At 38.8% G+C, this 144,179-nt stretch overlaps 1 protein-coding gene and 2 pseudogenes across 2 annotated transcripts; all 3 read left to right on the top strand.

Annotated features, from left to right (window-relative positions):
* The first annotated feature begins 83,202 nt into the window (after positions 1-83,202).
* FBXO33 (F-box protein 33) lies at positions 83,203-118,254 on the top strand. Of its 2 annotated transcripts, XM_003263738.4 has the most exons (4): positions 83,203-84,133; positions 113,233-113,343; positions 113,874-114,559; positions 116,111-118,254. In XM_003263738.4, the coding sequence occupies exons 1-4, from the start codon at positions 83,535-83,537 to the stop codon at positions 116,380-116,382; spliced, it is 1,668 nt and encodes a 555-aa protein (XP_003263786.1). In that variant the 5' UTR covers positions 83,203-83,534; the 3' UTR covers positions 116,383-118,254. The 2 variants fall into 2 exon arrangements, with proteins under 2 accessions (XP_003263786.1, XP_030669674.1); XM_030813814.1 differs by lacking the exon at positions 113,233-113,343.
* A 10,386-nt stretch (positions 118,255-128,640) lies between these two features.
* Positions 128,641-129,669, top strand: LOC100582363 (annotated as a pseudogene).
* A 10,923-nt stretch (positions 129,670-140,592) lies between these two features.
* LOC100582029 lies at positions 140,593-143,968 on the top strand (annotated as a pseudogene).
* Positions 143,969-144,179: the final 211 nt, after the last annotated feature.

Below are 144,179 nucleotides of genomic sequence, written 5' to 3'. Positions count from 1 at the left end.
CCAGAAGCTTCTCAATATTATTTATTTGGTATTCCTATTTCATTCTCTCATAAACAAAGGCATTTCTAACAAACTGCCAGCTGATGCCAGTGCTGCTGGTCCCTGGAACACGTTTTGAGTGGCAAGGTTTTCAAACATAATGAGCATAACTTACCTGTCTCAGGAAGATTTTCCTAATTCCTATATAGGAAAGATCCATCCAGGAGATTTTCTTTGTTAAGTATGCATCCGCCATCATAATTTCCTCATCAAATTCTCTGCAATTCTGAGCAGACCAGTTAAATACACATTCAATAACAGTAAGAGTCGGTGTCGCTTAATGGCATAATGAGAAATCTAGGGTCAGATAGATATAGGTCCATATCCCATTCCTGCCTACCAAACAGATTGACCATGGGAAAGTACTTAAACTGTCTAAACCTTAATTTCCTCTCCTATAAAATAGAGATGCCACTAGTAAATACTTCAAAGGTTTATTTTGAGGATTACATAAAATAACTTACATAACATAAAATAACCTATATAACACTGTCTGGTGAGCACTCAACAAATGCTAGTTATTGATATTAATGCAATGCTGCAGCTAAATTATGCATCCCTTGTGTGATATAGCATTCGAGGCTTGAAACTTACAGGTTGACTAGTGCAGTAGAATAATTTGCTGTCACAACCAACGGTTGTGCACATTCTCTAGGTCTGTTAATCCATTTTTTTTACAAATACTGAGTGAAGACCAACACTTCCAATCTCTACATGTATATTTTAGCAGAGGGGATATTTATCATTTTTTTGGTGGGGGGGTGCGGGGCGCGACACGTAACCACCTGAAACTCTCCATTAGTTAGGGCTTATACTTGCAAACAATAGTATTGAACTGAGCTATTTTTAGCAGAAAAGGCTCTGTAGAAGGCTATTAGCTAGCTCACAGAATCCCTAAAAGGGCCAAAGAACAAAACTTGAAGGCAAATAGATAGGGTCAATAAGCTAAGAAATAAACAGCGAGAAAAAAAAGCATAGCACATTGTGGGGCTGCTCTAAGAAACTCCATTGCCAGCCTTACTCACCATTTTGTACACTTGATTCTGAATGCCAGAATTTGTCTACAGTCACTCTGGAAAAAGTCATATTCACATAGAGAATATATGAAAGTGGTTAGGGTAGGGGGTGAAGGGGGATGAAGAGAGGTACATTAATGTGTACAAAATTACAGTTAGATTGAAGAAATAAGATGTAATGGGCCGGGCGTGGTGGCTCATGCTTCTAATCCCAGCACTTTGGGAGGCCGAGGCAGGCGGATCACGAGGTCGGGAGATCGAGACCACGGTGAAACCCCGTCTCTACTAAAAATACAAAAAAATTAGCCGGGCGTGGTGGTGGGCGCCTGTAGTCCCAGCTACTCGGAGAGGCTGAGGCAGGAGAATGGCGTGAACCCGGGAGGCGGAGCTTGCAGTGAGCCGAGATTGCGCCACTGCACTCCAGCCTGGGCGACAGAGCGAGACTCCGTCTCAAAAAAAAAAAAAAAAAAGATGTAATGACTTCTAGTACCAAAATGGTGGCATAGAAGCAAGCTGGTTCCATTCCACACACACACCCACCCCATAACACATACACAGAGAAACCAAAAGCAAATATAGAGCACCAAGATTTTCACCAGCAATATCCCAGAACTCAAACATGAGGATGAGTCACTTCCCAACACCACAGAAACATGAAAAAAAAAATCCAAGCAATCACTAAGAGACTCAGGTTTCAATATCTGCAACACCCTTTCCTCCAATCTGCCTGACACCGAGCATGTGGAAAATTTTCCCTGATTCATGGTTTCTACACTAGAAACATTTCCCCTGATTCATACTTTCTAAACTGGAAAAGGGTGAACAATCAGCTTCCCCGCATGTTGGGTTCCCTGAAGGTGACTTGTCCCTGCTTCAGCCCACAGAAAGCATCAGAAGTGCCTGAAGGGGGAAATACCACTGAGAATGGCCACAGACAAAGGTGGGAGATGGGATTATCATCCCAGCCCTGGAAACACTGCTCTGTAACTTGATCTAGAAGATGCCAAATCAGAGTGGCTGTTCAGCAGTGCCATACTGTTTGTCCCACAGGTCCCTCAGACTTGAACCCCTAGCCCACCTTCCACACTGCCAGAATATCATCTATGGGACCTCAGCCATTTGGGATGGGCAGGAATACAGTTGTTTGTTAGAGCCAAGGCCAAGCTGGTATTAAGGTGCCATCTAGTGCTAAAAAGAAAGCAGTGACCCAGCAGACAAAATAATTTAAAAATTCAACAGGTAAATTGCAAAATATCTCTAAGCAAGCATAACTAATAAAAACAAAACAAGCCAGATAGAGAAGACTGGAATGATAGCTAATCCTTCAACGCAAAGACTTAGATATATACCCATAAGGAACAACAGCAAACAGGGAACCATGACTTCCCCAAACAGACAAAGCAAGGAACCAGTGACTGATTCTAACAAGATATCAATATGTGAGCTCTCTGACCAAGAATTCAGAACAGCAGTTTTAAGGAGACTCAGTGATATCCAAGATAACACATAAAAGCAATTCAGAAATTTAACAGAAAAATTTAACAAAGAGATTAAAATGATTAAAATTTAACAGATTAAAATTATTAAAAACAGAACAGAAATCTTGGGACTGAGAAATACACTTGCTGAGATAAAAAATTCACTGGTCTCTCAACAGTAGTATAGATCATGCAGAGGACAAAATCAGTGAGCTCAAAGACAGGCTAGATGAAATTACACAGTCAGAGGAGAAAAAAGAAAAAAAAAGAATGAAAAGGAAAGAAGATCACCTACAATATATAAAAAATTACCTCAAAAGACAGTATCTAAGAATTATTCATGTTCAAGAGGTAGTTGGGCAAAAGCAAAGAAAAGAAAGCTTATTAAAATAAATAATAATGGAAAACTCTCCACAATTTAAGTAGGATATAGACATCCAGGTACAGGAAGGTCTGAGAACACCAAACAGATTCAAACCAAATAGGACTACCTCAAGGCAGGGTGTAATAATCAAACTCTCAAAGGTCGAGGATAAAGAGAGGATCCCCAAAGCAGCACAAGATAAAAAGTGAATGACATATAAACGAGCTCCAATTGATCTAGCAAAAGACTTCTCAACAGAAACCACACAGGCCAGGAGGGAGTGGGCCAACATTTCCTGAGTGCTCTAAGAAAACAATTGCCATCCAAGAATACTATATGTAGCAAACCTAACCTTCAAATGTGAAGAAGAGATAAAGTCTTTCCCAGACAAAGAAAAGTTGAGAGAATTCGCCACCACCAACCTATCTTACAGGAATGGCTAAAAGATGTTCTTCAGTCTGAAAGAAAAAAACACTAATGTGCATGAATAAAACAATTAAAGGTATAAAACCCATTGGCAAAATTAAGCACAAAGACAATGCCAGAATACTCCAAGACAGCAATTGTGTGCAATCCGCTCATGTCTAGTATAAAGCCCAAAAGACAAATATATCAAAAACAATAATACTACAACAACCTTTTACGAGATAGGCAATATAAAAATGTAAATTGAGACAACCAAAAGTCAAAATGGTGGTGGAGGAGGAATAGAATTAAAGTATAAAGGTTTTTTGTTTGTTTGCTTCTATTCTGTGTATGTGTGATCTAAGTTGTCATCCCTTTAAAATAACTGGTTATATCTATAAAAAAACTTTTTGTAAGCCTCAAGATAAGGACAATGAAAAAAAACCTATAATAGACATACAAAAATAAAGGCAACAAATTAAAACATACTACCATAGAAAGGCACATAATCACAAAGAAAGACAATAATGAGGAGAGCAGTTGCTAACCAACCACAAAACAAGCTATAAAAATAGCAGTAGTAAGTCCTTACTTACCAATAATAACAGTCAATGTAAATGGCCTCAGTAGTCCAATTTAAAGACACGGAAAAGCTGAATGGATAAAGAATCAAGACATAACTAATGCTGCCAGCAAAAAAACTATCTCATCTGAAGATGGCCGAATAAGAACAGCTCCGGTCTACAGCTCCCAGCATGAGCAACGCAGAAGACGGGTGATTTTTGCATTTCCATCTGAGGTACCGGGTTCATCTCACTAGGGAGTGCCAGACAGTGGCCACAGGACAGTGGGTGCAGCACACCGTGTGTGAGCCGAAGCAGGGCGAGGCATTGCCGCCCTGGGGAATCGCAAGGGGTCAGGGAGCTCCCTTTCCTAGTCAAAGAAAGGGGTGACAGACGGCACCTGGAAAATCGGGTCAGTCCCACCCTAATACTGCGCTTTTCCGACAGGCTTAAAAAACGGCACAACAGGAGATTATATCCCGCACCTGGCTTGGAGGGTGCTATGCCCACGGAGTCTCGCTGATTGCTAGTATAGCAGTCTGAGATCAAACTGCAAGGTGGCAGCGAGGCTGGGGGAGGGGCACCCGCCATTGCCCAGGCTTGCTTAGGTAAACAAAGCAGCCGGGAAGCTCGAACTGGATGGAGCCCACCACAGCTCAAGGAGGACTGCCAGCCTCTGTAGGCTCCACCTCTGAGGGCAGGGAACAGACAAATAAAAAGACAGCAGTAACCTCTGCAGACTCTAATGTTCCTGTCTGACAGCATTGAAGAGAGTAGTGCTGGAGGTCTGAGAACGGGCAGACTGCCTCCTAAAGTGGGTCCCTGACCCCTGACCCACGAGCAGCCTAACTGGGAGGTACCCCCTGGTAGGGGCAGGCTGACACCTCACACGGCCGGGTACTGCTCTGAGACAAAACTTCCAGAGGAACAATCAGGTAGCAGCATTCGCGGTTCACGAAAATCCGCTATTCTGCAGCCACTGCTGCTGATACCCAGGCAAACAGGGTCTGGAGTGTACCTCTAGCAAACTCTAACAGACCTGCAGCTAAGGGTCCTGTCTGTTAGAAGGAAAACTAACAAACAGAAAGGACAACCACACCAAAAACCCATCTATATATCACCATCATCAAAGACCAAAAGTAGATAAAACCACAAAGATGGGGGAAAAACAGAGCAGAAAAACTGGAAACTCTAAAAAGCAGAACGACTCTCCTCCTCCAAAGAAACGCAGTTCCTCACCAGCAACAGAACAAAGCTGGACGGAGAATGACTTTGACAAGTTGAGAGAAGAAGGCTTCAGACGATCAAACTACTCCAAGCTACAGGAGGAAATTCAAACCAATGGCAAACAAGTTAAAAACTTTGAAAAAAAATTAGACAAATGTATAACTAGAATAACCAATACAAAGAAGTGCTTAAAGGAGCTGATGGAGCTGAAAGCCAAGGCTCGAGAACTAAGTGAAGAATGCAGAACCCTCAGGAGCTGATGTGATCAACTGGAAGAAGGGGTATCAGTGATGGAAGATGAATGAAATGAAGTGAGAAGGGAAGTTTAAAGAAAAAAGAATAAAAAGAAATGAACAAAGCCTCCAAGAAATATGGGACTATGTGAAAAGGCCAAACCTACGTCTCACTGTGTACCTGAAAGTGACAGGGAGAATGGAACCAAGTGGGAAAACACTCTGCAGGATATTATCCAGGAGAACTTCCCCAATATAGCAAGGCAGGCCAGCATTCAGATTCAGGAAATACAGAGAACACCACGAAGATACTCCTCGAGAAGAGCAACTCCAAGACACATAATTGTCAGATTCAACAAAGTTGAAATGAAGGAAAAAATGTTAAGAGCAGCGAGAGAGAAAGGTCGGGTTACCCACAAAGGGAAGCCCATCAGACTAACAGCAGATCTCTCGGCAGAAACTCTACAAGCCAGAAGAGAGTGGGGGCCAATATTCAACATTCTTTAAGAAAAGAATTTTCAACCCAGCATTTCATATCCAGCCAAACTAAGCTTCATAAGTGAAGAAGAAATAAAATACTTTACAGACAAGCAAATGCTGAGAGATTTTGTCACCACCAGGCCTGCCCTAAAAGAGCTCCTGAAGGAAGCACTAAACATGGAAAGGAACAACTGGTACCAGCCACTGCAAAATCATGCCAAATTGTAAAGACCATCAAGGCTAGGAAGAAACTGCATCAACTAATGAGCAAAATAACCAGCTAACATCATAATGACAGGATCAAATTCACACATAACAATATTAACTTTAAATGTAAATGGACTAAATGCTCCAATTAAAAGACACAGACTGGCGAATTGGATAAAGAGTCAAGACCCATCAGTGTGCTGTATTCAGGAGACCAATCTCACGTGCAGAGACACACACAGGCTCAAAATAAAAGGATGGAGGAAGATCTACCAAGCAAATGGAAAACAAAAAAAGGCAGGGGTTGCAATCCTAGTCTCTGATAAAACAGACTTTAAACCAACAAAGATCAAAAGAGACAAAGAAGGCCATTACATAATGGTGAAGGGATCAATTCAACAAGAGGAGCTAACTATCCTAAATATATATGCACCCAATACAGGAGCACCCAGATTCATAAATCAAGTCCTGAGTGACCTACAAAGAGACTTAGATTCCCACACAATAATAATGGGAGACTTTAACACCCCACTGTCAACATTAGACAGATCAACGAGACAGAAAGTTAACAAGGATACCCAGGAATTGAACTCAGCTCTGCACCAAGCAGACCTAATAGACATCTACAGAACTCTCCACCCCAAATCAACAGAAGATACATTTTTTTCAGCACCACACCACACCTATTCCAAAATTGACAACATAGTTGGAAGTAAAGCTCTCCTCAGCAAATGTAGAAGAACAGAAATTATAACGAACTGTCTCTAGGACCACAGTGCAATCAAATTAGAACTCAGGATTAAGAAACTCACTCAAAACCGCTCAACTACATGGAAACTGAACAACCTGCTCCTGAATGACTACTGGGTACATAACAAAATTCAGGCAGAAATAAATATCTTCTTCGAAACCAACGAGAACAAGGACACAACATACCAGAATCTCTGGGACACGTTCAAAGCAGTGTGTAGAGGGAAATTTATAGCACTAAATGCCCACAAGAGAAAGCAGGAAAGATCCAAAATTGAAACCCTAATATCACAATTAAAAGAACTACAAAAGCAAGAGCAAACACATTCAAAAGCTAGCAGAAGTCAAGAAACAACTAAAATCAGAGCAGAACTCAAGTAAATAGAGACATAAAAAACTTCAAAAAATTAATGAATTCAGGAGCTGGTTTTTTGAAAAGATCAACAAAATTGATAGACCGCTAGCAAGACTAATAAAGAAGAAAAGAGAGAAGAATTAAATAGATGCAATAAAAAATGATAAAGGGGATATCACCACCGATCCCACAGAAATACAATCTACCATCAGAGAATATTACAAATACCTCTATGCAAATAAACTAGAAAATCTAGAAGAAATGGATAAATTCCTCGACACATACACCCTCCCAAGACTAAACCAGGAAGAAGTTGAATCTCTGAATAGACCAATAACAAGCTCTGAAATTGTGGCAATAATCAACAGCTTACCAACCAAAAAGGGTCCAGGACCAGATGGATTCACAGCCAAATTCTACCAGAGGTAGAAGGAGGAACTGGTACCATTCCTTCTGAAACTATTCCAATTGATAGAAAAAGAGGGAATCCTCCCTAACTCATTTTATGAGGCCAGCATCATCCTAATACCAAAGCCAGGCAGAGACACAACCAAAAAAGAGAATTTTAGACCAATATCCTTGATGAATATTGATGCAAAAATCCTCAATAAAATACTGGCAAACCGAATCCAGCAGCACATCAAAAAGCTTATCCACCATGATCAAGTGGGCTTCATCCCTGGGATGCAAGGCTGGTTCAACATATGCAAATCAATAAATGTAATCCAGCATATAAACGGAACCAAAGACAAAAACCACATCATTATCTCAATAGATGCAGAAAAGGCCTTTGACAAAATTCAACAACCCTTCATGCTAAAAACTCTCAATAAATTAGGTATTGATGGGACGTATCTCAGAATAATAAGAGCTATCTATGACAAACCCACAGCCAATATCATACTGAATGGGCAAAAACTGGAAGCATTCCCTTTGAAAACTGGCACAAGACAAGGATGCCCTCTCTCACCACTCCTATTCAACATAGTGTTGGAAGTTCTGGCCCGAGCAATTAGGCAGGAGAAGGAAATAAAGGCTATTCAATTAGGAAAAGAGGAAGTCAAATTGTCCCAGTTTGCACACAACATGATTGTGTATCTAGAAAACCCCATTGTCTCAGCCCAAAATCTCCTTAAGCTGATAAGCAACTTCAGCAAAGTCTCAAGATACAAAATCAATGTACAAAAATCACAAGCATTCTTATATAACAATAACAAACAGAGAGCCAAATCATGAGTGAACTCCCATTCACAATTGCTTCAAAGACAATAAAATACCTAGGAATCCAACTTACAAGGGACGTGAAGGACCTCTTCAAGGAGAACTACAAACCACTGCTCAATGAAATAAAAGAGGATACAAACAAATGGAAGAACATTCCATGCTCATGGGTTGGAAGAATCAACATTGTGAAAATGGCCATGGCCATACTGCCCAAGGTAATTTATAGATTCAATGCCATCCCCAGCAAGCTACCAATGACTTTCTTCACAGAATTGGAAAAAGCTACTTTAAAGTTCATATGGAACCAAAAAAGAGCCCACACGGCCAAGTCAATCCTAAGCCAAAAGAACAAAGCCAGAGGCATCACGCTACCTGACTTCAAACTATACTACAAGGCTACAGTAACCAAAACAGCATGGTACTGGTACCAAAACAGAGATATAGATCAATGGAACAGAACAGAGCCTACAGCCAATTCATTTTCAACAAAGGCTCCCAGAACATACAGTGGGGCAGGGACAGCCTCTTTAATAAATGCTTCTGGGTAAAATGGATATCCATATAGAGAAGAATAAAACTAGTCACTTATCTCTCACTATATATAAAAATAAAATCAAAATGGATTGAAGACTTAAATCTAAGATTTGAAAATACAAAAACATTAGAAAATTTTGGGGAAATGCTGCAGGACATTGGCCTGAGCAAAGATTTTTCTTGTGTAAAACTTCAAAAGCACAGGCAACAAAAGCAAAAAAGACAAATAGGATTACATCAAGCTAAAAGGCTTCTGCACCACAAAGGAAACAATCGCAAAGTAAGGAGACAACCCACAGAATAAGAAAAAATATTAGCAAACTATTCATCTGACAAGGAATTAATAACCAGAAAATATAAGGAGCTGAAACAACTCAACTGCAAAAAAGAAATCCAATTAAAAATGGGGCAAAAGAGCTGAATAAACATTTATAAGAAGACATTCAAATGGCCAAAAAGCATTAAAAAAAAAGTTCAATATCACTAATCATCAGAGAAAAGCAAATCAAAACGACAATGAGATATCATCTGACCCCAGAGTGGCTTTTATTAAAAAAAACAGGCAATAATGGATACTGGCAAGGATGTGGAGAAAAGGAAACCCTTGTACACGGTGAGGAATGCAAAGTACAGCAACTATAGAAATCAGTATGGAGGTTCCTCAAAAAATTGAAAACAGAACTATCACGTGATCTAGTAATTCCACCACTGGGTACATAGCCAAAAGAAATGAAACAATGTATCAATAAAATATCTGCACTCCCATGTTTATTGTAGCATTAATCCACAATAGGCAAAATACGGAATCAACCTACGTACCTATCAATGGATAAATAAAGAAAATGTGGTTATATATATACAATGGAATGTCATTCAGCCATTAAAAATAATAAAATCCTGTCATTTGTAGCAACATGGATGGAAGTGGAGGTCATTATGTTAAGTGAAATAAGCCAAACACAGAAAGACAAATATTGCACATTGTCATTCATATATGGGAGCTAAAAACTGGATCACATGAAGATAGAGTGGATTAGTGGTTATCAGAGGCCAGGAAGGGTAAGTGGGGAAGGGATGAATAGAGGTTAATTGATGGGTACAAATATGCAATTAGAAACAAGAAATAAGACCTGGTGTTTGATGTATCAGTAGGGTGATGCTACAAACATTAATCTATTGTGCATTTCAAAATAGCTAGAAGAGAATAATTTGCATGTTTCTAGCATAAAGAACAGATAAATATATAAGGTGATGAATATTCCAATTACCCTGACTTAATTCTATGAATGTATCAAATTATCACAAGTAGCCTGAAAATATGGACATCTATTATTTATTAATTTTTAAAAAAAAGACCTAGTGTTCAATAAATCGGTAGGTTGACTAGAGTAAACAATAATGTGGTGTATATTTCAAAATAGCTGGGAGAGAATAATTTGAACATTCCCAGCATAAAGAAAAGGTAAATGTTTAAAGTGATAAATACACCAGTTACCTTGATTTGATCATTACATATTATATTAATGTATCAAAATATCATAAGTATGTCTATTATGTGTCAATTTTAAACAGAAAAGAAACAAATGCTCAAGTCACCTTCACAAGCATGCTTACATAAGCTCTAGTCTCCCTGCATGCAATCACTACATCAGGTGACTTGGTTCCATTTCCCAGTCTTGTACAACTCTGCAGCAGCTATGGAACCTAGGAACATAATTCATCACTACCTAGGTGAAGATCAATCTAGCAGAAGATTGGAATGGGTATTGAGTGAGCCAACCTATAGTATTTGCCACAACCTACTTCCTGTGTTCTGGTTTTCTCCACCTTATGAAGGAAGGTATGAGGTAAGTGGCAGACGCTGCCACACACTATGAAAAAGAAAATGCCACATACTCACCTCCTTAGTGGCCCTGGCAGCTAGAGCATGGACTTAAGACCCCCACTTTGCACTCATCAAACGCATCACTTAGATCTTGAACTGTGAAGAAGTGATGCAAAGAAGGGGACAATGTGAGCAATTTACTCTGGCAATGACAGGAGTTGGACCATGATAATATTCCTGGGGTAGCAATGGCAGCAGTGCTAGTAGCCACAATCCACGGTCTATTAATACTGCTGTTAATGATGCAAAGTACAGCACCAGGCTCAGCAGCACAGCAGTGGTGTCCTTTCAGGTCATGATTTTAGGTACTGTTCCTAGCTCTGTAGCCCCAGAAATTCCGTGCAACTAAGTGTCCTTATAATGAATTCATTTTCTGCTTACATCAGACAGAGTTGCTTTTAACTAAAAACACTGACTAACACATAAATTGGTACCAGTTGTAGCTGCAGGCAATGGTCCCTTTGAAAAATTGAATTGAATAAAAAGTAAAACCAACAAAAATTAGCCAGTATTAAGGAATGGGAATCTGAAAGTCCACTGCACACACTGTCACCTTCAAGAAGTTCTCACTGAAGGCAAGGCTAATGAGGATGTAGACAACTGCCACACAAGTGTACAAACAGCATAGGAATTCAAGAACTGAGAGGCATGGAGGTTGCTTCTAACACTGCTTCACGGCTTCAAGCAAAAGAATGACAAGCTGAAATCACAAATTCTTGGCTAGAGGCATGAAGTGAAATCCCATGTTTCTCTGACTGCTAAAAGAATCTCTTATCGCTTTCAGCCGCAGGGCCGAGATAACTGAAAATCAGACTCAAACATTGATCCTGCAGGTTTCTAAATTACAATGTCAGTTGAATTCACAGCCCACTGAGATCACTTATGTGAAAGTAAAAGCACTGATCGGGATAGAACAAAACTGAGATATAGAATGGAGGGAAATGAATAAATTTGGATGTCATAAGTTCCTTGAACCCACCAAATCCCCTGACAGTCCCCTGCTGGCCAAGGCAGTCTTGTTTCCCTTGTCTGGTGAGGTGCAGAAGGAATAAATTATCTATAGTAATGGAGACGGCTGTCACAAAAATCAAGTGTTTAGGTAGCAGGGATAGCAGAGCTGACGGCAGCTTCTGGAGGCCATTGCTAGCAATGTCAACAGTGCAAGCTGTAGTTCTTAGCAGCAGTGACAGCAATGTCCCTACTGAGCTAGTTCTGCAGCATGATTGGACTGTTGTTCCCATCTGCATAGTCCCAAGACTGGCAAAGCCCAATGTCCTTTGAATAAATAATTTTCTACTCAAATCAGCCAAATCTGGTCTCCACTGCTTTCAACTATGAACTATATGCTTACAAATTTCAATAACAGCTTTTTCTTTTACCCTTCTCCCTCTGCAAAATGTGGTCAAAATATGAAATATTTCAACTCTGACTGCTTTAGAATGGTAAGTCCATAACTGATCTAAATTTTTCTTACAATAAGAACTCATGCTCAGAGTTGCAGGCTCCCTGCCTGTAAAATTTAATAAGAAATTCATAGCTGTTTGCTACTTACAGAGAAAATTTATTCCCCTCTACCTTTATCCATCTTTGTCTCTTTTATATGCATTATTATTATTCACAGTTTTCCAATGAATTATCAAAGAAAAGGCAAACAAAAATTGCTCCCTAGTAGCAGCAGTCATCTAATTCATCAAATCACAACCTAAAAATTCTTACATTAGCAATTGCCTGGTCAATCTTATACCATGACAAACTAAATGCCTGATAAACAGTCACAATCCCTTATAAAATTTATGGTAAAGACATTCAAAGCCATCAGCCAAGGGCATTATTGGTGTGATGGCAAAAACCATAGATCAACCGTAGCCCATACCATTGGTGATAAAGCCATTCAAGTCCTTAAAAATCTGACTATTAGTACATATATTTGTTTTTGTTTTTTTTTTTTTTTTGAGCAATAAAGAGAGGTTGTTTTACTTCAGGAGATGCATAATACTTCACTAGTCTCATGGTTACTCCAATGGCATCAGCTTATGCACCTTTTCAGAGTTACTCCACCCCAACATCTCCTGGGCCTTGGATGCTTGTCAGAATCTAGCCGCCCACCAGCCCATCTCTTCGTCTCCTAACACCACCACCTATCTCACCCAGGCAAGCTTCAGCATGGCCTTCCTTAGGACTACCCTACAGTAGTCATAGTGGCTCCTCCCACTACTTCTAGGTCCAAATGAAGTCCAGGCCACAGGGTATGGAATCCGACTTCCCCAAAGGCTGCCCAGGGGGGCAGATAACACAACCCCAGAAGCGCAGGATAAATTTTTGGCCCAGGGGGTGGACTGTGACCAATGTGGCAAGACTCCATCTCTACAAAAAATACAAAAATCAGCTGGGAGTGGTGGTGCACCTCTGTAGTTTCAGCTGCCCAGGAGGCTAAGATGGGAGGATCACCTGAGCCTGGGTGGTTGAGGCTTCAGTGAGACATAATGATGCCACTGTACTTCAGCCTGGATGACAGGGTGAGACCCTGTCTCAGAAAAAAATTAATATGCAAAGACACATCATATTCTCAAATGCCAGTAACAAATATTTCGAAATAACTTCTAAGGTATTTATCATATAAACAAAAACTAAAAGATACCAAGGAATAAATGTAATAAATATGTGGAGGTGTTTGTGAAGAATATTCTAAAACTTTACTAAGAAAAAGAAAAAAAGCCCTAATAAAAGTATTGATGTACTGCTATATTCTTTGATAGAAATTTCAGAATTTAGAAGTGGCAATTCCCTCAAAATTATAAACTCAATGGAATGTTAATCAAATCCCCAAAGAATCTGACAAGCTGAAATTAAAATTCTCCTTTTTTGAGACAAGGTCTTGTTGTGTTGCCTAGGCTGGTCTCAAACTCCTGGCTCAAGTAGCTGGGATTACGGGTGCATTTACAGATGCATGCCACAGTGCCTAGCTTAAAATTCACTTTTAAGTACACAGTCAAGAAATTTCCAAGACAATTTTGAAAAAGAAAAAGGGAGTGGGGGTAGAAATTTACGTGGCCAGCAATCCAGAGTTGCCCTACCATCCATCTAAACTATACAACCATAGTGATTATAATAGTGGATCATTAGTATCTGGATGAACCCATATATGATGGTTTATGGTAGAAACGGTATTACATTCTTTCCTAAATAAGTGAGAAAAGAATGAACTATTTGATAAGCACTGCTGGGGCAATTGGTGATGAAATGCAAATGTCTAACACAAGAAATATAGAAAAATATCATCACGCCACTGAGATAAGAAAAGACAAAAAGAATAAACCATAAAAAAAAGACTGACAAATTGGGAGTATATTAAAATGAAACAACATTGTGTGATAAAGGATATAATAAACAAACTTTTATTTATTATTTTATTTATTTATTTATTTATTTATTTTTTTTGAGACGCAATCTCACTCTGTTGCCCAGGCTGGAATGCAGTGGCGCGATCTCAGCTCACTGCAAGCTCTGCAGAAAAGCAATTCAAAAATGTATCAGAAAATTTAACAAAGAGATTGAAATAATTTTGAAAAACAGAAATTTTGGAACTGGTAAACACATTTGCTGAGCTGAAGAACTCATTAGAGGCTCTCAATGGCAGAATGAACCAAGCAAAGGAAAGAACCAGTGAACCTAAAACATTGCCTAATGAAAAATATGCAGTCAGAGGAGAGAAGATGTTTAAAAACGGAAAGGAATGACAATTACCCATAATAGATAGAAAATTATCTCAAGAGACCAAATCTAAGAAGTATTAATGTTCAACAGGGAGTTAAGCAAGACCCAAGGATAGAAAGCTTATTCAAATAAATAATAGCAGAAGTTTACAAAACTTGAAAAAGATGTAAATATCCAAGTTCAGGAAGGTCTGAGAACACCAAACAGATTAAATACAAATAAAAGTATCCTGAGGCTTATTACAATCAAACTTGCAAAGGTCAAGGACAAAGGAGGATCTTAAAAGCAGCAAGAGAAAATAAGTAAATAACATATAAAAAAGTTCCAATTTGTCTGGCAACAGACTTCTCAACAGAAACCATATAGGCCAGGAAGAAGTGGAATAACATTTTCAAACAACTGCCATCTAAGAATATTATTTTCAGCAAAATTATCCTTAAACTAGAAAGCAGAAGTAAAGTCTTTCCCAGACAAACAAAACCTGAGAGAATTCACCACCACCAGACCCATCTTACAAGAAATGCAAAAGAAATTTTTTCCATTTGGGGAAAAAAAAAAAAACACTAATGTGCAAAAATAAAACTTTTCAAGGTATGAAACTCACTGGTGAAATTAAGTAAAGAAACAAAACCAGAATACTCTGTTACTGTAATGCTGGTGGACAATCCACTCATAACTCTAGTGTAAAGCCGCAAAGACAAATCTATCAAAAATAAAAATAGCTGCAGCAATCTGTTAAGAGATTGATAATATAAAAAGTGTAAATTAAGACAACTAAAAGTCAAAGTGGGTAGGGGGATAAAGTTTAGGAATAAAATTTTTGTGTGCTTGTTTACATTCTTATATTTTTCATCAAAGATAAGTTGTCACCTCTTTAAAATAACTTGTTATTACTGTAAGATGTTTTTTGAAAGACTCATGATAACCACAGCACAAAAACATACAATAGATTAACTAAAAAGAAAAAGCAGGCCAGGCACGGTGGCTCACAGCTGTAATCCCAGCAATTTGGGAGGCAGAGGTGGGTGAGTTCCTTGAGCCCAGGAGTTCAAGACCAGCCTGGGAAATAAAATGAGACCTCGCCTCCACCAAAAAATTAAAAATTGGCTGGGTGTGTTTACGTATACCTGTGGTCCCAGCTACTCAAGAGGCTAAGGTGGGAGGATTGCTGGAGCTCCAGAGGTCGAGGCTGCAGTGAGTCATGATCATGCCACTGCACTCCAGCCTAGGCAACAGAGCAAGGCCTTGTCTCAAAAAAAAAAAAAAAAAGGGCAAAGGATATGAACAGACACTGCTCAAAAGAAGACATACAAGCAGCCAAGAAACACACAAAAAAATGCTCAGCATCACTAATCATTAGAGAAATGCAAATCAAAACTACAGTGAGATACCATCTAATACCAGCCAGAATGGCTATTAACAAAAAGTCAAAAAATAATAGATAACAGTGAGGTTGCAGAGAAAAGGGAATGCTTATACACTGTTGGTGGGAATGTAAACTACCTCAGCTCCTGTGAAAAGCAGTTTGGAGATTCCTCAAAGAACTGAAAATAAAATTATCATTCAACCCACCAATCCTATTACTGGGTATATACCCAAAGAAAAATAAATCATTCTATTAATACCAAAAAGATACATGCAGTCACATGTTTAGTGCAGCACTATTCACAATAGCAAAGACATGAAATCAACCCAGGCACCTATCAATGGTGGATTGGATACAGAAAATGTACTTATGCAGCATAGAATACTACACAGACATAAAAATAAAACGAAATCATGTCCTTTGAAGTAACATGGATGCAACTGCAGGCCACTGTCATGGGCAAATTAACGCAGGAACAGAAAACTAAACACCACATATTCTCATAAGTGGAAGCTAAATACTGGGTACAAATGGAGCAAAGACAGGAACAACAGACACTAGGAATTCCAAAACAAAGGGAGAAAAGAGGGAGGGGCAAGTGTTGAAAACTACCTATCAGGTACTGTATTTGCCACTTGGGTCATGGGATCATTAGAATTTCAAACCTCAGCATCACTCAACATACCTGTGTAACAAACCTGCACCTGCACCCCCCGAACCTAAAATTAAAAAGTAAAAAGACTCTTCGATAAATGGTGCTGGGAAAAGTGGATATCCACGTACAGAAGAATGAGACTAGACCTCTACCTTGCACCATATACAAAAATCAAATCAAAATGGATTAAGATTTAAAAGTAAAATCTGAACCTATAAAATAGAATAAAACATAGAGGAAACACTTCACAACATGGGGCTGGGTAATAATTTTTTTAAAATAAGACTTCAAAAGTGCAGGCAACAAAAGCAAAAACAGACAAATGGGATTACAGTAATATGAAAAGCTTTTGCACAGCAATGGAAACAACAGAGAGAAAAGAAAACCTACAGAATAGGAGAAAATATTTGCAAACTATATATCTGACAAGGAGTTAATGCCCAGATTATATTTTTAAAAACTTGTATAACTCAATAGCAAAAAAAAAAAATCTGATTTAAAAGTGAGCAAACGACCTGAGTAGACATTTCTCAAAAGAACACCAAAAATGCCCAACAGCTATAGAAAAAATGTGCAACATCTCTAATTATCAGGAAAATGCAAATCAAAACCAAAATGAGATGCAACCTCATGCCAGTCAGAATGGCTATTATCAAAAATACAAAAGAAAACAAGTGTTGATAAGGATGTGAAAAAAGGGGAACACTTACACACTGTTGGTGGGATTGTAAGCTAATACAGCCATTATGAAAAACTATATGGAGGTTCCTCAAAAAATTAAAAATAGAACCACTATCTAATCAAGTAATTTCACTACTGGGTATATATACAAAGCAAATGAGATCAGGATGATGAAGACATATATACATCCCCATGTTTACTGCAGCACTAGTTCCACTGGCCAAGATATGGAATAAACTTACATGTCCAACAATGGATGAATACAGAAAATGTGGTATATATGCACACTGGAATACTCTTCAGCCATAAAAAAGAATAAAATCCTGTTATTTGCAACAACATCAATGTGATGTAATCTGTGATGAATCTAGATGACATCATGTTAAGTGAAATAAGCCAGATACAGAAAGGCAAATACCGTATGATCTCACTTAGACATGGAATCTGAAAAAATTCACATGTTGATTTTACAGCAGCAGAGAGTAGATCAACGGTTACCAGAAACTGGGAAGGGACGGGAGGGAAGGGAGAAGAGAAAGAAGGGGAGAGGTTAATCAACAGATACAAAGTTACAATTAGATAGGAGAAATAAATTCTGGTGTTCTATTGCACAGTAGGGTGACTAGGGTTAACAGCAAAATATTGTGTATCACAAAATAGCTAGAGGGGAGGTTTTTGAATGGTCTCACCACAAACACATGCATGAAGTGAAGGACACGTTAACTATCCTGAAGGGATCATTATACAACATGATCCATATACAGATAATGTACTGAAACATCAAATTGTACCCTATAAACATATACACTTGCAATGTGCCAATTTTTAAAATAAGCAGTTAAAGAAAAGACTTCAGGCATCTGGTTCAGCATTCTCCTTTATACTACAAGTCTTGTCACATCATAGCTGATTTAATCATACATGTGAAGATCCACTGAATTGTAACCTCACAGTTATCTGACCTAGACTCCTAAAACATGTTTGGCCACTACAGCACTCCTCTCTCAGAACTATGCCCACTGGATTGTCATCATGCAGGTTTGCCACATTTCTGAAATCCTGGATTCCAAAACTCCAACTAAGTTCTGAGATCGTTTCACTCATCTCAAGGCTTACCCCAGTAAACCTGCCTGTCTAACCACTTTCTCAGCTTTTCATCTCTCAGCTTCTTCAATTATGAATTTGTAACTTAACCAGGAGAGAACAGTCAACAAGCATGTACACAGCAAATTATAACATGTCCTCCAATGCCACCCCCTGCCTCTATTAAACCCTTTCTTAGAAGTCTCCTCTGCTCTCTGTGGCATGTGGCATTGCTGACTCCTCCCAACTCTCTGGCTCTTTTCCTGGTTTATTTTCTACCTCTTTGCCTATTGTCTGACTTCTCTTTCTACTCATTGAACATAAATGCTATAAAGGGCTCTACCATTAACTTTCTTTTCTCTCTTTTTATGCTATCCTTTTCAAATCCTGCCCAACCTCATGGCTCATGAATTACCTCTGTCAGTAGTTATCAAACACGGTTTTACATTAGAATCATCTGGGGAGCTTTACAAACTATAAAAATGCCAGGTCCTTACCCTATACTAATTAAATCTGCATCACAGACCAAACTGATTAAATCAAAATGTTTAGCCTTACCAATTAAATCAGAATCTCTGGGGTCCAGTGCATGTATTTTTTAAAGCTCTCCAGGTGCTACTGAAGTGTAGCTATCTTGAGAACTGCTACCTGCAGATAAATTTAAAACCTTATGCTTCTAGTCTGACTTCTCTTCTGATCTCCCATTCCACATTTTCAAATTTGTTGGCCATGTCTCTTGGGTTGTCACACCAGTGTTTTCACTTGAAAAATCCAAAATCAAACTCATTAATTTCCCATGTAAGTGTATTCTTCTTAAGAACTTATGCACTTCTTATGCCCTTATACACTTTTATTAATGAAACCATTGTTCTCATGACCCAGGAAGGAAACCTCAGAATAATCTGACTCTTCTCTCTTCCTTGCTATCAACATCCAATTAGTTGTTAAGAACTGCTAAGTCCAGCTCTCTTTATTCTAATCCTCATACCCAGTTCATCTCACTTCCACTGTCATCAAATTAGGGTATCTGTCTGTCAGTTCTCAAAAGTCATTATATCAGCTTCCAATTTTTTTTTTGAGACAGGCTCTCTCTCTGTCACCCAGGCTGGAGTACAGTGGCACCATTATGGTTCACTGCAGCCTCAACTGCCCAGGCTGAAGTGGTCCTCCCACCTCAGCCTCCCAAGTAGCTTGGACTACAGGTGCACATCACCATGCCTGCTAATTTTTATTTTTTGTAAAGGTGTAGCTCCAATCTAATTTGATCTCTAGTCCTCCAACTCCAGATTATCCAAAAGATCCTAATATCTTCATGTAACACAGCTCTCATGTAATCCCTCTGCTCAAGGACCTTCAGGGTTCCTGACAATCTACAAAAGCAATTCCAAACGACTTAGCATTCAAAGCCTTTTCAGCCATATTTTCCTCTGCTCCATTTTATTTGCTGTTCATGCTAGCCAAACTGGAATATGTGCAATTAGTCCACACACGCCTCAGGATTTCCAATTTCTGTGACTATCAACTACTGATATGGTTTAGCTCTGTCCTCACCCAAATCTCATCCTGAACTTGAGTTCACATAATCCCCACATGTCACAGGAGTACTTGGTGGGAGGTAAATGGATAATGGGGACAGTGACCTCCATGCTGTTCTAGTGATAGTGAGTTCTCACAATATCTGATAGTTTTACAAGGGGATTTCCCCCCCTTCACTCTTGTATTAGTCTGTTTTCATGCTGCTAATAAAGATATACCTGAGAATGGGCAATTTACAAAAGAAAGAGGTTTAGTTGGACTTACAGTTCCATGTGGCTGGGGAACCCTCACAATCATGGTGGAAGACAAGGAGGAGCAAGTCACGTCTTACATGGATGGCAGCAGGCAAAGAGAGGGGGCGTGTGCAGGGTAACTCCCCCTTATGGAACCATCAGATCTTCTGAGACTTATTCACTACCATGAGAACAGCACAGGAAGACCTGCCACAATGATTCAATTGCCTCCCACCAGGTCCCTCCCACAACACACGAGAATTCAAGATCAGATTTGGGTGGGGACACAGAGCCAAACCATATCATTCTGCCCCTGGTCCATCCCAAATCTCATGTCCTCATATTTCAAAACCAATCATGCCTTCCCAACAGTCCCCCAAAGTCTTAACTCATTTCAGCATTAACTCGAAAGTCCACTGCCCAAAGTCTCATCTGAGAAAAGGCAAGACCCTTCTGCCTATGAGCCTGTAAAATCAAAAGCAAGTTAGTTACTTCCTAGATACAATAGGGGTATAGGCAATGGAGAAATACAGCCATTCCAAATGGCAGAAATTGGCCAAAACAAAGGGGTTAGAGGCCCCATGACAGTCCAAAATCCAGCAGGGCAGTCAAACCTTACAGATCCAAAATGATCTCCTTTGACTCCATGTCTCACACCCAGGGCATGCTGATGTAAGAGGTGGGTTCCTATGGTCATGGGCAGCTCCACCGCTGTGGCTTTGCAGGGTACAGCCCCACTCCCTGCTGCTTTCACAGGCTGGTGTTGAGTGTTTGCAGCTTTTCCAGGCACATAGGGCATGCTGTCAGTGGATCTACCATTCTGGGGTCTGCAGGATGGTGACTTTCTTCTCACAGCTCCACTGCATGGTGCCCCAGTGGGGATTATGTGTGGGGGTGCCCACCTGACATTTTCCTTCTGCACTGCCCTAGCAGAAGTTCTTCATGAGGGCCCTGTCCCGGTGGCAAACTTCTGCCTGGACATCCAAGCATTTCCATACATCCTTTGAAATCTAGGAAGAGGTTTCCAAACCCAATTCTTGATTTCTGTGCACTGGCAGGCTCAACACCACATGGAAGCTGCCAAGGCTTCAGGCTTGCACCCTCTGAAGCCATGGCCTGAGCTCTACATTGGCCCCTTTCACCCACAGGTAGAGTGGCTGGGACATAGGGCACCAAGTCCCTAGGCTGTACACAGCATGGGACCCTGGGCCCAGACCACGAAACCACTTTTCCTCCTAGGCCTCTAGGCCTGTAATGGGAAGGGCTGCCATGAAGACCTCTGACATGCCCTGGAGACATTTTCCCCATTGTCTTGGGGATTAACATTCAGCTCCTCATTACATATGCAAATTTCTGCAGCCGGCTTGGATTTTTCCTCAGAAAATGGGATTTTCTTTTCTATCACATTGTCAGGCTGCAAATTTTCCAAACTTTTATGCTCTGCTTCCCTTATAAAACTGAATGCCTTTAACCGCATCCTAGTTACATCTTGAATGCTTTGCTGCTTGGAAATTTCTTCCGCCAGATACCCTAAATCATCTCTCAAGTTCAAAGTTCCACAAATCTCTAAGGCAGGGGCAAAATGCTGCCAGTCTCTTTGCTGAAATATTACAAGAGTCACCTCTGCTCCAGTTTCCAAGTTCCTCATCTCCATCTGAGACCACCTCAGCCCGGACTTTATTTTCCATATCACTATCAGCATTTTGAGCAAAGCCATTCAACAAGTCTCTAGGAAGTTCCAAACTGTCCCACATTTTCCTGTCTTCTTCTGAGCCCTCCAAACTGTTCCAATCCCTGCCCGTTACACAGTTCCAAAGTCGCCTGCACATTTTCGGGTATCTTTTCAGCAGCACCCCATGCTACTGGTACCAATTTACTGTATTAGTTCATCTCATTCTGCGGATAAAAACATACCTGAGACTGGGCAATTTACAAAGGAAAGAAGTTTAACAGAGAACTCACAATTCCACGTGGCCGGGGAAGCCTCACAATCATGGTGGAAGGCAAAGAGGAGCACGTCACATCTTACATGAATGGCAGCAGGCAAAGAGAGCTTGTGCAGGGAAACTCCCCCTTGTAGAACCATAAGATCTCATGAGACTTATTCACTATCATGAGAATAGCCTGGGAAATACCTGCCCCTATCATTCAATCACCTCCCACTGGGTCCCTCCCACAACACATGGGAATTCAAGATGAGATCTGGGTGGGGACACAGCCCAATCATATCAGCTCTGCACTTTTCCTTGCTGCCACCATGTCAAGGATGTGTTTGCTTCCTCTTCTGCCATGATTGTAAGTTTCAGGAGGCCTCCCCAAGACATGCTGAACTATGAGTCATTTAAACCTCTTTTCTTTATAAATTACTGAGTCTCATGTATGTCTTTATTAGCAGCATGAGAACAGCCTGATACAACTAACCTTCTTCCTTTTCTGAATGTTCAAAAACCACTTACCCTTCAAAGCCCAGTGGTAGCTAAACTTCTTCCTGAATTCTCTGAGTAAATCTCTCCAAATAATTCCAAAAGCATTTTGTCTATACTCTCTTATGACATTTACTTCCTACCTTGCATAATAATTGTGCCTATAGTTTACCTCTAGATTAATGCTATCCTCACGCATGTAACCCCAGGACTTTGGGAGGCCAAGGCAGGCAGATCGCAAGGTCAGGAGTTCAAGACCCGTCTTGCCAACATGGTGAAACCCCATCTCTACTAAAAATACAAAAATTAGCCAGGCGTGGTGGCACACACCTGTAATCCCAGTTACTTGGGGACTGAGGCAGGAGAACTGCTTGAACACAGGATGCAGAGTCTGCAGTGAGCCGAGATCATGCCACTGCACTTCAGGTTGGGTGACAGGCAAGACTCTATCTCAAAAAAAAAAAAAAAATTATGTATGATCTTAGCACAGTGTCTTGATGATTGATAATATCCAAATATCTTTTAAACTAATTTTCTTTTCACTTAATTAGTAAAGAAAGTAGAAACAGTATAGTATGATTGTTAAGAGACCAGATTCCAGAATTTAGAGTCAAACACACTTAGGTTCAAATGCCAATTTCACCATGTTCTGTTCTGTGACCCGAGCTTGAGAAAATAACTTTTCCTACCAGCAGATTCCTCACCTGTAAAAGTGGCTATAATAATAGTATCTCACTAATAGGACGTAACTACCTAATTGGGTGGTTGTAAGACTCAGATGATTCATGTGAAGAAGTAATCACCATGACTCACGTACAGATTCTTGACAGATGTTAGATATTTCTAGTAAACGCTAGCCAGTAAGCATGCATTCTAACTTCTTTTAATATAATGAGACTAAATCCCTTGCACCATTTCCCAATCCCTTGCACCTAGGATTCTAGATTTAAATTCCTACAATCAGATGTTAAACTTCTAGGTTGAGTTTCCAGGAATAATACTCAGCCTAGAGTCTGGAATCCAATTTTGTTGATGTGCTTTAGAACTGCAGTGGCACAGCCTGGGACAGCAGCTGTAACAAGGTTTCCTAACTTGGTAGGCTATTTTCCACTGAGAGCAGAGGCTCTAGAGCTAACAGCTGTGATGGTATCTTGCTTATACCATGGCTTTCCGACGGTGGCAAAGGCATAATCCCTTGACGGCCAATGTGGCTTTGGGAACCATTCCTGGACACTCAACCTAAAATCTGTGAGCCATTTAATGCTCCGTGATTAACATCTTACTGCTTAAACTAGCTAGAGTGAGTTTTACTCTCCACAACTGAACACTAACCAAAATACTATTGTTATTATTTCTTCTGGAGAAGATTTCCACTTGGGAAGGAAAAGATTTGTGACCAGGATGGCAATTCAGAGGCAGATTTCACCCTGAATAGTTGTCTTTAAGTTACTGCAGGTGGTAATCACACCCATAAACAAAGAATGGCAAGCAGTCATTTGTAATCAGCTTGAGTGAGCATTTAGGCTGTTGAAATTTGGTGTACCATTTAAAAATATCTCTGAATGTCTTGACAGTAACTTAGTTAAGTAAAATATCATGCTACCACTTTGCAATATGTTCCATTCAAGATGAGATTTGGGTGGGGACACAGTCAAACCATATCAGCATGTATCAGTATTTTTCTACATAAACATTTTCTAGGAATAGTAACCACCCATCTTCATGCACCTGCAGGCCCTGGAAAGGTCAAACACCGAGTCGGAACTCCAGTAGAAAGCATAAGAGAAATCAGAATTCAGGTCTTTTTTCTGCTAGGACCTTAACGACATTCTGTCTGAATTTATCTGCTCTTTTTCCTCTATTCAACTCTGTACCTTTGAGAAGCTCTCAGTATCATACCTTCTACATTTAACCCTGCTTTACTGTAAAGAACTGATCAACAGCTGAGAAACCTGTGTGCTGCTCTCCATGACTTTGACTTCTATGATCCCATGATTATTTTCAAGGTGGACAAACAATAGCCATAAAATAGACCCAGTAAATTTTTGTGGCAGATCATCTGGCAGCAACAAATATTTATTGAGTGCCAAAAGTATAAAGTATCCCAGGTAGTTGAGATACATATCAAAAAAATAGACCTAGTTCCTGCTCTTAACTCACAGGCACTGGCCATTTCATGTCTGAGTGTTTCTGCTTGCTTGTAATGTCACTGAGATCAAACTGGAACAATAACAAAAAGCTCAGATGCAGACCTTAATCTGTGATGTGTTTCTGCACCTTAAAAACAAACACAGCTAAAATCTTTTTTACTATAACAAGTACTTTCCCCCCTAATAGTTCCCTCGGACCTGGAAAAGTCTAGAACTTAGTGTGTGAAAAAAACAACAAAATAAATTCTCTGGAAATTTTCTATATATTGAATAGGGTGTGTGAAGCCCAGGCATAATGCATTTATCAAAATTTATCTGGTGGTACACTTAAGATTTGGATTTCACTGTATGTCAATTTTACCTCAAAAATAAAAAGAAACTGAAAACAAGTATTATACTCCAGTTAATTATGTTCACGCTAAAATGTCTAGGAATAAAGTATACTAATGTCTACAACTAACTTTGAAAATAAATAAAATCAAAAAATAAGATGGTTGCTTTAATAGAGGTGTCTTTAAAAATAATAGTAATAATAATAATAGTAATTATAAGGTGGCTAGATGGATGGGTGGTTGGATGGATGAAAAGGCAACTATGACACAATGTTAACAACAGTAGAAACTAGATGACATATTCTTTCAACAATTCCTTCCACCTTTCTTTAAATTGAAATTTTTCATAATAAACATTTGGGAGGTGAGGGGAAAGTCCACTATAGCAGACCAATCACAATTTGCTGAACCACACAGAGTCACACAAAGAACTCTTGTTATGGTTTGAATGTGTCCCCCAATATTCATGTGTTGAAAGGTTAATCCCCAATGCAACAGTGTTACGAAATAGGATCCTTAAGAAGTGATTACATCAAGAGTGTTCTGCCTTCATGAATGGATTAATGCCATTACCTTGAGAGTGAGTTATTTCAGGAGTAGGCTCATGATAAAAGAATGAGTTTGGCCTCCTTTCTTCTATGCAGTGAACTCTCTTTCCATGTTACGAGTCAGCAAGAAGGACCTCAATCTATGCAGCCCCTTGATCTTGGACTTCCCAGCCCCCAGAACCAGGAGGCAAATAAACTTCTATTCCTTATAAATTTCTGTCTGTGGTATTCTGTTCTAGCAACATAAAATGGGCCAAGACAAACCCTAAAGGAAAAACAAAACAAAAAAAACAACATCAATGGCAAATAAGATAAATACTGATAGTCAGATAGTAACTGGGATTTATTTTCTAGGCAAATGGAAGATGGATGGAGGAGTAGAGAATATTAACAAACTCATTTATACCCTGCTTAGCAAAAACCTGCAACCACCACAATTTTCTTAATTTAAAAAAAATCTGCAGGGAAGTGTTTTTTAAAGCATTTTTATTACACTGAAATTACTGTCGTGCTTTCTGTTTCAGGGTAATGAACTGGCACTGCTGCCTTTTGGCAATGGTGGGGAGGAGGAGGAGAAAGAGGAGGGATTTTGTTAAGTGAAGGGCTCACTACCACAGAGCACATTGGTGGGTTTGGAGGGGAGAAAGAAAGAGGAAGACGGAGGGAAGAGGAGGGAAGAGGGAGGTAAAGAAAAGAAGAAAGAGGTAGAGTGAAGAAGGAATGGAGAAGAGATTAAAAAAAATTGAAATTACAGGGCTGAGCAGGGAAAAAGAGGAGCCAACTAGATAGAGAAAGGCTGACAAAAAGAAATTCAGTAAAATTCCATAGTGGTGGGTGGCCAAGGAACATTTTGAGACAAGAGAGGCTGCCTGATCCATTAGAGGTTGCTTTGTTGCTGCTGTATACACTCTGCTGCTATCCTTTCCTCAAATCTTCACTAAAGGCGCTTAAAATCACGAATGTTTTATGTGAATGGGCTTTTAGTGGACATCACGCAGGGAGCTCAGTTTTGTTTCTGGGTCAGTGCCGTGCAGAAATCTTGAGAAGGGCTCCTGACTCCCACAGGCCTTGGAAGGGGAGGTGTCCAAGTCAATTTTATGTAGATCTTTCAGGATGAATGAGAAGCAGGGGAGGAATGAGACAGCGGCTTACTCAAGGAAAAGCTGGCCTGCAGAGAAAAAAATTTCAAAACCACTTTTTCTTATCCATTTTTAACCCAGAAGACCCTCATTATCAGGACTGGAAAATCAGGAAAGTAATTTTCATCCTTACATCGGTCTTTTTTTAATGAGGTTACACTGCCACCTACTGGTATTGGTAAAAAAAATACCTTTTATTAAAATTTTAAACTTCATGATTCTTTGGAAGCCTTTATCTTTCATTTACTGACAAATTCTTCCCTTGTATGGGAACACAAATTTACATAAGATGAGTTCTTTGCCCGCAAAATTTTATCCTCTAATAGTAATCTTAATGAAGATAACTTGTAGCCCTTCAGAATTCAGACACCATTTCAACAGTAAAACCTTCCTTTATAGAGGTTTCCCATCCTTCTTAACCAGAATTGACAACTCTCTCTTTTGGGCACATACACTGTCCATTGTACTTAGTTGATTACTTGATTATACTGTCTCCCATAACTAGACCATAAACTCCTAAGATTCAGGGACTATATCTTTTCTGCATTTATATTCCTAGCACCTGGAACAGAACCTGCACATAGATGACTAATAAATATATAATCAATGAGTAAATGATTGATGATCAAAGAGTATAAACAAACATCACTTTATATAAACTTTTATTAATAAAAAAATTTAAATAAACATTTCAATTCCAAATATACACATTATGTAATTCCTTGTCTGTGGAGTGGCTTTTACCTTGCCCAAGTTTACATTTTACAAAATTCGTATAGATGAAATCAGAATAAAGAAGATATGTGAAGTTAGATTTTTCCATTAGCATATAATTCATAAACTCTTAATTACCATAAGATAATCTAAAACAAGATATTCTTAAGAGGACCAACTAAGAGGAAAATTTAGCATAAATAAAATTTATTTAATAATGAGTCAGCATTGCTGAGGGACAAAGAAACCTGAGATTTGTAGTACTGAAATTATTCATATTACTTACATAACCCAGAATCAAGAACAGGGTTGAGTCTGAGATTTGAGGTCCTCATATTGATTCTGGAGAACCCTAAGGCACCCAGGCCTCTCTTTAGAAACTGATTACACTATAGAGAGAAGACACTCAGAACTTAACCAAGTCTCCTATCTGAATTTAAACAAGAATGTCTAAAGCACTCTCTTTAAAGCACTCTCTCTAAAGGAAGGGGAGCGTGGCCACTCACTTTGAGTCAATAAAGGGTCAAAGAAGTGTGGGCAGTAAGGAGCCACACCCTGTGACATGGCCCTGTTTCACCATGCAATTTTCACAGGGGTCTGCACACACACATTCTTAGCCAATAAGCTGGACACCTCTTGTACTGAGCAAAATCGGATGTGAATTCTTCTATTTTCCTTCCATTTGCTTCAGATTTCCTATTTTCCATCCATTCTTATTTTCTTATCTTCCTTTCTAAGGCTGATCTCATTCCTTCCCAGTCAAGTTCTGAGGCCTAATTTCATTAACCATCTTCTTCAGTCTTCCTCATTTTCCTCTCCACCAGTTCCTCCCTACATACCAATACACCAAGTCTCTTCTGTCTTGGAGGCAAAAAAAAAAAAAGTCTTCCATGAGTCTTTTGCTCTGAAGAGTCAGGTGGCATATCCTAATTCTTCTTCCCTTCACTTCAATCTTCATAAAAGACCACCTGCTGCAATTCTCTTCTCCCTTTTACAGCACAATTCCTTGAAGCTGAGTTTCCCAGGTTCATGTCTTGGTACCACTTTCCCTGACATTACCAATAACTTTCAAATTGCCAATTCCGTTACTCCTGCTCAACTTCTGAAGCTTTATGCAACAGGGATCACCTCTCTCTACTGATGCATGCTTGCCCCACTTTTACACTCCCAACCTCTGCACACTTCTCTTGAATAGTTCTCACTTTCCTTCCCTAGAGCCTCTTTTGCCTTCTGCCTCTAAAATAGAAAGTAGAAGATGTACTAAACACTTTAGTCCTCATCTTCTTCTCACTTGACATGTTCTTCCTTAGGGATTTCATCTATTATTTTTGTCCTTCCTCCCTTCATTGATTTAACAGAAGTCTATTATTAGCCAATGATGTGACAGGTACTTTTCCTGGAGCTTGTGATTCAGCAATGAACAAGAATTACAAGATCCCCATTATCATGAGCTTATATTCTAATGTGTGTATGTGTTAGAGGAACGACGGTGGCCAGTGATAGATACTAAACAAATTAAAAGGCAAATAACCAAGAAAGTGTCAAAATAACTTTGCACCTGAGCCTATGAGTTTACCTTTCTCAAGGCTGGCAAATGCCAGCCCTAGAGCATCTTGCTAGGGAGCTTGCCAGGTGAGGCTTCTGTGTGGAAGTGCAGATGGAGGCTCAGAGTGAGCCACCCAGCCTGAGCTGACTCCAGCTCACATCCAGAGGGCTCCAAAATACCAGAGGCTTTGTCAACCAGCAGCATCACTAGGCTCTGACCAAACTGTGGGAGAAGTAATCCAAATGCTGAGAGCAGCAGCAGCCAGCAAAGAAAGGACATCGCCATGGCAACCAGAAGAGCCTTGGGATAATATGCAAATCTGGGAATCCTGCCTTCCTTAAGCCGTAACATCACAGAAGCCACCCCAGCACCACATACTCAGATGTTGTCTTAGGGAGAGAAGCTATCTGAGACCCTAAGCAATTATTCCAAGACGCTAAGCATTATTGAAACGAAATGTTTAAATTCTTACATAAGACTAAGCCTTAAACCTGATTAAATCCATTTTCTTGTGTTAGCTGTTGTTTATCTGTTTGTTCCCCCATGATCCTAATGCCCCAGTACTCAGCAGGTTGAAGATTATAATGGGTATATTAGAGAGGCAACAACAGTCTTTTCTCCCCTACTTCTCAGTTATAAAATGGGTAGGATTGTGACACAGCTATGTGTTTGTCTTTAATTCTGACTCCTTTCTTGAGTTTTGTACCAGCATTTCTAATAGTCTGCTGGTCTAAAATAAAATTTGTGTCTCCAACCTACAGAGCAACTTTTTCCTAAATCTTCTGTCTCAATTAAAATTAATTTCTACATGATGTTTTTAGTTGGCTCCCTAGCGGAATAGGTTCTTTCCTCCATTCTGACATACACATTCTCTTTTGGCTGTCAAATTACTTATGTTATTTATCTCTCACTGTTTTACTTCTGAGAAAACCAGAATCATGATATTGTAAAAACCAGAGATGATTCTACAAAGGCTGTGAACGTCCCTCATTTGCAATCTTATTGGACCCAATGTTTTTTTCATTGCCATTGCCTTGCTGCTAAAACATTAGATGCACCCTCCCTCTAGGCCCAGGGACTATGGAGGAAAATGTGGGTGTGTGAGATTGTAAGGGCCAGTTTTGAGGGACAGAATTAGTTCAGACTCTCCAAATCAAGGACAGGCACACAGATTGCCTAAAGAGCTGAAAAATTTTTGAGAGACTTTTCCTCCTGAGCCATCTTGTGGTCCCTTTCCATCCATCCCAACTATAAAGAATTTCCTGCTTTCCATAGAATTAAATGAGAATTACTAAGAGAATATCAAGACACCTGGTGACAAAGCCTTCTCAGTATAGTTGTTCCCAGTTACGGGGTTCACACAAATAATGATATAATAAGAAATTTTTCAGCCACCTTAAGATAAATTACTAAAGAGATGGCAAAAGGCATTGCAGAGCAACAAAATCTCTAAATTCCTTAGCTTAAAATGGTTTTAGCAAAATGCTTATGTTTTATATAGCTAACGGCTACAAGTTTGTAACTAACACCAAGATTGTAGTAGCTCAATGCATAGAACTGATAAGTCACTTTTATAACCTTACTTTTTGGCTTTGATTTTTGGCTCTTACATTGCTTAAAAGGTTTTAAGTGTTGATAGTTACCTGCCCACCTCCATTCTCATCTGGCACAAAATGTTTAGTTGGCTGTAAGTCTTTTGGCTCTAAGTCCCTCTGCCACAAGGGTCCCATGGACCTGGAGCAGGTAGCCACATCACCCCAGCAATGATATGGGACAAAAGAAGTCTGGCAGGTCTTGGCCAAAAGGGAGAGAATATAAACTAAAAATAAAATTCTAAGCCCCTTCAATTGATTAAACAGACTGTTTCTTGGTGAAAGGAACCCCAGAGTAACCTTGAAAACTGAGTTCTCAGTCTTGATGGGATGGAGAGGTCAGACACATCTCGTTATACTCCCTACCTTGCTAACCATAATTAGCCTTTCTTCCCTAAGGGCTTAGCAGAAACCAACTCTTTCAAAAAACTACACCACGGATATCAACCAACAGCCTGATGCTTCCCCTCCTTTTCACCCGATAAGAGACCAATGACCATGGAGTGGTTCTGGCCAATGTACGAAGAATGTACATAAGGGTTTTAATGTCCTCTGCTTCACCTTTTGGCATCAGAGGACCAACAATTCCACTCTCAGATCATGCTAACACTGCCATTTTTTGTATATGGGACCCGTGAAGGAGTATGAAGCTCAATTGTGCATGCACATGTTTCTCCTTTCATAAATACTCATGACTCCTCCTATAACTTATTAAATATGTATATTTGGCCATCCTGCTCAGCATAAATTCCTGCTCTTTGCCCCTCCCTTGAAGTATCTGTTTATGGCTTCTGGCCAGAGGCTATGCTTCCTAGCCTGTCTGAATGGCCACCCTGTAGGCTGCAACCCTTTGTGAGAAATAAGGTTCTCCTATCCAAATTAAAAATAAATGAGAAATTAAAAATAAATAAATTGGCCAGGCGCTGTGGCTCATGCTTGTAATCCCAGCACCTTGGGAGGCTGAAGTGGGCGGATGACTTGAGGTCAGGAGTTCAAGACCAGCCCGGCCAAAATGTGAAACCCCATCTCCACTAAAAACACAAAAAAATTAGCCAGGCATGGTGGTGAGCACCTATAATTCCAGCTACTCATTAGGCTGAGGCAGGAGAATCACTTGAACTCAGAAGACGGAGGCTGCAGTAAGCTGAGATTGTGCCATGCACTCCAGCCTAGGCAACAAAGCGAGACTCCATCTTCAATCAATAAATAAATAAATAAATAAATAAACTTCTGATCTTCCTAATCAATCAGATTAGGAATTTTAAGGTCTCCAAAATGTCACAAGCTTAACTTAAAATTCCACTCATATATCATTGTTTATTTATATTCTCACTGCCGCTCTGCTAGCTCAGGGCCTCAACTCTCATGTAAAAGATTGCCAAGACTTTCAACAGGTTTTCCTGGAAAAGGGGCATGAGAATGGACCTGGGGGGTAAACTCAAAGTGTGAGGATCTTTGGGTGACTCATTAACACCCACCAGAGAACATTCTCCATGAAGAAGGCACTAAACAAGTAAGTATACAGAATACTAACCAACTGAAATTATCCAGCTTCTGTCATTGGCGGTCTTAGTGCTAGTATAATTTAGGACAAAGCACCATGGTAACAGGGATGGAGGCTATGCATGGGCCCAACAGTATGGGCTCTCTCTCACCAAGGCTGAACTAGCTACTGCTATGCTACTACAGATTATCCAACCTACCAGTAACAGACACAAAGCTGAGCCCGCAATATAGCACATTCCCTCAAAGAAATCAACCAGACAGTTGTTGGTAAATGGATTACACTGGACTCTCTCCACTCTGAAAGTGGAAATAAATCACTTTGACAAGAATCAACATATATTACAACATGGATTTGACCTTTCTGCCTGCAGACCCTTAGCCAGAACCACTACCTGAGAGCTTATGTTTCTGGTTCACTTTAACCATATTCCACATAACATTGTCTTGGACCAAGGGACTCTCTTCACAGCAAAGGAGATGTGAGCATATGACCATGGTGTGAGCACAGCAATAGCTAGTTCAGCTTTGGTGAGACAGAACTCATACTTTTGGGCCCAGGCATAGCCTACATCCCTGTCACCATGGCTGCTTTGTCCATTATGCCAGCACTAAGGGGGCCAATGACAGAAGCTGGATTAATTTCAGTTGGTTAGTATTCTGTATACTTACTTATTTAGTGCCTTCATGGATGTTCTCTGGTGGATGTTGATGAGTGATCCTTTTCTTTACCGCAAAGGAGATGTGAGCACATGACCATGATACCCACTGTTTCTATCACAAAATGCAACATTCAGAAGCTTCCAGCATGACAAGCAATGAAAGGTCATTCTAAAGGGCATGGCTTTAAGACAACCCCTTAAAGATGATACCATTTGACGATAGGGTGCCCTGCTCCAGAATGAGGTTATACCTGAAATCAAAAACCATTATATAGTGACTGCATCTGCAATAGGTAAAATGCAGACAGGAAATTAAGGGGAGCAGCAGGAATGGCCCCACTTGCTGTCATTCCCAATGACCCACTCAGCAATTTTTATTTTTATTTCTCATCCCTGCAATACTAGGTTCTATTAATCTAGAGGTCCTGGTCCCACCAGTGGACACAGCCTGTTAAACTTTAAGCTGCAACCTGCCACCTGGTCATTTCATACATTTTGGGCCAAGAGACCAGAGGGCAAGAAAAGGACTCACCATCTATGTAGGGCTAATAGACCTTGATCATCAGGAAAAAGTGGACTTTCTGCCACATGGTGAGTACAGGGAAGCATATTTTTATCACCCAGGTAACGAACACATTACGTTTGCCATATGAAGGGTATAAATGAAGGGTATCTCTTCACACTCCTTTGCCCAATTTTGATAGTAAATGAACAAATTCTACAGTCACAGCCTCAGGAAAGCGTGGTGACAAGGGCCTCAGGGACCCACAAAGCAAGTGGCTTAGATCAGTAGAGGTGTTAGTCAAGGGTAAGGGGAAATCTAGAATCAGTAGCAGAAGGAGACAGTATTAGTTGGGGCCTGAAGACAAGGTGTAATGAAAGAGACTGGAATAAATCCTACTTACTCTCCTCTGTATTGCCAGAAAAAGAGACCAACCAGAATACTAGAGCTGCTGTTCCCAGATGGGGTGAATATATTCTATGAAGCAAGCGAACGATGGTAGGGATTGCTCAGGTGTACTGTCCAGAACTTACTTCAGTACCAATGCACTCTTCCCCAGCTGCAAGAATTGCTGCATGTGGGAGCTCACAACTGGCATCTACCCAGGAATTGCCTTCTATGAAAGGAGCTTCCTCACCCAAGGGTATGTCCCCTCTCAAGGGGAGGCCACTTCAAATGACTGGTCCATGTGGGGTATAAGGGCCCAGCTCCATTGACCCAATTCAGAACACTCTGAAGGGTCATCCTAGGTCCAGAACTCTTCATGTGCACAAGATGAATGCATCACAACTCAACTTCCTCTGCCAGTGCTGCTTTGCTTACTCCCTTACAGGTGATCTTATGAAAAGTACTCTCCAAACAATCTCCTGCATGTGCTCTCTGCCCTTTTGACATGTGTCCATTTGTCTTTCAGCATTTCCTTAATTTCTGGCATGTAAAAAAAATGCAGGCTTACTTTCTATACCTCCTGCTCTGGAATGAGCCATCTCCAAAGAATATACCTGAATTAGAAGAGAAATTCCACAAGAGAAATTGGTGAAACTAGGTAACTGTCTTTCAAATTTTATATGTGTTTGAAAGTTTTCAAATTGAAAGCCAGAGGAGAAAAAAAGGAAACTTCTTTAAGACTTACAGAAAACATGTGCCAACAGTTGGTCATTAGCCACTGAGACTGAAAATTGTGGTTACTGTAGCTTTGTAGTATAGTGTGAAGTCAGGTAGCGTGATGCCTCCAGCTTTGTTCTTTTGGCTTAGGATTGACTTGGCAATGTGGGCTCTTTTTTGGTTCCATATGAACTTTAAAGTAGTTTGTTCCAGTTCTGTCAAGAAAGTCATTGGTAGCCTAATGGGGATGGCACTGAATCTATAAATTACCTTGGGCAGTACAGCCATTTTCATGATATTGATTCTTCCTACCCATGAGCATGGAATGTTCTTCCATTTGTTTGTGTCCTCTTTTATTTCATTGAGCAGTGGTTTGTAGTTCTCCTTGAAGAGGTCCCTCACATCCCTTGCAAGTTGGATTCTCAGGTATTTTATTCTCTTTGAAGCAATTGTGAATGGGAGTTCACTCATGATTTGGCTCTCTTGTTTGTCTGTGATTGGTGTATAAGAATGCTTGTGATTTTTGCACATTGATTTTGTATCCTGAGACTTTGCTGAAGTTGCTTATCAGCTTAAGGAGAATTTTGGGCTGAGATGATGGGGTTTTCTAGATATACAATCATGTCATCTGCAAACAGGGACAATTTGACTTCCTCTTTTCCTAATTGAATACCCTTTATTTCTTTCTCCTGCCTGATTGCACTGGCCAGAACTTCCAACACTATGTTGAATAGGAGTGGTGAGAGAGGGCATCCCTGTCTTGTGCCAGTTTTCAAAGGGAATGCTTCCAGTTTTTGCCCATTCAGTATGATATTGGGTGTGGGTTTGTCACAGATAGCTCTTATTATTTTGAGATACGTCCCATCAATACCTAATTTATTGAGAGTTTTTAGCATGAAGCGCTGTTGAATTTTGTCAAAGGCCTTTTCTGCATCTATTGAGATAATCATGTGGTTTTTGTCGTTGGTTCTGTTTATATGCTGGATTATGTTTATTGATTTGTGTATGTTGAACCAGCCTTCCATCCCAGGGATGAAGCCTACTTGATCATGGTGGATAAGGTTTTTGATGTCCTGCCGGATTCAGTTTGCCAGTATTTTATTGAAGATTTTTGCATCGATGTTCATCAGGGATATTGGTCTAAAGTTCTCCTTTTTTGTTATGTCTCTGCCAGGCTTTGGTATCAGGATGATCCTGGCCTCATAAAATGAGTTAGGGAGGATTCCCTCTTTTTCTGTGGATTGGAATAGTTTCAGAAGGAATGGTACCAGCTCCTCCTTGTACCTCTGGTAGAATTCGACTATGAATCCGTTTGGTCCTGGACTTTTTTGGTTGGTAAGCTATTAATTAGTGCCTCAATTTCAGACCCTGTTATTGTTCTATTCAGAGATTCAACTTCTTCATGGTTTAGTCTTGGGAGGGTGTATGTGTCCAGGAATTTATCCATTTCTTCTAGATTTTCTAGTTTATTTGAGTACAGGTGTTTACAGTATTCTCTGATGGTAGTTTATATTTCTGTGGGATCAGTGGTGATATCCCCTTTATCATTTTTTATTGAGTCTATTTGATTCTTCTCTCTTTTCTTCTTTATTACTCTTGCTAGCGGTCTATCAATTCTGTTCATCTTTTCAAAACATGATACTGGTACCAAAACAGAGATATAGACCAATGGAACAGAACAGAGGCCTCAGAAATAATACCACACATCTACAACCATCTGATCTTTGACAAACCTGACAAAAACAAGAAATGGGGAAACGATCCCCTATTTAATAAATGGTGCTGGGAAAACTGACTAGCCATATGTCGAAAGCTGAAACTGGATCCCTTCCTTACACCTTATACAAAAATTAACTTAAGATGGATTAAAGACTTAAATGTTAGACCTAAAACCATAAAAACCCTGGAAGAAAACCTAGTCGATACCATTCAGGACATAGGCATGGGCAAGGACTTCATGTCTAAAACACCAAAACCAATGGCAACGAAAGCCAAAATTGACAAATGGGATCTAGTTAAACTAAAGAGCGTCTGCACAGCAAAAGAAACTACCATTAGAGTGAACAGGCAACCTACAGAATGGGAGAAAAATTTTTCAAACTACTCATCTGACAAAGGGCTAATATCCAGAATCTACAATGAACTCAAACAAATTTACAAGAAAAAAACAAACAGCCCCATCAAAAAGTGAGTGAAGGATATGAAAAGACACTTCTCAAAAGAAGACATTTATGCAGCCAAAAGACACATGAAAAAATGCTCATCATCACTGGCCATCAGAGAAATGCAAATCAAAACCACAATGAGATACCATCTCACACCAGTTAGAATGGTGATCATTAAAAAGTCAGGAAACAACAGGTGCTGGAGAGGACGAGGAGAAATAGGAACACTTTTACACTGTTGGTGGGACTGTAAACTGGTTCAACCATTGTGGAAGACAGTGTGGCGATTCCTCAGGGATCTAGAACTAGAAATACCATTTGACCCAGCCATCCCATTACTGAGTATATACCCAAAGGATTATAAATCATGCTGCTATAAAAACACATGCACACATATGTTTATTGTGGCACTATTCACAATAGCAAAGACTTGGAACCAACCCCAATGTCCAACAATGATAGATTGGATTAAGAAAATGTGGCACATATACACCATGGAATACTAGGCAGCCATAAAAAATGATGAGTTCATGTCCTCTGTAGGGACATGGATGAAGCTGGAAACCATCATTCTCGGCAAACTATCGCAAGGACCAAAAACCGAACACCGCATGTTCTCACTCATAGGTGGGAAATGAACAATGAGAACACATGGACACAGGAAGGGGAACATTACACGCCGGGGACTGTTGTAGGGTGCGGGGAGAGGGGAGGGATAGCATTAGGACATATACCTAATGTTAAATGACGAGTTATTGGGTGCAGCACACCAATATGGCACATGTATACATATGTAACTAACCTGCACGTTGTGCACATGTACCCTAAAACTTAAAGTATAATAATAAAAAAACCCCCACATGTTCTGACTCATAGGTGGGAGTTGAACAATGAGAACACTTGGACACAGGAAGGGGAACATCACACATCGGGGCCTGTTGTGGGGTGGGGGGAGGGGGGAGGGAAAGCATTAGGAGATATACCTAATGTAAATGATGAGTTAATGGGTGCAGCACACCAACATGGTGCATGTATACATAAGTAACAAACCTGCACATTGTGCACATGTACCCTAGAACTTAAAGTATAATGAAAAAAAAAGAAAAGAAAATTGTGTATACTGCCAAGATCATTGCTTACCACTATTTCCCTTCATTATCTTCTCATATCCTAGAGTCACTGTCTAAGCCCTTTTGTTGACTGGTGTATTTTCTCAAGACTTCTCTGATCTCTGAATTCTCACACATTTGCAAACATCTTTCTCCCTATGAAGTAACTGATAGCTTAGCTTAGCCTAGCCTAAGCTTCATGGGTGTAATCTTCTGGTCAACTACAATTACCCCACCACCTTCCAGTCTCTAGAAGTGCACACAGCAAATGTAATGTATGTCTGATTATCTGTCCTTTGCAAGTAATGTTTTTTCTATCTGGAATCCTGTAAGATTTTATCATTATCTTTGGAGTTTGAAAGTTTTATAGGAATCTGCCTATTATCTTTTTTTTCTCATCCATCCTAAATAAAGCTTGGATTAGAGAGACTGGGGCACTCTTCAAGTTGCAGATGTAGGTTTCTTCTAATATAATCACACTATTTTCTCTCACATTTTATTTTTTTTAACCTCCTAGAACTCCTAATATTACACCTCTTGGATCTATCAAGTCTGTCTTCTCCCATGATTTCCTTTTATTTATAATTTAGGGGGCTATTTTTAGCATAGTTACACATGTGTATCATTTAAAACTTCTACAAGGTTTGATATGAAAAAATTAGATCCCCCCATACTTCAAATTCCTCACTCCCTGAATTGCTTTCAACTCTTTTTGCTAGTTTTTGGTATTTGCCACAAATTCCTAAATAACATTCTTATAGTCATATACTGTTGCTAACTTCAGTTATAGGCATTATTATCTATATTGTTTATTGCAGAAGCTAATAATTTAGATCTTTTCCATACAAAAGCACTAATTTCAACAAACACACACACACACACACACACACACACACACACACACACAGGTTATCTTGTTTCCCCAACAGCATTTTACCTTGTTATAACAGATCAATATAAATTGTTTATATCAATACCCATTGTTTATATTGACTACGTAAACACTATTGGTAACTAAAACATGTAGTTTTCTATGATTATTTTCCCTAGAATTGAGAATTTTTTTCATTTTTAACTTTTCTATATACTGAACATTAATTTATCCACCCAGTTCTCCAGAACTGATATGAATCTATTCTCAATGCACTCAAACTCCTTAGGCATTCTATCAATTTTATCTTCTTGAAGAAGTCTCTCCTTGAGCCTCCTGGTCTATTTCAGTTTGAACTGCATTATTTACAGGCTGTGGTTTTTCACCAACACTCAATTAATCCTGTTGCCTCTCTTTTGTGTTGGATCCCATTTCCTCAATTTTGTTTTCTTCTTCCTTGGTTTATGCCATTATGTTGATGATGCACGAGCTCCAGCAATTTCATAGAAAGGGTATGGAAAAGAATCTTGAGTCAAATATCTTCATCATAATTTACTTCTCTGTATGTACTTGTTCTTAGTTTTTAGATATTTCTTCCTCCTAATTTTTCCAACCCATAGTGACACCCCATAGTCACAGGTCTCCATAGTGACTCTCCTTAAATCCATCTACTGAAGTTTTATTTCAAAGATTTGTTTTTCAGTGTCTCAGACCACAGTGCAATCAAATTAGAACTCAGGGTTAAGAAACTCACACAAAACCACACAACTACATGGAAACTGAACAACCTGCTCCTAAATGACTCTTGGGTAAATAATAAAATTAAGGCAGAAATCAAGAAGTTCTTTGAAACCAATGAGAATAAAGAGACAATGTACCAGAATCTCTGGGACACAGCTAAAGAAGTGTTAAGACAGAAATTTTAGCACTAAATGCCCACATCAGAAAGCTAGAAAGATCTCAAATTGATACCCTAACATCACAATAAAAAGAACTAGGGAAGCAAGAGCAAACAAAAAATCTAGCAGAAGACAAGAAATAACTAAGATCAGAGCAGAAATGAAGGAGACAGATACATGAAAAAAAACCTTCAAAAAAAATCAATGAATCCAGGAGCTGGTTAAAAAAAAAAAATAACAAAATAGATAGACTGCTAGCTAGATTAATGAAGAAAAAAGAGAAGAATTAAATAGGCACAAGAAAAAAATGATAAACGGGATATCACCATTGACCCCACAGAAATACAAACTATCATCACAAAATACTACAAACACCTCAACGCGAGGAACCTAGAAGTTCTAGAAGAAATAAATAAATTCTAGGACACATACACTCTCCCAAGACTAAACCAGGAAGAAGTCGAATCCCTGAGTAGACCAATATCAAGCTCTGAAATTGAGGCACTAATTAATAGACTACCAACCAAAAAAAGACGAGGACTAGATAGATTCACAGCCAAATTCTATCAGAAATACAAAGAGAAGCTGGTACCATTTCTCCTGAAACTATTCCAAACAACAGAAAAAGTGGGACTCCTCCCTAACTCAATTTATGAGGCCAGCATCATCTCGTTACCAAAATCTGGCAGAAACACAACAAAGACAGAAAACTTCAGGCTAATATCCCTGATAAAGATTGATGTGAAAAGTACTCAATAAAATACTGGTAAACCAAAGCCAGCAGTATATCAAAAAGCTTATCCACCATGATCAAGTCACCTTTATCCCTGGGATACAGGGCTGGTTCAACATACACAAACCAATAAACTTAATTCATCATGTAAATAGAACTAAACACAAAAACAGCATGATTATCTCGTTAGATGCAGAAAAGGCCTTCAATAAAATTCAACATCCGTTCATGTTAAAAACTCTCAATAAATTAGGTATTGATGGAACATATCTCAAAATAATAAGAGCTATTTATGACAAACCCATAGCCAACATTATACTGAACGGGCAAAAGCTGGAAGCATTCCCTTTGAAAACTGGCACAAGACAAAGATGTCCTCTCTCACCACTCCCATTCAACATAGTATTAGAAGTTCTGGCCAGGGCAATCAGGCAAGAGAATGAAAAAGGGGGTATTCAAATAGGAAGAAAGGAAGTCAAATGGTCTCTGTTTGCAGATGACATGATTCTATATTTAGAAAACCCCATCATCTCAGCCCAAAAACTCCTCAAGCTGGTAAGCAACTTCAGCAAACTCTCAGGATACAAAATCAATGTGCAAAAATCACAAGCATTCCTATACGACAACAATATACAAGCAGAGAGCCAAATCATGAATGAACTCCCATTCACAATTACTACAAAGAGAACAAAATACATAGGAATGGTCCGGGTACAGTGGCTCACACCTGTAATCCCAGCACTTTGGGAGGCCAAGGCAGGCAGATCACGAGGTCAGGAGTTTGAGACCATCCTGGCTAACAGATGAAACCCCGTCTCTACTAAAAATACAAAAAATTAGTCGGGCGTGGTGGTGCATGCCTGCAGTCCCAGCTACTTGGGAGGCTGAGGTAGAAGAATCACTTGAACCCAGGAGGCAGAGGTTGCAGTGAGCTGAGATCATGCCACTGCACTCCAGCCTGGGTGACAGAGCGAGACTCTGTCTCAAAAAAAAAAAAAAAAAATACCTAGGAATACAGCTAACGAGGAACGTGAAGAATCTCTTCAAGGAGAACTACAAACCACTGCTCAAAGAAGTAAGAGAGGACACGAACAAACGAAATAGCATTCTATCCTCATGGATAGGAAGAAACAATATCATGAAAATGGCCATACTGCCCAAAGTAATTTATAGATTCAATGCTATTCCCATCAAACTACCATTGACATTCTTCACAGAATTAGAAAAGACTACTTTAAGTTTCATATGGAACCAAAAGAGCCCATATAGCCAAGACAATCCTAAGCAAAAAGAACAAAGCTGGAGGTATCACACTACCTGACTTCAAACTATACTACAAGTGTACAATAACCAAAACAGCCTGGTACTGGTACCAAAACAGACATATAGACCAATAGAACAGAACGGAGAACTCAGGAATAACACCACAAATCTACAACCATCTGATCTTTGACAAACCTGACAAAAACAAGCAATGGAGAAAGGATTCTGTAGTTAATAAATGGTGTTGGGAAAACTGGCTAGCCATATGCAGAAAACTGGAATTGGACCCGTTCCTTACACCTTATACAAAAATTAACTCAAGATGTATTAAAGAGTTAAATGTAAAACTCAAAACCATAAAAACTCTAGAAGAAAACCTAGGCAACAGCATTCAGGACATAGGCATGGGCAAAGATTTCATGACTAAAATACCAAAAGCAATTGCAACAAAACCTAAAATTGACAAATAGAATCTAATTAAGCTAAAGAGCTTTAGTACAGCAAAAGAAACTATCATCAGAGTGAACAGGCAACCTACAGAATGGGAGAAAATCTCTGCAATCTATCCATGTGAGAAATGTCTAATATCCAGAATTTACAAGGAACTTAAATTTCGAGAAAAAAATAACCCTATCAAAAAGTGGGCAAAGGATATAAACAGGCACTTCTCAAAAGACAATATTTATGTGGCCAGGAAACATGAAAAAAAGCTCAACATCACTGTCATTAGAGAAATGCAAATCAAAACCACAATGTGATACCATCTCACACCAGTCAGAATGGTGATTATTAAAAAATCAAGAAACAATAGATGCTGGCAAGGCTGTGGAGAAATAGGAATGCTTTTACACTGTTGGTGCGAATGTAAATTAGTTCAACCACTGTGGAAGACAGTGTGGCGATTCCTCGGGGATCTAGAACCAGAAATACCATTTGACCCAGCAATCCTATTACTGGGCAACTACCCAAAGGAATATAAATCATTCTAATATAAAGACACATGCACATGTATGTCTACTGCTGCACTACTTACAATAGCAAAGATATGGAACCAACCCAAATAACCATCAATGATAGACTGGATAAAGAAAACGTGGTACATATACACCATGGAATACTATGCAGCCATAAAAAGAAGGAGATCGTGTTCTTTGCAGGGACATACGAAGATGGAAGCCATCATCCTCAGCAAACTAATACAGGAATAGAAAACCAAACACTGCATGTTCTCACCCGTAAGTGGGAGTTGAACAATGAGAACACATGGACACAAGGAGGGGAACAACACACACCGGTGCCTGCCGTGGAGTAGGGGGTGACGGGACGGACAGCATCAAGACAAATACCTAATGCTTATAGGGCTTAAAACCTAGATGATGGGTTGATAGATGCAGCAAACCACCATGGCACATGTATACCTATGTAAATAACCTGCACGTTCTGCATATGTATCCTGGAATTTCAAGTAAAATAAAGAAAAGATTTGTTTTCTACCTATGTATAGAATCTTATTTTCCTTAATGAAAGAATTATATTTGCTCATAGTTTTATAGAAATTTCCACAAAGTAAACCGTAACAAATATTTCAAAGTAAACATGTAACAGGCCACAGTCATTGATCATAATACAATAATATTACAAATAATTTTTAAACAGCTTGAAACATCGTAATGACTTCAAAATTACTTTTTGATCAAAGAGAAAAATTACAAATACTCTAGAGGCTATTGAAAAGGTAAATACTTTACATAAAAATGTATGGAACCCAGCAATAGCCACAGTTAGATAAAAATGCATGCCCCTAAATCCTTTCATTACGAAGAAGAATGAAACTGCCGAAACATTATTATGTTTACCTGAATTTTTTTAAGAAAAGCGAAGAGTGAATTAGTTGATAAATGAACAGTTGTAATTGGTGATATAAGGAGAAAAAGTAGTAGAATTGATAAATAATTCCAAGAGTTTTTTTAACTAAAAATATAAATAAACCCTTTATGGTACTGCCTAAGAATATAAGAGGGAAAAAAATATTAGCAAGACTAGGAATAAAGAAAAATGTACAATTTCCTAGAGAATATAAATAATCCAAATTGAACCAAGAAGCAAACCCAAAATGACTAATTAGCAAAGAAAAAAATGGAAAGGTAATCATTATTTTAAATAACAATAGTAATAATAGCATTATACCCAAAAAACCTTTAAATCTGAGTTTTACCTAACTTTTAAAGAATGGGTATTTATAGTGTTATTTAAATTATTTCACACCAAATAAAAAGAAGAAATGTTTCCCAATTCATTTCATGAAGCCAACATAACTTTATTACCAAAGTTAACATAAAAATAAACCTAAAAACTATGAACCTAATTATTTCAGTTACTATGGCTATATTTAAAAATTACTCCAATACTTAGTAACCTAAAACAACAATATTTAGACAGGTCTCGGGGGATAACTCATCTCTGCTCCCCTCAGCATCAGCTAGGGTGTCTCAAAGTCTGGGGACTAAAATCATACAAATGCTCACCCATGTACTTGATGTTGTCAGATGAGACCTTTGCTGGAGCCAGAACACCTACACATGGCTTCTGTAACTGTCCTAGGCCTCCTCACACTATGGGGGCTGGGTTCTTGAGTGAGCTAGGCAGAAGCAGTACCATCTTTTATGACCTCACCTTGCAAGTCCCATAGTTTCACTCCCACCACATTCTATTCAACAGTGCAAAGCACAGTCCAGGTTCGGGGGAGGGGAAATAAACTCTAACTCTTGTTGGGAAGTGACAAAGTTTAGAACAGCATGTGGGACCACAAATACTGCTGAGGTCAGTTTTGGAAAATGCAAAATACCACAGTTCACCCTCTAGCCACAGTAGCAAAATATACTCATGCACTCCCTCAAGACCTACAACATCAGGTTGAGGCTTGAGGTCCAGGTATGGATGAACTTCTTGGGTACAGTTCCTCAAGTACAGCCCCTTACGTACAGTTCCTTGTAATCTCAAGAGCTATAAACTAAAAAAGAAAAATTATCTGCCTCAACAAACACCAAATGCACAATGGTGGAGCAAGTACAGGATAACTGCTATAGACACTCCCATTTAAAAAGGAGGAAAGGAGAGACGCAGAAGTCATTGGTCCATTAAAAGCTTGAAATCAAGCTGGGCACAAGGTGCTAGCACTTGATTAGGGCTCAGCTGTACTGCTTAAGAATGATTTGCTGTGACTCTTGGCTCTCCACTGTAGGCTATTGGTTCTACCCTCTAAATTATTACTCTATTTTTTTTTTCCATACAAAATAGCCATGTTCTTAGCATGCTTCCCATCTGTAGAAGTTTGGGGTCAAAGGCCTCTTTTCATTTTTGTACTGTCTCTATGCCTTTCAGTCTAAAATGATACAATCCTTTAAAAAACTGTATGGATCAAGAGCGAAAAAAGAAAAGCCACAGACTGGGAAAAAGTATACGCAAAAGACACATCTGATAAAACACTGTTATCTAAATATACAAAGAATTCTTTTTTTTCCATTTTTCACCTTGAACTTTTATTATAAAAAATTTCAAACATACAGCAAAATTGAAAGATTTCAGTGAACACCTGTATATGCACTACCTGAATTCTATCATTAACTTCTTTTAGCATTTAGAACCTTCTAAATCCTCTCCCTTGTTCCATTTTTAAATTTTTAAAATTGAGTTGAAATTTACATAATGTAAAAGTAATCATTTTAAAGTGAACAATAAAGTGACATTCACAATTAGTCATTCACAATATTGTACAACCACTATCTCTATCTAGTTCTAAAATGTTTTCATCACCTCAAAATAAAACTCTATAACTATTATGCAGTTAATCCAATTCTTCCCTCCCCCTAGTCCCTGGCAACCACTGATCTCCTTTTTTTTTTTTTTATCATTATACTTTAAGTTCTAGGGTACATGTGCACAATGTGCAGGTTTGTTACATATGTATCCATGTGCCATGTTAGTGTGCTGCACCCATTAACTCGTCGTTTACATTAGGTATATCTCCTAATGCTTTCCCTCCACCCTCTCCCCACCCCACAACAGTCTCCGGAGTATGATGTTCCCCTTCCTGTGTCCATGAGTTCTCATTGTTCAATTCCCACCTACGAATGAGAACATGCGGTGTTTGGTTTTTTGTCCTTGCGATAGTTTACTGAGAATGATGATTTCCAGCTTCATCCATGTCCCTACAGAGGACATGAACTCATCATTTTTTATGGCTGCCTAGTATTCCATGGTGTATATGTGCCACATTTTCTTAATCCAATCTATCATTGTTGGACATTGGGGTTGCTTCCAAGTCTTTGCTATTGTGAATAGTGCCACAATAAACATATGTGTGCATGTGTCTTTATAGCAGCATGATTTATAATCCTTTGGGTATATACTCAGTAATGGGATGGCTGGGTCAAATGGTATTTCTAGTTCTAGATCCCTGAGGAATCGCCACACTGTCTTCCACAATGGTTGAACCAGTTTACAGACCCACCAACAGTGTAAAAGTGTTCCTATTTCTCCACATCCTCTCCAGCACCTGTTGTTTCCTGACTTTTTAATGATCACCATTCTAACTGGTGTGAGATGGTATCTCATTGTGGTTTTGATTTGCATTTCTCTGATGGCCAGTGATGATGAGCATTTTTTCATGTGTCTGTTGGCTGCATAAATGTCTTCTTTTGAGAAGTGTCTGTTCATATCCTTCACCCACTTGTTGATGGAGTTGTTAGTTTTTTTCTTGTAAATTTGTTTGAGTTCATTGTAGATTCTGGATATTAGCCCTTTGTCAGATGAGTAGATTGCAAAAATTTTCTCCCGTTCTGTAGGCTGCCTGTTCATTCTGATGGTAGTTTCTTTTGCTGTGGAGAAGTTCTTTAGTTCAATTCGATCCCATACAAAGAATTCTTAAAATTCAACAATAAGAAAATGAATTCCCCAGTCAAAAATCAGGCAGAAAATACGAAGCCACCTCACTAAAGATATACGAATGAAAAATAAGCATATGAAAAGATGTTCCATATCACATGTCCTTAGGAAACTGCAAATTAAAACAGCAATGAGATACTACTATAAACCTATTAGAATGGCAAAAATCCAACACACTGCCAAGACCAAATGATGGTGAAGATGTGGAGAAACAGGAACTGTCATTCATTGCTGGTGGAAATGCAAAATGGCATAGTCACTTTGGAAGACAGTTTGGCAATTTCTTACACAACTAAACATACTCTTACCACATGATCCAGGAATTGCAAACTCCTTGGTATACGCCTAAGTTCGTTGAAAACTTACGTCTACACAAAAACCTGCATGTAGATGTTTACAGCAGTGTCATTCATAATTGCCAAACCCTGAGAACAACCAAGACGTTCTTCAATAGAGGAACAGATAAACAAACTCTGGTACATCCAGAGTTTGGAATATTATTCAGTGCTAAGAAGGAATGAGCTGTTAAGCCACAAAAAGACATGGAAGAAACAAATGTATATTACTACATGATCTAGATGATATTTTGGAAAATGCAAAGCTGTAAGAGTCAGTAAAAAGATTTGTGGTTGTCACGGATATGAAGGGAAGGATAAATAGGCACAGCACAGAGGATCTGGGGGGCAGTGAAACTACCTTATATGATACTATAATGAAGAATATGAGTCATTATACATTTGTCAAAACATATTGGTGTATTAAGAGAATATAAAACACCAAGAGTGAACCCTAATGTCAACTATTGACTTTGGGTAAGAATGATGTACCAATGTAGGTTCATTGATTGTAAAAAAAAAAAAAAAATGTACCACTCTGGTCAGGGATATTGATAGGGTGGGAAATTTTAGGGAGAGAGGGGAATGCGGAGAATATAGGAACTTTCTACTTTCAGCTTAATTTTTTGTAAACTAAAACTGCTCTAAAAAAAATTTATAACAAAAAACTGTGTGGATTTCTTGTTAATCAATTTATAATGCACTCCATTAGACAAAACCTGTACCCACAAATCTCTTCAAGATAAGTACTAGAGCTTCCTATAAGGGTGCTGAGGGACAATGCTCTTAAAATTTTCAAAGGACTTTTTCTTTAGTAAAGAGGATCTGTAAGGCATGTCATGTCCTTAACATAATTAGAGGGACTACTGTCTGTGTGAGGCATTAAATTTCCAGAGGTATTAGAACTAAGATTTTACAATCACTCCCTTGGCTTCATGGTAAACCACGTTTTCATGACAGTACCCTAGATTTGCTCTCCTTCCATAAAGCCTTTTCTTAATTTTAGAATTGTCTGCCATCAGGAAAAACTGGAAAAGAGACAGCTTTATTTTCAAGTCCAAGAAGTTCTGGCTCCTTTATATTTAACAATTATTTCTTTAGCTTACCTCTCTCCTATCATTTTACTATAAGCAGCAAGAAGAAGCCAGACAATCACGATTTTCTGCTTTTCACATTACCACAGGTGATAAGGTGGCCAAACTTCATGTCATTACCTAACAATGATCCTCTTTCCTCCAGCTCCAATGATGTTTTTTCACTCTCCTCTAAACCCTCTCTGATAGCCTCCTTGAGGTCTATCAGGCTTCCACAGTCACCTCAAAGACCTCTCACCTTCGGCCCTCTGTCTAGTCTTGACTAATCCTGTCTAGTCTAGCTTCGGCCACTACCACATTTTAGATTTCTGTTACATGGCACTCACTTCCAGATAACAAAATCTGTTTTTATGATTGCATAACCAGTTCCTCCAAAATTTAGTGGCTTAAAACAACAATATTTATTTTTGTCAGGTATTTGCAATTTGGACAGGGCTCAGTGAGAATAATTCCTTTTTTTGCTCCACTCAGCATTGACTGGGGAAGCTTGAAGGCTGGGGACTAGAATCATCTGAAGGTTCATTCATATACCTGGTGGTTGAATGTGGCTATTAGTTGAAACCTTCGCTGGGGCTATAAGCTGGAACATCTTCACTGGCCCCTCCATGTGGCCTGAGATTCCTCACAATTTCCAACAAGTCATGAAGTCACAGAGTGTTAATTCTTCAGCACTCAATTCACTGAAGCGAAGTCCACTTCAAATTCAAGAGAATAGAAATGGATTTTACCTCTTGATGCAGGGAAGTGGCAAAGTTCTAGAAGATCATCAAGGGCTGGAAATATTGCTGTGGTCATTCCAGAGAAATGCAATCTATAAAACAAACAAAGATGCAGCAATCCTAAATAAAGTACAACTAAATAGAACCTAGCAACTTATCAAATGAATACCAGCATATGACCAAGTAGAGTATACTCCAGGAATATAAATTACTTCAACACCAGGAACTACAGAAGTATAAATCATTAACTTCATCAATGAATTGGAAAATTGAAAAATATATCATAAACGAGATCATACACAAATGATAGATTTTGAAGAAAAGTATTGGGAACACACATGACAAATGATTAATATCTGTAACATATAAAGAATTCTTACCTTTCACAAGAAAAATACACAAGTCAATAGAAAATTAGGCAATGAGTATAAATAGTCAATTTATTCTAAAGCAAGTACAAAAAAGAAAACATGAAAAGACCAAAGAGTGGGGGAAAGAACAAGATGGCATAATAGAATCCTGCACCAATCATCCCCCCAACAGGAATACGAAATTTAACACCTATTTACACAAAAAAGTACATTCATAAGAAGCAAAAATCAGGTGAGCACTCACGGTATCTGGTTTTCACTTCATATTACTGAAAGGCACCATAAAGGGTAGGAAAGACAGTCTTGAATTGCCGACACCACAACTCCCTCATCCCTGCCCCCATCCTCCAGCAGCAGCTGCATGGCACAGAGAATCTGTGCACTCAAGGAAGGAGGATGCAGCTATTGTGAGACATTGCATTGAACTTAGTGCTACCTGTCACAGCAGGAAGTAGAACCAGTCTGTACTTGGCTGAAGCCCACCCACAGAGGGAGCACTTGGACCGGCCATACCCAGAGGGGAATCACCCATCTCAGAGGTCAGAATTTGAGTTCAGGCAAGCCTCACCACGGCGGGCTGGAGTGCTCTGGGGCTCTAAATAAACTTGAAAGTCAGTCTAGGCTGCAATGACAGCAATTCCTAAGCAAGTTCTACTGCTGAACTGGCCTCAGAGGCAGTGTACTGGTGTGGGTGGGGCATGTGACCGATTGAGACACCAGCCAAGGCAGCTAAGGAAGTGCTTGCACTACTCCCCCAAATCAAGGCTGCACAGCTCACAGCTCCGAAAGAGACTCCTTCTTTTTGGGGAGGGGAGGCGAGGAGAGGGGAGAATAAAGAGGACTTTGTCTTGCATCTAGAATACCAGCTCAGCCACCATAGGAGAGGGCGCAGTCGTAAGGCCCCCTTTCCAGGCTCTAGCTCCCAAATGACATTTCTAGGCACACCCTGGGCCAGAAGGAAACCTGCTGCCTTGAAGGGAAGGAACCAGTTTTGGCAGGACCCATTAAAGACCACTTGGGCCCTGAATAACCAGCAGCAATACCCAGGTAGTATGCCATGGACCATAGGAGAGACACTGAGATGTATTGGCATTAGGTAAGACACAGCACATTCCCAGCTGTGGTGGCTATGGGGAGAGACTCCATCTGCTTGAGAAAAGCAGAGAAAAGTAAGGGGAGCTTTGTCGTGCACCTTAGATACCAGGTTGGTACTTCTGGACCTGCCCTGGTCCAGAGGGGATCCCAGCACCCTGAAGGATGAGTCTCAGACCTGGCAACATTCACCTCAAGCTAACTTAAGAGCCCTTGGGCCTTAAGTGAACATCAGTGGAAGCCTGGTAGCACTCCTCATAGGCCTGTGGTGGTGGTGTCCACAGGGTGAGGATCCTCTGCCTGTGGAAAGGGGAGGGAAGAACGGGAAGGCCTGCATCTCATGATTTGAGTGCCAGCTCAGCAGCAGTACAACAGAACACCAGGTAGATGTCTAAGGTTTTTTACTCCAGTACATGGCTCATGGACATCTCTGGACCCACCCGGGGTCTGGGGGAACTTGCTGCCCTGAAGGAACGGACACAAGTCTGTTCCACTTTGCCACCTGCTGACTGTACAGCCCTACAACCTTGAGCAAACATAGGTAGTACCCAAGTAGTGGTTACTGCAGGCCTTGGGCAAGACTTCATGCTGTGCTGGCTTCAGCTCTGACCCAGTGCAGTCCCAGTGGTGGTGGTCACAGGGGTGCTTGTGTCACCCCCATCCCCAGCCACAGGTGGTTCACTGCAGAGACAGAAACTACTTTTGTTTGGGAGAAAACAAAGGAAGAAAACAAGAGTCTCTGCCTGGTAATCTAGAGAAATCTCCTTGATCTTAACCAAGACCAGCAAGGTAGTAACCATACAAGTCTACAAGAACCACAGCATTACTGGCCTTGGGGTGCCCCCTAATGGAGATACAGCTTACATCACAACACCCAAGTCATTTTGAATACCTGGAAAGCCTTCCCAAGTAGGACAAGCACAAATAAGCCCAGACTGCAAGGACTATAGTAAACACCTAACTCTTCAATGCCTGACGAACATCTACAATCATCAACACCACCCATGGAAAACATGACCTCAGCAAACAAACTAAATAAGGTGCCAGACATCAATCCTGGAGAAACACAAATATGAAACCTTTCAGAGAGAAACTCCAAAATAGCTATGTTGAAGAAACACAAAGAAATTCAACATAACACAGAGAAGGAATTCAGAATTATATCAGATAAATTTAACAAAGAGATTTAAATAATTAAAAAGAATTAAGCCAAAGTACTGGACGTAAAAAATCCAACTGACATATTGAATAATGTATCAGAGTCTTTTAATAGCAAAATTGATCAGGCAGAAGAAAGAATTAGTGACATTGAAGATAGGCTATTTGAAAACACACAGAGGAGACAAAAGAATTTTAAAAAAGCATGCTTACAATATCTAGAAAACAGCTTCAAAAGGGCAAATCTAAGAGTTACTGGTCTTAAAGAGGAGGTAGAGAAAGAGATTGAGGTAGACACTTTATTGAAAGGGATAATAACAGAGAACTTCCCAAGCCTAGGGGAAAATATCAATATCCAAGTATGAGAAGATTATAGAAGACCAAGCAGATTTGACCCAAAGAATACTACCTCGAGTAAGTTAATAATCAAACTTTCAAAGGCCAAAGATTTAAAAAAAAAAAGAGCCTAAAAGCAGCAAGAGAAAAGAAACAAATAACATACAATGGAGCTCCAATACATTTGGCAGCAGACTTTCCAGGGGAAAACCCTATTGGCTAGCAGAGAGTGGCATGATGTATTCAAAGTGCTGAAGGAAAAAAAAAATTTATCCTAGAATAGTATATCCAGGAAAATATCTTTCAACATAAAGGAGAAATAAAGATTTTCCCAGACAAACAAAAGCTGAAGGACTTCATCAAAACCAGACCTGTCCTACAAAAAAAAGGTTAAAGGGAATACTTCAATCAAAAAGAAAAGGATATTAATGAGCAATAAGAAATCATCTGAAGGCACAAAACTTACTGATAAGAGTAAGTACACAGAAAAAAACACAGAATATTATAACACTACAACTGTGGTATGTAAATTACTCTTAAGTAGAAACACTAAAAGATAAACCAATCAAAAATAATAGCTACAACTTTTCAAGACAGACACTACAATAAGATATAAATAAAAACAACAAAATGTTAAAAAGTGAGAGACAAAGTTAAGGTGTAGAGCTTTTATTAGTTTTCTTTTTGCTTATTTGTTTATGCAAACAGTGATAAGTTGTTATCAGCTTAACATAATGGTTTATAAGATAGTATTTGCTAGTCTCATGGTAACCTCAAATCAAAAAACATACAACAGATATAGGAAAAATAAAAGACAAAATGTTAAATCATACCACCAGAGAAAATCACCTTCAATAAAACAAACACAGGAAGGATGGAAAGAAGGAAGACCACAAAATGACCAGAGAATAAATAACAAAATAGCAAGAATAAGAATGTATCAGAGTCTGTCTCAAAAAAATATATATTATTATCAATAATAATATTGAATGTAAATGGACTAATATCACCAATCAAATGACAGTGGCTGAATGGATGAAAAAATAAGGCCATGACCTGCTGCCTACAAGAAACACTCTTCACCTATAAAGACACACATAGACAGAAAATGAAGAGATGGGAAAAATATTCCATGCCAATAGAAGGCAAAAAAGAACAGGAGTAGCTATACCTATATCAGACAAAATAGATTTCAAGACAAAAACTACAAAAACTATAAGAAGAGACAAGGAAGGTCATTATATAATGATAAAGAGGTCAATTCAGCAAGAGGATATAACAATTACAAATATATATGCATCCAACACTGGAGCATCCAGATATATAAAGTAAATGTTATTAGGGCTAAAGAGAGAAATAGGCCCCAATACAAAAATACGTCGCGATTTCAACACCCCATTTTCAGCACAAGACAGTTCTAGACCAAAAAAAAAAAAAAATCAACAAGGAAACATCAGACTTCATCTGCTCCAGAGAACAAATGAACCTCATAGATATTCACAAAACATTTCATGCACAGGCTGCAGAATACACATTCTTTTCCTCGGCACATGGATCATTCTCAAGAATAGACCATGTGTTAAGTCACAAAACAAATCTTAAAACATTCAACAAATTGAAATAATATCAAGCATCTTTTCTGACCACAATAAAATAAAACTAGAAATCAACAACAAGAGGAATTTTGGAAACTATATAAGCACATGCAAATTAAACAACATGCTCCTGAATGACCAGTGTGTCAACGAAGAAATTAAGAAGGAAAGTGAGAAATTTCTTGAAACAAATGATAATAGAAACAACATACCAAAACCTATGGGATATACCAAAAGCAGTACTAAGAGGGAAGGTTATAGTTACAAGTGCCTACATCAGAAAAGGAGAAAGACTTCAAATAAACATCCTAATGATGCATTTAAAGAACTAGAGAAACAAACACAAACCAAACCTGAAATTAGTAGAAGAAAAGAATAAAGATCACAGCAGAAATAAATGAAATTGAAATGAAAAAAAGTAAAAGATTAATGAAGCAAAGAGTTGGTTTTTAGAAAAGTTAAACAAAATTGGTAAATCTTTAGACAAGCTAAAAAAAACAAAAAACAAAAAAAAACAGAGAGATTACCCAAATAAATGAAATCACAGCTGAAAAAGGAGCTGTTACAACTGATACCACAGAAATTCAAAGAATCATTTGTGGTTATTATGACCAAGCATATGAAAATAAGATGGAAAATCTAGAAAAAAAATGGATAAATTCTTAGATACATACAATCTAACCAAGATTGAACCATAAAGAAATCCAAAATCTTAAAAGACTAATAATAACTAATGAGACTGAAGTTGTAATAAAATTCTCCTAGTAAAGAAAAGCCTAGAATCTGATGGCTTCATTGATGAATTCCACCAAACATCTAAAGAGGCACTAGTATCAATCCTACTCAAACTATTTCAAAAACCACAATAGAAAAGGGTACTGCCAAATTCATTCTAAAAGGACAGGATTACCCCAATACCAAAACCAGACAAAGACACAGCAAAAAAAGAAAACTACAAACCAATATCCCTGATTAACGGTAATACAAAAATCCTCAACAAATCCTAGCAAACTGAATTCAACAACAGTAAAAAAGATAATTTATCATCACCAAATGAGATTTATCACAGGGATAAAACAAGAACAAAGACCAAGAGTGGTTCAACATACCCAAACCCAAATTAATCAATGTGCTACATCATATCAACAGAATGAAGGACAAAAACCATATCATCATTTCCATTGATGCTGAAAAAGCATTTGATAAAATTAAACATCCCCTCATGATAAAAACCCTCAAAAAACTGGATATAGAAGAAAAATACCCCAACATATTAAAAGCCATATGTGACAGACCCACAGCTAGTTATCATACTGAAAAAAAAAAAACTGAAAGCCTTTCCTCTAAGATCTGGAACATGACAGGGATGCTCACTTTCACCACTGTTACTCAACGTAGTACTGGAAGTCTTCACTGGAGCAATCAGGCAAGAGAAAGAAATAAAGGGCATCCAAATGGAAAGTAAGAAGTCAAATTATCCATGTTTGCAGATAATATGATCTCATATTTGGAAAAACCCAAAAGCTCTACCAAAAAAACTATTAGAAATTATAAAAAAATTCAGAAAGTTGCAGGATACAAACATACAAAAATCAGTAGCTTTTTTATGTGTCAATACAAAACAATCTGAAAAAGAAATCAATACCATTTAAAATAGCTACAAATAAAATAAAATACTTAGGAGTTAGCCAAAGTGAAAGATCTCTACAATGAAAACTATAAAACGTTGATGCAAGAAATTGAAAAGGACACCAAAAAATAAAGATATTCCATGTTCATAGAAGAATCAATATTGTTAAAATGTCCATACTACCCAAAGCAATCCACAGATTCAATGTAATCCCTATCAAAATACCAATGACATTCTTCACAGAAATATAAAAAACAATTCTAAAATTTATTTGGAACCACAAAAGACCCAGAGTAGCCAAAGCTATCCTGAACAAAAAAAAAAAAAGCTGGAGAAATCAAATTATCTGACTTCAAATTATACTAGAGCTATAGTAATCAAAACATCATGGTACTGGCATGAAAACAGATACACAGACCAGTGGATCAGAATACAGAATGCAGAAATAAATCCATACATCTACAGTGAACTCACTTTTGACAAAGGTGCCAAGAATATACATTGGGAAAAGGACAGTCTCTTCAATAAATGGTGCTGGGAAAACATATGGATATCCATATGCAGAAAAATAAAACTAGACCCGTATCTCTCACCACACACAAAAATCAAATCAAAATGGATTAATGATTTAAAACTAAGACTTCAAACTATGAAACTCCTACAAGAAAACACTGAAGAAACTCTCCAGGATATAGGAATGAACAAAAGTTTCTTGAGTAATACATCACAGGCACAGGCAAGCAAGCAAAAATGAAAAAATGAGATCACATCAAGTCAAAAAGCTTCTGCACAGCAAAGGAAATGAAGAGACAACCCACAGAATGGGAGAAAATATTTGCAAACTACCTATCTGACAACGGATTAATAGACAGAATATATAAGAAGCTCAAACAGCTCTATAGAAAAAAAAATCTAATACTCTGGTTAAAAAATGAGCAAAAGATCTGAATAGACATTTCTCAAAAGAAGATATACAAATGTTAAAACAGGAAAAAGTGTTCAACAGCACTGATCATCAGAGAGCTGCAAATCATAACTACAATGAGGTATTTCACACCAGTTAAAATGGCTCTTATTCAAAAGACAGGTAATAACAAATGCTGGTGAGGATGTGGAGAAAAGGGAACCCTTATATACTGTTGGTGGGAATGTAAATTAGTACAACCACTATGGAGAACGGTTTGAAGGTTTGTTGAAAAACTAAAAATAGAGTTACCATATAATCCAGCAATCCCACTGCTACGTTTATACCCAAAATAAAGGAAATCAGTATACTGAAGATATATCTGAACTCCCATGTTTATTGCAGTACTATTCACAAGAGCCAAAATTTGGAAACATCCATCAACAGACAAATAGATAAAGAAAATGTGGTACATATACACAATGGAATACTATTCAGCCACACAAAAGAATGAGATCCTGTCATTTGCAACGACTTGGATGGAACTGGAGGTCATTATGTAAAGTGAAATAAGACAGGTACAGAAAGACAAACATTGCATGTTTTCACTTATCTGTTGGAGCTAAAAACTAAAATAACTGAACTCATGGAGCTAGAGAGTAGAATGATGGTCACTAGAGGTTGGGAAGCATAGTGAGGAGGTAAGGGGGAGAAATGGGGATGGTTAATGGGTACAAAATATAGAAAGAATGAATAAGACCTACAATTTCCTAGCACAACAGGGTGACTATAGTAAAAAAATAATGTAATTGTACATTTTAAAGTAACTAAAAGCACATAATTGGATTGTTTGAAACACAAAGGGGAAATGCTTGAGGTGCTTGATACCCTATTTACCCTGCTGAGATTGTTACACCTTGCATGCCTGTATCAAAATATCTCATGTAACCTATAAATATATATAAGTACTATGTAGCCACAAGAATTAAAAAATGTAAAATGAAAACAAAAACACCAATGAGTCCTTTTTCCAATTTAAACCTCTTAAAAATATTAAAAGATTTATGTTAGGAATTTGAACTTTTATCATAAGGTATGTAATTTACCACATTAACTCTAGTAAATGGATGTATTATATTAAATATCTGTGTGAATTGTGAAAAAGAAAGAAAAAAAGAAACTCAACTCACTGATAGAGAAATACAAAATAAAGCAATGAGAAATCCCTTTATACCTGTCAGATTGGTAAAAACTAAAAAGACCTACAAAACCTAAAATGGTGGGACATGCATAAGACAGTTCTCATACATTGCTAGTGATAATGTGAAGTATTATAGAATTTTTGGAAAGCAATCTTGCAATCTATTAAAAATTAAATTACGGCCGGGCGTGCTGGCTCACGCCTGTAATCCCAGCACTTTGGGAGGCTGAGGTGGGCAGATCATGAGGTCAGGAGATCGAGACCATCCTGACCAACATGATGAAACCTCGTCTCTACTAACATACGAAAAAAAAAAAAAAATTAGCCGGCATGGTGACATGCGCCTGTAGTCCCATCTACTTGGGAGGCTGAGGCAGGGGAATCACTTGAACCCGGGAGGCAGAGGTTGCTGTGAGCCGAGATTGTGCCACTGCACTCCAGCCTGGCGACAGAGCAAAACTCCATCTCAAATAATTAATTAATTAATTAATTACAGATACATTCCTACCTAACACCCCCTTCCTAGAAATCTATACAACTGAAATACAAGCCCCAGCATTTGGGGACACACATACGAGAAGGAAGAAACAGAGTGAATTGGTGATTTTAAAGCCTACATAATATTCCCTATACCAGGGGAATTTAAATTTAAATTTTAAAGCCTACACGATATTCCCTACACCAGGTGATTTTAAAGCCTACATAATATTCCCTACACCAGCCTATACCAGGGAATATTAGGTAGCCTTTAAAAACAGTGAACCAGAGCTAAACCACATCTTGGCAGGATTTAATGAAATATTGTTGAAAAAAAAAAAAGCAAGACGCAGAAAGGTACACAGAAATAATTTTATTTTTGTAAAAACAATAACAACCACTGCACTGTAAATGAAGTTTACAGTCTGTTTTAACCACTGTACATATCACCTTTCACTCTCATGATTGTATATGCATAAAGCAAAATAGGGAAAGACACACTCTGGTTGTTAACCTGGATTATGAAGTGAGGAGAGAAAGGGCAGAAGAAAGGAAAGGAAAAAGGAAGAGCTGAGGAAAATGGAGGGAATATTTTGCTCTGAAAAATAAACATGAAAGATATGATCAAGTTAATGCATTATATAAAAATAAAGATGGTTATATTTATTTTAAAAGTAATTAAAAATAAAGACATACTCAATTTTCAGTGATGGGAAATTGTATTATCCTGGTGAAGAAACCTCACTGTAGTTCCCACAATCCCCACATGTCAAGGGAGGGTCCCAGTAGAAGGTAACTGAATCATGGGAGCAGTTACCCTCATGTTCTCATGATAGTGAGTGAGTTCTCACAAAATCTGATGGTTTTATAATGGGCTTTCTCCCCCTTTGCTCAGCACTTCTCTCTTCTGCCATCTTGTGAAGAAGGACGTGCTTGCTTCCCCTTCCACCATGATTACAATTCTTTACAGCAATGTGAGAACAGACTAATACACTTTCCATCTACTCTCACGAGAACACTCTGTAATGGCAGATAATCTTTGTTCACCCCTCTATCTCCAACACCTATAACAATGCATGACTCACAGTAGACACTGAATAAAGTTATTTAAAAAGAAAGATAGAATTCCAAAAGCCAAAAAAGAAAAGATGACCATAATGTTCCACACCAAGCAAGCAGCTGATAAGGTCCATGTAGGTGTTTCCCATTTCCTTGATCCTGGTTTTATTCTTCAATAAACCCATTGCTTAAACTAACTCTTTACAACTAAAACACAAATATGATTATAATCATTCCTTATATCTGTGTATTTATTGTAGCCCATAAAACATTTTTCTAAACAGTCACACATCACTTAACAATAGGGATGTGTTCTGAGAAATGTATCATTAGATGATTTTGTCATTCTGTAAACATCGTAAAGTGTACTCACACAAACCTTGATGGCATAGCCTACTACAAACCTGGGCTATATAGTATAGTCTATTGCTCCTAGACTGCAAATCTGTACAACATGTTGCTGTACTGAAAACTGTTAGCAATTATAATATAATGGTATTTGTATAACTAAACATAGAAAAGGTAATGTGTTGCACTACTGTTAGGATGGCTATGACATCACTAGGCAATAGAATTTTTCAGCTCCTGTATAATCTTATGGGATCACCATTGTATATGCGGCCCATCACTGGTCAAAACATTGTTATGCAGCGCGTGACTATGTATTATCACATGTGATCTTCCCAATAACCCTAGGAGTTATATCTTGCAAGCATTATTATTCCTAATTATTTTCAGATGTAGAAACTAAAATTCAGAAGTCACTGGGCATTAAACAGTCTGACATTTTTGACAGCTTCTTTAATGGCCAGTCTACAACTTCAGGTGTTCTTAATCACTAGTTTGTATCAGAACTAGTTGTAGAACCCAAAATCCACACATCCACGTTCCACTCCATAAATTGGCAATCAGTCAATTTGAGCGAAAACCTAGAATGATCATTACCTACCAACATCACAAAATATTTTCATACATAGTACCAATTAAAAACCACTTTATTAAACAATTCTACTATATGTCATCTCCTTACTCAAAACTATTTGATGGCTTTCAGTTTTTCTCAAAACAAAATCCAAAGTGCTCAGTTTGGCACTCAAAATCCTTTACACAATGGTTAGTTACCATGTTACCTTTCCAGTCATTAGACACAGACAAAGCTGCAGTGCTGCCTTCATTTCCTAGTTATGCTTCCTTCTTCCTTGTTCCTATGCTTTTACTCATGTTGCTCCACCTGGAATAACGTTCCTTCTTCTGCATTATATCCAAGTGTTACATTCCTCCAGCCTTCAAAGACCAGCTCAAAAGCCACCATATTCATGAAGTCTTTGCAGAATTTACCCTTCCCTACGTTAAAGTTACTAACATCCGTCTCCTCCACTGTATTAAAAACTCTTGGAAACCAGGGATTATGTTGTGGTTATTTTTGTATCTCCTATGACAATAACAACTAACACTTGCCTTATATAATAAATACACATAGACTTAAGGTTCTTAACATCATTGCTCTTTTTTTTTTTTTTTTTGAGACGGAGTCTCCCTCTGTCGCCCAGGCTGGAGTGCAGTGGCGCGATCTCGGCTCACTGCAAGCTCCGCCCCCTGGGTTCACGCCATTCTCCTGCCTCAGCCTCTCCGAGTAGCTGGGACTACAGGCGCCCGCCACCACGCCCGGCCAATTTTTTTTGTATTTTTAGTAGAGCCGGGGTTTCACCGTGGTCTCGATCTCCTGACCTCGTGATCCGCCCGCCTCGGCCTCCCAAAGTGCTGGGACTACAAGCGTGAGCCACCGCGCCCGGCCATCATTGCTCTTTTTTAAAGAGCAGTGTAGAGTACGTAGCTACCTCCAGCGGGCTGACAGGAGCTCCGATAAAAGCTATCATTTAGAGATGGTGTTGAGCCTGCAGTCCCACTACTTGGGGGGCTGAGGTGGGAGAATCATTTCAGTCCAGGAATTTGAGGCTGTACTGATCATGCCACTACACTTCAGCCTGGGTGACAGAGCAAGATCCCATTCATTAATTAAAATATATAGGAAAAGATGGTGTTGGGAGAGTAAGTTTAAACTGCCTAGCTGCACGAGCCCATTCCTTCATTCATCCAACAAATTCTTACTGCCCAGAGCTTGTGCTCAGCACTAGAAGTAAAAGATGACTAAGAACCTGCATGCAAGAGTTGCAACTGCTAAAGAAAGCCCCCTAAGGTGAAAGTCAGTTATAAGAAAAAGTGCTGAGAGCTGCTATCATGGAAAAAGGTTGCCAAGTGGTATCAGATAGACAGAAAAGCTACCAGAAAGGAAAACAAGAAAAAGCCTCATTTGGAACAGGCAGAAGGTCAAGCTGGAGTTCCCAGTGTGTTCCGTGTTTCTAACTCACACATTCCAACCTTGGAGGGAGAGAGGGACATCCCCACTGTCTACTTAACAGGGACAGATGATAGTGATCATGAGAATTTCACTACAATTTCCCTCTAGGAAATCTACAGAAACAAGGTGAGGCCTCGTGTTATTTATAGAAGCTGGATTACTCTCTTGGGTTCATGGTGGAAAGCATAAACCTGGAAAAGATGACTGTCTTTCCCTCCCTTCCTTCCTTCCTCTCTCTCTTCTGTCATCTCTCTCTCTCCCTCCTCTCTTCTCTCCTCTCCTCCCTCAACTCTTCTCTCCTCTTTCCTCCTCTCTCTCCTCTCCTCTCTTCTCTCTCTCCCTCCTCTCTCTCCTCTTCGCTCTCTCTCTCTCCTCTAGTTTAACATATGAGATTTCTATATAACCCACAAATTAACATTTTATTACAAACCCACCAAAATTCAATAGTTTGAACCTTCTGGTCAATCATCCTATCACATGTTTTCTCCTTAGAAGTGAAGTTTTTGTTTGACAGTGACACTTTTTAAATAGGATGGAGAACACCACTAAGATTACTACTCTGTAAAATAAACACTATTTTACTCTATAAAATAAACACAATTTTACGATTTTAAAGCCTTCCTTTGCTAACAGATACAAAATGTAACCACATTCCCTGAGCCTAAAGGAGTCCTGATGGCAACAGAAGATGCTGTCAGTCCTTATAGCTCAAGTGGATAAGAATTATAGTGGAAGCTTCAAAGAGAATCACTGGTGCAACAACAGTAGTCTTTCAGATAAGGATTTCAAGTGGATATGTATGGGGAACAGAAACAAAAAGAATGTCTCCCATAAACTGACAAGTGAAGAGCACTATTCCCAATACCAAAAACTGTTTATACCTGAAAACAAGCTTATATGAAACTTAAATAGAACTTGATGGTATGAAAAACTATTTTTAATTTGGATTCAGGCAGCTCTAGCAGGAGTTGACAGAGCTCTATTTCAATGTTTCCACACTGACATGACTCAGTTATTTATCTATGCTTTACTTGGTTTTGCTCTTGTAAGCAACTGCCTATCTTGCTGTAACTTCTGTTTAAAAACAAACCAAAACTAGCCAGGCATAGTGGCTCACGCTTGCAATCCCAGCACTTTGGGAGGCTGAAGCAGGTGGATCACTTGAGGGCAGGAGTTCGAGACCAGTTTGGCCAACATGGCAAAACCCCATCTCTACTAAAAATACAAAAATTAGCCAGGCATGGTGCCGCATACCTGTAATCTCAGCTACTTGGGAGGCTGAGGCAGGAGAATCGCTTGAACCTGGGAGGCAGAGGCTGCAGTGAGCCGAGATCACACCACTGCACTTCAGACTGGGTGACAGAGCAAGACTCTGTCTCAAAAACAAACAAACAAACTAACTAACTAAACTAAAAGAAAGAATCTCAGAAAGGAGATTCAGCCAGGTGCAGTAGCTCACGCCACTTTGGGAGGCCATGGCAAGAGGATCACTTGAGCTCAGGAGTTTGAGACCAGCCTGGGAAACATAGTGGGACACCATCTCTACAAAAAAAAAAAAAAAAACCAAGAACAAAAAACAATAATAAAAAATCAGCCATGGCCGGGCGTGGTGGCTCACATCTGTAATTCCAGCACTTTCGGAGGCCAAGGTGGGGGGGATCACTTGAGGCCAGGAGTCCAAGACCAGCCTGGCCAACATGGTGAAACCCAGTCTCCACTAAAAAGAAAAAAAAATTAGCCAGGTGTGGTGGCAGGCACCTGTAATCCCAGCTACTTAGGAGGCTGAGGCAAGAGAATCGCTTGAACCTGGGAGGCGGAGGTTGTGGTGAACCGAGATCATGCCATTGCACTCCAGTCTGTACAACAAGAGCGAAACTTCATCTCAAAAAAAAAAAATCAGCCAGGTGTGGTGGTACACACATATATTCCCAGCTACTGAGAAGGCTGAGGCAGGAGGATCGCTTAAGCCCAGGAGGTCAAAGCTGCAGTGAGCCATGATGGCACTACTGCACTCCAGCCTGGGTGACAGAGTGAGACCCTGTCTCAAAAACAAGAAAAAAGAAAAAGAAATATCTAACTGACCAGCAAATGGCCACTTCTACGTAGGCAATGTCTTCATTGCATCTTCTGGTAGGCCACTGGCCTGGCTACAGTTAGAGTGAAAGAGCACTTGACCCAACAATCACCAATTAGCTATAAACAAGCTGGCAAAGTCACATGGCACTACACAGAGCCACCATATGCAAGGAACTGCCTAGAACTGCTTCCCTGGCAATGACTGTGGCCACAGCTAGTTTCACACAGATGGAGCAGCATCCCTTCTTTAGAAATCCAGACACTAATATGTTTTGTTCTCAGCTTTGGGCCCTCAGCCCCAAATCACAGAGAATGGGAAAAGCTCTACTTCTCAACTTGCTACATTAGGCTACTTTGAAATTTATATTACATTTTTTATTATTCATTTCAGTAGCTCTACTTAGGAGCCTTTTTAAAATGGTACTCTAGGTAAATTTTTGAATTTTTTTTTGTATTTTTTCATTATTATTCATTTTTATATTTTTTATTATTCATTTTAGTAGTTCTACTTAGTAGCATTTTTTAATGGAACTCTTTAGGTAAAATTTTGAAGACAGTTGTACAACAGAAATCCTTATGTTCTTTTCATGTATGCAGCAGTTTCTTTCAAAATTGTCCCCAGAGAAATTCCAATATACCCAAAAGGACTCACATTCTACTTCATAAAAAATAAAAAGTTCTCTATGCTAGCCAAAAGAAAAAGAAAAAAACAAGATTTTTTTTCTTTGTTTAAAATGTTTGAAGGTCTTCCAGCTACAAAAGTTAAGCATTTGGACTAGTTCATTAGAATTTTGTGTAACACCCTATCTCAGGCATGAACAAATAACATTTTGGCTACTGGCAAAAAGACAAGCAGAAAAATAAAGACAATTGTGTTTGGGTTGTGGTCTGGGTGGGTGAAGGTGGGGGAAAAATGAGAACACTGCACACTATGAAACTAGCCACCTGCTACAAAGCCCAGCAGTATCTATACTAAACTAAATATAATGTCATATTGGTGTCTACAAATCTAATTCAGTACCACATGGTTCATTCTATCTTTCTCTTGCTTTTCTGCAACCTTCTTCTCCAATAGTGAGAAACTTGGCTCCCATCAATCACCAAATGTATGGTAATACAGTTACTTATTTGTCAGTTTCCAGTATACAGGTACAGCAGTTTCAGAACTGTTAACCAATACCCCTGTGAGAAACAACTTTACCAACTGCAGTATTTATGTACACTTTTGTCTTTAATCTTACAGTTTCTAGTTAAAACACTGTTTTCCAAAAATTATTGAGGTCAGCACCTTTTCCCCCATCGCTTTAATGAAGTTATATCACATAACTGAAACAGACTTGTTAGGTTCTTTTGTCACCATTGCATTCCCCTCCGGGATCCCTAACTCTTGGTTGATTGATTTTTTTTACTTGCATATATTAAGCTCTTTATGCTATAAAGTTCTATCAGTTTTTACAAACGCATAGTGTCATATGTCCACCACTACAATTTACTTATAACTCTACAACTCCCCCATTCTTTCCCCCAAGTCAAAACTCCCCTTTCCTCAAATCCCTAGCAACCACTGATTAGCTTTCCATTCTTAAATTTGGCCCTTTCTTGAATGCCATATGAATGGAATCATTCAATATGATGTAGCCTTTTCAGTCTGGCTTCAATAACTTGGGAAAATGCATTTAAGATGCATCCATGTTGTAGCATCAATTGCTTATCATTGAATAATGATCCATTGCATGGATGTACCACCGTTTGTTTATGCATTCATCTACTTAAGAACTTCTTGGTTGCTTCTAGTTTTTGACGATTATGAACAAAGCTGGCAACTATGATTAAAGCACGTGTATGGATTTACATTTTCAAACCAATTTGGTAAATACCTAAAGGTGCTTTTGCTGGGTCATGTGGTGAGTCTGTGTTTAACTTTAATAAGACACTGCTAAACCATCTTCCAAAGTGGCAAGTATGAGATAACCAGCATTTAGTATTGTCAGGTTTTTTTTTTCTCTTAACCAATCTAACAGGTATGTCAGTAATATCTTGCTGTTTTAATTTCCTTAATGACAAATAATGTTGAGGATCTTTTTATAGATGGTTATTTGCCATCCGTAAGTCTTTTTTGAAGCAGTTGTTCAGGTCATTTGCCCATTTTTTTAAAAGTGGCTCTTTCCTTAATTTTTTTCTTGTATTTTGGATATCCATTCTTTAACAGATACGTGATTTGAAAATGTTTTCTCCTAGGTATAACCTGTGTTTTCATTCTCTCAACAGTATCTTTTGTAGAGCAAAAGTCTTCAATTTTGGTAAGTCCAATTAATCAATTTTTTCTTCCATGGATCATAAAAGGACTGTCTCCGAGAAGAGTGAGTTCTTACAACCAAGTGTGACAGAAGTCAGATAATTTTGAAAATATGATTAAAATAACTTATTCTTTTGTCAATAAAAAAAGCAATTCCAAATTCTGTGGGAGAGGGGAGTTACAGAAGAAAGTTATCATCTAATTATCAATAAAATTAAAATGTTACATATTTTTTAAATTTTAGGGAGTGGAAGAAAAGATACCCCATTTGACCGTGATACCAGAAACATTATTTTTAGGGTCACAACTTTGAACACAGAGACAAAGAAATGTAACCACAGTGTACTACTTGGTTCTGCATTGTATAATCATAACAAATTAATTAGTTAAATATCATGTATTGAACTTTTAGAATAAATTGAAAGCATGGAAGAGTTCACCATGATTACAGAATAATTATAACACTAATAGCAATCATTTATATAGTCCTTATTATGTATCGGGCCCTGTTTCAAATGTTTTACATAAATCTTCACAATAATCCTGTGAAATGACAGTACATTATCCTCATTTTATAATTGAGAAAACTGAGGCACAGAGAAATTAAATAATTTGCCAAGGTGACACAGCTAGGATGTGGTAGTGCTTGGATTTAAACCCAGGCAACCTAATTCCAATGTCCACATTCTTAACCACAAAGTTATACTGGCTTCCTTAAATAGAATATAAATATTATAAACTGATAATTTTAAAGTAAAGGGATATTTGACAGAAGTTAAAAGACAGAAAGGAGGTAAAAATTAAAGTAGAGGGTACGGGTAATAAACTCTCACTTTATAAAACGGGGAATAAAGGATACAGTCCTGCCAAAAGTTAATGGAACAGGAAATAGAGGTTCAGGCATACTGGAGTCACAAAGACAACCAACAGAGGAAATAACAACAATAATATATAACTATATAAAGTTTGAAGAAGGGAAACAGAGTAGCAGAAGAGTAAATCATCTTAAACATGAAGTCATCGATAGTTATCGCCTTAGTTGATAAATCAAGAAGTAGTAGTATGAGCATATTATTTAAAATTATAGAAACACCCACCACAAGACAAAAAGAAATAATCAAAATTGGCTTGCAGCATTTCAAATAAACTAGTTGTATCTGTCTGCTTTCACACTGCTATAAAGAATTCCCTGAGACTGGGTAATTTATAAAGGAAAGAGGTTTAATTGACTCACATCTCCACATGGCTTTGTTTCCTCAGAAAACTTACAATCATGATGGAAGGTGAAGGGGAAGCAAGGACCCTCTTCACATGGTGGCAGGAGAGAGAAGTATGCGTGTCAGCACAGGAAAAATTACCATTTATAAAACCATCAGATCTCATGAGAATTCACTCACTATCATGAGAACAGCATGGAAGAAAGTGACCCCATAATGCAATCACTTCCCACCAGGTCTCTCCCTAAACACCTGGGGACTACAATTCAAGATGAGATTTGGGTGGGGACACAAAGCCTAACCATATCACTAGTATAGTACAGCAGTTAAAAATATAAACTCTGGATCAAACCTTCTTGGGATCAAACCCCATTCCTCCACTTAACATTACAGTCTGTTAAAGAAAGTTACTCAACTTCTCTTCTCCTCAATTTTCTTATCAGAAAATGGCTATAAATATGGAGATGGCTAATTCATATGAATGTTATGAAGATTAAAAGAGTTAATGCAAGCAGTGCATTAGAACTATGTCTAGCCCATAGTAGGTAAACCGTAAACAAATATTACCTATCAGTTATGAACTACAGGAAAGAGTGCGTGCACACACACACACACACAAACACACAGAAAATAGGTTTACATTTAGTTCCTGAATTACTTAGCTAAGGATTCAAAATCTTATTAGCAGTGAGACTGCCACTCAGAGCAAGAACAGATGTAGCGTGGCTCAACACAGCTGTGACTGGCCTCCAGAGTCATGCACTACCAATGAGAGAACAAGGTGACATTTTGCCATATTTAACAAGTTCAATTATGAGGGTGACACTTCTCTTTGATGCTCAGGGCTTACATCACCATTTGGGGAAGAACAAACTCTAATGAGCTATGCCCTGTAATGGAAAATTACAAACATCTGGGTTCTTGCTGGTTCTTGAGCCAAACCCAGTGCCAGTAAGGCCACAACTTTACCTAAGAAGAGAAAGCACGATCAATGTCCAGATATTCCTGAACAGCCTCACTTCCTCCAGCTTGATCGTGTTTGGAAAGACTGATTCCCCACAGATTGCCTCTGTGAAGTAGAACTGGGGTTCTGATCACTGTGGAAGATGAGATATTCAAAATGATGGTACCAGCCATAGATCTCATTAGTTCATCAGGAAAAAAAGACATATATAGAAATATGACGAACTGTAGAGACAAGATTAGGAGAGGTGAAATAAAGATGCAGAATTTTGCAAAATGAAATAGAACACTCTGTGGTAATAAGATAATGCTGCTTGGAGAAAACTGCATTTAAGTTAGGTAGAAAGCAGGTAAGAAAGCACTCTATGTATGAAGAATAAATGAGCATAGGAAAGCAGCAATGCAAAAGGAGAGCTTAGGCAACGTAAGTGTTCCAGTTTGACTGAAGTAAGAGATTTACATGAAATTCCACTATGAAACGTCATGGAAAACCTGCAGCCTTTGAGGGTATGTACTAAGCCAAAAGATGAAGGTGTAAAGTATTTCAAAAAGTGTAATCTCTTTCCTTTCTACACTTTTTCTCTGGATGACTCAACCAGTCTCACAGTTTTAAATATTATCTCTGTGATGACAATTCTCAGACCTCCTTCTTGAACTTCAGTCTAATCTATTACACTCACATGAAGCCAGGCCATCTCATTCGACTTGGACATCAAGTAAGCATCACAAATTTAGCACATTCAAAGCCGAACTTCCTGAAAACCCCCTGCCAAATCTGCTCCTCTCAGGGCTACTCCCATCTTAGTTAATGGCAACTCCACTCTTCCAGCTTCTCAGGCCAAGGATTTTCAAATAATCCTTGACTTTTCTTTTCCCTTCACACCCCACATCCAATCTATCAGAAATTCTGTTATTTCGACTTTAAGTATATCCCAAACCAGATCTCCCTCTCACTGGATTTGTGCCAAAGCTCCTAGCTGGTCTCTCTGCTTCCTCTCTTACCTCAATATCATTGCCAGAATGATTCTCTAATCATGTAAGTCAGATGTCACTTGGATGTTCAAATTCCTACAAAGGCTAGCCAGCTCAGAGTAAAAAACCACACCTCTAATTGTGATCTACGTGGCCCCATTCAATCTGTACTTTTCCACTCCATACCTCTCCCCCAACATACACCCTTGCCTCCCACTAGTCATCTTCCAGCTCACTCTGCTCCCCATCAATATTCAAACATGACAGGCACACTTGCATCAGAGGTCCTTTACACCTGCTGTTCCCTTTGCCTGGAACCTTCTTCCTTCACATATGTATTGCCTTCCTCACTCAATTCCTTCAAGTTTTTACTCAAACGCTACCTTTATAGAAGGGCTTTCCTAGCCACTGTAATCCAAAATGTCAATCTCTTTTTTTTAATATTTTTTTCCCTCAGAAAGCCTTCTTCTGACAAAATGTCAATGTCTCACACTCCATACTCCCTGTCTTCCTCCTTAATGTTTTTTCTCCTTTGCAGTTATCACTGCCTAAAAGGCTATGTACTTTGCTAATTTATCAGTCTTTTACTTCTCTAGAATATAAGCCATCCAAGGTCATAAGTTTTTGTTTGCTGTTTACTGTAACCTTGGCACCTAAAAGAGTCCTTAGCACATAATAGGCACTCAATATTTGTTTAATTAACGAAGAACCTGGCAATGCTATACAAAATACATTAGAGGGAGAAGAGATTATAACTAGAATACCATATTCTCAAATTCTCAAAAATATGTGTTTAGTAGCAACAATGCTGCAAGATTTCTGGGAAATGAAAAGATAAAAAGACCATGCGAGAGAGAGACACAATTAACTGTAATCTAAATATTCACAATTTTCACAAAGAAAATGCTATAAGGACTTGAAGGAAAATTCCACTGGTGGGGAACTACTGCAGTAGCCTAGGCATCAGGTGATCGGCCCTGCATTGAACAAAATGAAAAAAAAAATGGAAAGGAAAGGACAGGTGTGATTATCACAATAGACAGAAACAGCTGGTAGAGATTGGCTATTACTTGAACAGGGAAAGAAATACCACAAATTTTCAAGCTTAGATAACGACACGAACATAATGCCACTTATAAAAAGGGGGGGTGTACAAAATTAACGGAAAAATGACTAGTCCAACAATAAACATGCCTTGTTTGAGGTGACAGCAGACCATATAAGTGGAAATTTCAGGTCACAGTTCTAGACTGAGAACTGTTACTCAGAGTTTTAAGAAATACAGAATTAGGAGAGTTTTCCCCCCTACAGAGAGATAATTGAAACTGAAAAAGGTGAGATTTCTAAAAAAAGACTAAAGAACACCATGGGAAATAGGAGAACTTACAGGTCATGGGAAACAAGGGGTGCAAATGAACATGACAGAGAAAAAGAAGTTAAAGAGGAAAAAATAAAACCAGGACACCTCAAAATCCATATAAATATAAAAATTTATTCAGGATTTTAAAAATAACCAAACTACCACCCACTTTCATATTTAATAATTTTGCAAATATGTTCATTTAGGTACTCAAAATCTCAGATGAAACCAAAGCACTACTTCAATCTTGATTTAAAATTGTCAGACTGGTGTAATTATTTTCCTGGTAACCTCTGAAACAAAAATCAGCTTGTGTACTTTTGCACATTTAATTGGATTGTAGTTTGGATGTAAGATAAAGAATGTGATGCAACAAGAGTCTGTCACTCAGGAAACCACGTAATATCATGGAAAATTGTGCAGCCTTCTTTATAATTGTAATTCAACCCTGCTCAGCATCTGGCCCAGTTCCATACATATAAGGAGTACTTCATATATATTCATTTATAAAAGTAGCAAATAAGACAAGCAAGAAAATACCAAAATGGGTAGATTTCAAATAACTGATTCAGTGGAGAAATGGGAAATGGAGAGCTATTGTTTAATGGATACAATGTTTTGGTTTGAGAAGATGAAAAAGGGTGGCAGTAACTGCTGTATAATGATGTGAATGTACTTAATGACACTGAATTGTACACTTAAAATAGTTAAAATGGTAAATTTTATGTTATGCATATTTTACCACAATAAAAAAATATAACTAGTTCAGCTCACATTGTATGCTATAAGCTAAATGTTAATTCTCCAGGAGCAATCGTTATATCAATATTCTTTTTAATCCCAGGTCTCTGAATTCATGATTGTAATTCAACAATGAGGAAAAGCTTTGGTCCAAGATGAAACTGACAAAGGAAAATAGAGAACAAGATAAAAACAGGGTTTTTCTATTTAAAATAATTTTTTTTTTTGAGAGACAGATTTTCACTCTTGTTGCCCAGGGTGGAGTGTAGTGGTGCAATCTCCGCTCACTGCAACCTCCGCCTCCTGGGTTCAAGTGATTTTCTTGCTTCGGCCTGCCACGTAGCTGGGACTACAGCCGCACAGCACCATGCCTGGCTAATTCTGTATTTTTAGTAGAGACGGGGTTTCACCATGTTGCCCAGGCTGGTCTCGAACTCCTGACCTCAGGTGATCCACCCACCTCAGCCTCCCAAAGTGCTGGGATTACAGGCAAGAGCCACCATGCCTGGCCTAAAATAACTGTCATCAATTATTTTTCTTTACATTTTACTTATGTCACTTCATATTAAACCTACATTTGGCAATTACATTAATAAGCCAACCATCTAAAATTTTTAAAGGCTAAATTAAAAAGCAATGTTTCAAATAAATAAAATTTAAAACATACTTAGTATTACCAGTCCCCTGGAAAATCAGCCATAAACATACGGTGAATGAAAGGTTTTCATCATGCCATAGCTCAAGCAGTAACCAAATGAACAGGAAATGCTCATTTTATCTGGTGTCTCGTCAGCTTTTCATAAATTTGATTTTTAATTCTGCCAGAACTCTTTCCCCCCTGGTCACCACAAAACATATCACCACACCACTACTCCATTTGTGGTCCAAAACCTTGTCATCCCTACCTGAAACAACCCAGTGTACTACAACCATCCAAATGCTATTTAACCTTCAAGTAAAGATCTCACCTCCAACATGAAATCATCTTCTACTAGGCCAAAACATACCGATCTCTTCTTTGCTAAATTCTCATATCCCTTGTAGTCCAAATCAGTGCTTCCCAAGCAATCTATGGTAAGGTGCCATTTTTTAATTTTTCTATTCCATTGTGGACTGATACTTTTATAAAATGAAATGAAGATGATTACCAGAAATTTTTTTAAACATGCAAACTACGCCAGGCACAGTGGCTCACGCCTGTAATCCCAGCACTTTGGGAGGCCAAGGCAGGTGGATCACGAGGTCAGGAGATCGAGACCATTCTGGTTAACACAGTGAAACCCTGTCTCTACTAAAAATACAAAAAATCAGCCGGGCCTGGTGGCGAGTGCCTGTAGTCCCAGCTACCCAGGAGGCTAAGGCGGAGAACGGCGTGAACCCAGGAGGCGGAGCTTGCAATGAGCCGAGATCACGCCACTGCACTCCAGCCTGGGAGACAGAGCGAGACTCCATCTCAAGAAAAAAAAAAAAACATGCAAACTAGAAGCCACATTTTTTATTATAAATTTCAACCGATATAAAACTACTCTGTCAAATGACTATAAAAGTTTCTAAAGTTTATTCTCAATTTCTTTACTTATATTACAGCAAAGCAGTAATAAACAGTTCATGGACTGACATCCGTCTACAGAACACACTTTGAGTAGAAGTAAACAATTCAGGGCTTCAGTCAATAAATATTTATGATATACTCAGCATGAAATCTTCACCATGCTAGACACCGAAGAACAATGAAAAAGGTATAAAGCAAAGGCTTTTCCTTTAGGGAGTCTATACTTTGTAAGGAAGAACACAAAGAATTGTCAAACGATAACAATTAATATGGATAAATAAGCTTTGTTGATGATTAGAGGAAAAGCATCACTAAGTTTGTAGTAGTCAGGACGGAAGACTTGAAAAAAGTGAAATTTGAATTCAATATTTATGTTTCAATAAGACTCAGGTATGGAAAAGATGGTTACTTTAGAGAGTAGAGACCACATGTACAAAAGCAAAAGAATGAACAAGGCATGTAGGTAACACAATAAACTGAGTAGCTCTCAGTAGAAGGACAAGTACTGATAGGCAGGTATTGACCAGAGTTTACACAGAAATATGAGCAAGGAAAAAAATTACTGAACATTTGTAAAGAAGTACTATGATAGCCAGGTGTGGTGACTCATGCCTGCAATCCCAGCACTTTGGGAGGCAGAGGTAGGCAGATCACTTGAGGGCAGGAGTTCGAGACCAGCCTGACCAACATGGCAAAACCTCATCTCTACTAAAAATACAAAAATTAGCTGGGCATGGTGGCACATACTTGTAATCCCAGTTACTAGGGAGGCTGAAGCAGGAAAATCAATTGAACCCGGGAAGTGGAGGTTGCAGTGAGCCGAGATCACACCACTGCACTCTAGCCTGGGAAACAGAGCGAGATTCTATCTCAAAAGAAAAAAAAAAAGAAGAAGAACTGCGATAGAATCAGTGTTCTAGAAAGTTAAGCCAGCAGTGACATCAAAGTTGGAGTAGAGTAGAAATTCTTCAGGTTGCAAGGATTATATATTATACCTTTTTACATATCCTCCACCCCCTATTTATTGATCCTCAGTTCATCATGGATAGAAAATACATCTTGTTCAAGCAATACATATTTTTTCAAAAATTAAAATTCTGTTAAGGGTACTAATTGAAGATATTCTAGATTTATTTCCTCTGACTCCCGAAACTTAAAATTTAAAAACAATGTATAGATACTTGACTCCATATAATAATGAAGAGAACTCACCTAGGAAAGAGATGACCATTGGCCACTAAGAGATGCCAAATATTTCCTCAAAGGCAAAAAGTGGACAGGAGTGTACTGACAACCGAAGCAGAACATAACATACTAGTGACCCATGCTCCTTTGGGTGTCGCTTTGCCAACCGGAAACTTCTGTGGCTGGCGGTGCGTCTACTTGAGTTCGCTCACACCCACTGGACTGTTCCACCCACTCGACCCAGCCTGCTGTGCTTGGCTCTCACTACTGGCCTGGATCCCACGGCTACTAAGGGTGAGCCAAGCACTCAGTGACAAGAGACGTATGAGCAAGTAAGTGTGGAATCTGGCCACTGCGCACAGCCAAGCATACCAGCTGCTGCTGCAGAGCAGGCAGCTCCAAGCACCAGCACAGGCACTGGCTCCATGTGAGGCTCTGGCTGGACCAGATGTACTGCAAGCAGCTTCCGCTGCAAAGACCAGTGTCTGGATGAGGGGAACAAGGTGGCACCCAAAAGCCCGAAGATGCCAGGAACCACAGAGCACCCAAAGAGGGTATTATAGCACGTCACAGCTCTAGCTCAGGAAGTCCCAAGGTCTGGGCTTCCAGAAGGGCTGCAGCTCTTCTCTCCTTCTCATTGCCTGCAGTGCAGAGAGCAAGGGATGGCAGCAAGTTTCAGTGGGGAGTGTTTAAGCCCATTTGTGTTATAGCTCTTTCAGTCCCACCACCCCACTGCAGCCCATGGCTAGCCCAGCCCCACTGCTGCCTCCCACTGCATGGGGCGGCCACCCGGCACCAACAAAGGGTGGAAGTGCTATAGTGTTACAGCAGCTCTGCCTCAGGAAATCCCAAGGTCTGGGTTCTCAGAAGGGTTGTCACTCTTCACTCTCATAGTCTGGGAGCATGTCACTGCCTGCAGCTTGGCAAGTGGGCCAAGAAAGCATTACAGCTCCTTTCACACCTACCATTCAGTGAGTCCCCAGTTCTTGTCCCATGTCCAGGAAGAATGAGGTTACATGGACAACTGGAAGGTGAACAAAGCAGAGAAGAGCTTTACTGAGCAACAGAACAGCTCTCAGTAGAGAGAAGACGTGTAGCGGGTAGCTCCTTTCCGCTGGCAGGTCATCCTGAAGAGTATCTGAGTCTGCATGAGTCTAGGGTTTTTATGGGCTCAGAAGGGAGGAAGTACATGCTGATTGATCCATGGGTAGCCATGGGCAGGCATGGAAAAAGCACCATAAGTTCCCACTCTGGGCCGCGGACTCCACCCATAATTGGCAGCCTGGCACCCAGGCACCCAGGCTTCAGGCCATCCCTGGCTTCAAGACAGGGTTTCACCATGGACCTGCCCCTTCCCGCCTAGGAATCTGTCTGCCTCCCGTTGCCATCAACGTGCCATTTGTGCCCAGGCTGTCCGTGCTGAGGGGAGTCCACAGGCCCACACCAAGCTGCCCTCAGCACCCCTGGTCTCCCTCTGAGTTCATCAGTGCCCAAAGTTGCAGAATTTCAGCTCCCTCTGAGCTCATCAGTGCCCAAGGCGGCAGTAGGGGGGTGGGAGTCAGTGTCAGTGTTGCCCCAGGCATGCACACACCTGGCTGGGTCACGACAGTACCTGGGCTAAGCTACAACTTTGCTCCACACCAGAGTGGGAACTGAGAGCATGGAGAGGCCAGGGAGAGTGGGAGCAGGCACTTCCAAACCTGTGGGGGCAAGAGGCTTCCTCGGCCCCAGAGAGCACAGGGATGCCCAGGTCTGAAGCCATGGCTGGGTGGTTGCAGCTGCACCTACAAGTGCAGGCTCCTGCCCCACCAATTTGGTAGAGTGTGAGACTTACACTGGGATCACCTGTTCACACCCCCTGCTGGCTCTTCAGAGGGCACAGCCCCAGGTGCAACCCCTCCTACTGCAGCGGCCTTCACCACAGCAGCTGCTCCAGATGAGCCACCACCATCACTAGGAGGAAGCTGCAATTGAGGTAAAAGCTGGCCTGTGCACTGAAACCTTAGAGATTCTGGGTTCAGTGCACCTGAGGAACTATCTCTAAGGAACATTAAGGAAAGATTGAGAAGGTTAGCTAGGAACAGAGATTAACTAAGGATCTGAATACAAGAAAACTATACCAAACAAATCCACCGTTTTTTCCCATCTCTGTCCACAGCAAATACAAGGACCCTAGTACTTACCTTCAGCCAAAAATAGTAATAAAAGGATAGACCTTCTTTGTGGCAAAACTTCATCTCTCAGACCCTTTACATTTAGGCAAGACCATGTGTCTAGTTTTAGCCAATGAATGTAGGAAGTAATCTGTCATTTCCTTGCTAAGGCAATTAAGAAGTGCCTTCTCCATTCTCCCCCTTCCATCACAAGAGACAGAGAATCACATGGCATTTTAAGGATGGTATAACTATAAAACAGAAGGAATTAGGGTCACTGAATCATCACATGAAGGAAAGCCACCTGCTAAGAACACCTTCAGGGGATAAAGGAGTGAAAAAATATACTGCTATTTTGTTTTCATTAAGATCTTCACGTTCCCTTTTATACAAACTAGCATCTTTATTAATTAGAGCCCTTCTTAGAAAGAAAGGAAAAATTAACTTTACACAAATCATAAGACCCAAGTCCAACATTAATAATCATGGGAGAAAGTATGCTTTTTCCATAAAGGTGGGTAAAGGGGAAAAAAGTGAATATTTGCCTAATATGTATCTAATCCACTATAATGTAGCCAATTATAGACAGAAGATTGTGACTGCTATGTAGCAAAAGCTGATTAATGTAAGAACAACCAAGAGGCTGGACACGGTGGCTCATGCCTGTAAACCCAGCACTTTGGAAGGCTGAGGCGGGAAGATTACTTGAGGCCAGGAGTCCAAAACTAGCCTTACCAACATGGTGAAACCCCATCTCCACTAAAAATACAAAAATTAGCCAGGCGTGGTGAGGCACACCTGGAGTCCCAGCTACTCAGGAGGCTGAGGCAGGAGAACTGCTTGAACCAGAAGATGGAGGCTGCAGTGAGCCAAGATCACATCACTATACTCCAGCCTTGGCAACAGAGCCAGACTTCATCTCCAAAAAAAAGAAAAAGAATAAAAAAACACCAAGGGAAAAACAAAATATTACGATTATCAAATATTGGTAGGAATATGGAAGAGGGAAAGAGAGTAATGTAATTGAACTACATCTTCATATTTTTCATATTTTACAAAAAGGGAGTACACAGATGATGTCTAAAGTTAATCAGTTAAAAAGCATAGGTAGTGGGTGGGCGTAGTGGCCCATACATGTAATCCTTGCATTATGAAAGGCTAAGGTGGGAGGACTGCTTGAGGCCAGGAGTTGAAGACCCCATCTCTACAAAAAATTTAAAAATTAACCAGGTGTGGTGGTGCCTGCCTATAGTCCTAGCTACTTGGGAGGCTGAGGCAGGAGAATTGCTTGAGCTGGGAGGTTGAGGCTGCAGTGAGCCATGATCCTGCCAATGCACTCCAGCCAGGGCAACAGAGTGAGATCCCTTCTCAAAAAAAAGAAGAGAAAAAAGTATAAGTAAAGGCATATAATTTGAAATTACCTAAAGAGGCATCTAAATAGGAAAAGATGTCAAACTATCTCTCTTTGCTATCAGTATAATTGTATATCTAAAAAACCGTAAAGACTCCACCAAAAGGCTCCTGGAACTGATAAATGACTTTGGTAAAGTTTCAGGATACAAAATCAATGTACAAAAATCAGTAGCATTTCTATACACCAATAATGTTCAAGCTGAGAACCAAATCAAGAACATGATCCCATTTACAAAAGCCACACACACACACAAAAAAAACCTAGGGATATATATAACTAAGGAGGTAAAAGATCTCTACAAAAAGGACTACAAAATACTGCTGAAAAAAAATTATAAATGACACAAACAAATGCAAAAACATTCAATGCACATGGACTGGAAAAATCAATATTGTTAAACTGGCCATATTGCCCAAAGCAATGTACAGATTAAACACTATTCTTAACAAACTACCAATGTCATTTTTCACAGAATTGGAAAAAACTATTCTAAAATTCATATGGAACCAAAGAGTCTGAATAGTGAAAGCAATCCTAAGCAAAAAGAACAGAGCCAGAGGCATCGCATTACCTGATTTCAAACTGTACTATAAGGCTATAGTAACCAAAACAACATAGTAGTGATATAAAAACAGACAGCACAGACCAATGAACAGAATAGAGAAACCAGAAATAAAGCCACACTCCTACAGCCTTCTAATCCTTGACAAAGTTGACAAAAATAAGCAATGGAGAAAGGGCTCCTTATTCAATAAATGGTGCTGGGGTAGCTAGCTAGCCATATGCAAAAGAATTAAACTGGATCCCTACCTTTCACCATATAAAAAGATTAACTCAAGATGGATGAAAGATTTAAATGTAAGACCTCAAACTACAAGAATCCTAGACGAAAACCTAGGAAACACTATTCTGGACATCAGCCTTGGGAAATAATTTATGCCTAAATTATCAAAAGCAATTGCAACAAAAACAAAATTTGACGAGTGGGACCTAATTAAACTAAAGATCTTCTGCCCAGCAAAAGAAACTACCAACAGAGTAAACAGACAAACTACAAAATGGGAGAAAATATTTGCAAACTACCCCACAAACAAAGGTCTAATATCCAGAATCTATAAAGAGCTTAAACAACCAAACAAGTGAAAAACAACCCCATTAAACAATGGGCAAGACATGAACAAACACTTTCCTAAATAAGGCATATAAGCAGCCAACAAACATATGAAAAAAATATTCCACATCACTAACCGTCAGAGAAATGCAAATCTGAACCACCATAAGAGACCATCTGACACCAGTCAGAATGTCTGTTATTTAAAAAGTCAAAAAATAACAGATGTTGGCAAGGCTGCAGAGAAAAGGGAACACTTATACACTTTGGTGGAAATGTAAATTAGTTCAGCCACTGTGGAAAGCAGTTTGGAGAATTCCCAAAGAACTTAGAAGTACTATTCGATCCAGCAACCCCATTGCTGTATATCCAAAAGAAAACACATCATCCTGCCAAAAAGACATACATGCTCGCATGTTCACCACAATACTATTCATAATAGCAAAGACACGGAATCAACCTAGATGACGATCATGTGAACTGGATAAAGAAAATGTGGTACATATATACCATGGTATACTATACAGCCATTAAAATAACAAAAATCATGTCCTTTGCAGCAACATGGATGCAGCTGGAGGCCATTATCCTAAGAATTAATGCAGGAACAGAAAACCAAATACCAAATGTTCTCACATATAAGTGAGAGCTGAACACTGGGTACTCATGGATATAAACACGGCAACAACAGACACTGGGGACTACTGGTGGGGATGGGGAGGGAAGGGGGCAAGGTTTGGGGGAAAAAAAGAAAAATAAATTAAATGAAATAAAATTACCTAATGAATCTAACATCAAAATTGTTAAAAATATTTCTGGGGGTAGGCCTGACAATGGGAGGCAAGAGATGAAAATTTGTTGCTTTTCATCAACAGTACTTTCGTACTACATTTTTTTGTTACCATGGTCATGTATTACTCTTAAGAAAAAAAAGTAATGAATTTCTACTAGAAATTTCTTGCTAATGGGTCAGATTTTAGAGATATGAGAATCTTCCTACATAAACTGAATACTATGGAAGAAATTCCAGAACCTTCAAGTGAATGAAAAATTTGCTTTATTTCCCTTGTGGTATGAAAGTATAACTCCCCTTTTAATATTCAGTATAAATGAAGAACTGATTCACACTCCCAGAGAATTCAGTTAAGAGCTGATTCACCTATAGATGTCAAAATTTACGTAATACGTTGTAGCTATATTATAAAAACTCCTAATTTGAAATAATTTTTAAAACTTATTTAAGTGATCTGCTGCTATTCACAAAATAAGGAATTGGCATGAATTCACTAAAGATTGTATCTGTACAGTGCAACAAATGTAGAAAACAAACACTAATATATAGTCACATTAGACAATAATTAACTAAACAGGTCACCAATTCTTTCCAACTATGGCAGACATCACAAATCAAATGATACTCCTTCCAGTAGAATGAGGACAACCTCAAAATCTTAACATAGTACTTCTCAGCCTCCAAAACTAATTAAAGTTGGTACATCAAGTGAAACCCCTTTGGCCTAGAGCAAGACAACATTCCAATTAAGGCTACTATATGAAAATATTCACTTCATTTCTCCTTTTCAGCACCTAATGGGCTAAAAAGATTCTCCAAAGGATTAAATATTAAATTCTGCAATGAGAATATTGCAGTAATTAGCCATGAATAATATATTTCTTCATGACAAAGTCTTAGGATTACTCAGCCAGTATGACCTGGAAAAGCTTGATGAAGATTCCAAGAAACTATGGCACTCAGAGATGAAGAGAGTAACCTTAGCTCCTGCTTTTAGTTTTCCATTCCAGTCCCTACACATCAAAAGACACCTGTGGATGTCCTCAAAACTCCAGGAAGAGGAGGAAGAGGACCAGAGGGAAGGAGGAAAGGAAATCCTCTCAGTGCTTAAGCTAGTTAGGTTAAACAACCAAAGGAACCCAATTAAAATGACTACTTTGGAGACTGAGCCTCTTAAGTAACAGTCCTGTGAGCCCCATTGTAGGACCCTGCCTATAATCTAAGCTGCACAACTCCAACGAGGATCATTAGTCAATTACTGATTTTAACTAGAAGTCAAGGAATTTTATTGGTTGAATCAGCTGCGTTAAACATAACACTCAGTTTTTAATATGTACTTAAGCAATAAAGGGTACCTCTGAAAACACCCATCCTCTTAAATAAAAGGGAAGAAATCACTAATGCAATAAAAGAGGCATTCAAGTTAAACCTTTTTAATTCATTTTTTAACTAAATGGGATGGATAGGAAAAAAAAATAGCTCTGGAAGTGGACTTAAAATGCAGGGATTAGCTAGTAGGCCTAGGTACAGAGACAAAAAATGGCCTTCGCCCACAGTTTTGAGAGCTTTGGTAAAGAATTTGAAACTGGTGCCCTGAAGACTAAATCTGGTTTTGTTATGCCCACAGAATACTTTTAATGTAAATAAATTGGCAATCTGAAGGTTTAACCTTTTTAAAAATGAGGATTTTAGTTACTTTTGAAAAACTAGGAAATCTGGAAACACAGAGCCCACTTTCCCACTTGGGAAAAGGATCCTCCTGTAAGACACAATCTTTCCATCTCCCTATATTGCACAGTACCCAGTTCTTCTCTCACTACACGTATCTGATTCCTTTGATATATGAACTATCAATCCCTGCTTTATGGAGAGAGGTCTTGCACAATCAACTCATGAGTGGCTTGGTTAGACAAAGTTGTGATATCAGCGACATGCTGCACCTAGACTGACAAACCAATGATCTGGTCCTCTGTCATCTAGCTCACCAACGCAGACTTCCCCCTCTAAAGATGAATTCCCTTCAATCCCTCATTTCTTTTTACTATAATATGATTCCACTAGGAAACACTTCAATCCACCAGACAAGGGTGACGGGAATGAGGTCCCCAGATCTATTGCCCCAGAAGGCTCCTGTGCCTCTAGGTAAATTTATGGGTACATGCTAAGAGATAATTGGAAGGGTATTATGTCACCTCTACCTGTCAACAATGTCTGAAACCCAGACATCACTCAGAAAACTGTATTTTTTCAAGAAATATTACAATTTAGGCAATTTTCATGTTTATTGGTAGCCTCGAACATCGTTTCATGATGCAGCTAAAATAAAATCTGTCATGGTTACTTTTTTCTATTATAAAATTGCAAGTGATTCAGTATAATAAAAGTTATATTTAACCCAAAGAAAGTTGCCAAACTTAAGCAAAAATGGAAAGAAAGCTATAGTAAGATATATTTAATATCCCAATTACCTAACTAGGAAAAACACTAAACTTACCATGTTAGAAAAGGAGAAATATAAAAATATTAAGTGCTTAATTTATCTCTAAAAGAATTAACCATAAGTGTAACAAGAAAAACAGAACAGACCATTGACTATCACCAGGCAGGCATACCAATCCACCACAGCACATATCTACCTTAATGTTATAGTCCTATCCACCACTCGTTGCCTGGGTTTCAAATCTAAATAAGCATGGTGGTTGCTATAGTGACAATATGCCACTTTTGGAACCTGGAGCTTAGTACTACTAGGTACTTATGAGCTTCATAACGTCAGTACTTCCTCCCACACTCTGAATCATAGCTCAGATTTTATAACTTCACAAAATGTAATTCCATTCTGTCCTATATGAGTCAATTTTATTTTAGCAGTATAGAATATATGTCAAAAGAATCTAACTCACTTAACATGCTAAATACACATACTCAATATACATTTAATTAATAGTAAATATATTGGCCTGATAAATTTTGTGCAACCATTGGAATTCACTGATTTATTATTAAAACTGGGCAAGATTCACAGCTAATTCTTTAGCTTACAGTTGTTAAAACAGGATTCCTACCACACTTCATTTAATAAGAAAGTTTGAAATTCTAAAATAATGAATTTCATTTATGGGAGACTGACATATTTTCATTTTACTCAGGAACCATTCCTAATAATTAAAGACTAATTATTAATGATATCCAAGAAGGTAGCTTATTGCTAGCAAAATGCTAAGAAAAAAGTATCAATCTCAAATTACAGTGCATTTCTAGAATATTAAAAAAAAAAGTCAGAGAATTGGAAACCCTCATACATTGCTGGTGGGAATGAAAAATGATGCAGCCACTTTGGAAAAAGTTTCCCAGTTTCTCAAAAAGTTATACATAGAACTACCCTACGACCCATCACTTTCATTCCTAGGTATCTACCCAAGACAAATTAAAACATACGTCCACACAAAGACTTGCACATGAATGTTCACAGCAGTATTCATAACTGGAAACGACCTAAATGTCTGTAAACTGGTAAATGGGTAGTATTTCATCCTGCCCAACCCACGGCTGGGGTCGCCCTCTAAGAGTTCATTAAAATTAATAAGGTATAATTACCTAAAACTCTTGCAAACAGGGGGTCGGATAACTAACCTATCACAACTGATAAACCACATCATGTTGTTGGCAACCTGGTATGTGCAAGGCATTAAGAAACATGAACGGAGAGCTTTGCCCTCAAAGGGTTAAGAACATCAAGAATGGGGGTCTCCTCTTTCGGCTTGGGAGCCCCCTCCCTCTGTCTCTGTAAGGGGGAGCGTCTTCCTTCAGCCTTCTTCCTTCTTTCTTGCCTATTAAATTCTCCGCTCCTTAAAATCACACACACACAAAAAAAGTCTTGGTGTTTACCACAAAAGAACGAGGCAGAGCCTCCCTAAAGTAACCCTCAATTATTACATAAAGAGGCAGCCTCCCTAAAGCAACCCTCGATTATTACATAAAGTCACTTACTCTTTTCTGACTTCACCACTCTCTGCAACCAGAGTTTACTTTGCAGTAGGCTGTGGTGAAGTTAGGGACATGGTTTAGAAAATCTAAGTTAGGGGTATCAGGCAAAAAAAAAAAGAAGAAGAAGAAAGGAAAAAAAAATCAAAGCTCTGCATTACTGTGAACTTTTCAACGAGAGCCTTAAATCTCAGCACTGGGAACAGAGACCCTTCCTCAAGCTCTGGAGAAGAGGCTGGTAACAACCTGCGGATCTCAGACCCACTTGCCAATTTTTTTCTCTCCCTCTGAATCCAAAGTGACGCTGTCCTCACTGCTTCCCCACAGACCAGCGAGTGCGCGGAAGTCCACCTGCGTGGTTGGACTGAGGAGGCAGGTCCACTCGCGGCCTCCGCCACGCCCCACGCCGCCCCTCCCGGCACAGCCCGCCGGGGTTAGCCCGCCTGTCCGCCTGCTCCCTCTCAGCGGCGCAATCTCAGGAATTCTTAACCCTACTCTGGGCAGGTATCGGGATGGCTGAGAAACACCCTGCATGCCGCCACTTTGGCTCAGGGTCCTCAGCCCAAAGTGAGAAAAGTTTTACAAAGAAGCGTGACAACCTCTCGCACTAAGCCAGAGTACCGCCACCTCCATCAACCGAGTGCCAAAATTAACCGACTTACAGATGTGACGGGGCGCAGCGGCCACCGTAAGGCGTAAGGGGCGCCAAACGCGGGTTCCAGTCCCGCCCAGCCCAACCCCGCCCCGCCCCGCCCCGCGGCCTGCGTGCGTCAGAGATCACGTGCCGCGTCTCCCGTCCCTACAGGCAATCGGGCGCTTCCCTCTTCCGGAAGTCGCGCCGGTGCGCGCCGGACTCCTCCCACCAGCGGCGACGTCAAACTCAGCTCCTACCACTTCTCTGTCTCCGCCGACCGGCGCAGGGAGGGCTGCCTTTTCCTCACCGTATGCCTTCAGGCTTCCGGGCCGCTGAACTTTACGAGCGAGGGCAGTGCAGTTACTCAGTGTGCCGGCCTCGGACGCACGTGAGTAGAGTTTGAGAGGACAGAGGCTGGCTCCCGGCAGGCCACGCCCGCAGAGGCCTTTCCCCCTCTCCACAACTTGTGCTCTACTTGGTTCCGCCGAGACCCACGACGGTTCCGCCCCCTTCTTCCTTGTCATTGATGTTGTTGTTCTTGTCAGTGCCGCAGCCCCGACCGCCGGGAGCTCGAACCCGAGCCGGGGCCGCCCGGGTAGCGCGGTGGCGGCGGCTGCGGCTGCAGCAGCTGCGACGGCTGCGGGGGCTGCTCCGGGTACTGCGGGGGCGGCCGGGAGCCGGCAGCCGGCGGCGGGGCCGGATGGCTCTGTGCGGGCAGGCGGCGGGCGCTGCGTCGCTGCCCAGCGAGCTGATCGTGCACATCTTCTCTTTTCTGCCGGCGCCCGATCGGCTGCGGGCCTCGGCCTCCTGCTCGCACTGGCGTGAGTGCCTCTTCTATCCGGCCCTTTGGCCCCAGCTCCGCATCTGCCTCCGCGTCTCGCCCGCGGAGCAGCCTCGGCTGGAATTCCTCATGCGCAAGTGCGGCTGGTTCGTGCGAGAGCTGCGTGTTGAATTCGCCGCCGAGAACTACCTGAGCGGCGGTGGCCCAGGCGACGGAGGTGGCGCGGACACCGGGACTGGAGGGGAGGAAGTCGAGGCCCTGCAGCTCTCAGCTCGTTGGCTGGAAGTGCTGCGCACCTACTTGGAGCTGGTGCTTTGCGTGCTGGTCAGCATCCGGAACAACAGGTAGGCTTGCCGCGAGCCCCGCCCCGCCCGGTAACGGGGGGTCGCTCCTTCCCCGCACTCACACACAGATTCTGTGCGTAATACGCGCCCGGCCAACTTCAGCGTTGCCTTCCTCAGTGACGGAGAGTGTTGGTTCTAACCCGGCGGTTTCCTTGAGCGGAAAGGCATAACGGGACTCATCATGATACTTTATAAACAGTGGCGGACGGGGTGTTTAACAGACACCACTTCTGGCGCCTTCCAGGCACTCATTCATCCTCTCGGTGGCCGTGGGATGGAGCTGACAGGCGCTGTCATTTTTCGTTTTATAGATGGGAGAGTTAAGACTGGGAGGGTGAGACCTGTGGGTGAGCCTTGGAAGTAACAAAACATACACATAGCACGATTTGCAGACTCTGAATCTGTTAGAAATAGTTCATGGTGAGGGAAGGAGTAGGTACTCATAGGACGCTGCCTAAAAGAAATTTTGTAACAGCCATTTTCTTACCAGAAATAGTTTGGGCTAACTGAACAAGGCCCGAAGAGAAGGAGGAGTGTTTGTTAAAGGGATTGGGGAAGAAGTTGATCTTCAGGGTTGAAAGTCCCTCCCCATACACCACCACACTCAACTTGTCCCTAGTAGGTCACCTAAAAGTAACAGTCGGGCGGAGGAGGGGGGCGGGCAGCGAGGGAGTTGGCCAGGGTCTGCAAAGGGTAAGCACATAACTGTTCTGGTTTTGCATCAGGACTTCACTGTAATTCTGGAACCTTATATTCTGACCCAGTATCGCTCCCAATCATTTTTCTCCATCGCCACCTCCAAAACCCTATTAATTTAGATCTTCTGTATATGGATATTCTAAAGAACCTTACAGTAAGACTCTTCTTAGAAGAAAGTTTAGAAGTTCCCAAAAGGAGCACCTTACATAGTAAAAATACTTCAGCAGTTTCACATTCACTGTGTTATTTGAGCCTCTCAGTGACACTGTGAGGCAGGGCAATGATTAATATCCCTGTTTTATAGAAAGGAGCCTGACCCTTCATAGGATCAAGTGATTTGCACATTTTTGTACGGCGTTGTTTTTCTCCAAAGGCATGTCCTTTCGCGGTAGATAATACTGAACATTATGTTGAACAAGGTTGAGAGCAGTCCCTGGTTTAATGCTAGGACATATATATAGATATAAGGTTTTATATCTGTATCTATCTATCTATATATATATATATATGCGCCATTAATCTGTGTCTTAATCCAGAAGTCAAGAGATAAGTATATAGCTCCAAGTTGTAGCTGGGATATGGCTCCATTATTCCAGTTGCCTGTGTGTTTCCCCAGCTTTTCGCAAGACATTCCATTTCCTTACTTTTGTTTTATCTGGCAGGAGAGGCCATTGAAGCTAAAAACAGGTCTTGATTAGGTTAGAGACTTTCTCAGAGTTGAATGTATGGCTAGAGGACCAACTGACCCAAAAGTTTCAGTCAGTGAGCACTTACTAATGAGACCAAGGTTGAGGGTGAATTCAATGAGTGAGTACCAATTAGATTTTTCTGTACCGAGATCAAATTGCACTTTTATGCAACCATCCAAACACTGTATGTGCCTTTGACCCAAGTAAGAACAAGACTTGAGAAGTGTCTAGTTCCTTTTAAGTATTGTAATAACTGGTTGGTTGGATGGGTGGATAACATACAGGCAAAACGGAGATATTTCACATCTTTGCTTTTTAGCTTAATTCTCCTGTCCTTGTCTTCCTTACTCCTACAATTTTTATTAGCATCCCAATCTGCTTCTCTATAAGGCCACCCATGCCTGCGCTTCTGGGTCAGCTATCACTTCTATGCAAAAACATCACACCCATCATCCCTAATTTTAAAGTTTGCTTGTCATCTACTATTACCGTGGTGTTGTATGTCATGCTGCTTTGGTAGCATATTCATTCTATATGTCTCAAATTAAAGTGTTGTGTAATTGCATGTTGTTTGTACTAATGATACATCAAAGGGTTTTTGGAAATAATCTCATCTGTATTATTGAAAGCGTTTTGAGATACTCTGTGATATTGGAAAAGTTAATATGAATATTAAATCCGTAAGTAAGACTAGTTTCCTTTAAATTTTAACAAATCTGAAAATGTTTTAAACCACGTTGTTTATCAGTGACTGGTAAAGCCTATTATTTCTTTCTGTAATCACTTAAACTATAGACTTGGGACATTTGACATTGCTCTTTACATTTCCGAGTTAAATTTACAATGGTTTTGCTTTATGATTTCTGCCATTCTATAAGTAGAAAAGAGGGGGTGTGAATCATACCAGATCATAAGCATTCTGCTTCCAGGCTTTGTGCTTAATTCCTTTATACAGTTCATACAATTCAGACTGTTATTTTGTTTTGTTCCAGTTATTTTCATGTCCCTCAGGAAAATAACTAAAAGTATAAACTTGAATTGTGGGAACTTTTCAAGGGTGCTGATCTTCAAAGAGGACAACTGGCATTTTGTTTTGCTTGGTTCCCGGGTTATATATGTACATGTATTCTCATAGTGATTATAGTTGCCATACCTGTGTCTTAGGTTTTAGGAACAACTAATAAGGATAAAGAAGGTGCGTAAGTGCCTCTCTGAGGGTAACACAGTCCTTCACGTTTCAGAAATTCCTTCTCTACAGGGCACTAGGATACCTGTCTTCTTCATAAATAGTAAGAACAGAAAGGCAGTAAGTACTCATTCAACTGTATTTTAGGTCACATAGGCTGAATTTCTTCTGCAGTCGTTCTATAAGAAATTGTACCTAGAAGTGCAAAACAGCAAATAGATATAAATGCATTTTTAGCATTTAGTCCAGTTGTCAAGTTGAGTACTGCCTATTGAAATGCTGTATTTCAGACTCCTTAGGAAAAATGAGAGTCCATGCTAAGATTTATGATAATAGGTAATAGACTCAGTCACTAAAAATACCTGAACAGTAGCCATAGGCACATCGTCTTCATCTGGTTTATGCTTTTATGGGCTGTATAAATGTTTTACATAAGCTTTTCTTGGGTGAAATGCTGTTAGGGGCAGTACTTTTTTGTTGTTGTTAAGAATTCATATTGTTGGCCGGGGTGGTGACTCACACCTGTAATGGCAGCACTTTCTGGGAGGCCGAGGCGGGTGGATCACTTGAGGTCAGGAGTTCGAGACCAGCCTGGTCAATATGGCAAAACCCCATCTCTTTTAAAAATACAAAAATTAGCCGGGTGTGGCAGTGCATGCCTGTAATCCCAGCTACTCGGGAGGCTGAGGCAGTAGAATCGCTTGAACTCAGGAGGCAGAGGTTGCAATGAGTAGAGATCGTGCTACTGCACTCCATCCTGGGTGACAGAGCCAGACTCCGTCTCAAAAAAATAAAAAAAAAAAAGAATGCATATTGTAACAGACCAGAGAAATTTTGTATAAGATTGATTTTCTTTTTAAGATTCTGTGTACAGCTCTAACTGCTTGTATGTAGATTGACCATTTCATGACCCTGTCTGCTTATATGCCCTGTAAGTAAAAAAGGATCTATTAATAATACTTAGAGTTAGGTCTTGTTGATTTGGCAGGCACAGTGAAGGAGAATCTTACCTTTGTATTGTTTCCTACCAAGAAACAATGATAAAAATATTTAAAAATATTTTGAGACAGAGTCTTGCCCTGTGACTCAGGATGAGCAATCATGATCATAGCTCACTGCAGCCTCAAATTCCTGGGCTCAAATGATCCTCCCACCCCAGCCTCCCTAGTAGCTAGAACTACAGGCATGCACCACCATGCCTGGCTGATATATATTTTTTTAATTTTGCATAAAGACAGGATCTCACTGTGTTGCCCAGGCTGGTCTCTAATTCCTGGCCTCATATGATTCTCCCACTTCTGCCTCCCAAGGTGCTGGGAGTACAGGTGTGATCCCCTGCACCCTGCCTAAAAATGCATTTTAAAATGGGTTAAAAATTCCCTGGACATTTCAGATTACTACCTAAGATGGTAGAAAATGCCTTGAAGGTATTATCTCCAACAGTTTTTAGCCTTACTTTCCTTGAAATATTTCTCCTGTGGTAGTATAATAAATATGTATAACAATGTTTCATCTCTGAGAGCTTTCTTTGTTATCATTATTTACTTTAAAAAGCCCATTTACAGAATAAATATATTAAAATATACTGGGCCTGTGACCAATCTGCCCTGTTCAAGAATTAGTTTCCTGTGGCACTGCATTCCCAACAGACTCCTTACCTAAAAACTAACGAAGAGGTTCCTTAAGGATAGCCTCAAAATTATTGAGAAGGAAGGCTAAAGAAACTAACCTCCTGGCAGGCTGCTATGAGAGGTTTTAGGACTTTTTATTCCACAGCTGTATGGGCAACTGATAGATGGAATAGAGTGTAAAACTCAAGGAAAAAAAAGATAAAATTTTTTGACTGTGTTAAATGAGGGTGTTAAGCAGCTTTTGAGTGGAGTGATTAAATATCTCTATTTTAATTTGTTAGTTCTGAGGCAGCCTTGGGAGAGTTCACCAAACTTGACCAATTTATTTAGGAGCTAAAATGATAGTTATAGAAAATCTAGGGTTTTTTCCTCCAATTATTGAGAGCGTACTATGTGCCAAGCAGGGAAGACATGCTTCCTGTTCTCACGGAGTCATTCTAGAGGAGGAAAACAGACAGAAACAAGTAGACAAAAGAAAGAAAGATTATTTCAGATTGTGAAAATAAAATCTGAAAACAGAAGGATGTAATAGTCACTAGGTGGCAACATTAGGTAAAGTGTCAGGGAAAACCTCTTTTGAGAAGGATATTTGAGCTGCAGCATGAATGACAAGCGTTGCCCATCTGAAGACCTGAGCAAATAGCATTCCACACACAAGAAACAGTAAGCGCTCAGGTCTTGAGCCAGACAAAATGTTGGTCTGTTCGAGCAGTAGAAAAGAAAGTGTGACAGGGCTGTGGCAAGTGAGGATGAAACTGATGCCATGATGAGTTCCGAGAAGTAGAAGAAGGAAGAATTGGGTAGGATTATTTAATGAAGTTCGGAATATATTCCAAGGATAGAAGTCACTGAAAAAACTTTTAAGGACAATAATAATGTGATATCATTTGCATTTTAAGGCAATCACCCTGGCCATTTTATGAGCGACTCAGGGACCAAGAGAGAAAGTAGGGAGACAAGTTGGGAAGCTTTTATTGTAATGTAAGCAAGAGATGATGGTTGCTTGAACTATGATGGAGGCAGGAGAGATGAAAAAAAGTGGATGGATTTTGGAAGTATAGCCCAGAGTACTCACCAGTTGGAGGTGGGTAGTAAGAGAAAAGGAAAAAACAATATTTTTTCATCATTTCTTTCTCGCTCAATTTTCTTGTCCTTATTACTGTTAAAATTATCTTTTAATAGCATGTTAAAAAAATAAAAAATAAATAAAAAATAAAAAATAAATAGCATGTTAAATAACAACCGTAAGTGTTCGTTTTATTTAAATACACCTTTTGTGTGTAACCTTTGGGATTTGGGGATGGTAGTTATTCTTAGATTAGGGGATGGTAATTCTTAGATGGAATTGTAAGTTCTGGGAAATAACTTCTGGTTAACGGGTCCTAATAAAGCTGATAAGGAATACTGTTGTAGGCCGGTTATTTATTTCTGGGTTCTAATGTTGTACTATCAAATATGGCAGCCAATAGCTACAGATAGCTATTTAAATTTTAAATAAATAAAATTAAAGATCCCATTAGTTCCACTAGCCACATTTCAAGCGCTCAGTAGTCACATGTGGCTAGTGATTACTATATTGTACAACATAGAATAGAACACTTCCATCCATAGAAGAAAACTGTACTGGACAACACATCTCTAAACTATTTGTGTTCATTTGATTTGGCTATGACCGTTCATTAGCATTGGTGAGGAAAGGAAATAATGTTACTAAAAGAGTATAATGTGGATGTTAAAACATGATACTGAAAGTGGACTAAGAAGAATAGAACCAGCCTGAGAGAATTTCATGCAATGATGGTGGATTATTTTAGCTTTTATTAATTTAAAAAAGGAAAAAAGGTATATGTCATGATCTCTCTTATGGAATTGGAAAAGATTTTAATGTTTTTAAGAGCATCTTTTTAAAGAACCATATTCCTTTATGTTTCCATAGCTAATTCTTGTTAGCTGTAATAACTCTAAGGTGGCTGCATTTTGCCTTTTTCTGTTGTTCCTGTGTATTAAATCAAAGAAATAATTTTGGATCCTCTGGAATGAAAAGAAACTTGCCAAAGTTTGCTACCATAGATGAAGTTCCCCAATTCTGACCCACAGAAGAGAGAACAAGGTCATCAGGCCTGAAATCTCAAGCACTGAGTCACAGTTGTGCTAAACAGTCCCAACAGGAGTCTGAGAAGAATCATAAGACAATAAAAAATTGTGATGGTTGTTTAATTCATAAGGAAATTCTTGTGCAGTATAGAAAACAAGATATCTCATTTCAGTGGAATTTTAATAAACATTTTTTTTGACACGGAGTCTCACTCTGTCACCAGGCTGGAGTGCAGTGGCATGATCTCGGCTCACTGCCACCTCTGACTCCCAGGTGGAAGCGATTCTCCTGCCTTAGCCTCCCAAGTAGCTGGGATTACAGGCATGCGCCACCACGCCCAGCTAATTTTTGTATTTTTAGTAGACTGGGTTTCACCATATTGGCCAGGATGGTCTCGATCTCCCGACCTCATGATCCACCTGCCTTGGCCCCCCAAAGTGCTGGGATTACAGACCTGAGTCACCACGCCCAGCCTTAACATACATACCTAAGTTGTATGTTTCTATTTTCTGTTTCCACAGCTAATTAGACTTAGCCTATATTAACTCTAATAAAAGGTAGCTGCATTTTGCGGTTTTCCACTGGTTCTATTTACTACGTCAAAGAAATAACTGAGAATGGGATTTTTAGTTTTCTGGGAAAATATGTTGTTTCAGAGGGATTCCTAATGTATAATGTAACTGAAAACTGGTCTGCCCCCTAAATTTGTGGTGTGTGAGATGTAGCTAAATAGACTTTAATTTTTTTTATAAACTAAGGTAAATATACTATTCAACAAATATTTTTGAATGCCAGGCCCTGTTTTAGTATTTGGAGATATAGCAATAATCAAAAGGCCCTGCCATCATAGAGCTTTTTCTTATGGAAAAGAAGACAGAAAATACATTAAGTGAAATTATAGTATCTCAGTTGGTAGTATATGCTACGAAGAAATATAAAGCAGTGAAGGGAGATGGGAATGGTGGACTTAGGAGTGTTGCTATTTAAAATAGGGAAGTTAAGGAGGGTCTCAACTGCTGAAGTGGTATTTGAAGGTAGGGAGGGAGCAAGCCAGGTGTCTGTTTGGGGCAAGTGATTCCAGACAGAAGTAGCAGTAAGTGGAGTAGCTCTGTAGTGCAAGTACGACTGGCATGTTTTAGAGACAGCATGGAGAAAACCATTATCCTAAGCTAAAACAGAAACAGAAAACCAAATACCGCATGTTCTCACTTACAAGTGGGAGCTAAACATTGAGTACACAGAGTTATAAAAATAGAAACAATAGACACTGGGGAATACAAGAGTGGAGAGGGAGGCAGCAGGGTAAGAGCTGGATACTGTGCTCACTACCTGGGTGATGGATTCATTATTACCTCAGACGTCAGCATTACACAATATACCTTTGTAACAAACCTGTACATGTACCCGCCGATTCTAAAATAAAAGTTATTTTAATTTTTTAAAAAGAAAGAGAACATTACCAGAGACCTAGAAGTTCCCTTTGTGCCCCCTACCAGTTACCACTCCTTTTCCTCAAAGGTAACCATTATCCTGACTTCCAACAGTGTGGGTAAGTTTTACCTCTTTTTGGACTTCATATAAGCAAGATTATACAGTATGTTATCTTTAGAATCTGACCTCTTTTGCTCAATGTTGTAAATCTGAGACCTCACCATAATAGTTGTTCATTAATTTTTATTGATGAATAGACTGTAATGTATCTATTCTATTGCTGATGGACATTTGAATTTTTTCCAGTTTTTGTATTTAATGATCATTTCTATCTACATACATATTTGTGCCCTTCTTTTTAGTACATTAATGTAGGCATTGATATTGGGCTTATACCTAGGAATGAAATTTCTGGATCATACCGTATACATATGCTCAGTTTTAGTAGAAATAACCAAAAAGCTTTTCAAAATGGGTTGTCCATTTGATACTCTCATCAGTAATATATATGAGTTCCGGTTTTTCCACAGTGTTACTAACGTGTTAGCAAGTGTCAGTGTTTTTAATTCAAGTATATTATATTTTTTAATTTGTATTTCTCCAGTAACTTTCTGTATGTCCTAAATGAGTCCTTTGATAGTTGTAGTTATTACCAAATTCTCCCTTTCATTGTATTAAGCTTTTTTTATTTTTTTTTTTTTGGAGATGGAGTCTGTCACCCAGGCTGGAGTGCAGTGGTATGGTCTCGGCTCACTGCAACCTCCGCTTCCCAGGTTCAAGCAATTCTCCTGCTTCAGCCTCCCGAGTAGCTGGGACTACAGGCATGTGCCGCCACACCCAGCTAATATTTGTATTTTTAGTAGAGATGGGGTTTCACTATGTTGACCAGACTGGTCTCGAACTCCTGACCTTGTGGTCCACCTGCCTTGGCTTCCCAAAGTGCCAGGATTACAGGTGTGAGCCACCATGCCCGGCCTTAAGCATTTTTTAATATTCAGAAGTTCTTAATTTTAAAAAATTCCAATTTATCATTTTGTTTCTTTATGGGTAGAGATTTTTGTGTTCTACTGAAACAAAAACTTTGTTACAAAAAAGCCTGCAAAGTCAAAAAGATATTCTCTTATGTCACCATTTAGAAGCTTTATTGTTTTACACTCTACCTAGTAATAAATTCTTATGAAGGGTGAAAAAAGAAAAAGACACAGCATGGAAAGCAATGAAATGTCGAAGTCAGCCAGGTAAGGAAGAAGGTGATATGGAAATCTGTAGGCATTTGTGAGGCTCTTGTAAGGACTTTGACTTTTACTCTTAGATGGGGTGTCATCAGAGAGTTTTGAGCAAAGACAGTGATATGATCTGACATTTCAAAAGGATCAGTCTGGCTACTGTGTTGGGAATAGCTTGTAGTAGGGCAAGGGTGGAAGCAATGAGCAGAGTTAGGAGATTGTTGCAGTAATCCAGGCAAGAAGTAATGGTGGCTTAGACCAGGGCGTGAGCAACAGAAGTGATGAGTAGTATGATTCTGTTTATTTTGGTTTTTGTTTTATTATTTTATTGGAGATGGAGTCTAGCTCTGTCGCCCAGGCTGGAACACAGTGGCACAATATTGGCTCACTTCAACCTCCGCCTCCCAGCTTCAAGCCAATTCTCCTGCCTCAGTCTCCCCAGTAGCTGAGACTACAGGCACGCACCACCAGGCCTGACTAATTTTTGTGTTTTTAGTAAAGACGGGGTTTCACCATGTTGCCCAGGGTAGTCTCGAACTCCTGAGCTCAGGCAATCTGCCTGCCTCAGCCTCGCAAAGTGCTGGGATTACAGGCGTCAGCCACTGTGCCTGGTCTGTATTTATTTTTATTTGGAGGTTTTCTAGAAGTGGAATAAAGTACAAAGAGTTAGATATGATGTTCTAACATTACAATGCCCTTCTAATTGCTATTCTCTAAATACATCAAATATTTTTCCCCTTTTTGGTTATTCTTACTCGTGCGTGTGTTTGTGTGTGTGTGTGTGTGTGTATGATTTGTACTCAAAAAAATAGCTAGGATTTGGATACAGTTTATTATCTGAAAACATAACTAACTTTGGTGTTTAACTCGTTTACCACCAAGCACTTGTACAGCAGTGTTCTGTTCATATCGTGTTATATAAATTTGGGTTAGTCTGTTTAATTGCCCCCAGAAACTTCCTGGTCTTCCTTACTATGGTAACCTGAAATTTTCATTTTTCTTCTTTTTTCTCTTTCACTTTTCTGCTTCGTATAAACTCATTACTCCCTGAAATTTGCCTAGGTCTAACCTTCATATGAGGTATGGACTCATATGAAGTCCGTATGTGGTAGGACTGAGCAGAAAGGAAGAAGCCAGTGGTACTCCCTATGCTGATTTTTCCCTCCCCTTGCATCCAAATCAATGGTCTAATCACCTGTGGTGCTAGACCAAGGTAAATATGTCTTTCCATACAGATGCTCATCACATATACTCCTTAAGTTGAACAAAAAAAGGGAAGAAATAAGGGCCAGAGTTGGGCTACCTTTTAATCTGGTCTGTTATTCAGCTGTTGCTGGTAACTTCAAAAATGAATCCTACTTTTCAAAACCTCAAAAGGACAATTTTTGTTCAAGGAAAAGAAGAAACATAGTCACGTGAGGCAAGAGTCTTTGATCTTAACGCCACCTTCTCAAGCCAACCACCTTCATACCGATGTCCTATTGGAATCCACACATAGACCACAGGAGTCACCACCAGGGTCACAGGGCTTGGTAATGCCCATTCATAGTGCCATGCTTCCGAGGGCGGAGTGGATGTTTTCTTGACATCCCCTAAAATCCTAAACTAGCTTTCCTATATTAACAGCAGTATTCAGCAACTCTAGGAGTTAGGCTTCTTTATTATTTCTATTTTACAGATGGTGAAACTGAAGCATAGAGTAATTAAGTGAAATTATTAGGGTTACACAATTAGAGAAGTGACTGCCTTGTTTTCTAATTTTACTTGTGAAATTTTTAACACACGCAAAAACTAGACACATGAACCCCCATTAATACCATCACCCAGATTCAGTAATTTGAAGATTTTACCACATTTGCTTGCTTTTTTTTTTTTTTTGTCACGGAGTTTCACTCTGTCCCCCAGGCTGGAGTGCAGTGGCACAATCTCAGCTCACTGCAAGCTCTGCCTCCTGGGTTCACGCCATTCTCCTGCCTCAGCCTCCCGAGTGGCTGGGACTACAGGCGCCCGCCAGCACGCCCGGCTAATTTTTTGTATTTTTAGTAGAGAGGGGGTTTCACCGTGTTAGCCAGGTTGTTCTCGATCTCCTGACCTCATGGTCCGCCCGCCTCGGCCTCCCCAAGTGCTGAGATTACAGGTGTGAGCCACCAGCGCCCAGCCGCTTTCTTGTTCACTGAAGTATTTTAAAGCAATTCCCAGATATCGTTGCCATTTTACCTTACTAAAGTATGCAGGTCTGAAAATTATGGACATTTCTATGTATAACCACAATATCATCAATAACAGAGTTATCAGTAATTCCTTGGTATCATCTGATTTTTAAAACCAAGTTTATTTTTAAAACCTTTATTTCTACTCCAAGAATCTAATAAGCCCACAGATATTTAGAACTTAACCACCATAACTTTTCATGTCATTGGCACACAATATATATATTTTAGTAATTAAATAAGCAAAAAGTAGGAGAGCAGTCTGTAGGCTGTTTCTAAGTTGTAAGTGCTTAAGGATGTGCTTTAGCTCTAGATCTGGAACTCATTACTTTTAAAAATACTGTTAAAGAAGGACAAAATTAAGTAGAAGAAATTCATTCTCTTTTGATGATAGTATATGGCCTTTTGCATGCTTTAGAAAGATTATCAAGCACTGTTTATGACTTGGTGATATTTCACAACACATTTTAGGATTTACATAGGGACTAGTAAATAGGTTATATCCTATCAATATTACCATAGGAATCAAAGTACATTAATTTGAAGAATTAAGATGAAACAAACTTTCTAGCCAACTGTAATATTTTTCCAGTATTTTTTGTTACATGTCTTTTAAGCGAGTGTTATTTGTGGACATTCTGCAGGCAATAACCCTGTTGATTTCTTTAATTCACTTGATATTCAACAATAAATAAATGAGTGAGTAAATAAACTCAGGTTACTGAGTTCACCTTAGTTAAAAGGATTATGTAGCACAATTCCCTTATTTATTACTGGTATAGTCTCCTGGCCTCAAAATGAGATATCTATTTATTACCACAGCCCAGTAGGTTCTGTTGCAGTATTGCTGCCTAGATGTTCTTTTCAGTCTCTTTACTATATGAAACAATAATGAGCCACCTGGAGGCTATATGCAGTTTCCTTGGCTTTAGCATGTGGTCTATAATCTAATTTCAACACCATATATTTGAAAGCTGCCCTTGAGTTGTCATTTTTTTTTGTTTTTCTAACTTTTAAACTTAATTATTGTTTTCCATATCACTTAATATAGTTTCATTTTGAATTGAAAAATAAGTACCTAAAAGCGTTTTTTGCAAATGTTCATCCTATACTGCGCTAAAATACGTGAGTTATAATTTTTCCTATCACTTGTGTAAAACCATTATATTCAAACACCTGGTTTAATTATAAGAAACATCACTTAGTGGAAGTTAAAACCTCGATTCTTTCCTCGCTGTACTTTAGTGTTGTAGTCTGAAACAGGTCACTTCAGTTTCTTCATCTACAACAGGAGAGGAATGAATTCGATAATCCCACAAATCTTTTGGCTTTAAAAGTATATCTCTAATTACATATGTAGGGAAAGTTTGTGCATGTATTGTGTACCATACTGTAAAGGGATTATTACCATTTCGTTGCTGCAATTAGAATTTTTGTTCAGTTTCCTTTGAATGGCATATTTCTAACATTGCTAGAACATTTTAAATTATTGTATAGCTGGAACTATTCCAGAGAGTATCTTTACATTAACTTGTTAAGTTTTACTGTGATGCAGTTTTTTTTGTTTTGTTTTGTTTTGTTTTGTTTTTTTGAGACGGAGTCTCGCTCTGTCACCCAGGCAGGAGTGCAGTGGCACGATCTCAGCTCACTGCAACCTCCACCTCCCAGGTTGACATCATTCTCCTGCCTCAGCCTCCCGAGTAGCTGGGACTACAGGCACCCGCCACCACGCCCGGCTAATTTTTTGTATTTTTAGTAGAGACGGGGTTTCACTTTGTTAGCCAGGATGGTCTCGATCTCCTGATCCCATGATCCACCTGCCTCGGCCTCCCAAAGTGTTGGGATTACAGGCGTGAGCCACTGCGCCGTCACAGTTTGTTAATTTGTTAAATGATTTTGAAGTAAATTAAGTTCTTATGAACTTAAAGGCTATATAAAGCAAATTTGACATGTTTTTCTGAATTCTTAAGTAATATATGCTTGTAATAATAGAAAATTTGAGGCCGGGCATGGTGGCTCACACCTGTAATCCCAGCACTTTGGGAGGCTGAGGTGGGCAGATCACGAGGTCAGGAGATGGAGACCATCCTGGCTAACACGGTGAAACCCCGTCTCTACTAAAAACACAAAAAATTAGCCGGACGTGGTGGCGGGCACCTGTAGTCCCAGCTACTCGGGAGGCTGAGGCAGGAGGATGAACCCGGGAGGCAGAGCTTGCAGTGGGCCGAGATCACGCCACTGCACTCCAGCCTGGGTGACAGAGCGAGACTCCGTCTCAAAAAAATAATAATAATAGAAAATTTGAAAATTACAAATGAAAAAGTCCACCAGATATGATCACTGGGTACAGTGTGATGCATCCTTCTACAAAATTGGGATAACAGTCTGTGTATGGTTTTATACCTTTTTCCATTGATTATATCATGTATTTTTTCACATACTCAAAAATCCTGTCATGAGGGCAAGATGACAGAGTAGGAAGTCCTAGCCTTTGCTCTCGCATAGAAACATCAAGATAACAATACTTGGGCCAGGTGTGGTGGCTCACGCCTGTAATCCCAGCACTTAGGGAGGCCGAGGCGGGTGGATTATGAGGTCAGGAGTTCAAGACCAGCCTGGCCAACATGGTGAAACCCCATCTCTACTAAAAGTACAAAAATTAGCCGTGCATGGTGGTGCATGCCTGTAATCCCAGCTACTTGGGAGGCTGAGGCAGGAGAATTGCTTGAACCCGGGAGGTGGAGGTTGCAGTGAGCCAAGATCGTGCCACTGCACTCCAGCCTGGGCAACAGAGCAAGACTCTGTTTCAAAATAAATAAATAACAATACTTGTACTAAAATACCTTTATAAGAAATGCAGAATCCAGTTAATAAGTTGTAGCACCCCAGCCACATACATAACTGAGAATCCATGATAGGTAAGGGGAGCAAATTCACTTTGCCCACATCAGCTTCTCCCCCAAACTAGCTTAGTTCAGAGCAAAGAGGACCACCCGTGACTTCTCCCACATTGGGAAAGGAAAGAATGGAGCTTGCACTTGGCCATCTGGCCTCCTGGCATTTCGGTGCACCCCTGCCAATTTCTGTCTCACTTCATATCCAGTGCTGAAAAACTGATAGAGCCCAGATGCCTAGAACAACTGAGAACAAAAGAAGGGTGAGTGGCCTCCTACAGATGGCACTGTTCTACAAGATTGGGAAAAGGCTCAGAACAGAGGCTTTCCCTTTAGGAGGGAAATGAAGTGAGCCTCGTCTCTATACTTTCAGTGTGGTACCCAAAGAGCTGGTTTCCGTCTCAATTCATGCTGCGTACTAAAGGACTGGTGGAGCCTGGATGCCTCTGACAGCTAGGAATAAAGGGAAATGGGTGGGTACCCCCTACAGCAAACAGTACTCTGTGAGACTGGAAAAAGTACTGTTTCTTCAAAGGCACAGACAACAATGCAGCCATACAAGCAACATGGAAAATCAAGAAAACATGACACAATCTAAGGAAGAAAATAATTCTTTAGTAACCAATTAAAAAAAAAGTGGATGTATTAATGACTTACAAATAATTTAAATTAATCGTCTTAAAGAAGGTCACTGAGTTACATGAAAACACTGGTAGAAAACTAAATGAAATCAGGAAAAGAATATATGAGCAAAGTAAGGATATTAACAAACAGAAACAATAAAAAAGAAACAAATACTGGTGTTGAACAATACAGTAACTGAACCTAAAAATTGACTACAGGAGTTCAATAAGCAGTTGATGATTGATCAAGCAGAAGAAAGAATCAGTGAACTTGAAAACAGGTCATTTGAAGTAATCAAGTTAGCAGAGCAAAATAAAAAGAATGAAAAGGAGTGAAGCTGTGGAACTCAATCAAGCAAAGATAAGGAATGGACATCCCAGAAGTAGAAAAGGAGCAGAAAGCTGTTTCAAGAAATAATGAGTGGAAATTTCCCAAATCTGGTGAGGGAAATGGATATTCAGATTCATGAAGGTCAAAGAATACCAAACAGGATGAACCCAAAGTGGTCTAAACCAACACATATTATAATCAAATTGTCAGAAATCAAAGACAAAAGGTAAGTGAGATAAGTGCTGAAAGAAAAGAAAAAAAAAAAAAAACTGTCAACCAAGAATAGTGTACTCAGCAAAGCTATCCCTCAGAAATGGAGAGAAAGATTTTACCAGGTAAACAAAAGCTAAAGGAGTTTAATCATTACTAGAACTGCCTTACAAGAAATGATAATGGGAGTTGTTCAACATGAAACAAAGGAACAATAACACAAAGCACATGACAGTAAAAAACTCACTAGTGAATATATAAACAAATAGAGAATAATGTTGTATTGTACTACTGGTTAATAAATCACTGTAACTGTGGTATAAATGTTAAAAGCCAACAGTATTAGGCTGGACACCATGGCTCACACCTGTAATTCCAGCACTTTGGGAGGCCAAGGCAGGTGGATCACCTGAGGTCAGGAGTTCAAGACCAGTGTGGCCAACATGGTGAAACCTTGTCTCTACTAAAAATACAAAAACTAGTTGGGCATGGTAGGGGGTACCTGTAAACCGAGCTACTTGGGAGGCTGTGGCAGGAGAATCACTTGAACATGGGAGGTGGAGGTTGCAGTCAGCCGAGATCACGCCAGTGCACTCTAGCCTGGGTGACAGAGCAAGACTGTGTCTCAAAAAAAGAAAAAGCCAACAGCATGAAGAATAACTCCAATAATTAATTGGTGGATATGTACATAAATTAGAACATCAGTAGCAAAGTATGCAGGAGCAAATGTGTACAGTTTTTGCATACAATTATATTGTTATCTTAAAATGCACTATTATATATATGAGATCATTTATGTAAGCCACATGGTAATCATAAAGCAAAAACACACAGGCATACCTTGTTTTATTATGCTTCATTTTATTGCACTTCACAGATACTGTGTTTTTTTGTACAAATTAAGGTTGTGGCAACCCTGCATCAAGCAACTATATTGGCACCATTTGTGCAATATCATGTGCTCACATTGTGTTTCTTGTTATATCTTTGTTGTTCTTGTTGTTGTCATCGTCATTTTCTAGAAACAGTGTCTTGCTCTGACACCCAGGGTGGAGTGCAGTGGCATGATCATGGCTAATGGCAGCCTCAGCTCATGGGCTAAAGAGATCCTCACCTTGGCTTCCCAGAGTGCTTGGATTACAGGTGTAAGCCACCACACTGAGCCCACTCTTGTTATAGCTGATGTGATCTGTTATCAGTAATCTTTGATGTTACTATTGTAATCATTTTGGCGCCCCATGAACCACACCTATAGAAAATAACTAATTTAATTATAAATTGTGTGTGTGTTCTGACTACTGACCAGCCCTTCCCCCATGTCGTGCCCTCACACTGAGCTGCCCAAATCCGTAAGAGAAAATAATATTGAAATTAAGCCAATTACAGTTGCCTACACCTGTAATCCCAACAGCAGGAAGATCACTTGAGTGCAGGAGTTTAAGACCAGCCTGTGGAACATAGACCCCAGCCCTACAAAATATTTTAAAAATTAGCTGGGCATAGTGGTGTGCACCTGTGTTCCCATCTACTTGGGAGGCTGAGGTGGGAGGATCACTTGAACCCGGGAAATCAGGGCTACAGTGAGCTGTGATTGCACCACTGCACTGCAGCCTGGGCAACAGAGCAAGACCCTGTCTCAGAAACGAAAGAAAGAAAAAATTAGGCCTATTAATAACTCTACAGTGACCTCTAATTGCTAAGCGAAAGGAAGACTCCCACGTTTCTCACTCCACGTCAAAAGCTAGAAATGATTAAGCTTCATAAGGAAGGCACTTCAAGAGCCCAGACAGACCAAAAACTAGGCCTGTTGTACCAAACAGGCAAGTTGTGAATGCAAAGGAAAAGTTTTTGAATGAAAGTGTAAGTGCTACTCCATCTATCACATGAGTGATAAGAAAGGGAAATGGCCTTATTGCTGGTAAAGTTTTGGTGGTCTGGGTAGAAGATGAAACTAGTCACAACATTCCCTTAATCCAGTGTCTAATCCAGCGGAAGGGTCTAATGCTCTTCAAGTCTATGAAGGCGGAGAGAGGTGAGGAAGCTGCAGGAGAAAAAGCTTGAAGCTAGTAGAGGTTGGTTCATGAGGTTTAAAGAAAAAAGCCACCTCCATGAAAATGCAGGCTGAATCAGCAGGTGCTGTCGTGGAAGCTGCAGAAGATCTAGCTAAGGTCATTGATGAATGTGGTTACAGTAAAAACAGATTTTTCAGTGTAGACAAAACAGCCTTCTGTTGCAAGAAGATACCATCTAGGACTTTGAAAGCTAGAGACAAGCCAATACCTGACTTTAAAAGCGTCAAAAGACAGGCTGACTCTCGTTAGAGGTTAATGCATCTGGTCACTTTTAAGTTGAAGCCAGTGTTCCTTTGCCATTCCAAAAATCGTAGGGCCCTTAAGAATTATGCTAAATCTACTCTGCCTGTGCTCCGTAAGTGCAACAACACAGCGTGGATGATAGCACATCTGTATACAGCATGATTTACTGAATATTTTAAGCCCACTGTGGAGAGCTACTGCTTACAAAAAGGTTCCTTTTAAAATTACATCTCATCGACAACGTACATGATCACTCAAGAGCTCTGGTGCAGAGGAACCAGGAGATTCATGTTGTTTTCATGCTTGTGAACACAGCATCTGTTCTGCAGCCCATGGATCCAAGAGTTAATTTTGACTTTCAAATCTTATTATTTAAGTAATACATTTTATAAGATTATGGCTGCCATAGATAGTGATTTCTGTGGTAGATCTGGGGAAAGTAAACTGGAAACCTTATAAAAAGGATTCACCCATTCTAGATGCCATTCAGAACATTCATGATTCATGGGAGGAGACCAAAATGTCAACATTAACAGGACTTTGTAAGAGATTGATTCTAGCACTCATGGATCATTTGAGGGGTTCAGGACTTCAGTGTAGGAAGTCACTGTAGGTGTGGTGAAAATTGCAAGAGAACTAGAATTGGAAGTGGAGCCTGAAGATTTGACTAAATTGCTGCAATCTCATCATAAAACTGGAATGCGTGAGAAGTTGCTTTTTATGGATGAACAAAGAAAGTGGTTTCTGAGATTAGAGTCTACTTCTAATGAAGATGCTGTGAATGTGTTGAAATTATAACAACAAAGGCTTTAGAATATTCCCTAAACTTAGCTGATAAAGTAGCAGCAGAGTTTAAGGGGATTGAGTCCAATTGTGAAAACAATCTCTACTGTGGATAAAAAGCTATTAAGCAGCAGAGCATGCTACAGAGAAATCTTTCATGAAAGGAAGAGTCAACAGATGCAACAAACTTCATTGTCTTATTTTAAGAAGTTGCCAGTCACTCCAACCTTCAGCTATCACCCTGATCAGTGAGTAGCCATCCGATATTGGGACAAGACATTCTACCAGCCAAAGATTACAACTTGCTGAAGACTCAGGTGATTGTTAGCATTTTTTAGCAATAAAGTGTTTTTTAGTTAAGGTATATATATTGCTTTTTTAGACATAATGCTGTTGCACACTTAATAAACTACATTACAGTGTAAACATTACTTTTTTTTTTTTTTTTAAGATGGAGTCTCGCTCTGTTGCCCAGGCTGGAGTGCAGTGGCGCAATCTCGGCTCACTGCAAGCTCCGCCTCCCGGGTTCACGCCATTCTCCTGCCTCAGCCTCTCCAAGTAGCTGGGACTACAGGCGCCCGCCACCACACCTGGCTAATTTTTTGTATTTCTAGTAGAGACGGGGTTTCATCGTGGTCTCGATCTCCTGACCTCGTGATCCGCCCGCCTCGGCCTCCCAAAGTGCTGGGATTACAAGCGTGAGCCACCGCACCCAGCCAAACATTACTTTTATATTAACTTGAAAAACAAAAAATTATGTGACTTTCTTTATTTCAATATTCACTTTATTGCAGTTGTCTGGAAGTGAACCTGCAATATCTCCAAGTTATGCCTGTAGTAGATACACAAAACATAAATATATAGCACTACAAAAAAATGATCAAATCACGAAGACAGCAAGAGAAGAAAGGAATGAAAAAAACTATGAACAAAATGACAATAGTAAGTCTTTACCTGTTATTAATTACTTTAAATATAAATGGATTAAATTCCATCAACAAAAGTCATTGAGTGGCTGAATGAATTAAATAAAAAACAGGATCCAACCATGTGCTGCCTATAAGACACTCAGCTTTAAGGACAAATACAGGGTGAAAGCGGGGGAATGAGAAAAGATATTCCATCCAAATAGTAGTTAAAAGAGAGCAGGAGTGTCTACACTTATATCTTAGAAAATAGACTTTAAGTCGAAAACTGACACAAGAGACAAGGTCATTATAGAATGATAAAAGGGTCAGTCAGGAAGACAAAACAATTATAAATATATATGCATCCAGTATCAGGGCATCTAAATATGTAAAGCAAATATTAACAAACCTGAAGTGAAAAATAACAATACAATAATAAAAGAAGACATCAAGACACAACTGTCAACAATGGATAAATCATCTAGACAGAAAATCAGTGAGGAAACACTGGATTTTAACCAAACTATGGGCCAAATGGACGTAACAGACATACACAGAACATTCTATCCAACAACAGCAGAATACACATTCTTCTCAAGCACACGTGGAACATTCTCCAGGATAAATCACATGTTAGGCTACAAAACAAGTCTTAACAAATTTAAGAAGACTGAAATCATGTGAGATATCTTTTCTGACCACAATAATATAAAACTGGAAATCAATAAAAGGAAAATTTACAAATATGTGGAAATTAAACAGTCAATAAATATTAAAAGGGAAGTCATATTAATTGATATATAATATTAATATTAAAATACTAAAAGGGAAGTCAAAGCCAGGTGCCAGTGGCTCACGCCTGTAATCCCATTACTTTGGAAGGCCAAGGCGGGCGGATCACGAGGTCAAGAGATCGAGACCATCCTGACCAACATTGTGAAACCCCGTCTCTACTAAAATTACAAAAATTATCTGTGCTTGGTGGCACGCACCTGTAGTCCCAGCTACTCGGGAGGCTGAGGCAGGAGATTCGCTTGAACCCGGGAGGCGGAGGTTGCAGTGAGCCGAGATCTGGCCACTGCACTCCAGCCTGGGTGACAGTGCGAGACTCTGTCTCAAAAAAAAAAAAAGGAAGTCAAATAATATTTTGATACAAATAAAAATAAAAAACAACTTACCAAACTTACAGCAAGTGGCAAAAGCAATACTAAAAGGAAAATTTATAGCAAAAAATGTCCTATATTAAGAAAGAAGAAAAAGGCCAGGCACAGTGGCTCACGCCTGTAAGCCCAACACTTTGGGAGGCTGAGGCGCACAAATCATGAGGTCAGGAGTTTGAGACCAGCCTGGCCAACATAGTGAAACCCTGTCTCTACTACTACAAAAAATTAGCTGGGTGTGGTGGTGGTCACCTGTAATCCCAGCTACTTGGGAGGCTGAGGCAGGAGAATCGCTTGAACCTGGGAGGCGGAGGGTGCATGCAGTGAGCCGAGATCACACCACTGCACTCCAGCCCTAGCGACAGTGCGAGACTCCGTCTCAAAAAAAAAAAAGAAAAATTTCATACAACTTAACTTTAAATCCTAAGGAATTAGAAAAACAACATTCAAAGCTCAAAGTTAGCAGAAGAAAGGAAATAATAAATATTAGAGCAGAAATAAATACAGACTAGAAAAAGCAGTAGTAAGGACTAACAAAGCTGGGCGTTGCTTTTTGAAAAGATAAACAAAATTGACAAACCTTTAGAGTAAGAAAAAAGACTCAAAGAAGTGAAAGAGGAGTCATTACAACTGATGCCACAGAAATACAATAAGATTATAAGAGACTCCTGTGAGCCTTCATTTCCAACAAATTGAATAATCTAGAAGAATAAATAAATTCATAGAAACACAAATCTTCCAAAACTGAATCATAAAGGAAATATGAAATATCATCAGACCAATAGCAAATGAGAGTGAGTCCATAATTTTTGAAAATCTCCCCCCAAAAAAGAAAAGCCCAGGACTGGATGGCTTCACAGGTGAATTCTACCAAATATTTGAAGAAGAATTAATGCCAGTCCTTCTTGAACTCTTCCAAAAAGTTGAGGAAGAGGGAACGCTTCTAAACTTATTTTATGTGACTGGCACTACTGTGATGCCAAAGCCAGACAAGGACACTAACAATAAAACTATAGGTCAGTGTCTCTGATGAACATAGATACCAAAATCCTCGACAAATAATAGCAAACCAAATTCGACAGCACATTAAAAGGATCATACATCCTAAATGGGATTTATCCCTGGGGTGCAGGCATGGTTCACCATATGCACATCAATAAATATAATATGCCACATTGTAACAGAATGGATAAAAATCATGACCATGTCAATAGATGCAGAAAAATCATTTGACAAAATTCAACATTCTTTTATGATATAGCACTCAAAAAATTAACCATAGAAGAAATGTACCTCAATATAATGAAGTCCATATATGGCCATGTATGACAAGCCCACAGCTTAATATCATACTCAACAGTGAAAAACTGGAACCTTTTCCTCTAAGATCAGAAACAAGATGTGGATGCCTGCTCTTGCCACTTCTATTCAACGTAGTATTGGAAGTTCTAGCCAGAGCAATTAGGGAAGAAAAATAAAAGCATCCAAATCTGAAAAGAAAAACTAAAATTGTCTGCAGATGACATGGCATTATATATAGAAAACAGTAAAGGCACCACCAAAAAAAAAAAAAAACTGTTAAAATCAATAAACAATTTCAGCAAGGTTGGTGGATGCAGAACCAACATAGAAAAATCAGTTGCAGTTCTATACATTCAACAGGAAATTAGGAAAATCCCATTGACAGTAACATCAAAAAGAACAAAATACTTAGGAATAAACTTAGCCAAAGAGGTGAAAGTCTTCTGTTTTACTGATAAAAGAAATTAAAGCAGATACAAAGAAATGGAAAAACATCTCATGTTCATGATTGGAAGAAGTAATATTGCTAACATCTCCATACTACCCAAAGCAGTCTACAGATTCAATGCAATCTCTATTAAAATCTCAATGGCATTTTTTACAGAAATAGAAAAACAACCCTAAAATTAATATGGAACAACATAAGACCCCAAATAGCCAGAGCAGTCTTGAAAAAGAACAAAGCTGGAGGCATCATACTTCCTAATTTCAAAATATATTACAAAGCTACAGTAATCAAAACAGTATTGTGCTAGCATAAAGATGGATGTATAAACCAATGGAGCAGAAGAGAGACCCCATAAATAAACCCACTCATTTATGATTAACTGATCTTTGGTACCAAGAACAGAAAATGGGGAAAGGATAGTCTCTTCAACAAATGGTGTTGTGTAAACTGGAAATCCACAGGCAAAAGAAGGAAATTGGATCCTATCGTAGACCATGGCAAGAAATCAAAGCAAAATGGATTTAAGACTTAAATATAAATTCTGAAACTGTAAAACTTCTCACAGAAAACATAGGGGAAAAGCTTCTTGGCATTGGTCTTGGCAATGACTTTGTGGTTTGACACCAAAAACAATGGCAACAGAACCAAAAATAGGCAAGTGGAACTACATCATAATAAAAGCTCTGTACAGAAAAGGAAACAATCAGCAAAATTAAAAAGCAAGCTGAAGAGGCCGAGGCAGGCAGATTGCTTGAGCCCAGGAGCTCGAGACCAGCCTGGACAACATAGTAAAACCCCATCTCTACAAAAAAATACAAAAAGTAGCTGGGTGTGGTAGCATGCATGTGTAGTCCCAGCTGCTTGGGAGGCCAAGGTGGGAGGATCCACTGAGCCCAGGAGATCGAGGCTACAGTAAGCCATGATTACACCACTGCATTCCATCCTGGGAAACAGCAGGACCCTGTCTAGAAGAAAAAAAAAAGGTGATATAAAAGTAAGGAGGCTGAGGCGGGTAGATCACCTGAGGTCAGGAGTTCAAGACCAGCCTGGCCAACATGGTGAAACCCTGTATCTACTAAAAAAAAAAATACAAAAAAAAAAAAAATTAGGCATGGTGGTGCACACCTGTAATCCCAGCTACTTGGGAGGCTGAGGCAGGAGAATTGCTTGAATCTCGGAGCCAGAGGTTGCAGTGAGCCGAGATGGTGCTACTGCACTCCAGCCTGAACCACAGAGTGAGACTCCGTGTCCAAAAAACAAAGAGAAATGGAAGTTAAATATTAGCAAACCATCTATCAAGGTAAAAGGTTAATATCCAAAATATGGTAACTCATATAACTCAATAGCAAAAAAACAAATTTAACCTAATTTTAAAACAAGCAAAAGACAAATAGACATTTCTCCAGAGAAGACATACAAATGGCCTCCAGGCATATGGCAAGATGCTGAGTTTCATTAATCATGGAAATGCAGATCAAAACCACAGTAAGATATCAACTCACATCTTAGCATGTCTATTATCAAAAATAAATTTAAGGTCGGGCATGGTGGCTCACGCCTGTAATTCCAACACTTTGGGGGGCTGAGATGGGCAGATTGGTTGAGTCCAGGAGTTCAAGACCAGCCTGGCAAACATGGTGAAACCCTGTTTCTACTAAAAAATACAAAAAAAGCCAGGCATGGTGGCGCACACCTGTAGTCCCAGCTGCTCAGGAGGCTGAGGTGAGAGAATCACCTGAGCCTGGGAAGTTGAGGCTGCAGTGAGCCTTGGCAACCAGAGTGAGACTCTGTCTTTAAATATACATTTGTGAGGATGTAGAAAAATTGGAGCTTTTATACAACTGTTTGTGGGAATGTAAAATGGTGCAGCCACTATGGAAAGCAGCATGGAGATTGATCAAAAATAGCACTGCCGTATGATCCAATAATGGAATATTTCTGGACATGTATACAAAAAGATTGTAATCAGGATCTCAAAGATATCTGCACACCCATGTTCACTGCACCATTTTCACATTAGCCAATATAAGGAAACAAGCCAAATGTCCATCAAAAGATGAATAAAGAAAATGTGTTATAGACATGCAATGGAATAATATTAAGCCTTTAAAAAAGAGGGAACTCCTACTATATGCAGCAACCTGGATGAACCCACAGGACATTATGCTACATGAAATAATCCAGTTACAGAAGGACAAATACTACATGACTCCACTTATGTGAGGTATCTAAAATAGTCAAACTCCCAGAAGCAGAGAATAAAATGGTGATTGCTGGGGCTGTAAGGAGGGAAGAATGGAAAACTGTTAATCAATGAGTGTAAAGTCTCTGTTCTGCAAGATGAAAATTTTCTAGAGATCTCTTGTAAAGCATAGTACCTATTAGGATTGTGTTGAGTCTGTTGATCAATTTGGGGAGAATTGACATGTTAACAGTATTGAAACTTCCAACCAACAGACATGGTATTCCATTTACTTAGATCTTGTTTGATTTATTTCAACAATGTTTTGTAGATTTCAATGTATAGGACTGATACTTTCTGTTCAGCTTATTCCTAAATATTTTGTATTTTTGATACTACTGTAAATAGTTCTTTTTAAAATTTTAATTTCCAAATGTTCATTGCTAGCATGTAGAAATACAATTGATTTTTATATATTGACCTTGTATCCTGTGACCTTACTAAACTTGCTAACCTTACTAAACTCATAGTTATAGTAGCTTGTTTTAGATTCCTTAAAATTTTTGTGTAAATGATCATGTAATTGGTAAATAAGGACACTTCTGCTTCTTTCTTTCCAATCCATATTCTTTTTATTGATGAATAGTTTTATGGAGTATAGTTTTAATAGCTGATTTAAATTCTTTCCCTAAATCCTTCATCTGCCATTTCTGAGTATATTTTTGTTGATGGATTTTTCTTCTAGTTGTGAGCCATGTTTCCTTACCACTGTGTGGACTCTGCTGCTTTCCAGCGGTTCTCTCTTCAGCCTTGTAGTTTTGCCCCACACATGTACAAATCATTACTCAGCCAAAAACCTGGGTAATATGAAGTCTTTGCAAATCTGTGAAGCTCTTTCTGTACAGTTTGTCTCTGGTACTCTGCCCTAAAATTCTAGACTGCAAACTCCCCAAAATCTCTGTCTCCTCAACTCAGGGAGACTACCAGGCTATGTTGTAACCTGAAAACTCTCTCCAGGCCGTAATCTGAGGCAATTATAATACACACCTCATTTTTTCCCCATCTTTCAGGATCACAGTCCTATATTGCTTATTGTCCAGTGTCTGAAAACAATTATTTTGTTTTGTCTAGTTTCATAGTTGTTTACAGAGGGAAGGCAGTTGTCCTTAGTGTTTAATTCTTTGTAGAAGAAGTAAAAGTCTCTTACATATGTATTTTAATACCACCAAATAAATGAAAGTTGAGTTGAAAGGAGAAAAATACTGTGACTCTCCCCTCTGAGTATTATTAGAAATTGAGTGTGACATATTTTTTCTACTTTATCTAAAACCTTATATTCTCCAAAGCCAAATATCCATTCTTTTAGAAGTCTTTAAATTTTTTTATTTTTCTTTTTAAGAAAACTTATGAAAAACAAATTAACATCTTTATAATTTATGGATATGGTAGCAACTTTAGAATAAAGAAAGGATAAAAACCTTAAAAGCAGACATATGTTAGTAATGTATTCTTTGGAGTCCAATATGGAAGCCATTCTCACAAGAACAGTTTTATATCTTTTTTGTAATAGAAAAAAAATGTGGTTTGTTTGTTTGATGTCTGTCTTTGAAATGTTTTTTTAAAATACAGTTTGGAATCACATGTCAAGTTGATTAGATTTACCAGAGTGACTAAAACTTTTTAAAGGTCAAGAAAAATTAGATTATTTCCATTAGTAATTCCTGTAATGTTTTCCTTGACATGTTCTACATTGGCTCTTTTATAACCTTTTCCTATTTACTACTTGGAGTCTTCATATTTTTCTTCTTATGTAGGGTGATTTTATATATTAATTTTTTTAACTGTAGCATTTGTTACACATTTTTCTCACAATGTTGGCTTGCCCTTTTTAGTGAGGTATGCTGTTGGATATCAAGTTTTTCATTTTTATGTAGTCAAAAATATATCGCTTCCTTTCTAATTTATTGCTATTCCAAGATTAGGAAGACTTGACTATCTGAAAGCCACCTCAGGTTCAACATGTGCAAAATAGTGCTCATTGTCTACTCCACCACCATGCCTCCACACCGCCCCCCCAAAAATTTCCTGATTTTCATTTCTAATATTCCCTATCCCAGTAAGAAACTGTACCATATTAACACAACCCAGAAAATTTAGGAGTTATTCTTGCCTACTCTCCCCTCACCCCCTATAGCTAATCCAGCACCTATTCCTGTCCATTTTACCTCTGATATGTAGCTTGAGGCTGTCCATTTTCTCTACATTGACCAACAAAACTCCAGTTCAAGATGCCAATATCTCTCATCTCTATTACTAAAATACTTTCTTAACTCATCTCTCCACTTTGGCTCTGCCATCCTTCCAGGCTGTTCTAATGCCACAGTAACATTTCATAGACATAAATTTAATTTAATCATTTTATTCTTTTCTTTTTTTTTTTTTTTTTGAGACGGAATCTCACACCGCCACCTGGGCTGGAGTGCAATGGCGCGATCTCGGCTCACTGCAACCTCCATCTCCCAGGTTCACACGATTCTCCTGCCTTAGCCTCCTGAGTAGCTGGGATTACAGGTGCACACCACCACACCCGGCTAATTTTTTGTATTTTTATTAGAGACGGGCTTTCACTATGTTGGCCGGACTGGTCTCAAACTCCTGACCTCGTGATCCACCCACCTTGGCCTCCCAAAGTGCTGCGATTACAGGCGTGAGCCACTGCGCCCAGCCTATTCTTTTCTTAAAATGACTGTTGAGCAGCTTACAAAATTTTTTGACATAGAACCCTGTCTACCTCTACATCATCATTTCATGTTCACTCACTGTCTGTACTCCAGTCACTCTGGATTCCTTTCAGCTCGCTTTGGTCTCTTCAGGTGCTGCAAATGCTTTTCCTTTTCCCTGTAACACTGTCTCACTACCTTCCTTCTCCTGATAAACTTCCACTTATTCTTAAGATCCATTTTAATCAATTTAGGGACGCCTTCTCTGACTTACAGTGTCAAATATGCCCATGATATGTAGCACCATGTACTTGTCCTTCACAGCACTGAATCACTATTGTGTCTCTAGTATATAGCACAGTTCCTAGTACTTCGTAGGCCCTCAGGGAATTGTTGGTTAAATGAATAAACGAATTAATGATTATTCCTCAAGCTAAATTTTAGAATCATTGAGCTTTTCAGTGAAATTAAGGTGATTTACTTGAGAAAATGTGACATACCATCAAGAAATGGTGTTTTTCAGGCCAGACATGGTGGCTCATACTCATAATCTCAGCACTTTGAGAGTCCAATAAATACAAAATATTTAAAATTATCCACATATGGTGGCACATGCCTGTGGTCCCAGCTACTCAGGAGGCTGAACTAGAAGGATCACTTAAGCCCAGGAGGTTGAGGCTGCAGTGAGCCATGATCATACCACTGCACTCCAACCTGAACAACAGAGCGAGACACTGTCTCCAAAAAAAAAAAGGAAAAGAAATGGTATTTTTCATTTATTTAAATCTTGTATCACTGTTGTAGATGATACATTTTTTAATTAAAATTGTCCCTAAGTTTTATGTTATAAATGAAATATCTAGTTGGTTATTATTGGACATAGGAGTTTTCTCTTTATCCAGTTGTTTTTCTCCTATTTTATTTACAATTTTACTATTAGAAAACTATGTTTAGTAGCTAAAATTATCTAAAACCAAAAGATTTTTACATAGTTTTCTTTTTTTTTTTTTTTTTTAGGTAGTCTGTCTCCCAGGCTGGAGTGCAGTGGCATGATCTTGGCTCACTGCAACCTCCGCCTCCCGGTTCAGCTGGGATTCCAGGCATGTGCCACCATGCCCAGCCAGTATTTGTATTTTCAGTACAGACAAGGTCTCGCCATGTTGGCCAGGCTGGTCTCGAACTCCTGGCCTCAAGTGATCCCCCCGCCTTGGTCTCCCAAAGTGCCAGGACCACAGGTGTGAGCCACTGGGCCTGGCCTTACATAGTTTTCTACTTCCTTTGTTCATAAGCTGTATGGTTTGATCATAAAACTGGAGAAGGTTCTCTTTAGATTTTAGTTAAGGAATATTTCTTACTGAGTAGATATCTTCAGGGCAGCGACTTATCCTGGAGCATTTAACATGTTGATTAAATTAACTGCTTTGAGAAATGTTTATATTGTAATTATCATCTTTATAAAATTTAGAGCTTATATAGTTTGTCATATGTCATTGTGTCATTTATCCCTAAACCCTATAAGGTAGGTATTGTTATTACTGATGAAGAATTGAGTCTTAGGCACATTGAGAGACTTTTCCATGGTCATTGTAAATTTAGTTCCTGAACCAATCTTTATATCCTAGTCCTTGTTCTTTAAAGCTTATGCCACTTCTCCTGTATCATGTTGCTTTGTATGTATAAAGAAATCTGAACCCCGTCTCTACTAAAAGTACAAAAAAATTAGCCGGGCGTGGTGGCGGGTGCCTGTAGTCCCAGCTACTCGGGAGGCTGAGGCAGGAGAATGGTGTGAACTCAGGAGGCGGAGCCTGCAGTGAGCCGGAATTGCGCCACTGCACTCCAGCCTGGGTGACAAGAGTGAGACTCCGTCTCAAAAAAAAAAAAAAAAAAGAAATCTGAATATAAGTATAAAGCAATCTGAAAGTACTTAACTGGATTCTAATTGAGTTATAAAATAGAAACCTTGCTAGAATATCCCCTTTGCGTATTCTTTTTTTTATATTTATATTTTTTAAGTATAAATTATTTAGAAAATCATTTTAAATGATTGTTCTTGTAGGAACCTTCAGAAGTTTAGTCTTTTTGGAGACATAAGTGTTCTACAACAGCAAGGAAGTTTGTCAAATACATACCTCAGCAAGGTGGACCCTGATGGCAAAAAAATTAAACAGTAAGTTATATGGTTAATGGAAAGGAGGTTGTACTATTAATAATATGTTTCTTCTAAGAAATTATGAGATACAGAAGAGTAATGATTTTTTTCCTAAAAGGAACATAGGTCCTGGAAATGTTTTAATGATGAAATACAGTGATCAGCATCTGCCATTCCATCTCATAAATCTTTAAGACAAATCAAATAACTTAGTGGATAATTATTGCTATTTAAAATTATTTCTCTACTTGCCTTTGCTATAATATAAATTGTATGTCATCATACTTTTCTACTAAACGGGTATAAGTGGTGCTTTTCTTGGATGAGGAACATATTTCTATGTGTTTAATAGATCTGTATGTTTAATATACCTTATTCATTATATTTTAATGTGAATTTTAATGGTATTTACTGTGGGTTGAATAGAAATTACCTAATGAGGAAAAATAGATCTCAATAGGCTTTTCATTGCCTATTTTCAAAAGTCAGTGTTAAAAGATTAGAACTAAATGTTAATGGGATCACTGTGGCATGTGTTTTCCTTATAGAATTCAGCAACTGTTTGAAGAAATCCTGAGTAATAGTAGGCAACTGAAATGGCTGTCCTGTGGGTTTATGCTGGAAATAGTAACCCCAACATCACTGTCATCTCTCTCTAATGCTGTTGCCAACACCATGGAGCACCTGAGTTTACTGGACAATAATATTCCTGGTAACAGCACTCTTATTACTGCAGTTGAACTGGAGCGATTTGTGAATCTGCACTCACTTGCCTTGGATTTTTGTGACTTTACAGCGGAGATAGCAAGAGTCTTAACTGATAGCAACCATGTGCCTTTGCAACGACTGTCTCTTCTGGTTCACAATGTTTCCGTAATGCACAAGTCTCTGGACAACATGCCAAATGATGAGCATTGGAAAGCCCTGTCGCGAAAGAGCACCAGCCTTCGGGTCTATATAATGGCTTTTGATATCAAGAGTGAAGATATGTTAAAGATTCTGAAACCCAGTATACCACTAGAGAGGATTCATTTTGATAGCTATATCACTTGTGTTTCAGGGGCTATTGTTGATCTTATATCCAGGCAATATGACAAGTTCCTCACTCATTTTATCTTAATGAATGATGTGATTGACACATCTGGTTTTCCAGATCTTAGTGACAACCGAAATGAAGATCCGTTGGTTTTATTAGCATGGAGGTGCACAAAGCTCTCTCTTCTGGCAATTCATGGTAGGTGATCTTCTTCATTATAATCTGATACTGGAATTAGACCAAAAACATTTTATGCCAGTAAAGAGATAGCACTGACCTTTATAGTATCAAGAAATCTTGTATCAAGTTGATACACAGATTCTTATGCTTTTTAAAGTTTGCAAGATATATCACTTACAAAAGGAAAATCGTATTCAACCCTAAGTGTTCTGCTCCAGCTTCCCTGTTACTTTTTTGTCCATCATGTGAATGGCGGTATTTGAAAAAAAATCAATGAAATTAATTTAGCTGTCTAAGAAAGCACACATACCTGTGGTAGATATATTTCCTCTAATCACACGACCCCTTAAAACATAGCACGGGGGAAGAGAACGTATGATTTCTTTCATGCTCACCACCTCATCTTTTAGATTCTTGGTATCAAAGTATTAATGTGTATAATTTTTTTTAACGATGGTTCCATTGATATGCTTCTTTCATTTTAACGTGACCTGTTCTCATTTGGATCGAGAGTTGGTATTCTGACAAATTTACTTCCTTTTCAGATACTTGTAAGATAATTACAAAGTAGTCTATAAGAATGTCTTAAACTCTCTTATTAGCTATCTTACTAGCACTGTTTCATTATTGTTTTTTTAGTGTGCATTTGTTTTTGGGAATGTATGCCTTGCTTTTCAAGTCTTGCTTTATGCCAGTCATCAGAGGTAGTAGAAAATACTAGATCAATACTGAAAGTGGTAAACACAATGGGGTAAAGACATATCAGGTTATTTAAAAGTTAATTTAAGCCAGTCTTTTTAAAGCCTTAAAGGCTTTTTCTTCTTTAAGCTAAAGCTCCCCGTATTCATTCCTCTTTATTCCTTCCCAGAAGTAGTTAGTATTGTGAAGTTGGTGCATACCATTCCCATGATTGTTTTATAATTTACATATTTGCTACTGACAGTTAACAGTTTACCTTTAAAGTGTCACTTCATAACTTTGTGAAGCATTACAGGAGATGATTTTTCACAAATGAAAAATACATTTACTGTGTGTGGTTAACAAATACATGCATATATGAACAAAAAATTTCATCCTTATGGTACATCATTACCCAAAGCTATCAAATTTATTTGTATATACTTTAAATGTCTATTTTACTGAATGAAGTAGTATCATAAAGGATTAGATCACCTGCCAGTTCACCACCTGTAGTGTTTGTTAACTCTTGAACACAACTTCTAGCCTTTTTTTTTCTGGGCTATACAAGCATGTTTCCTTTTCCAATTTCAATATATGTCTTTTTTTTTTTTCTTTTTTTTTTTTTATTATACTTTAGGGTTTTAGGGTACATGTGCACAATATGCAGGTTTGTTACATATGTATCCATGTGCCATGTTGATTTCCTGCACCCATTAACTCATCATTTAGCATTAATTTCAATATATTTCTAAAGGAAAAAGATCAAAATGGTAACTGAGATACAAATTTGAAGCTTCTCTAGAAGTTTTGAATGAGGAAAAGACAGACTTATCAAAGAGAAAAGGAAATGCAAGAAAATGACAGTGTTGTCTTTTGTTTATTTTTCAGGTTACACGGTGTGGGCACACAACCTCATTGCCATTGCTCGTCTTCGGGGCTCTGATCTGAAAGTGCTTGAAGTCACCGAAGAAAGTATTGATTTTGACCAAGGTGAACTGGCCGACCAGGATGTAGATCCAGTGCATAACCTTATTGAGCAGGTATCCCTGGGCCTGGGTCAACCTTGGCACGCAGTCATGGACATCGAATCACTCAGTGTCTTCACTGAACCAAATCGTCATTTTTACAGAGAGATGCAAAGCTTCAGTGAAGACATTTAGCTTTTTTTTAATGTAGAATTCCTGTGGTTACATATGCAAGTAGGGTCCTATTATGTTTTTTTTTTTCAGTAGTGTGAATTAATCCTTTTGTGCTGTGTTTAATCAGTATTAGCTTTATAGAATTATATATGTATATTCTACTTCTTGATCAAAGAACGTAGTCGGGTATTGGTTTAGAAGTTCAAAGTGACAATGTATAGGGCTTTCACGGTTAATGGACTTGTTACCAAACCTTAAGGATATACAGCCGAAGATTGTCTGAGGTTGCTGGCTAACTTTTTCACTGAGTTACTCTGCCTTTTTGACGTTTTTATTCTTTGTGTGTCAGAGTTCAGAGCTCAGGAGCCAAAATATTTTTATACATATATAGATATATATCCATAGCCTGGTAGATTTATATGCAATGCACTGCATCCATGCATTCTGATAGCATTTCGTTAATTTTGATTTCAAATGGAAGATAAATAATATCCCAAATGAATTATCTGTAACAGAAAAGCCAAGACTTTAACTTTCATTACATATCTAATAGTTGGTATCACCAGTTACCATTTTGAAATTTGTATAGTACTAGGTTAGAACATTGCTTAATCTTTTTTTAAAAAAAAAAATGCATTTACGTAAACATGAATACTGAAATTGTTGGATTTTTAAACTGTATCTGACATAATATTCATCAATTACATTACACATTCATATATTCATCATACACATATTCATCAGTTACATTACACATTCATTTAGCCCAGATTTCAAATAGTGGGGGAAGAAAGAAACTGTATTTCCGAGTAAAACCTTCTAAAGGAAATAAAAATACAGAGTTGTAAATACACATGCTTGCAAAAACATTAGTCGTGAAATCCCTAGCAACAAGTCACTGGATTTTTCTCTGTCAGCACGCATGTCAGCTGCCAAAGAATAGACTTAATGAAGAAGTGCCCACATGCTGGCAGGGGCTGGCCCACTCTGGCCAGCCAGATACTGCTAGATTGTAATATTTAAGGTCGAATTTCGACCTGTGGTACACAGCTGTGCTGTGGCTCAGTCAGCAACCTCAGAACTCTGAAAAAACAAAACAAAAAAAAAAAAAGAAAAAAAAAACATGCACCTGTTTCACTGTGAATAGTGAATGTAAAGGAAAGAAAGGAAAAACTGAAAGCTTGTTCTATCACAGGTATGAGCTGCTATGATACATGAAGAACATTCCATGAAGTATGTTTTAAAACCTTGTTATATCTGAGAGGCTTTAAAAGCCTATTAACTGTTTCAGGGCAACCGCGGTACAGACGTGGTCTCTGTGAGACTTCCACCTGACCCCAGTTTTAAGTGGTACGAATGTTGTGCATTTAATGTTAAAGGACAGTCTGCAATAATAAAGTAAGTAGCCAACCTGGGTGCCCAGCAGTGCTGAGACCTGGCTGCTCTATTGTAAGCTTTGGAAACACAATTTATGCAACAGATGTCCAGATATGATTCTATTTATGGAAAAAAGTTTATATGTGTTTTACAAATGGTTTTACCATCTTATATTAAAATGACCTTTTGACAGGTGTGCACTGTTTTGTCTCCAGTGAGCACATACCATGCGGATTTTATATGTACATCAGTAGTGTGAATCCACTGGCACAGTGTGTGTAAATGCCAGATGTGGTGAGATTTTATCTTATAAATGTGATCAGATAAAATAACTCCTGACAGAAACTGTAAGGAAACCAGCTGAATGTTTGACCTGATGACTGATGTTGTATGGTTTATGTTAAATGTATATTCTTTTAATCAATGAATAAAGCATTAAAAATGATCATTGTAATATATTTTATTGTATATGAAGCATGACTACTTTTAGTGTTAAATAAACTGCAATAATCCTTATATTGTGTATAATAATGTGTTAGTATTCTGGTTGTATTCTGGTGCAGCAACGCTTAAATTTGAGAATACATTATAAAAATTCTTAGCTGAATAGTTTGGAGGATTTTTTTACAAAAATTCACTTTGACAAAATACAAGTTTAAAAGCAGACACTGGATTTCTTAGCACAAAATCTCCATATATTATGCACCTAGAATACATTATCAATATGGTAAAACTTAATTTATACACTAGAGGGGCTGCTTTTTTTAAAGATTCCTATACCAAATGCAAAAATACTTAGATATGCCAATATTAAATTCTTCATAAACCCCTATATTCCTTTATTTTGGTATTCTAATCTCTGTTTTTGGTTGTTGAGACTCACAGCTCTTATTTATAAGAAAGAAAAGGACTTCTTTTCTTCCTTCCATCTTCCCTTATCATTCCAGACATTGACTCTTCCAGGCACTGCTTTATCTCGGAATAATCTGGTGTTCACAAATAATTGTCCTTATACTTACCACTTCGTTACTTCCTGCACATATCTGAGTCCTTTGAATGAATGAACATGCTTAAGTATATATTTAAGACGTACCCAAAATGTATGAAAAAGGAAAGTCTTCTAATACGAATAGCATGCAAGTTAAGGTTATTGTAGCAAAGCTCTAAATTTGGGAGGCTTGACATCTGTTTTCTAGTCTAAGCTCTGGCTCTACTTGAGCACAAACTCCTCTTTCAGCTTTGGTTTCCTCATCTCTAAAATGAAGGATTGGACTTGGCTAGTTAAAACTCCGATTCTTCATTGAAATTTTCCACTGCTGTTAGCTCAGTAGCTCACAGATACACGAGATCATCTTTAAACAAAGGCATTAAATATTTTCAAAACATAGCTTATTAAACTATATGAAATTTACATATCTATCTAAAATTACTTTCCATTTCCCCACCACAAAGATGCAGAAATTGAACACAAAGATGCAGTAACTTGCTTGGGACTTAGAGCATGAATCAGGTTGGATCCTTACGAAGCCAGTAACATAACACAGTGCTAATGGAGTAACAAAGCAGATGTGAATAATACTCAGGGACCATACCACATTGTATCAATGTTTCCCAACCTTTGTCATGTTGTAGCACGCATAGAAAATACTGTACATCATACTGGTATAAACCAGAAAGGATTAGAGAAAAAAATTACTTTTTTTAAATTATATAATTGATGAAAAATAAAATGTAGAAGATTTGAGGAAAAATACTGAATTTGTATGGAACTTTCAAATAAAATCTTGCCAGATGTTTTAACTGATTTAATTGACATTTGATTAAAATGTTTTAATACTGTCACCAATAGAAACACCCCACAAACAGGTAATAATTTTTAGGTCTTTTTTAAAAATAACAATTAATTTATGCAGTTGAAACTAAGAAATTTAACGCTTCCTTTTCTTTCTTTGGGAAATAATGTGAGTTAATTTCAAATTCAAATTGATGTTTATTACAATTACTTTAAAATCATTATGCTCTAATTTGTAATCTCCCTTACATAATCCTACTGCTAGGTGAGACACCACTGAAGAGTAAACAGCCACCAACTTTATATCTATGTGAAGGCAATTAGAGGCTGCAGGGAGCCCTCCTCCCACATCCAGCTCCAACCCTTTCAAATCCAACTAGCCACACCTGGGGGCCTCACACTTGGGCTTCCTTCCTGCTCTTTGGACACCTGGAACGTACTTTTTTCACAGCTTTGTAGATGCCCCCCCTTTTCTGTGATGGACAGGGACTCTCTCATCTGGCCAGGAGTAGTGAGTGTCTGAGTTTGCTCTCTGTCCGGGGCATACTTTCAGAATCAGCTCCACTCCCACTGCTCAGAAGAGCCTGAAAGCATCAGAAGGCAAGCAACCCAGGCTCCAGCCACCCCAGGACTCATCAGGTGTCCTTACAGGGTATCACCCCTGGTACAGTATACTAATTAATTTGGTTTGCTGGTTGTGGAAATAAACGGATGATGTATTATGAGTAAGTTTTCAGGATACTTGAATCATCCTTTCTGAAAGATTTTTTAAAAGGGCAAGATATACCATGTGTTGGCAAGGAAGAGGAAACACAGCTGGAACTTGAATTGATATATCCATTTTGGAAAGCAAACTTACAATATCTTGTAAAGTTGAAGTTGCCTGTGCCCTGTAACCCAGAATTTTCACTTTTAGATGTATTCTCTAATCCCATGTTTTCTAACTTGTTTTCCTAGCCCCTAAAAATGTACCCCTTTGCATATTTTTAAGTTAAACATTTAACATTGGTCATAATCTTAGCAGATATAAACATTAGCAGTTTGAAGTAAATTATATACATGACTTCTTGAAATATGTATAATGGAATCTAAATGCTATAGTAATTTAATACTTACCATCTTTCTTTTTTTTTCTTTTTTTTGACAGTCTCACTCTGTCACCCAGGCTGGAGTGCAGTGGTGCGATCTCAGCTCACTGCATCCTCCACCTCCTGGGCCTACCAAGTAGCTGGGACTACAGGCATATGCCACCAAGCCCAGCTAATTTCTGTATTTTTTTAGTAGAGTTGGGGTTTCATCATGTTGGCCAGACTGGTCTTGAACTCCTGACCTCAAGCGATCCTCCCACCTTGGCCTCCCAAAGTGCTGGAATTACAGGCATGAGCTACTGCACCCAGCCTACTTACCATCTGTTTTTAAAATGCAGTTCACTCAGTCCTGATCACTAGAAATTCTGTCATTCATTTTCCTCCTTAAGCTTGTATATTCTGTCAGTTTATTTGCCTTTTAGCTCTGAATGCATCCTTCAATATATACTCTCTCACAAAAAACATTCACACCCTCTTCACAAGAGTGCAAGCATGAGGACAAGGATCAGTATGGATGGGCATGAAGGTAATTTTATCTGTAACTGGGCATTCATTCTATTATTATTTCCTATTTTAAAAAATAATTTGTAATTTGCTGATCCAAGTTACAAACAAATGAATGTTCATGGACTGACTTCTTTCATAATCCTGAGTCTAAAGTCAACTGTTTTAGTCCATTTTGTGCTATTACAGAAGATCTGAAACTGGGTAATTTATAAAGAATATTAATTGATTTCTCACAGTTCTGGAGGCTGAGAGGCCCAAGATCAAGACGCCAGCATGTTTGGTGTCAGGTGAGGGCCCTATCTCCACCTCCAAGATGGCACTTTGAATGCAACATCCTCCGAAGCAACATTGTAATCTCACATGGCAGAAGAGAGAGAGCTAATCTACTTTTGTAAGCACTTTTTATAGGGGCAATAATCCATTCATGAGAGTGAAGCCCTCATGACCTAAATAAACTTCTCCCATAAGACCCCACTTTCCAACTCTGTTGTATTTGGGGATTAAACTATGAATCTTGGAGGGAACACATTCAAACCACAGCAGTGACCAAGGCAGGAGGACAGAGTATTGCTTTCTATCCTTTCATGCATTACTGAATCACAGTAACTTGAAAGAGGCTCAAAGATCTACTGAGAGTTTAAGGCCTAGTTGTTTGTAGGAAAGTTCTAAATAGATCTTTCAAAATATGTCACTGTGTGGGGGAAAAGGGGAGATACTGGTCAAAGGGTATGAACTTTCAATTATAAAATTAATTCTGAAGATTTAATATACAGTATGGTGACTTGTTAATAATGTATATTTGAAATTTGCTAAGAAAGTAGATCTCAGGTGTTCTCACCACACCAAAAATGGTAACTATGTGAGGTGATGGATATTTTAATTAGCTTGAGTATTGTAATCATTTCAGTATATACATATATGAAAACACATTGTGTACCTTAAATATATGCAAGTTTTGCCAATCGCACCTCAATAAAGCTGCAAAATGGCACTGTAATTGACTCTACCATATTTTAGTTTAAAGCACTATTGTCATTAGATTAATACTTATTTAATATGGACATTATATCCAACAACCTCAGCTATTTGAAGTGTAGCCAACGATCCAGAAATAAGTATAAAAAACTCGTGGAGCTGGATTAGTCCCTGACTAATGGGTAAAGGGGTCACCCTCAGAAGAGCCATTTCCAATTCCTTCTAGCTCACTTTGTCTTATTTTCAGCATAATTCTAATTAACCTGTTCATCAGGTTTCTCAGTCTACAGTGGATTAGAAAGGGAAAGGAAGGGGATGACTGCCAAAGGCATGAAGCTTACACATGTGAAAGCAAGAACATAATCAGTCTTAGGCCATTTTGGAGTTTGAAACAGACTTCAACACCCCTATAACAAGCCTGAACTACAGGGCAATGGTAAGTATTTGTAATGAACTTGAATCAATATAAAAATATTACACTGTGTTCAGAATATTTGCATAAATTAATGGAGCATTTAATACATTTTGGAAATATTTCTACTGAAGATGGCTAAAATAAAAGTATGTATTTAAAAGACTAGCATTTAGCTAAAAAATACACACTTAAGCCCGGGCGTGGTGGCTCACGCCTGTAATCCCAGCACTTTGGTAGGCCGAGGCAGGCAGATCACCTGAGGTCAGGAGTTGGAGACCAGCCTGGCCAACATGGCAAAACCCCATCTCTACTAAAAGTACAAAAATTAATCGGGCGTGGTGGCGGGCAACTGTAATCCCAGCTACTCAGGAGGGTGAGGCAGGAGAAGCTTGAACCCGGCAGGGGGAGGCTGCAGTGAGCCGACACCGCACCACTGCAAAAAAAAAAAAAAAATCACGTAAGTAAATTCTCTGAGAAACAATGTTGATAAATCGGCTAAGAAATACCATAACTTAAATGTATTAAATATTTACTGTGTGCAAAGCACTATTTTGAGCATTTCACAAACAAGTATTTTGTCATTTAATTCTCACAGCAACCCTGGAGTAGATATCATTTCATTTCACATATAAGGAAACAGGCATAGAAAAATTAACAATTGTGTCTAAGGTCGTAAAACCAGTAAGAGTTTGGGTAGAAGTTAAACCCAGAGGATAGAACTCCTACATTATATGACTTTTATCCTGCTGAGCCTAAACACTACAATTACTCTACTATTAGGTAGATAATTCTATTTTTCCACTTAGTTTGTAAAATTTACAATATTAAAGCTCCATCCATGTTCTCCACGTACCAGTATTCTTTCTGTATTTCTTGAAGTGCATTAACTGCCCTTGGTACTTTTATCAGTATCACCAAATCTAAGGAATCACAAAGCAACAGAATAATCATCATGTAGGTGTATGAATTTATGCCTAACACATCTAACATACAAAGTGTGTGTGTGTGTGTGTGTGTGTGTATTATATAACCTATGCGTATAATTTTATTCTAATTGTTAATAAGAAATACATAATTGGCCAGGCGCCATGGCTCACGCCTGTAATCTCAGCACTTTGGGAGGCTGAGGCGGGTGGATCAGAAGGTCAAGAGATCAAGACCATCCTGGTCAACATGGTGAAACCCCCATCTCTACTAAAAATACAAAAATTAGCTGGGCTTGGTGGCGCAAGCCTGTAGTCCTAGCTACTCTGGAGGCGAGGCAGGAGAATCGCTTGAACCCGGGAGGCAGAGGTTGCAGTGAGCCAAGATCGCGGCACTGCCACCAGCCTGGCGACAGAGCGAGACTCCATCTCAAAAAAAAAAAAAAAAAAAAAGAATACACAGTTGGTATGTGATGAGCCAATTGTTAGACAAGATAGCTCTAAAATTAGAATAGGCACTGCACTATAGTTGTAATTATTTCTGAAAGCTAAGAACTACTCAACTGAGGTGACATTATTAAAGATTTTCAAGTGGTTTTTGTTTTTTGTTTTTTTTGAGACAGTCTCACTCTGTTGCCAGGCTGGACTACAGTGGCACGACCTCAGCTCACTGCAACCTCCACCTCCCAGGTTCAAGTGATTCTCGTTCCTCAGCCTCCAGAGTAGCTGGGATTACAGGCACACGCCACCGCACCCAGCTAATTTTTGTATTTTTAGTAGAGACGGGGTTTCAACATGTTGGCCAGGATGGTATCGATCTCCCAAACTCTTGATCCTCCCCCCTCAGCCTCCCAAAATGCTGTGGTTACAGGTATGAGCCACCACACCTGGCCTGAAGTGGTCTTATACATAACTGTGGTCAATATATAATCGTGGTCCTTTATAAATATTATCTTGGCTATATTTGTGGACCCAACAAATAGAAGACATTTTTAAAGGCTAATTAATTTGCAGTTTGGTTAATACCTGAGCTGACTGAATTGATCATGTTTTCCACTAGATTAATAAAATCAACAGACTATTTTGGCATCGTGTCATCCACAGGTTATAAAGCTGACAGATCAAACTTTTTCAGATCTACATAGTTACCTGATTTTTTTCTCCAAAGTAAATTAAATTCTCTTTTGACATAGTAGATTCTTTGATAATATATAACAGTTATACTATAATCTTACTAAAACACTATGTAAGTTAGACTTTAAGATTTTTTTGCATAGATTTAAAGACAAAAGTAAAACAGACACTCTGAAGATACTATTTGGACCTTACTTAGATACTGATTCAAACAAAAAAAAAAATTTTTAAAGACAATTGCAAAAATATGAATGGATCTTATGGTATTAAGTTACTGGATGTTAGGTGATATTTGATGATGGTAGGAAATTATTGGGATTTTAAATGGTGGACACTGGTATTGTAGTTACATTTGTTGTTTGCTTAAGGGTCCTTATTTTATAGAAATATACTCTGGATTCCAGCCCAGGCACATTACTAGTTCTGTCTGTGGCAGGAATTTTAACAGCTGTCCTGCCTAATCACTGGATATAAAGACACCACAAATAGGTATGAAAACTTTTTAAAAGCTAATGCATTGTACAAATTCAACATGTGACTAAATATCATGTAATCTGTTAGAATATACATGAAATTTAAGCATCAAAACTAGCTTTGGAGTTGAAACATACAGGAAGAAATCATTTTAATTTACATATTTCCAAGCTGTGCTGCACCTGAATATTTTGGAACATACAGGTCACATTTAGCCTCATGGGATAAATGTTAACATTGTCACTAGAATTTTTCTGGCTTACTAGAGCATTCCAGACAGAATTTTAAATATTTTCAAATATTAAAATATTTTAAATCTTCTGAAATGCTGTTTTAAATAGTTTCAGCTGAAGGTAATCTGGGATGGGTGTTCTAGCACAAGAAAAAATCCATTCCCAGTAAATCCTCACCTTTGAAGGAAAATAAATAGCACTTCATGCAAGGTTTCCTAAGTCAAACCCAAATCCAGAAAAGTAACCTGAGAGGATTCTCTTTGTATGTAGCCAAATTATGCTGCCTGTTTGTAAGACATACCTATAGCACAGCCTACTGAGAAACAGATTAATGCAAAGGTCTCCTAAAACTGAGCGGCAGCATATCAGTCAAGTAAGCTAAGTGACAGGAAAAAAAGTAAAACATAGTCCGAGACAGACTGATACTCATTCCCTTTAATAAAATTTCTCTTACTAGAATAATGCCAGAAACAGTAATCAAATCTAAGCAGGAAGGTTCTCACTCACTCTGAGGTTAATCCCCTTAATTAAAAATACATTTCTCTATTTTGTCATAAAACTTTTAGACCCATGGAGGAGGAAAGCATGCCAGAGGATGTTTGGCTTGGAAGAAGCACTGCAAGGCTTAAATTTATCAGAAAGGGATGGCACGGTTTTCAGGCATTTCAAGGACACTTTTTTTTTTTTTTTTTTTTACCTTCCCAGATGTGTCACAAAGGTTTCTAAATTGAAAGTGTTAAGCGACTCCCATACGTACTTGATGTAAACTGTGAAAATTTTCACAACTCTACATTCACTCCCCACATAATTTCATCCACTGGCATGGTTACCTGTAAGCTGATGACTCCCAGATTAGCTTCCCCAGCCCTAAAGTGCCCTCCTCCACAAGCTCCAGACTCACAGTTTACTTCCTTCTTAGTATCTCCACTTGGATGACTAAATGGGCCTCTCCAACTTAATCTCTATTCTGTATTCTTCAATAGAATTTTCTATTCTTGATTTTCACCCCCTCCAGAACTTTTCTCCCCAGTTTTTCCCATTTCCATAAATGGCATTATTGTTCATCCAATTTCTCAAATCAAAAACCAAGAGTCACTCTTGATCCCTTTTTTCTCTCACTCTCTACATCTAATCCACCAGCAATTCCTTGACTATAACTTTAAAATATATCTTAAGGTCATCCACTTCTCTTCCTTCTCCATCTCTTCTTGCCATCATTGTCTCTGTTGTACCATTTCAATAGTCTTTCAGTTTATTTCTTTACTTTCCATCTTTCTCCCCTTCAGTCCATTCTCCACACACAAATAAAAGTGCTTTTCATTTTATATGTTGTCAGGTCATATAAAAATATTCCATTGGCATCTTGTTGTTCTTAGAATAAAATACTAACTTCCTAACATGGCCTTCAAGACAGGCATAACCTATCTCTCATACAGATACTGGGGAAAAAAAAAAAAAGATAGGCACGACCTGCCCTGTCTACTTCTTGACCTGATCTCTCAGGCTCTCCTTTGCTCACTCCACTCCATATCACACTGGCCATGTTTCTTTTCCTGAAAATGAAAGCCCATTTCTTTCTGCACAGATGTACGGGCCAGCAGTGACAACCTGCTCGGGTCCCCTTCCACACTGTGGAAGCTTTGTGCTTTCGCTCTTCACAATAAATCTTGCTGCTGCTCACTCTGGGTCCGTGCCACCTTTATGAGCTGTAACACTCACCAGGAAGGTCTGCAGCTTCACTCCTGAAGTCAGTGAGACCACGAACCCACCAGGAGGCACGAACAACTCCAGATGGAAGGAATGAACAACTCCAGACGTGCCGCCTTTAAGAGCTGTAACACTCACTGTGAAGGTCTGCAGCTTCACTCCTGAAGCCAGCGAGACCACGAACCCAACAGAAGAAGAAACTTTGGACACGTCCGAACATCAGAAGGAACAAACTCCGGACACACCATCTTTAAGAACTGTAACACTCACCACGAGGGTCCACGGCTTCATTCTTGAAGGCAGCAAGACCAAGAAGCCACCAATTCCAGACACACTAGCACATAGAAGACTCTCAAATATGTTTCTCAAATGAATGGCATATTAACATTTGGGTTAGCATTAATATCACAATATCACTACATCTGGAAAACATTTTTCAGAGGGAAATCAGGTAAGGACATAAAATTTAGACTTAAAGGGATATGGAAAGACATGAAAAAAACAGGTTTAAACTATAAAGTTTGAAATTACAGTAACAATGCAGCAAAATAAAACAAACTGCCTCTTTGAAAAGAAAAACGTGAAGCAAAAAAATGTAAGATTGTTTGGATAGCTGTCAATAAATACTCTACATGGGTATGCCTTACTTTATCAACAGCTTTGTATATTGACCAAAGTTAAATTCTAATTTCTGATGAAAACAATTGTTTTTCCATAAGGCACTAAATGATTAGCAGATGGAGGAACCTGGCATTATGGTACAGCCCTACCTTGGAGATATTGCAGGTTCAGTTCCAGACCACTACAATAAAGAGAATAATGCAACATAGCAAGTCGCACAAACTTTTTGGTTTCACAATGCATATAAAAGTTATGTTTATACTGAAATGTATTAGGTGTGCAATCGCATTATAGATCTTAACTTTTAAAATATTGCTTAAAAATGCTAACAACAATCTGAGCCTTCAGCGAGTCACAATCTTTGTCCTGGTGGAGGATGCCACCTCCATGTTGATAGCTGCTGACTGATGGGGGTGGTGCTTGATGAAGGTTGGGTGGCTCTGGCAATTTCTGAAATGAGACAACAATGAAATGTGCTGCACCCATTCCTTCTTTTCCTGGACATTTTCTCTGTAGTTTGCCACGATGTTCTATAGCTTTGTCCCCACAGAACTTCTTTCAAAGTTGGACTCATCCTCTCGAACTCTGCGGCAGCTTTATCTACTAAGTGTACGGAATATTTTAAATATTTTGTTATTTCAACAATGTTCACAGCATCTTCACCAGGAGTAAATTCCATCTCAAAAACACACTTTTTTACTGATCCATAGAAGCAATTCCTCATTTGTTCAAGTTTTATCATGAGATTGCAGCAGCACTTTAGTCACATTGTGAGGCTCCACTTCTGATTCTAGTTCTCTTGCTACTTCCACCACATATGCGGTGACCTCTTCCCCTGATGTCTTAGACCCCTCAAAATCATGCCATGGATTCCATCCATGGAATCCCCTCCTTACAAAGTCCTGTTAATGTTGATACTTTGATCTCCTCCCATGAATCACAAATACTCTGAATGGCATCTAGAAGGGTGAATCTTTTTTAGGTTTTCACTTTACTTTTCCCAAACCCATCAGATGAAACACTATCTATGGTAGCTATAGTCTTATGAAACGTATTCCTTAAACAATAAGACTTGAAAGTCGGCTTCTATTGAGCACCGAGCAAGATGGCAGCCTCCGAGACAGTTAGGCCAAGGCTTCAATTTGATTACCTGCCGCCAGCTACCCTGCACTGTACGGCCTTCTGGCTTTTGTTCCACTTGAACAGATGTGAGTCGTCACAGATCTCATTAGTCTCATCCGCCAGTGCTTCAGCTTCAGTTCTAGGGCCCTCCTAGGCCTCTACCTGGAGCGGGGGCTCCTGCCCCGGGCAGAGAGTGTGCGCCTGGTGAGAGAGAACGACCGCCTCAGACTTAAATTAGGAGAGGAGTTGCTGATTATTCTGTAGTCATCAGTAATGGTGACACTAATCTATCACTTAGAAAAGCAAAGAAGCGGGCATTTCAGTTAGAGGAGGATGAAGAAACTGAACCAGATTACAAATATTCAAAGAAGCACAGGAAGAGGCAAGAGAACAATAACAATAATGAGAAGGTCTTGGATCTGAAACCAAAAGCTGTCACAGATCAGACTGTCAGCCAAAAAAAAAAAAGAAAAAATAAAGCCAACTGTGGCACCACGGGTGATGATAACAAAGAGACCAAAAGAAAATCACCAAAGAAAAAGGAGAAATGTGAATATAAAAAAAAAAGGCGAAGAATGCCAAGTCTCCTGAAGTACAGGCAGTAAAAGACTGGGCCAATCAGAGATGTAGTTCTCCAAAAGGTTCTGCTAGAAACAGCCTTGTTAAAGCCAAAAGGAAACGTAGCGTAAGCGTTTGCTCAAAAGAGAGTCCCAGTTCCTCCTCGGAGTCTGAGTCTTGTGATTAATCTATCAGTGATGGTCCCAGCACAGTCACTTTGGAGGCCAGAAATTCCTCAGAGAAATTACCAACTGAGTTATCAAAGGAAGGACCCTCTACCAAAAATACAACTGCAGAAAAACTGGGTATAAAATCTGACTTTAGCCTGACCCCCAGCAAGGGCAAGACCTCTGGAACATCATCTTTATCTAAACCTCATGAACCAACCTCTGCTAGCTTCAAACTTTTCTCCTGCAGCTTTCTCACCTCTCTCATCCTTCATAGACTTGAAGAGAGTGAGGGCTTTGCTCTGGATTAGATGTTGGCTTAAGAGAATGCTGTGGCTGGTTTCATCTTCTATCCAGACCACTAAAATTTTCTCCATATCAACAATAAGGCCATTTCACTTTCTTATCATTCATGTGTTCAATGAAGTAGCACCTATGCTTTCCCTCAAGATCTTTTCCTTTGCATTCACAACTTGGCTGTTTGGCACAAGAGGCCTAGTTTCAACATGCCTTCCTCATGAAACTTCATCATTTCTAGCTTTTGATTTGAAGTGAGAGACATGGGACTTTTCCTATCACCTGAACACTTAGAGGTCATTGTAGGGTTAGTCATAGGCCTAATTTTAATGATTGTATCTTAGGAAATAGGCTCAAGGAGAGGGAGAGAGATGGGGAAAGTAGAGTAGTCAGAACACATACATCTATCAATTCAGTTAGCTATTTTCTATAGATGTGGTTTGTGGTACACCAAAATAACAATAGTAACATCAAAGATGACTGATCACAGATAACCATAACAGATACAATAATAATGCAAAGTCTAAAATATTGTGAGAATTACCAAAGTGTCACACAGAGACACAAAGCAAGAACAAACTGTTGGGAAAACGGTGCTGATAGACTTGCTCAACAGAGTTGCCACAAACCTTCAATGTGTTAAAACAAACAAACAAGAAACCACAATATCTGTGAGGCACAATGAAATGTAATAAAATGAAGGTCGTATTATATTTCTGGTCATGATTTACAGGTAATAGTCATATCACCTGTCTCTTTATAATTTCTACCATTGTTTGGGAATTGTATCAGGACTCACAGAAGGACTACTGTAAGAAACAAAAGTTATATCTCTTACAAAAAAAAAAAACTGTGGCCATAGCAGATACACATCTAAAAGCTGTTCAATTAGTAAAGAGTGTTCAATTCTTATCTTGTTATTGCACCTAATTATAAATAATAAGTAGCATTTCAAATAATAAACTGGAACACATTTTTGTTACTAGACATCTCTTATAAGTGTGAAAGGAAAATTAAAAGTCTGGATTCCAATTCACTATGCTAAAGGAAAAACTGAAGCTGAAAGCAGAGTCATGCAAGCAACTGCCTTTCCTTTTGTTCCTAAGCAGAGAGCTACAGATAAAGGTCATATATCTCCACTCTGTGTTCACCTTATCTTATACACAGTGCAGATTTACTGAGCACGAGACAAATGCATAATTGACTATTCCCCTACCTGCTCCTTTTTTCTTGTAACATGTGGATTCAGTAACGTGACCATACCCTCCCAATTTCCCCTCCAGCCTGCTTTTCCCCTTTAAATACTGAAGCCCTCAAAATCATCTTTGCAGAAAGGCACAAAGCTGTCTCCTGGGCATGTCCTCAACCTTGGCAAAACAAACTTCTGAATTGGTTGAGACTTGGCTCAGGAACTTTTTGGTTTACAAATTTGTGACCAGGAAGGGGCTCAGTGGAGTTCCCCCTGACCTTTAACAAACTTCCTGTCGATGCTTGGTACCAGCTTGGGCTATCTTTATTGCTCAAACAGGATGATTTGCTGAGGCCTCTGAGCTCTCTCTTCCAGAGAATCCCTGATCTCCCAAAATTTGATTGAGATCTAAGGTTTATTTTGCTGTACAACTCCTTTTCTGGAGTTTTACTTGCTTCCAACAAGAAAGGTGAGTTTTCCTGCTTCCATGACGGTGGAGAGCAGGCAATACCTTTCTGGAGTTTCAGCTTGCTTCCCATAGGGAAGGCAAGTTTGAGTTTTTTCCTGCTTCTAGGACACTAGAGAACAGTCTTCAGCCTGGACCCCATTCCTAGTTAGCTGAACTAGGGTTTGTCTGAGAAATTCTCCTTAATAGCTAAAGGTTAAGATTAACAATCAACTGGTCTTAATTTCTCCTTACCATTAAGAGCTCAGTAGTCACATAAATTGTTCAAGCATCATTTGTGTTGTTTTTGTTGTTGTTGTTGATTTGTTTCCGGTTTTTTTGTTGTTTTTGTTTTTTCAGTCTTTTTCCCATTGGGTTTGACCAACTCTACCTGACCTGATCAAATGCAAAGGAACATTCCAAATTAGGAGGAATAAGGCCTCTGAATTGGTTAGATTCCCACAGCTAGGGAAAAAAAAGAAAAAGAAAAAAAAAAAACAGCCAGCAAAGAAAAAAGATTGACTACACAGGGACTTTATTTATGTAACAAGGCCACCTTTTGCTAGCCAAGCGAAACCGAAAGAGCTTCAGCCATCACCCCACACCGTGGTTCATTCTTTAGCCCTTTTTTCACCATGACAGCTGGGATTGGTCCTTAAATCAAGTCCTTTCTGGCTTTATATTTTCATATTTATGTTACTTTTTAAATATAAGAAAAAATTCTGCCCTTTTTTCACCATGACAGCTGGGATTGGTTCTTAAATCAAGTCCTTTCTGGCTTTATATTTTTATATTTACGTTACTTTTTAAATATAAGCAATTTGTCCCAGCTAAAATATGGTAATGAGATATAAAAGGATGTTTTCAACAGTTTGATGGTTGAAAGTCAGCCTAAATAAAAGCTGCTATCAAGATGTGTGTGTGTGTATTTAAAAGGCTTTTATGCTTTCTTTCTCTCCTAGAATCTTGTTTTTTGAGAAAAAGGTTTTATTTCTTCTCAGTAGACTGAATTCTGTCTTCTCCATTTACTTCTGCCTATCTTTCCTTCCTCTTACCACCTTCTGCTGCATGAAGGACCTAAAACAGTTTCTAACAGCCTAGGATTCCTTCATGAAAACAAAGAAGATGCCAGACTCCTTTTTAGGGAGAAGCTCTGTTTTTTCTTATGATACCCAAGGAGCGTAAACAGACAAGTTTCTCAGATTTTTAAACTGCCTGCTTTTGTATTGTTACCTGATTTTTTTTTCCTTTTTTTTTTTTTTACTAAAATAGTTATTACCACAGGGGCTGCTCTTGGGTGTTTAAGAAAGGACATAGTTCAGAGACTTACAGAAAAGTCTTTGTAACAAAATGCACTGTAAAAGCACTACATGGCCTAGTCTCTTCGGAACAGGCCCATGATATGTTTCTCTTTGGAGAATCAGGGTTTCAGTGTGGGCTCTGCCCAGAGCTCAGAAATCTAGTTCAAAGACAGAGACTAAATTTAAAACTAGCAATCTAAATAAAATTGGTCTCTTTATACAATCCTATGGTAGATTTCTATAATTGTATGTTTGACTTGGCACCGATTTTTTTTTTTTTTTTTTTTTTTTTTTTTTGAGTCTGAGTCTCGCTCTGTCGCCAGGCTGGAGTGCACTGGTGCGATCTCAGCTCACTGCAACCTCCGCCTCCCAGGTTCAAGCAATTCTCCTGCCTCAGCCTCCCTAGTAGCTGGGACTACAGGGGCGCACCACCATGCCCAGCTAATTTTTGTCTTTTTAGTAGAGATAGGGTTTCACCATGTTGGCCAGGATGCTCTTGATCTCTTGACCTCATGATCTGCCCTCCTCGGCCTGCCAAAGTGCTGGGATTGCAGGTGTGAGCCACAGCACTCCAGCATCGATTTTTAATTGCCTTCTAGCCCACCGACTTTCTCTCTATACTTTGAGATGTCAATTTCACTATCTGATTTTCATTTGAGTTGTTCCTTTAGTATGCAAAATTTTTTGTTTGACCCAAAAGTTTAACTTTTATTGTGTCTCTCTGTTTTCAGCTTTCTCTCCCCTTGGAGAAGACCTGAGATAATAAGTTGCTCCAGCTCCTCTTTTTTCCTCAGGTTTTAATTGCTGTTGTGACCTGATGCTAAAAATGTTTTATCTTAAAGGTCTGAAGGAAGTGTTTTCTTCCAATATAACATTCTATGCTCTTGGCTTAATATATCTAAATTATTTTATGAAACAGAAAGCCTTCACTTACAACTCAGGACATATTCCTTCTATTTAAGTATCCTTCTCATTAGTTTTGACTTGTGGGTTGTCTGAATGTACTCTCCACATTGAAAAGCAATCATGCTGCAGAAGGTGGTGGAGTTTTTTTTGTTGTTGTTTTTTGTTTGCCTTAGGAAAACTGAGATAAAAACATTTTTTAATTTAAGGTAATTTAAGGTTTTTGGGGTTTTCTTGAGACAGAGTCTTGCTCTGTTGCCCAGGCTAGAATGCAGTGGCATCATCTTGGCTTACTTCAACCTCTGCCTCCCAGGATCAAGCAATTCTCCTGCCTCAGCCTCCTGATAACTGGGATTACAGGTGCGCACCACCATGCTTGGCTAATTTTTGTATTTTTAGTAGAGATGGGGTTTTGCCACGTTGGCCAGACTGGTCTCGAACTCCTGACCTCAGGTGATCCACCCACCTCAGCCTCCCAAAGTGCTGGGATTACAGGCATGAACCACCACCCCCAGCCTAGCTTGCAAGTTATCTAAATGTACTCCCCATATTGAAAAGCAATCACACTGCAGAAGGTGGTGGGTTGTTTTTGTACGGCGGGAGAGAGGAGTTTGCCTTAGGAAAACTGAGATTAAAACATTTTTAAATTTAGGGTGATTTAAGGTTTTAAATTAAGGTTATTACATTATGAACTGCATTCATGAGGCACAGGGCCAGAAATTAAAACTACTCAACCACTCTAGGCCCAGGGACTATCCTGAAAGAGGTGGGTGCATACAATTGTAAGGGCTGATTTTGAGAGAGAAAATTAGTTCAAAGTTTCTCTACAAACATTAGTACCAAAGGTACACTGATGCAAGACCAGCATCTGGGCCCCATGTCAGGTTAACAAGGTTTTCTTGGAGCATTAACCCACTTTTTAATAAAAAAAAAATTATAAAAGACTATAAAAAGGTCTATGGAAATTCCACCTTATGGTCAAGATGATTAAAATAGGTTTATAAGATTTGAGAGAGAGATTTAATTGGCCTTACGCTGTATTTTGGCTTATTGTTTGAGGAATTAAGTCTCCCCTCTCAAAGAATAAAGATTTTTGCCTTTTAAACAAAATCTTTATCAATTTGGCTAAATGAATGACTTACTTTACAATGACCTGTGATCCTATTTTGCGATATCAAGTATTTTAAACTCTTTATATTTGACAAACTTTCCAAAATCAAATTCTAAATTCAGTCTTCATTAATTTTTTGATATTAAGTACCCTTAAGTCCAAGAGACACATTTGGCTTGTTTGGTGTAATAAATTCATACAGGAAGTATTGTCAAATATGAAATTGTGTTTAGCCTTCCTTGGATTGTATTTATATAAATGTGTTATTAGTATATGTGCCAAAATTATGAGATTCCTGTGATTCTGATGTTTTAGTATATGTTATCAGTAGTAATTATGATTATGTAAAATTATTGTATGCCAATTGTCAATTGTGTCTTCAACCATGGCTGTTCTAAGACTTTTGTCATCCACAATTGTTGTTTTACTTTGATCTTTTTATAAGGCAGTTTATAATCAGCTATAGAACTCCAAGGAGTACTCTTAAATATAGATTTATGGATAAATTTAGAGATGGTGCCATTGGAATAAAGAGGAAAACTTCCAGGACTCTCATGAAGAGCTGATGTATTCATGAGATTTGCTGATCCAATACTGAGCACAGTAGGAGTTAATTGCATAGGCTGAACTAGTAGCAGACTGGAAATAATCTTTTATGACTTTTTGTTTAACACATTTGCTGATTCTTTTTGTTTTTCAGAATCAAGAAAACTTTTTCTTCTTTTAGGCTATTTGCAGCTTTTAATAATTCAGTAACGTATACTCTTACGAAAAAAATTTAAAACATAATTCCTTTCACTCAACCTAATTTCTCCAAAATTTGGTAACTAATTTGTGAGAATTCTTAATTTATGAAAATACAGTTATTTGCATAACTTCAGTAAGAATCTATTTTCTTTTATACAAGTGCATAACTGGAGCCCCTTGGAAAAACTGGCCTAATACCTCGTTCTTTACCGGGTCCTGATCTGTGCTAAGTAAAGAATGTCACTTTCTGACAGGCCCAGGAACCCCAAATTTTCTTGGGACCTCAAAAAGAGAAGAATTCACCCAATTCACACAGGTATTTAAAGGCACAGATAAATCCTCGGCTGGGCTCAAGGCTTTTAAGAAAGTCTAATCTTAGATTCCTTATAAAAAAAAGTTTCCAGCAAAGCCAATTTAAAAAACAATGGAGATCCTGTATAACAAATGATTATTCTTGCTGTACTTTATGCAAATAATCAAGCCAAGTGTAATAGGTCTAAAATGTATTTTACAAGTAAGTTGGTCCTTCTATGATTTTAAGTACAATTGGGTTATTGGAGAGAGAAAAATCCTGTTCAAATTAAATTACAGTATACCTGTTATTAGACTCCAGCCTTGCCTAGTGTTTTCATTTTTATTATTTTCTACAATTTGGACTGAATTCTAAAATTTTTGCTGGCTATGACTCTCCAAAATAATGTTTCCAATTTCTTTTCCTTATTTCTTTTCCTTTTTTTCCATTTTTCCTGATTTGAAATCACTAAAAATTAAGCTTTGCTTTTCTTAAAGCCCTGTGAACTGAAGCTAGACAACTTAAACTGCAGAAGAAAACAATAGCAACCTATTTATATACATAAACCACTTTCATACCTGCCTACTGATGAATGGACTTCAGAGTAATATGGCCTTTGTCAGTTTTCCAGGATTGTTCTTTTTTGTTTGTTTTTCTTCCTCCACTTATGTTCTCTTTGTAGGACATGAGACTTCACAACCTGCCAAAAAATTAGCTTCCTAACAACACAAGACCTATTCGTCTAGGAATAAACTGTCCTAGACACAAAAGATCAGACAATACCCAAGACCAGAGGGTCGTTTTCTTCTAAAATGCTTTCTCGGAAAGATTTTAAAAAGAAAAGTGGGGAGAAATGTGAAAGGAAAATAAAAACTCGGGACTCCAATTCACTAGGCCAAATGGAAAAATTTAAGCTGAAAGCTGAGTCATGCAAGCAACTGCCTTTCCTTTAGTTCCTAAGCAAATAGCTACAGATAAAGGTCAAATATCTCCACTCTATCACCTTATCTTATGTACAGCACAGATTTATTGAGCATAAGACGAATACATAATTCACTATTCCCCTATGTGGTTTTATCTTGCAACCTGTGGATTCAGTAATGTGACCCTACACTCCCTATTTCCCCTCCAGCCTGCTTTGCCCCTTTAAATATTGAAGCCCTCAAAATCATCTTTGGAGAAAGGCACAGATCTGTCTCCTGGGTGTGTCTTCAATCGTGGCACAATAAACTTCTAAACTGATTGAGATTTGTCTCACATACTTTTTGTTTTACATGAGATTGAAAAAACAAACTCTCTTCTTAAATACTTAGTTCACCTTTAGCTTGAAATAGTACATTCTCTTATGTTTCAGTTAATAAAGATTTAAAATTGGCCATATTTTCTGTTTTCATAAATTTATTATATTAAACCTATTGATATTAAACAATTTTTAAATGCTAGAGCTATCTTTAAAAATGTTTATATATTAAAATATTAGTTTCAAACGTTTAACTTTTAAAAACACTAAATCAACCCACAGCATAAAATGACACAATAATTTATCACGTTAAACTCATTTAATTTCAATATTGAAAAATCATTTAGAAATCAACTTGTCTAATTCCCTCACTTTATAGATAAAGAAATGTAAAACCACTTAGCTGGGCACAGTGGCTCACGTCTGTAATCCCAGCACTTTGGGAGGTCAAGGCAGGCAGATCACTTGAGGCCAGGAGTTGGAGACCAGCCTGGCCAACATGGCAAAACCCCATCTCTACTAAAAATACAAAAATTAGCTGGGCATGGTGGTGGGCACCTGTAATCCCAGCTACTCAGGAGGCTGAGGCAGGAGAATCACTTGAGCCTAGGAGGTGGAGGTTGCAGTGAGCTGAGATTGTGCCACTGCACTCCAGCCTGGGCAACAGAGCCAGGTCTTGCCTAAAAATAAAAATAAAAATAAAAAAGTCAATTTTTCACTTTTTGCTTTAGGTTACCAAAAAAAGCTATATAACTAAAGTAACAATATCCTACTTTAAAAAGCTCATGAGACTAGTTTTTCTCTAAACAAGATTCATAATTTCAATAGCTTATGAAAGATGAACTTCAGTTACATGATTTTGTTCAGTGAAGCAATAACAAAATATTAATTTTCAGGTTGTTCCTTGAACTTCTCATCTCTCAACTGGATCCACAATTTTTTTTTGTTTTGTTTTTAAAGACAGACTCTTGCTCTGTCACACAGGCTGGAGTGTAGTGGCCTGATTTCCACTCACTGCAACTTCTGTCTCCCGGGTTCAAGCAATTCTCTTGCCTTGGCCTCCCAAGTAGCTGGGATTACAGACATGAGCCACGATGTCTGACTAATTTTTTGCATTTTTAGTAGAGACAGGGTTTCACCATGTTGGCCAGGCTGGTCTCGAACTTCTGAGCTCAGGCAATCCGTCTGCCTCGTCCTCCCAAAGTGCTGGGATTACAGGTGTGAGCCACCATGCCTGGCCTGGATCCACAACTTTTAATGCTCTCATTTTACAAGGTTTCTAAAAGCTTTACCATTTCAGGCTGAACTTAACATGGCAAAAACTCTATCCAAGGTAAATAATGAATAAAGTATGAACTAATGACAACATTCTCAGTAATACCATTAAAAATACTAGAAATGCAACTTTAATCAACAGAGCCAATTATTCATCTGCCTAGCCAATTCCTTAGAATTGAAGGAATAGCTTTGTCCATAAATGAAAAACAATCTAGAAAACAGAAGGCTCTTAAGTTTTAATGGGGAGAACATGTTTCTCCCTTACTAACAAGCAGCAGGAAGAATATTTATTTCCTGATTACACATTTCCTTTACCTCATACCAATCCAAGTCTAATCCCTGGTTTTCTTTGCCACATCCAAATCTTCATAACTCAGAAGTGAAAAATGAAGCACACTCTGAAAGTTTTAAAGCACATCATCATCAGCCAGTTTTAGTTATAAAACCCAATTTAAAAGAGCTGCTTCCTAAGGTTTTATCTAAAATGAGAATTCAAATACCTGCCTTACTCCTTCACAGGATTGTTTTGAAAAATATGAAGTATTACATGCAAAATGAGTTTCTCATATTACTAACATCCAGAGATGTTATTGGAAGTAATCCCAGAGGCTACTGGGTCAGTCTCAATACAAAAACATCCCTCAGACCTGTTAAATAGCTGCCCAATTTCCATGTGAACACATACCTTGATAGGAAGAGGACAGCCTCCTCTAAATGCCTGTTTGAATATTAGACAAGATCTCATGGGATGAACACACACTGGCCCTGGTTAAGCAAAATATTTACTCTGTATCCACAGAAATGAACTGAGTCATTTTTCAGTCTTCTCCAACCCCAAGATTCTCTGATGTTTTGCCTTTTGAAAGATCACATTTCCTTTTTCCAAAAAAAGACAGCCATAATCATGTCTGTTCTCAAAGTTAATATTTTATCACTCATTGAGCATTTACCATGTGTTAGCATCTGTATATACATAATTTTGGACCTGTATCATTACTGATGAGAAGGCTATTAGTTTGCTGTTTATAGGTAATTTGTCCTGCTGGTTGCTTTCAAATTTCCTTAGTATTCTGTAGATTTCCAATGGCATGAACTTAAGTGTAGATATACTTTTATTTATCTGCTTTGGACTCAAAGTGCTTCTGCAATCTGAGGAATTACATTTTTCATCAACTCTGAGAAATTCTCAGCTACCATTTCTTTGAATGCTGCTGCTCTTCCAGTCTTCAGTCTGGAACTCCTACAAGGCTCATGTTGGACTTTTCATTCTGTGTTCTGTCCCTTAACCTCCCCCATAATTTCCATTTATTTATCTGTTAATATACTCTGGTAATTTCACATACTCTCTTTTTAGCTAGGTCCAGTCTCACACCTTGAGTTTGCTTGTTGAGACAGTCTTGCTATGTTGCCCAGGCTGGAAGAGACTCCTGGGCTCAGGTGATTCTCCCATCTTGGACTCCCAAAGTGCTGTGATTACAAGCATGAACCACTGCACCTGGCCAGAGTTTGTTTGTTTTTTTTTTTATGACTGTTTTCTCATTTTTTATTTTTAGACGAACTCTTGCTCTGTCACGCAGGCTGGAGTGCAATGGCATGATCTCAGCTCACTGCAACCTCTGCTTCCCAGGTTCAAGTGATTCTCATGCCTCAGCCTCCCAAGTAGCTGGGATTACAGGTGCGCACCACCATGCCCAGCTAATTTTTGTATTTTTAGTAGAGACGAGGTTTCACCATGTTGGCCAGGCTGGTCTCGAACTCCTGACCTCCGGTGATCCGCCACCTTGGCCTCCCAAAGTGCTGGCATTACAGGCATGAGCCACCAATTTTCTCATTTCTACACATCCTAGTTGATTTCTTATCAACGATACCTCAGCCTTTTTCATAATGCTGTGCTCTTTGTGGCTTTTGTTCTTTTATCATTCAAATTATTTTTAAAATATACTTTAAAATCTCATTCAAGTTTTTCTTCTAATTCAATTACGTAGGTTGCTAATTTTCCAGTCTATTATGTCTTCTGGTTTTCCCTCAGTGGCATGCTTACTTTTTTTTTTTTTTTGGCCAAGAATTTTTTGCTTTTTAACATAGAAAGCCAGTATGTATTTACATTGATAAAGCAATTACAGATACATACACTTAAAAAGACATGACATGCTGGAATATTTTCTTAGTGATAACCTAAAACCATAATTAAATCCTTTTTCACTTCATTGAAACACAATAAATGTACATATTTAGGGTACATGTGCTAATTTAATATGTTCATGTAGTTCAAGATCAAACCCATGTAATTGGGATATCCATCACCTTAAATATTTGTCTTTTCTTTGTGCTAGGGATGGCTCTAACTCTTCTGCCTTGGGGTAAATTTCCATCTCTAAACCCAATTCCCTTGAACATTTGAATTACTCTCTTCTATGTATTTTGAAATATACAATACACACACTTTTTATTGAGTCCTCAATTTCAGTAGGAATTGCATGTCTACGGACAAGCTGTGAGTCACAACTAGTCTTAAGTATTACTACAGTACAGTTTCTGCCAAGTACTCCAGATACGTTACATTGAGTTTTTAGCACTGCTTTAAAAGTCCTAGCTTTGTGCAGGAATCTCTATATCCATTTATACATTAAAACATTAGTCCACACAACTTATATCTGGTTTTAATATCCCTTTATCATTTTTCATTAAAAAGGTTTTAATATCCTTTTTGTAATTCTGGCACCAAGGATATTTTCCTTTCCTATACTCTTAGATTCCTCTTCTCAACTAAACATACGCTCAAGTTATTTAAAATTTACGAAGTTCATGCAATCTGCAAGCACATTTAACATATGGCACCCAGAATAGAACAAAGTTTTCCAAAAACTGCTGCCTGGTCCGATACTGAACTTCTATTATATACATCCTTAATTGTTCTAGCTTCCACATTATACTGTTGACTCACCTTATGCTCTACTCACTTATAACTCATAGATCTTTGATGTAAGAACAACTTCTAAAATAATTTAAATTGAAAAATGAGACTTCATATTTATCCTGCATCAACTTTTTTTTTTTACGTTTTCACACAAAACTGAGTCAATACTACTCAGCAAGTGGGAACCTTTAAAACACACACCTGGCTTTCTAGGAAAAGAGGAATAAGCTTATTCCTATGTAAAATAGACCCTACTGTTTCTGCCTATGCAGTACTCCATTCTTATAACAGAATCTCTCTATTTATAAGAAATTTATTCCACATAATTCAGATGAGGATTACCCTGACCAGCCACAGGAGGAAGCTCCCGATCCAATATCCCAGCCAAGGGGATTTGCTCAGAGATGGAAATTTACCCCAAGACAGAAGAGTTAGAGCCATCCCTAAGACTTTTCCTAAAATTTTCCAATTTAAAAAAAAAAAACGAAAAAAGGACTCTCTCCCCCTTCTGAAGTAAATACTAAATACCATGTGAGCTTAGAGATGCTGCCCCTACATAGAAAAATAATGTGTCTGAAATTAACAGAGAAAAAGTAGAGCCCAAGAGACTAGGACAGAAAGACCATGTTTTCATAATATAATTTAAGTCATTAGATGTAACCGTGAAACCTTGAAACTCTTAGTCACAAAAAACAATATTCAGTTATTTTTCTCAAACCAGTTTGAGTCGTATTTCCGTCTTGCAAGCAAGAAACCTAACACAATGTATAACACGCTTAACTGCTCTTTATACAAAATTATCAGAGCATTATCCTATTAAACAAAAAACCCATCATCTCTTTTATAGCACTCATATCAAAATCTGTAAAAGTAGCTGCTACTTTGAAAAAGCAGGAGGTTTAGTTTGTCCTGATTATAACACTGGATTCTCGTCTAAACAGACACACAATGAACGCTGAACCACATCTGCAAAAACAGACTAAAAATCACTCACTATGTTCACAAAATAATTTTGTAGCATCTAACCAAGTCTACAAATTGGCCCTAAAAAAGTCTTGTCTTTTTTTGCAACCAACCTGGTTCCAAAGAATATGATCTTCTCCTTTTTTCTTAACTACCCTCTCTCCCCTTCCCCAAATTCTGGCCCCAATTCTGGGAATACATTCCTAAACTTATCCCAAATCCAGAAAACAAAAGTGATATTATATAAAGATATTTAATATTACATCATCATATATATTTTAAAATCCTTTTAAAAAATGAAAACAGCTTAAGTGCTCACCAAGAAAAGAATAGTCAAGTAAACTATATTCACAAAATGGACCATTTACAAACACTAAAAGTGAAGTTTACAAAAGACTACGTAACATAAAAATGATTTACGTTAGAGGATTAAGTTTCAGGAAAAAAAAATTACAGACACACATAATTACAACAATTCAAAAGATACCTGAATAAAAGCTTGAAGGAAATATGTAAATGCAAAATGCAATTCTGCTTTGGTGATGGCCTTGGATTATTGATTTTTCTTCTATCTTTGACCATTTTCCAACTTTTCTTCAAGGACCACGTGTTAGTTTTCTGTTTAAAAGATTATAAGATCAAAGCAATGGGAAAAATTATCCAAATAGAATCCAGAAGTAGTCTTTCTTGAAATTTTCAAGTCTACTGTATATCAGTTCAAAATAATGCTCGAGGGCCTGGGCCATTGTGGGCTCCAGCAAACGTGTGGGGATGAGCAGCGAAGTGGTGGCCCTGCTGTGCTGGGCATGCAGCACGTGCAACAGACTCGGGCAGCAGAGAAGCGCTGGTGAAGGACAAGGTGCTGGACTTCCTCAAGAGGACGCCGGAGCAGCCCCAGTGCAGCTTCAGAAACGCAGTGGTGCATATCCTACAACTGCGCAGTCTCCATGACTATCTGGCCTACAAAGAGATGGATGACCTCGAGCTCCAACAGGGCATTAAGACTATTCCAACCGGCCCACCATCCCACAAGCGTACCTCAATGGAGAGTTTGTCAGGGGCTGTAACATTCTTCTGCAGACGTGCCAGAATGAGGACCTGGTGGGAGAACTGAGAAAGCTGGGGATCTACTCCACCCTTTTAGATAAAAAGAAAGACCAAGATTCAAAGTGTGGCTGCCCAGGTCCTCGCTGAGCAGAGATGGAGCGTCATGTCAGAGACTGCCAGAAAAGCCTTATCGATTTTGCTTTTCGCTATTGAGGCCAACAACTGCTTGCACTGATCACTTCGGTTTGCAAGCAGTCGGGTGATTTTAGTTTGTCTAGTGTTTGGGCTAGTAATATTTTATTTTGAAAACTGCAACCACTTCACTGCAGTAATTCAATGTTGTATTATAATATTGCTGTAAACAGAATTCATTCTTATATTGTCATTTATTCTTTGTCTGATTCAGGAGCTAATGGGGCTTTGGAATCATTATTCATGACTCCTCTGCAAATGACAGTCTGCAAAGACAATATATCCCCCCCCAATTTTGTGTAACTTCTGTTAAGCAAAATGATGAACAAAGAAGAAACTAATAAACAGGGTGTTGTTTTTTTAAAACAACTGCCAACACGGGGGAGAAAAACAAAACAAAATAATGCTCAGTTCACCTTTTACCTATTCATGTCGCTATAACTTCAGAAGCTGGTAACAACAATAGAAAACTTAAGCTTCAAGATGGCAGACAAAGCACATGCATTTACCATCTGCCCCTCCTGAGACCCCACTGAAAAAAACACAAAGAGCTGACCGAAATCCCGTAACAGTAAAAAGAATAAAGGAGGCCACCAACAAATAAGAGGTTTTCCATTTTTTTGGAGGAAAGGAGGAGCAGAGAGGATTAGGTTGAAGATAAAATAACTAGAGAGAGCCACAGCCTAGAATCTGTTACCAGGGGCTGGAAGCCAGTCTACTTGATGGAACCTGAAGATGTGTACCCTATACTATACACAGAATTAAGGATGAGTGTGAAAAGAGGGAGATTAAAGATCTGTACA

This window comes from Nomascus leucogenys, chromosome 1a (genome assembly GCF_006542625.1).
Source record: "Nomascus leucogenys isolate Asia chromosome 1a, Asia_NLE_v1, whole genome shotgun sequence".
Classification (NCBI taxonomy): Eukaryota; Metazoa; Chordata; class Mammalia; order Primates; family Hylobatidae; genus Nomascus; species Nomascus leucogenys.
This window is presented reverse-complemented; position numbering and strand designations above follow the sequence as displayed.

What these genes read in the sequence shown, in the direction of transcription:
- FBXO33 (XM_003263738.4), top strand. Translation starts at nt 83,535, where the DNA reads ATGTTGTTGTTCTTGTCAGTGCCGCAGCCCCGACCGCCGGGAGCTCGA. An exon ending in GTCAGCATCCGGAACAACAG is followed by an intron (nt 84,134 to 113,232) that starts GTAGGCTTGCCG and finishes TTGTTCTTGTAG; the next exon opens with GAACCTTCAGAAGTTTAGTC. An exon ending in GATGGCAAAAAAATTAAACA is followed by an intron (nt 113,344 to 113,873) that starts GTAAGTTATATG and finishes TTTTCCTTATAG; the next exon opens with AATTCAGCAACTGTTTGAAG.